General features: G+C 40.9%; 6 protein-coding genes across 10 annotated transcripts; 3 read left to right on the forward strand and 3 right to left on the reverse strand.

Annotated features, from left to right (window-relative positions):
- Positions 1 to 23,398: 23,398 nt before the first annotated feature.
- Positions 23,399 to 41,175, forward strand: shisa9b (shisa family member 9b). Of its 2 annotated transcripts, none has more exons than XM_070981240.1 (4): positions 23,399 to 24,235; positions 27,814 to 27,920; positions 35,126 to 35,266; positions 37,529 to 41,175. In XM_070981240.1, exons 1-4 carry the CDS (start codon positions 23,727 to 23,729, stop codon positions 37,909 to 37,911), a joined length of 1,140 nt encoding a protein of 379 aa, XP_070837341.1. In that variant the 5' UTR covers positions 23,399 to 23,726; the 3' UTR covers positions 37,912 to 41,175. The 2 variants fall into 2 exon arrangements, with proteins under 2 accessions (XP_070837341.1, XP_070837342.1); XM_070981241.1 differs by having other exon boundaries at positions 23,468 to 24,235; positions 37,532 to 41,169.
- Positions 41,176 to 55,559: 14,384 nt separating this feature from the next.
- Positions 55,560 to 57,293, forward strand: igfals (insulin-like growth factor binding protein, acid labile subunit). Its single transcript, XM_070981768.1, has one exon. It carries the CDS (start codon positions 55,560 to 55,562, stop codon positions 57,291 to 57,293), a length of 1,734 nt encoding a protein of 577 aa, XP_070837869.1.
- Positions 57,294 to 58,873: 1,580 nt separating this feature from the next.
- Positions 58,874 to 66,967, forward strand: LOC139343236 (dynein axonemal assembly factor 8). The gene is made up of 28 exons (XM_070980738.1): positions 58,874 to 58,960; positions 59,061 to 59,165; positions 59,280 to 59,411; positions 59,507 to 59,623; positions 59,717 to 59,819; positions 59,960 to 60,071; positions 60,809 to 60,953; positions 61,026 to 61,217; positions 61,325 to 61,465; positions 61,554 to 61,733; positions 61,827 to 61,934; positions 62,071 to 62,215; positions 62,380 to 62,659; positions 62,783 to 62,865; positions 63,032 to 63,186; positions 63,385 to 63,511; positions 63,664 to 63,795; positions 63,887 to 64,051; positions 64,237 to 64,521; positions 64,704 to 64,757; positions 65,018 to 65,181; positions 65,270 to 65,441; positions 65,538 to 65,632; positions 65,712 to 65,826; positions 66,204 to 66,418; positions 66,522 to 66,607; positions 66,696 to 66,765; positions 66,899 to 66,967. Exons 1-28 carry the CDS (start codon positions 58,874 to 58,876, stop codon positions 66,965 to 66,967), a joined length of 3,834 nt encoding a protein of 1,277 aa, XP_070836839.1.
- A 3,268-nt stretch (positions 66,968 to 70,235) lies between these two features.
- Positions 70,236 to 81,338, reverse strand: unkl (unk like zinc finger). Of its 4 annotated transcripts, none has more exons than XM_070980602.1 (16): positions 81,258 to 81,338; positions 80,389 to 80,598; positions 78,508 to 78,684; positions 77,537 to 77,670; positions 77,288 to 77,423; positions 77,080 to 77,197; positions 76,763 to 76,847; positions 76,405 to 76,571; positions 75,815 to 76,003; positions 74,970 to 75,020; positions 74,654 to 74,831; positions 74,467 to 74,556; positions 74,124 to 74,360; positions 73,773 to 73,960; positions 73,398 to 73,655; positions 70,236 to 73,233 (listed from the first exon to the last, which is right to left on the reverse strand). In XM_070980602.1, the coding sequence occupies exons 1-16, from the start codon at positions 81,320 to 81,322 to the stop codon at positions 73,078 to 73,080; spliced, it is 2,439 nt and encodes an 812-aa protein (XP_070836703.1). In that variant the 5' UTR covers positions 81,323 to 81,338; the 3' UTR covers positions 70,236 to 73,077. The 4 variants fall into 4 exon arrangements, with proteins under 4 accessions (XP_070836703.1, XP_070836704.1, XP_070836705.1 ...); XM_070980603.1 differs by having other exon boundaries at positions 73,773 to 73,891; positions 81,258 to 81,335; XM_070980604.1 differs by lacking the exon at positions 75,815 to 76,003.
- Positions 81,339 to 84,833: 3,495 nt separating this feature from the next.
- gper1 (G protein-coupled estrogen receptor 1) lies at positions 84,834 to 89,163 on the reverse strand. The gene is made up of 2 exons (XM_070981386.1): positions 89,112 to 89,163; positions 84,834 to 87,819 (listed from the first exon to the last, which is right to left on the reverse strand). The coding sequence occupies exon 2, from the start codon at positions 87,410 to 87,412 to the stop codon at positions 86,309 to 86,311; it is 1,104 nt and encodes a 367-aa protein (XP_070837487.1). The 5' UTR covers positions 87,413 to 87,819; positions 89,112 to 89,163; the 3' UTR covers positions 84,834 to 86,308.
- A 6,202-nt stretch (positions 89,164 to 95,365) lies between these two features.
- gpr146 (G protein-coupled receptor 146) lies at positions 95,366 to 106,426 on the reverse strand. The gene is made up of 2 exons (XM_070981666.1): positions 106,083 to 106,426; positions 95,366 to 99,917 (listed from the first exon to the last, which is right to left on the reverse strand). Exon 2 carries the CDS (start codon positions 99,875 to 99,877, stop codon positions 98,876 to 98,878), a length of 1,002 nt encoding a protein of 333 aa, XP_070837767.1. The 5' UTR covers positions 99,878 to 99,917; positions 106,083 to 106,426; the 3' UTR covers positions 95,366 to 98,875.
- Between the last annotated feature and the right edge of the window lie 24,407 nt (positions 106,427 to 130,833).

Here is a 130,833-nt window from a genome sequence, read left to right on the forward strand (position 1 = left end):
ACTTTGCTTTCACACCCCAAGTGAACCACGCAAATGAGACCCCACCCTTTTCAGGCAGGCTTGGTTGTTTACTCACAGTTTGATTGTAGGACTTTGGTTTGGTTTTATTCTGCCATAAAACAAGCTACACATGACACTTTCACACCAGCCTAAACAAACCAAACATTTAAACCAAACTAATTAAGATAGATGTGGGGGAAAAAATGGGTAAAGCCCGTATTATAGACCACAAATTAGAGTGTAGTTTTTGGACATACGGGGTAATCATAGAATACACAACAAGGGAAGGAGAAAAAATGCGTTGAAGGGAGACAGAGAACAGGAAATTAGGCTAATTAGAAATAAAGGATATCAATATAGCCACTTACTAATGACGCTGCCAATAATAATGTAGTATTAAGGTAGGGAGTCTGGGAAAGAAGCTGGGCAGTAACTTTTATCACCACTGAAGAAGAAAAAAGTTAAGCTCAGCACCGTAGATCTTCAAGTTATTGCAGCACTCATACTGAGATTGTTGATATTCCCCGAACCTGAAATTTGGCACGTGAAACAGTAAATGTGACATGTAATTGCACTGTGGTCCAGGAGGCTGAGTGGTCTTATCAGAGGGTCGGTTGTTCGATCCCTGGCCTCTGTAGTCTACATGTCAAAGTATCCTTGGGCAAGATACTGAACCCAAAATTGCTCCCGATGCTGTGCCATCGGTGTGTGAATGGATAAAGCTCGTAACGAACAGATGGCTTAGCTGTCAAATGTGTGTGTGAATGGGTGAACGCAGACTTGTGCTGTAAAAGGTCGGCAGACTAGAAAAGCGCTATATAAATACAGTCCATTTACCATGAAGAGGGACAGATGGCACCCCACCTGACTCACCCCACCTTTAATTAGTTCCTCAGAATATCAATAATGTTTTTCTCACACCTTCTGTCTTACAGTTTATGTAAGACTTCGACTTCCCTCCTACACACAGAAATGATGCCTTGTTAACAAAACCAACCTGTCGCTCTGAGCAGTTGATAGATTGGTTTAAATGTCTCAGTTGTATGACGTGTATGTGCCATATAGAGCAACATCTGAGGCCCACTGCTACAAATCTATATACTTAACAGAAATGGTTGAGCCTCATTATTAATAATTAGTCCTTATACTACTCAATGCATTATACTTCATTTTTTAGGGCGATGGGTTCTGGTTGCTCAATGAGAACCAGGATGCTCCGAGTTGGAAAGAACCAAATGTTTCTGCCTTATGGAGGTACGGAGTCAAAAAACAGTTACTTATAAATATTTGTAACATTGATTCAAAGGCAAATATTTCAATGATGGAATAATGCACGATAGCTTTGCAGTAAATACTTAAGAAATCCATGTTCCCAAGGAAAAACTTTGATTTCAGTAACTACTTAAGCTGTGATTATGTGTTGGCTTCCAAAGGCAATTCTGATCTAATTCCTAACTTCATTCCACAAACAAATCACTGAAAAGAGTTTGTTTTCACAGAGCAGCCTTGCTCTTAAATGGCCAACATACAGTATGTAACTCTGATGTTTTGATCACTGATTCAGCTCCAGTTTAGGTCTGCTCACTTACCACTGCTCTTGTTGTTGTGCAGGAGGCTCGCGACCCTGCAGAAATCAATATTATTAACTTACACTGCATCATATATTGTTGGTCTATCCATTTGTGTGTGATGGAGCCTTTATTGAAGATAAACACATGGATATGAATCGCCCATATAAAGCAATGCATGGTCTTCAAGTTACTCTACTAAGTTACTATAAATTTAAGTGTTAATCTGAAAGGATTTTTTTTGGCAACTTTTGGCAATGTCCTCCAAATTGTCTATCTATCTGTTACGCCCTGCTATCTCTTTTATGTACTGCATAATATTGTTTATACTGGACTGTTTTGTGTTCATGTGGAAAATTTAGGCGTAGTGACAGTGGGATGAGTAAACTCTGTGACACAGAGCCCAACGTTGCACAGTTTCATCCTGGGCCTCCCACTCTAGATGAGATCTCTGTAATTAGGAGCTGCACATTCCCCAAGGGGGGACAATGGCATTCTCATCTGTCCCATCACCACAGTGGAACAATTTTTCAATGAAGAGCCAGCTGTGTCACATGGTCATGATGACCCCCTCAAATGCTGGGAGGCTAAAGTTTGCATAAATATCTATAATGTTTGGTTGTATTTAAATGATATAAAGGAATATCTGACCTGGCAATAGGATTAAAAACCTATAAATGAGGAAAAAAAGGGACTGTGATGTTATATGGACACTTCATTTCTCGTGTTGCTCATCATCAAGGCTGTTCCACCAGACCTGAAAAGAATAGTGATTACTAAGATTTGCCTGCTGAGTGTCCATTATTTCCCTGAAGGTAAAGCATAATGGGAGCAATTTTATTCACTGCTCTACATTAACACATACATAGACTTCATTGTTCCTGCTTTAAACATGTAAGCAAAGAAACATTTTGCAGCACTGATGCCTGATGCAGAACTCAAAGTCATGACAAGCCAAAGGCCACAGTACAGCTACCACAGGTATCCAGGATTAAACTGCCAATAGACAAGATTTTCACCTTAATGTGCCATTATGAAGCTAATTTTTATAGCACAGCATAATGATTATAGAATAATGGCACCATCAGTGTTTTTGGCTCCCTAGAAGCCTCACTTTCACTATGCAGGTTTGTCTGTCATCAGGTATGATCTCCCAGGAAAATGAAGGCGATCCAGCCCGGCTGGCACCATTTCTATCTGCTTTCATGCCTCCAGTATAGATTATATGAATGAGTGAACGCAAGCATGTTTTCTTCTACTCTTCCCTCCAACCCCTGCTGTAGTTACTCATTTGCACAAAGTAATGCTCAAACTAAAATTGAAAACAAATACAGTGCATCATGTGTTTTTCATAGTTGCTGGTTGTCTTTGCGACAGTGGCACCAACAGTAATACATCACACTGATGGAGGGGTTTGTACAAATTAGTTCTGTTTCAGATTGTCCAAGTGTGCCAAATATAAAATCTCAAGAACATTAGTATTCTTTCTACATCATATTTTATGTGGAAAAAACCCCAAGACTTCTGGCCTGAAGGCATTTCGACCCAAACCTTGTTTTTTCCACATAAAAAGAAGATGTGAAGAAGTGAGGATACATATGTGCTCCAGCGGTAAAGCTTATGTATGATTTCCTGTGATTTTGCTTGCTATGTATAATTTGTCCGCACCATGCCTTCATAGATCGTTCATAGGAATTACAGAGCGTATGCTGGTCTGTCTGATCATCTATTGACCAGGGAGTTTCAGTTACTGGCATCTCTGCTGGACAGACTACAGGAACTAACTGGAGTTAAACTATCAGGGATTGAATGTTAGTAACTTTGGGAAGGTTGAGTCCCTCAAAACTTGAAAAACTGAGAGTAAAACATGTTCACTCCATCAACATCTTCTGTCTTGTCTCCTGATTTATAGCAGGTCAGCTCACAAAAATGTGCCCACATCATCCCTCTGGTTTGAAGTCTATTCAATGTTCCAAGTTTAACTGCTTTAATGCCACTTTGACACACCATTTTGTAGCGTCACGCTGACAATGCAATAACACTCTTCTGTAACCTCACATCCTGTATTTGTCATCCACTTATATTTGCTAATTATGTCGTGACAGTCCACTGAAATAGAAGTGATTCTTGCATGATGTTTCCTTTGTGGAGTGAGGGATACAAAGTACAACATATGACGCAAACAAAAGCCCATTATTCTTCATCGGTCCACAATGTTTCCTGTAGTTATTTTTACCAGTGATGTCAGACAGTTTGTGCTGCCGTGCTGTCGTAATGTTGTCCAAGTGAGAAACCCCATCGCTGTGATCCTGACAATCTCATTACACTCTTGACCCTCCGTGCCAAAGTATTCTTCAGAGGCAAAACCCATACTTTTTTTCCCAGATAAAGTTTCTTTGAACATCAAAGCGCTCATTAACATCAAGTCCCACGTGGGGGCTTCAAACTAACACGCATACTTAGATTCATAAAATCATCCTCAGCATGTTTTTGCTCTCAGTACGGCACAGTGTCAAGGTCAAACTAAATTTTGTGACGAACACGGTGCGTGTTACTTCCATCACACAACAAGAAGAAGAACAAAATAAAGGTCAAAAACATTCTTCAAGGACCACGTGCCGCTCTCAAACCACCACTTAAAGGCTTTGGGAGTAACTCTGCTGCTAAAAATGCCGATGGGCAGGCTATAATCAAGTTCAGGTGCACTGTGATGAAGGAGTCATCTATACGGCCCCTTTTAGCTCACACAGGTATTTCCTATAAAGGCCAGACTGCGTCAAATTCTGTGTGGATTTTCACTGGGGGGTTTCCAGGAAGTACTCCAGAGAAGATCTGGTTAAGACGTATGTTTGACGCAATCTAGGTGCCGGTAAGCAAAGCAGGCAGCTCGTTTCTGACACAGTCTGAGCCAAGATGTCAGAATGAATAAGATCGATTTGAGTTAAGAGAGCACATTGTTGAGCAAGTGCTGATTTACCAAAGGCAGATGTTCATTTCGACCAAACTATGAATCTGTTAGTCACACTACTTATAAGTGTTGTGTTGTGGATGACTGATTGCAGAGTTATTGAACACTGACATTTCCAGCCTTAGAGTACAGTTATTCATCATGTTAGTGAAAAGTGAAAAGGGTGGCTGCCATGGAATTATCTTCAGTAAAGGCATTAGGTGGATCGTGTTACACCTGGATCTAAGTTTAGCGGAAGAATGTGCTTTAATGATGGGATGCAAGTTAAAGTGTTCTGCATGCTGGCTGGTGCCTGAACATCAGCTGTTAAATGGCTGAGGACATAGAAAGCATATGATTTAAAATCATTAATATGAACATGTTTAATGAGAGAGATTTCATGTGTTGAAGGAGGCTGCAGGAAAACTGGACATTCATTTTCACAGGGGAGTCTCCATAACACCCACTACCATCACATCCCATGAAGGCCTCTGCAGATGGTGGGAAAGCCAGAGGGAAATCCCTGTAGGCCTCCAGTTTTCTTTGAAGCTGCGCTACATGCAGCTGCCACGAGAGGCTAAAAAAAGGCAGGCCTGTGGCAGCTTTGGCCACATTAACATCATCACCAAAAACAACGAGCTGCACACACTTACCAGAAAGTAAACACACTCACAGTTGCTCAAAGGCAAACTGTAATTACGTTCAAGCATGTGCATCAACACAAATATCATTTGTATTTGCTCTTTTGGATGAACTGCACGACCGTGGGCAATCACAGACATTCCTTTCCATGTTTTAGCATTGGCAAATAACGATACTGCCAGTACAATCAGTCAATATTTACAATGATTAGTGCAGAAGCTAAGGCTTGTTTTTGCATGGCATCCAAACAGGGGCAGACTGGGACAAGAAATTCGGCCCTGGCATTTTGGACCAGACCGGCCCACCACAAATGATAACGCACACCTTTTCGGTCTTTTCGGTCTCTTGAATGTCTATACCAACTGTGCAACTCTTTAAAACCATGTACCTGAAGCCATGCAATGAGTTAACAGGAATCAGTGAGGGTGGACACATTAAATACTTCCAAAAAGTGTAATTTATTAACACTACAAAAAAGTATACTCCACCACTCCATCACAGTAATGGATCTTTAAGAAGAATTCATCCTATTGGGTGTACTCATGTGTTTCAGGGAGGAAGAAAAAAGAATAGAGATGAGAAATGATGGATCAGATGCTAACTCTTCCAAGAGTAGTACTCAATAAAATGTGAAGTGACCCAGTCCAAAAGGATGAATGTAGCTGAACTCCTGAATGAACTTTGAACTGTGTGTGTGTATGTTTGAGAGAGAAAGAGAGAGAGAGATTTAATTATTGGTCAATCTTCGAGATAAAAATAGCAGTGCAGAAACTGAAAACTTAAGAGGGATGATGACATATGAATGAGGGAGAGGGCTACATGCACAATTTCTTAAAAATACCTGCGCATACAGGTATTACAAACTGACTAGAATACAAACTAACCTGGCCATAGAACAGTAGCCAAAAATATGTTACTGACATTTTATCATTGTCATATTTACCAAGGGCTTGGGTTGCTTTCCTCATTACAAGTGTTCTGAAAGCAGCCCAGCTTACCGCAGGTTTTACTGCATGTCCCTGTTCAATGTCGCCACCGCCACCACTGTCATCGGCCACGGGAGCTGATGAAGGCCCTGCCGTGGCAAACATATCAGAAATTTTTGCGCATTTGGCAGCGTTGGCTTGAAGAGCCAGCTTCTTCTTGTCTCGTAGTTTCTCTGCACCTCCTTTTCGTTTTCTCTCCATTTTTCGAAGATCCTAACAGAGGGAGTGTTTCATGATATGATTGGTCGTCATGTGTCAGTGAAGAAAATAACCTATGGGCCGCAGACCAGCATGTGTCGAGGGCCGGTCGGTGGTTATGAACAAACTCTTGCGCTGACTTTTTTTTGCCGAACGCATTACGCTGGCAGGACCAAAGCGAAAGGGGTTGGTGTTTCACAATGTGATTGGGCCAGCCCAATGTCAATCAGGCCGCTGATCAACTGTCCGGTATTAAGGGCTGGTTAGACCAATCTTTAAAATAAAAAAAAAGTGGCCGAGTGTCGGCCCAAATAGCACCTCGGCCCACCGGGAAAATGCCCGGTATGCCAGATGGTCAGTCCGTCCCTGCATCCAAATACCATGGAAATTGACTGGACTGATTTACCATAACTATGACTAAAATACAATGGCGCAATACATCCAGACAATGTAACTGAATCATGTCCCATAAAATCTAGCTACACTCACAGACCAGAATGATTAAAATTCATGGATTTTATCTGGAAGTATTTATGTTAAGATATCCCGCTAATACAAAATTGTCTGCAAGTTCTATATAACCCAAGATGTCCCCACTGTCAACACAGAATGAAACATAACCTCTGTGAAGCAGCAAGACTTCCTCAACAACGGTGCTTTCTCAAACTTCTCAACATCAAATTAAGAAGTATTCACACAAATATGTGACCATGGATGACAAAGCAACTGAAAATGAAATTACAGTCATTTTTACAATAACAGGAGATATGCATTCATTTTCTCAAAGGAGTAAGTATAATGTGCACAAGAAGACAAAGAACATGCAACTATGATCATCTGTCTTCTCTGTCTGTACAGAGGCAGCATCATGGTGTTCATCTGGGATAATAGCACAAGATAACAGTCATTTTAAAGTAGGTTAGGGAAGGTGCACGAAAAGGAAAGGCAAAAGAAAACATTTTAAAATGTGTTGAGTGTACACAGCTATAAGAATAGAAGTGGAAAATGGACGAGGCAAAAAGGGAAGTAGAAAACCTCGCCATGAAAAACATGCACCACATTAACCACCGATCAACTCAGCACTATAAAGCAGGCGCAGACTACGCTGCTAAAAATAGCTGATCGTATAGCCAGAACAAGCAGCTGGACGAGGAGGGGGGAAAAAAGACCTTTTCCGCTTCTGAGTGTGTCTGGGGTACAATGGTGTCCCAACAATCTGGACAGCATGTAAGAAAACAAAATGTTACAACTACAGCGAAGGGCGGGCGACTTCTTCACACTTCCCCTCTAACATTCCCTGATTTCAACAGCCATAACTTTCCCATAAGTCTAATTCACCCTCGAGTGGCTGTTCCTCGGAGCAGTTGCACACAACGCGAGCCCTCCCCTCTCTCCTCCTGGTTGGACTGAGGCATCAGTATGCTCAGCAGGGGGTAGGTTAGGGGTCAGCCACAGACAGAAATAACCTCTTGTTTGCTCACTGGCATGCTGCAACCCATGGTGTTGTTCTGGGAGCCAGACGGAGTCTCTGTGTTTTTATCTCATATCATAGTAGATCCTGAAACACAGTGATAGTGATACGGCACGATCTGTGGGTGGCAGCGTCCAGAAAACAACAGTCACTTAAATTTTGTATTGAAGGCTGCGAAAGGCCTTGAGCGCTCACATCCTCTCTGAATCACCATGGGGAATCCATTTTTATAAGTAATTATCTTATTTGAATGTCATTTTTTAAGTCTTAAAACGCAGTTATTAAAAGCTATTTTAAGTAGCTTAAATAGATTTTTACATCAGATTAGTTGGATTGCTTCGTGGACTGTTAAGATATATTATACTTAATGTAATACAGTCACAGCAGCTCTGCTGACTCGAGGGGAACACTTCTTACTTTGTGTCGACTGCTGTGATGATGTCATCAGAAAGCCAGAGTTTAGTGTGAAAAAACTCATTAATGCAAATTACTGTTAATGCACTGAGGTACACAGAGGAGAGATGCCAATGTTTGGCACCACATAACTTTTCCATGCCTGAGTGGAAAGTGACAACCTCTTTCCGTATTCAGTTTGGGATATTTGGACTCAGTTTTGCAATGAAAACACTCTGGAGACATGGGTAAACCTTAGTTTCAGGAGCTATGATCCAAAATGCAGATGCTTTCTACTGCTTCGTAAATATTAACTCTGAACATTTTCTTCCTGAATGCTCCAGCAATATACTCTCCATCAACACAGCCAAGTGATATGCAAACCATTTTTGTGTCCCCAGAAAAAGATCAGGAATAGCATTTGCTCATTGGAATAACAGGTAACAATAACAGTGTAACCATGGCCTCGGCCTCAGGAGAGACGGGCAGTCTCAGCAGGCTGCAAGACCACAGTGCAGACCACAAGGGAAGCATTAGCTGCTCTATAAATGCCAGAAATATTAAGTGTGCAGTGTTGTTTTCAAGTTATGACGCAGCCTATACACTAAAGGCAGCACACAGGGAGATAAAAGTCACACTGATCATCATGCAAATGTGACAAATGTGAAAATATCTCCTGTTGGTGATGCATATAGAATCACATGTGATGCATTTCAGCGAGCTGCATTTTTCAAGCAAGACTGGAAACTACAATCTTTCCTCAGACCTCTCCCTTTTTTCGGTTTGTGAGATTTGCTCCCTCTATTCATCGACTGTCATCTCCCTACAACCGATTTACTTCCTGACTTCAACTATGGGAAAAAGTGAAGTTACCCTGATTACAGATATTTCCTTCCTCCACCATTCACAGCAATGCCTGGAATGGCGGCAGTATTTACTCAGGCCTGAAGCAGTAAACTGCAGATCCCACACCCACATGGCATATGCATCATGGGCTACAAAGGCCAAGGGTTCCTGGGAGAGTACTTCTTCTTAACCCAGGCAGAATAAAACAATATTCTTTAGCAACAGACTTGATGTAATTGGATAATCTGATCAAGTTGGTCAGTATTTGAAAAGCCTCTGCTCTGGTTGAATCCACAGTGCTGCTGTGGGTCCCCTGAAAAACACCCATGACTGTGTTAAACTGTACAGGAGCACACTGCTCTGAGGGCCCCCCTCTCTGGCTTTGGGCCCCCTAACTAGTGACAACTATGTTTGGATCCTTAATGGTTTCCAACTTGAAAAACAAGGCCCCTAAAAAGGCCCTCTTGATGTTGAACTAACCCTCACTCCAGATTACAACATCAACAAAAAAATAACTTTGTTCTCCTCCTCATAAATTTAGACTGTACTTAAAAGGCAAAATAAAAGATCTGGCGAATGGCAGCACATTTTTGTGCATTCTGACTTGTCACTAACAGTCAAGCAAACTCACCTGCGTCAGGAACATGGAACAGCATGTTTCGCTGGACATAATTAGATTAAAACACAACTGGATTTTGCACACTATCACTGAGAGAGTCCCACCAGAGGGGGGCACTGCGAGCTCATGCTTGCTATTTGTGAAGCAGTCTAACAATGATCAGGTTTATACTATTTTCAGGTATATCACAAAGACCTACCTGTAATTAATTAATGCATATTGTCCACCCAGCCATGGTGGATGATTCCTATAGGGTGGGTAGGACTTACCCTTAGAACCATTATCTAAGGACATTTACTACTATTCATATTATTATATTATAAAGAAGAATCTATTATAAAGACATACAATAGAGTGACATCTCTGAGGAAAAGAGTCATTGTGTTCATTGTTTTTTTAACCAGAACCTTTCAACTTCCTACATTCATGAGAAAAACATAACTAAGATAGATAAAAAATATGTGGCAAAATGTGGAAATTTGTTGAACAAAATGGATAATATTTTGTAGATGGATTTTAGCTGAGGGTGATGAAATTAAACTACATTAAAGAATTATTTACAGCCTTGTAAGTGAAGTTAAATCTATCCCTTAAATATCCCTTAATTGAAGCTTAAATGGTGGTTTATGTGTCTGCTTGGACTGACTCCGTGACTAATGGATGGATGGGTTACACTGCCATCTAGTGCAATAAAATGGGACAATTAGGTTTTCCAGTATAATTTAAATCCATAGGCATCTTTCCATGGCAGCCAAAGGAGGTAGAACGTAGCCATTATCTGTACCTTGTTTTAACCCGAGCTACATAATCTTCCTTCTCAGACGCACAACACAGAGGCTACAGCAAACAGTAACATTGTTTATGCAGAATTTTGTGAGGACTGAAACCAAAAGCAGCTGCAGCCTATTAGCTCCAAAACACATCAGAGAAACTGTAACCACAAGAGCCAGCAAGAGGCCAGAAACATTTTTCATTTTGCTATTTAAATCAGCATGATATGCAGTCATGTATTATCACCTGCTGCGTGGAGGAGAACATCAGATAAACTTTGGACTGTTGCCCCAAAAGTAGAAGCATAAACGACCAGCTGTGCTGTTTCTCTCCGCTGACCACCTCGACAGAACTGCACTCAAGTATCATCCAGTGATCAAACAGACACGTCAAGCCAAGATGTGCTACTACACAGTCTGCACAACAAATCAACTGCTTGATCGAGCAGCGGTGAAGCGAGCGGATTTCTTTACTTCTAGGAACAGCCAATTGCATTTCAGGAAATGGATGAGAGGTACAACAACAAATAATCCTGCTTTTAGCACATGAGTGCCACCATAAACAAACACCTTGCTGTTATACTGAGGATTTCTTTCAGGAGGCTTTTAAGGGTCCGACCTTCCTCGAGTAATTATTCACAAAAACAACCTAAGGGCTGTTTTGCATAGACAAATGAGAAGATTAAAGGAATGATTACACCTTTATACCTCTTCATCCTTTGAAACTAGGGACCAGCTTGGGTTTAGTCACAGATACTGTACAGGGGGGCAGTCAGGCCGCTATGAGACATCGCTTCACAGTTGGCTCCTTTGAATCTGGGAGGTTAAAATTATATCTGAAGTGTTGCTTCAGTACCACACAGTGATAATTTTAAAATCTTTTCAGTCCATATGCCCTCCATCAGCTCTGCCCAAATATAGAGCTTAGTATGAAGCTACAAGAGTGTGATAATATTAGTCAGTGAATCTCTCCCTCCCTGGAGGCGAGTCGTTGGAGTGACTCCATCATGATTCTGCGGGACGTTATCTGTTCTGAAATGTCCAACTATATTAAACTAACGGTGGATGAGGTAACCCTGATTAGGATAACTGTATTTAAATGTACATTCACTTTAATTTCTCTCATTTCAATATATTATCTTTATGAAGTGTGAACAGGAAGGATAAAAAGTTTTACTGAAGTACTTTTTGTAGTTAAGTCAGTGTTACCTGCACTTTTCAGAGGGGTTTTTATAAACTGGGGGATGTGCTTCGGGTCCTCTCAGCACACAATGCTGCTTCACTATATCAAGCACAAACAGCCAGAGCTCATGAATCTGCACTAAACAAAGCAGCCGTCCTCTTGAGTGTCTACCTGAAGCAATGTAAGCTTTACACGATCAAATTAAGGAGCCACCACGACTACCTGAAGGCCCATCAGAGTTTAAACATGAAGGGCATATTAGGGCTTCAAGGATGAACTGTGCGGCTTTCCATCTGAGTTACTGCTATGTGAATTCATCGTGTTGCTGTGGTGTAACCTGCAGGCAAAATGGTGATACTGCTTAGAGTTAAAATGTGTGTTCTACAAGAATTTTGCAACCACCTGGAAAATGAAATGCCAAAATTAAAAACCCACTATTAACCTTGAAATATTGAATCTGGAAATTTGTGTTTTATAGATTCACATAAAGGACTAAACTTGTTCCTTGGTCAGTGGCCTTAACTCATTCAATCCATTGAAACTTGAGGCACCCTGCAAACAAAGAAGCAAATGAACAGAATAAAGTCACTGGTGGAGGGAATCTGGAGGAAAACGCATGACTTGAAATCAACTCTTTACTTGCAGCAAACATCCGGGAGTAACAACCTTATCATCAAACAGTTACTGGTAAACCTTTCCACTAACTGCAGCCTCATTTCTCCTCATTTTCTCCTAACAGCCCAATTATCTTAATAGCAAAAGTGGTCCATTTCCTTTGTCATGTTCATCAGTCTACACATGCATTTTTAATCTGAGACAAATTGTAGTCAGAAATATTGCTACATGTTAAAGAAATGCAGAAAAACCATACTTGCAAAGGCATGTTGTGTTTTTCCAAGTGCTTACATTAAACAAATGTGATTTTAGGACGAAAAGTATGGCTGCAGTGCTAAACCCCTTTACTATTACAAATGGTACAGTTACGATAGGAGGCATGTTTTGGATTTAGTTTTAAAAGTCACAAAGCAATTTTTTAAAGCAAACCGTGGTGAACTCTTAATCGAATGAGTAACTTGATTACTCACGAGTCACGTCATTTTCATACTGTGTTTTGCTCTCTCAGTGTGGCTGCAGTTAAGTCCTCAGAGTCAGCAGCAGTGATTACGGCCTATGGGAGAAAACTAGCCTCTACTTGACTCTCACTGAATGTAAATGTCAGAACAATTTGAGAGGTGGAACACTGTCATTTGGCAAAAACTTCACTGGAGCGGACGAGACTTCTGAGCGCTATCATCTGGAGAAGCTTGACATTTGTTATAAATAGATAAGAGTTGAAGGCTTGATATGAAATCCCCCTGGGTACAGTCGCCGAAAAGCTTATTAGCCTTTTCCTTTTTTTCCCCATCTATAGCATTTACTTTGTGGTTGTTCATTAGTGTTTCCACCACACCCCGACTTTGACACAAAAGAACGCACTCACATTGTAATCAGCTATTTGTTTATGGGGTATTTGGCAGATTGCAAGAGGATTTGCTTTTGCACATCTATACTTTAAAGTCTGTTGACTTAGCAGCTAGTTAGCAACACTGCCTTCTGAGGAGCCCTTGGTACAAATGTAAACTGAAATCATCAGCATAGTTCTTCTGTTGTCTCCTGTTAACTTGTCAATTAATCATTTAAATTTTCATTTTCATTTTTATTGAACAGCAAACATGGTGAGAAAGGGGGTTAAGATATATATCAAAGGCTATCTGCTCGAGTTAAACCGGTTATGTTGCGGATGCATGCGCTGTAACCATTCTGCAGGACTTTGCACAATTTAGTTCAGTGTCATCCTCAAAAGTCAAACATTTTCGGAAGTTCATCAGTCTTTATGAAGAATATTCATGATCTTCAGTAAGTCACTGTATGTCACATACTTTAAGGAATAAAAATGAGTTGTGAATTAGTAATCTATGTGTTCATATTTCAGTCAGTGGACTCAAAATCAATCAAATCAGAGAGTCTCCATGAGTTTTTTTTCAATTAGCACGTGTTGCTTTAGAGTGGTGGCAAATAAATATATGAGGCTGTCATAAAATAAGTCCCATAAAAAATAAATTTATAGCCGTGATGCCGACAGTCGTCAGTTTAAACTCAACTCCACCAAACGACTTGAGCAATAAAGCCGTGAAAATACTGGACAGAGGGAAAAGCGTGGAGAGATGTACGACTTGGGGAAAGTAAATTTGCAGAGAGAAAGACAACAGCAGCAATAAATGTCCGTCCATAGCTGCGGTGAAATACAGCTCTGGCAGGAGCTCAGGCGAATAACAGGACAAGTTGTCGTAAATGGATAAGTCTGCTGGCCCTGAGACAAATTGGGCAGTTTGATCGTGTTGTCAAATAGTGTCACAAACAGTTGCTTTGACACATAGAGGCGGCATCACCAGCTCATTAAAACAAGCAAATGAAAGTACATTCAAGATTTACAAAACATACATTTGCCAAGTTAGTGACAATTTGCCAGATTTGTCAAATGACAAAAGACCATCATGAATTCACAATACAGAGCTCATGGTGAGTCAGTGCGAGTGAATGCTTTCATGTTTGCAGATGAGGATGGGCTGGGCAGACCTGAGACATTCCCTCAAAGGTCAAATTTAGCTCCAGTTTGATTTGAGTAACCCAGCCAAGTGTCTGCTGTTTGTGTGTGTGTGTGTGTGTGTGTGTGTGTGTGTGTGTGTGTGTGTGTGTGTGTGTGTGTGTGTGTGTGTGTGTGTGCACGCACACTCCTGCCAAATTCTCCCAGAGTGCATGTCAGGGAGATCAGCTTTGCTCCAGTAAAATGTGTGGGCTGAAAATAGGCCTGATCGAAGAATAGTGTTTCATATTACATTGCACAGGAGACCCATGCAGCTAAAGCTCTCACTGATGTCCCCTTCACTTCTCTAGACTGAGGTCTCCACTTCTCACACGGTAGACTCTCACCGGCCACCAGTCAAGGTCACTTTATCGCCACAGGAAAACTAGCAGAAGGCGAGGAAATATGAAATGTTCTGCCAAAGGAAACCTCAATTTATAGATTAGAAATTATCACTGTTAATGTTCCTGTTGTTTCTTATTATTGAATTATTTTTACATCATTCTACAAGTATAACATCATTTTTGGATTCTAAACATTCATGAAACAGTTAAACATGAGTTTATTATCACTCAGCTCTAAATTGTGAGTCATAAACGTTTTGTTTGTCCTGTTTTTCGTGGCAGCATTGTTTATATTCAAATGCGTGTGACTTTCCTTCTTATGCTTTGCTTTGAAAACTGCTAAAAATAACAAAAGAGGCCACAAGCACTGTAAACATAGTAATGGGCATCTTGTGTGCTGGCTCACCTGGGAGCAGACTGGACGGACATTTAAACATTGTTGCTACTGTTGAGTCATAATTTTCTGGGATATGTGCCAAGGCTGGCAGGCCAATTCTGGATATCTCTGCTGTGGCAGGTCCACAGTTTTTCCCCTCCAAGCAGCTAATGTTCCCAGCACCAAAAGCATTACGACCCCCCCACAGACCCACATATCTGGGTCTCTCACACATAATGCATCGCCTGCAGCAAGAATGCTTTTGAAAGGCAAGGTGAATTGTCAATGACATCTGAAAATAACCCCCTACAGCTGTGATTCTTGAAATGGGAAAAGAAACTTCTATGGTGAAGCTACGAGAGTACATCTTTTCATTTAACTGAAGTATTAAATAAGTGGCAGTGGGGCCTCCTGGGTTAGTGGTCTGTAATGTGTAATGTTTGGGTCATGGGTTTGAATGCACTGAAGCCAGTCATTCTCTGTCTTCCTGTAACATACTGTTCAGGTTTCTGCCCTTGGACTGTACATTTCAGGGAGTTTAAATGACATTTTGATGGAACATGCTTATTCACTTTCTGGTGGAGAGGTAGAAGAGAATTAATAGCACCCCCATACATTAACTATGAAGCTACAGCAGCAGCAGCAGCAGCAGCAGCAGCAGCAGCAGCCATTTAGCCTAACTTAGCATAAAGCCTGGAATCAGGGGGCAACATCTAGCCTTGCTCTGACAAAATATGTAAAAAATCCCCTTTAAAGCTCACTAATTATGACATGCAAAAACTGAAGTGTGTAAACAACAATTCGGTCATCTACAGGTGGTTGTGTGCCGAACTGTTTCTTGGCCACGACCATCTACTTCCTGAGTCTCTGCTGGTTGTTTGGCAACTGCTCAGAGCCAAAAAAACAAACAAAAACAAACAGTTGTGCTCATAACCGCCCCGTAAAACATCAGGACTCACTGTAAGGTTCTTATGCAGAATAAATAAGATGTGCTGGCTGCTTTAGAGGTTCTGGTAGTCAGATTTCCCTGTTTCCAGTCTTTATGCTAAGCTAAGCTAACTGGATGCTGGCTGCAGCCTTATATTCACCAAACAGATAAGAGAGCAGCATCAAACTTCTTATTTAACTCTCTGCCAGACAGAGAATCAGTGTTTTTCACAAAATGTGAAAAAAAACCCCAAAACTATTATATATCATATATCTTATTTTATCTGCAACCAGAATGCAGTCATTTGTAAACAAACTGTGTTTACTGACACCAGTTTTACAAAGTCCTCCAGAGTCCATGTAGTAATATCCTTTATACAAGCACGTGTTCACACAGTGGTGAACCTCGCCCCGTTCTTGCTTGTGAACTTTTTTGGAATCGGGTTTGCATCTGTCACAAAGGATGGTGACGGAATTCAGGAGGAGTGAAATCTCCACTGCCAGACGAAGACAGACTGAAACAGCCAGACACGCGTTTACTCCCAGTGGTCAGGAGGCTCATTATCCCCAGTGAAGCTCACATACTTAGAGAAAAAGCGAACTCTCATCCCGCTATAATGAGCCTGGCATTCCACTAGAGACTTTGGCAGGGAGGTGGCGAGGCAGCCACCCTGTTGCTCTGCAGCTGACTGAGGGAAATGAGCGGAGCCTCTGATGGCGTCCTGAATGGGCTGTTAGGTATCTACTGCCAGGCATCACTGCTTCCACTGCTCTCTGTGGAGCAGGATGACCTGACTTTCCGCAGACAGGAACTTTTCTTTTACGGTTTCCTCTGGCTTAGCAATAGCTGGACAGCTGTTGAATCTCGCAGCTTGTAAGAAAAGAAAAAGGCATCTAACAGAATGTTTCACGGCTCCTTTTTGTATTTTTGCTTGGAATCTTTCTACGTATATTTTAGTTTTAGTTGCAGCATGTTAAGCTCTACCTTAGATTATGTGTCCAGCAGTTTTTTGTAGATTTTCTTTTATAAATTTAAATTTTTGATTTTTGCACGCAAACATAAGAGTGCTTTCAAAGAGTGCCAACCTTAGAGGTTCGAGTCAATTTTATTTCCACGTGATGCCATTTTAAAAAATGAGAATCAAATGTCATTACAGTCTAATTTTGCTAGAGGTAAAAATATTGGACATGATGATTGATATGTGATCAACAAGTATATTCTGCACAGCTTCCTCTGCTTCACTGTTCAGTGTGATTCAGCCTTTTCTTAACCAGACCTCTAAGTCGGATGTCTTTTCTAAGAGACAGCATAAATACACTCACTTAAAGACAAAACAACAAATAGAAAGAATGAAGAAAGGAGACGAGACATGTTTCTATTTTTACAAAAGTAACAAAAATGTCCAAAAGTTTCTCCTCACATTCTTTTTAACAGCAGCTTTAAACTCAGAAAGAGTTTGAAGTCTTTCCGGTGGCTATTTCCAGCTATAGAAGACATTATGAAGTCTTTCTTATTCGGCGTTGTCAGAATAATAACCAGACGCACCTGCAGCTACGCCAGTGACCAAACACTTCAACTGTTTCTGGATTGAATATTTTTTTCTGCCATACAGAGCAGCCTCTCTGAGGGACTGTGAGAGATTTTGGCTTGCGTGACAATGAAGTTTCATAAAAGCTGAGGAGAAAAATTTGCATGCAGCATCTGAAGCATCATGAGAGGTTGAACACTAATCTGCTTATGACAGTATGTGTTAAATGCTTCAAAAATAAGTTCTGTGCTCCTCCTGCGATGCAAGTAAGTTTCAAAAGTTTCTCTGTCTCCTGACAAGAATGTGTATCATCTCAACACAAAAGGTCACTTCATTTCAAACCCTCTCAGCTGGCCGCTTAGCTAATCAGATTTACTTCAGCTTCTTTTTGCTTTGAGAGGCAAAAAGACACTCAATTTCACACGCTCAATTGCAAAAGTTTGTCCCAACCAGAGAAAGCTATCAGTGATAAATCTGGAAAAAAAAATGCTTTGGACCATTGTGAGCTGCCAGTCCAGCTCATGATTGGTTTGGACTGCACAAAAACCAAATTATGCACTTTTCTCAGCCACATAGTTAGATCTCAATTTCAGGAGGACACATTGGAAACACAAAAAGAAATAAGCAATTAGGGAAATAGGCCACTTTGACAGCAGTGACGAACCACGCTCAGAATTAGGCTACTTTGCCAAATGCACATTGAACAGCTTGAACAAAACTGAAATATATTAACATCTCTGGGCAGCGATAATCTTCAAAAAGCCAGTTTCCAATAGAGTTGTGACCTTGAAGCTCATCGGCGGTTTCACTTCAGCGTCTTTTTCATCTGGGGGAAATCTCAGAGTAATATCCTGCAGTTGTAGTATCAGGTCATGAAATACTTTGAACAGTACAATGTGCCATCAGGTCTGCCTCACTCATGGTCATCCTGGCGATTTTTTCTGTTACCATGACAACATTTCTCTGCACTCCTCTGGCTCTTGATTGTGTGGAAAAAGCACAAGAAGACAAAGGGAAAAATGTCAGACGCTGAGAAGCAGCGACTGAACGCAGACAAGCAGTCACCACTGACTGGCCTACTTTGACTACAAATCACTTAAAGGCTCGGTTTGATGTGTTTGAGATGTAGCATATCTCACCAATTTTAGTCTCAGTGTTCTCAGCTATCTATAGTTATGGAAAAGTGTGTCGCTCCATCTTCGGGCCAATCCTTCACTGTCATCCTACATTAATAAAACCAGTCACATGGTGTGAAACTCAGGTCTGGTTTTAAAGGGTGATTTGGAGGAACCACAAAGCCTTCATATCTCATACAGTGAACACACTTTTGGTGCAGCCTTCATTTTTAGACTGGGACTTAAGACTAGGACTAAAACCACAACTCAATTCAGGGACACGTGCATGTACAGGTATGTTTCTTAAGAGCTGTCATTAGCATTAACTCTCCTGGCTTGTGGCTCTGTAGAGTGTTTTGTGCTTGAGGGGAATATGTACTGACAATATTTCCATAGTAAACTGAAGAAGCCTTTCAGATTAATGGCTAAATGTCTAAAATTGTTGTGATTGTTCTATAGCACCTCATTGATTTAGGTAAACTTTCAAATGTTTTGCTCTACATTACATCCACTCTACAAGTTAGAGGAAAAAATACAGCAAATATGAAGTGGCAAGCAGCAGTCAGTTAGCTTAGCATAAAGAGTAGAAACATAGTGAAACAGCTAGCCTGGCTCTGCCCAAAGGAAAAAAATCCACCTCCAGGCACTTCTACAACTCACTAATTAACATCTGTATTTTGTTTAATCTGTACAAGCAAGCCAAGAACTAGTCTGCAACACAACCCCCTATAAAACCACAAATTATTGTTTTTACACACAAACACGATATAATGTGTTAATTAGTGAGTTTAGAGGTGATGGTGGATGGATTTTATTACCTTTGGGCAAAGCCAGGCTAGCTGTTTCCTTTAAAGCCAGAGTGAAAAAGCTGATAAAATCAGTCCTACATGCGAGAAGATTGCACTCTTTTCTCTCAATTGAAAATAAGTATTCTGCCTCTTTACTCATAATAGTATCTATCACCCACGAAGACTCTGCACGTTGTCTCAGATTAGAACAATGAGCAGTTCATATAGTATCAAGAGAACCTGGAGATGAAAAGAAACCACAGAGCTGAGAAAGTCAAATCAGAAGGTCATGATCATTTGATTGTGCGTCTCACTTTGAAGCGGAGAGCTTCAAGCCACGCAGGCATAAATAACTCATACAGCTGTGAGCAGAGGCTGTAACACAGGGGTCACAGGACAAGAGAGCGTCTGCGTGACACTTCTGCTCTATTCTGATTCCACAAACTTTTTCACAGAAACTCTGTTTGAATGCAGCTGGAAACATTTTGCTAAATATCACAAAACATCAAATATGAGGTCACTGGATGACTGAAATGTTGAATTTGCCACAGGTTTTTAGAAATAGTAATATTTCATGTGGTGATCAAAATAATGCCAAATGAAGGCTAAGTACTTCAGCTTCTATGACTCAGCAGCACTTTGTCATGAAGTACCCTCCTAAAAACCTTTTCAAATACTAAAATAATAGAGCATGATGCAGTAATGCACACTGATATCTGACAATGGAAAGGTCAGCATCATAAATTAAGGTTTCCCCAGAGAAATATTAGCTGCTATTAGATAAAACGCTCAAATTTTTGTTGATTTTTACTTGAATTAAAGGATTACTGTGGGTGGTTAGGTCTAGATTTTACTTATTTTATTACTACTTTGCACAGCACTAACAAAGAAAAGAACTGGTTCACCAAAAATAACCGGGTGGATGCTCCTGTTATGTTGAAGTATGAAATCAATCAGTATTAATTATTTCTTGGAAAGCGAGATTGTGTATTAATATTGAAGCAGGAATAGTGGATGTACTTGTCCGGTGAAAATGTTGTATTGATCTTATTCTGGAAAGCACACTTTTGAAATCTGATTCCCGTCAACATCTTCAAAACACAGATGTTAAAATGAGATGTAAAAGCGCTGGCTTAAAAAGAACAGATAAATATAGAGCCTTAATGAGCAGGATTAGACTAAAAAAAGAACACAAGCAGACTAAGAACAGATGTACAGTAACAGGAGCAATTCAAGTGCAGACCAAAACCTTTGTACAGAAAAGTTCAAGTATGAATGTGCAGAATTTTCCACTTATAAGATAACTGAAGCGACATCAAAACCACATTAGTAAACTGTCACGCTGCTGTTGACCCGAGATGTAAAAGCTAATGTGATTCACTGCACGTCTTTTGACTCTTTGACCACAATTGGCCAGATTGTTGATTCCATATATTACTGAAAGCATCTTGGGACTACCTGCTTAAAAATGGCTCATCTTTAGGCCTTCAAGCCTTTAGGAAAATTTCACTTCATGTACAGTGAAATTTGAGAGTTCTTATTTTAATTTCTTTGGCCAGAAATTCAAGTTTTTACAAGTTTTAAAGGCTGAAAGGTTATCTGAAGACACTGATGTCACAGTGTCCATGCAGGTGGTTTGTGGGTTTCTTTCAGGGCAGACTACTCCCACACACACACCGGAACAGCAGACTAGACTTTATGTTTTGTCCATGTGACATTCATATGTAACACAAAGGAACTGCATTAAAACCCTCAACCGCGTGACCGTTTAATCAGGCTCTCTCCCTGTGAGAGCAGAATTACAGCTCTCGTCTGCCCACCTGCTCCCACCTAAGACATGGCGTAGAGTGACTTATGCCGCTGCATTTTAGGCAAAGATGTGCCCACAAGAGTTAGGCTGCTGTCATGCAGGAGCCCTGCAGATGAGACTGTTGAAATGTATGCTTGTTCATAGTTGATTAGTGTAATCTCAGAGTGGTCCTGCAGAAAGATACAGCCCTTTCATTACAGTGGTGGCCAGGTGCGCCAAGTCATTTTTGCATTATCACTCAGACACAATGTGAAATTTGAAATGTCAAACTTGATGCTTCATGCGCAGAAAATGAAACAGTTCTAACATAAATGATACAAAAGAATTGTGTTAATCATAAAGAACAAACATCAAGGCTTCTTCATCATGACAGACTTAATCAGGACATGAAACCAATAAAGACATATTAGATTTTACAGTACATTTCTTGATTTTATGTGTGTGTGGAGTTGAAAGCTCATAAAAGTAAACTGGAATTAGATTTGAAATTGCTTTTTTGATGTTTTTCTATAAGGTGTATTAAAAATATCACCCACCCTGTAGGCTGCATGATAACATAAAAATAGCGACTCATCAACAATGTTTCCGAGGGTGTCGGGAACACTGACCAGCCCCACTGCGAGATTACCGACTGGTGGATATAAACAGCAACAAAACCAAAACTTGTTTGTTTCACCTGGCAGTCACTTCCTATTTTACACTTTGCAATCATACATTTAAACAAAATGTCACTGTCTGGAGTTCATCTGGTCCTAATACAGCTGTAGTGTTTCCACTTTAAAGCAACTCTAAAGTTTCATCCTTGGGGACTGTGCAAACTATTTATAGGGAACTTTAAAGACGCACAAAGACGAGACAAGCAAAAACTCCCCTGACAGCCAATTGTAAATAAAAGTAGCCTCCCATGGCTAAGACGATTCAACATCAAAGAAAAAAAGAGTGAGATTTCTCAAGTGGCAGATGGTGAGCCTCCTTTCACTAATCATAATTTTAGATAAAAAGGTTTCTCTAAAAATAATTTGCCAAGTAGCTTTGTTGCAGACCCGTGCTTGTCAAGGCCCCTTCATCATCTGTTACTTCTTGTAAACGATCAGTAATTAATAGCTGAGGGTGTGTGGTGGGCACGGTCTGTTGCATGAAGTGAACACTGGAAAAAGTGTTCTGCATATGATCACACAAAAGTTAGAATAGAATTGTAAGGTTAATAAATAAACACTAACTCTGATCATGATGTTCTGATTGGTCAATAATAGTCTGACTATGAACAGAAACCAGAACGCTTCTGATACCAAAATCCTGTTTGTTGCCTCCAGATTCTGCATTTCTATGCAATGTTCTGGACATTTGATTTGACCACTCTAATGAATTACAAAAACGATTACTTAACAGAAATGTATCCTCGTTGGAGTGGATATAATGAGTTTTCTTAGATATCACTTGTGTTACGAATGTGTGGGAGAGGTGATAATAACAGAGGCCAGAAGGGTTACAGCTCTAAATAAAACTCTTATACTTACTGTAAACATATTGTCATCGTATTGACTTCTAGGAAGTCGAAACTTGTGAAGTTTATCTGTTCCTCGTTTTGCTGGGAACAGAATTTGTTTGATATGGTGCCGCTGAATCATCTTGAAAATATGAATATACAAACCAGTGTGGCAAAGATTTCTTTTTTTTCTTTTTTTTTTTTTTTAAGATATCTGACAGGCGTTAAAACACAAAATAATATTCCAAAGATACAATAGAGCAGGCCAAAGCCTTGCTGCCCATTTGTGCACAAAGTGAAATTCACAGCCAAAATCACTAACTCTTTAATATATAAATTACTGAGCTACTCTCACACTGAGATTTACTCAAAAATTTGCATTTTGTGTATTTCTTCACACTGAGAAAACAAAGTCATGTCTAACTACCATGTGAAGACATGACTGATGTCAATAAAGATTTTAAAGCATCATTAATAAATTGGATTGAGTTATTCATTGTTAGTGCCTGTATTAAAGCCCTGTAAATCAGTTTGGGAGTGACTGCAGGTTCCAGTCTTGTGCTTTGAATTTCGGTTTTGGGGTGATTTGGATCATGGATTGTAGCTTCACATACAGTCTTAAGCCTTGCTACAATAATAAATGGCTGTGAGGTTGTAATTAGAGCTATTGCACACAGCTCTCTCTCCCCCGATTCACTCACTCGCTCTCCTATTTTCCGCTGTCTTCCCCCTTCTCTCTCTCTCTCTCTCTCTCTCTCTCTCTCTCTCTCTCTCTCAGTATCAGTGACCGGCTCTGTGGAGTGAAGCAGCCTCAGAGGTGTCTGACGCCCTCCAGCATAACCAGGTGCGCCACTTCAGTGATGCGACCCCTCAACTATTTATTACAGAAGGCTGCCCTTTGAGAAGAGCTCGACCTGCCTTAACACAATAAACGTTCTCTTAAGGAAAAAAATCAGAGTACAGGCGCGCACTGTGCTTTTACGCATGGAAGTTGGAATCAGCCTAATTGCATTTACGCATGGCTGTATCTCGTCTCTTCGGAAGATGCGTCCGGGCTTGTGAGAGCTTGTCAGGGCGTCAAGAGCGGGGTCAAAAGTGAGCAACAATGCGAGGCACTGAGCTCCTGCTCGGTTACTTTCTGGTGAAAGTTATGGTGTGCGACGCGGAGGGCGAGCCGGGTCAGACCGTCGACGACTTCATGATAGTGACCGGGTTTAACGAATCAAAGGACGGGGAGAGCGGAGTCACCGAGAGCCCGCACACGGAGGACAAGTGCCGCGGCTACTACGACGTGATGGGCCAGTGGGATCCGCCGTTCGTGTGCAGGACGGGCAGCTACCTCTACTGCTGCGGCACCTGTGGCTTCAGGTTCTGCTGCGCGTTTAAAAGCTCCCGGCTGGACCAGACCACCTGTAAGAACTACGACACCCCGCCGTGGATGATGACTGGAAGACCCCCGCCGAAAGTGGACGTGTCGCAGGACAGCGCGAAGGATAAAACCAATCTCATTGTGTATGTCATATGCGGGGTCGTGGCCATAATGGCACTGATAGGAATTTTCACCAAGCTTGGTTTGGAAAAGACGCACCGCCCGCACCGAGAAAATATGTCGAGGTAGGTTCGAATTTGACCAACTTTGGCGTTTTTTAAATGTCATTTATTCCTTTGTAGAGCTGTGAGTTATTTGCCCTGTCATCAGTCTGATCTGATCTGTCCAAACATGAAAGCATAAAAGCTGATCTGTGTTACGGAGCCCTGCGATGCATCAACTCGTCTGTGTGGAACAAAAAATTAAAGAAAAGCAAGTCACAAAGCAACAAGTTGTTTTATGTATAAAACTGTGTAACACTATGAAAACGACGTTCAGCTGCACGCAACTGATGTACACAGTTTCACATCAGCTTCCTCCAGTTAGAAACAAGTTTGCACTCAGCCTGCTCAGTCTCAGTCACACAACAGTAAGTCACATGCACATGTTGATCAGTGTTACAAACAAGTGTTTGCTTGAGCTTCATTGGATTGTCCTTTCCCTGCAGCTGCCATGTGAAACTGATGGTTATCAGGCTGCTGCCAGTGATGCTGTGACTTCTGTTACCTATGTGTGCCACAAAAATGGTTAAATTTTAGTTTGGATTGAATTTTCAGCATGGTGCAGGGTCAGCTGTGTTGCACCCTTTGGGTAAAATCACTTTTCTCTACATCAAATTGCATAATGCATCTTTAAGTATGAACATGATGTGCAACCACAATTTGTTAAAACGGCACTTTGTACTGACCTTTGTGTAAATGTAAAAAATGTCCCCAAAATTGCCCACTGCAGATATGAGCATCAAACACTTGCAGACTGTTAATACACACACACACACTCCATCTTTCTCAAACACACTTCACACATGCACACGGCCTTGTAATCTACTCAGGAGACTGATTTTGGGCTGAACAATGTCCGCACTGAGGACACACTGTTGTCATTGTCGCTCTGTGAAAGAGCATCAGTCAGTCCAGGCTAGTTTCCATCCTTTAAAACAGGCTAAAAAGACATAAAAGTGTGAGAGAAATGTTCCCTTAAATGTTTGTTTTAACAATAAAGGTTCAATTGGTTTGTTTCAGTAATGGAAATGAAACTCTTTGTTGACTAATACATTAATACACACATTTCTACTGAAATAGACCATGCACCATGAAAAAACTTGCACCATCATTTTGAAGAGGTGGTTTCTGCAGGAGTGTAGAGTATTTAATATAGACCATGTTACTTGAGTCTGAGCTGACAGATGTGACAAATGTTAATTATAAGATCCCTGGATGGTGCTGAAAAAAGCTACAGAATATAGCTGTACAGTATGCAGCCCTAAAAAGAAAATAAAAAAACTGACAAAAAAATAATTGCGATAGTGAATTTTCTTTTTACCTGCAGACAGTTTTCCATATATTCTACAAAATAATGCTCCAGGTGACTTAAGATAATGAAAATATTTATCTCACTCTATTGCCATGTTGTACCAAAACACAGTTTAGTGTCAGAAGGTTGAAAAAGTATTTTCAGAAACCCATGACCTGCCACGGCTGTTTTTCTGTCACTTGAAAGAAAAACGTAACTCCAGTTGAAAATCTTGTTTTTGCTGACCTCCAGTGGTTAAAGTTCTCCCTCTTCTGCAGTGCACTGGATGTGTACTCAAAGTTTCCATCAGTACACTCGTACACATAGCTGCAGGTATTAGGCTGTGCCGTCATAAATCTACTGGGCCCTCTGAGAGGCGACACCATTCTCTCGCTGTGACCTGACCTCTAAGCCAGGCATGGTGCTACACCAAGGCTAGGGGGTGCTGTAGCCACACCACCAATCTGAGTAATTATTTTTGCAATTGAACTATAACCCCTAAGATTGTGACGATAGCCAGCTTGTTTTACACCAAGTGCACACAGTTGACCGGCATATGCACTTCTTGTTGTGGCTGCTCTGCAAATATACTTATTTTATTTTTTACATTTTGCTTGACATTTAATCGGTAACATTAGAACCAATGCACAGCAGGTTGGGTGTATATCATCGACCTATGAGTTACTTTTGTCTGCAGTAGAAATATAATCATTTATTTTGTGATAGCCATTTTATCAGAAACATTATAATCACGCATATAGAACAAATGCACTTGTCGTCACATTCAGGATACTGTTTTTTCGTTAATTGTGGCTGCATGGGCAACGTCCGGACCTGAAATCTCTCACCATTGCACTTGTATTAGGCTTATTGGTAATGCTTTTGAATATCCTTTATTCAAATTCAATAACTATATATATATGTTGAAAATACTGTGTGTCATATGTGCTTTCATGGGAAAAACAACTTCCTTATAAAGCGACCCTAAAGTCAGAGTATAAGAGTGCCGGGAAGTCTGCAATGTCATCAGGTAGGAGTGCGGTCAGAGGTGCCTGACTTGAAGAGGCATTGAAGAGGAGTCAGCCTGTGAAAACTGCTGTATAATGACACCTGTGGCTTTGGAGGAAGCTTCATCTAGTGCGAGAAAATAACCCTGATCACATCACCACGGTGTCATCAGCATCATGTCAAATTGGGTCTTTTTTTTTTCATAGAAAGCCTTCATCATGAACTTGAGAAGTGGAGTAGAAAAGATATGGGCATTTATGAGGCAGAGAAGGTTGTGATGGATCACATAGGTGGGGGGGAGCAGGGTTTTTCTTACCTGCTATAGACTTTCTTATCCATCTTCTTATCTTAGCTTGCGTATACATTCAGGTCTTGCCAAGTTATGCAGGGTTTGGAAGCGTAAGCTGTATCGGTAGCCTACTGAATTACTTAACTGTATCGTTTCACCGACAGGATCATGGGTAGACATTGATTTATTCTGATGTGAAATGTATAAACACCCACAAGGTCGCTCTGCTGCATCTCTGGTACAAACCTTTATGTCCCTTTAACCCAGTGTTTCTCAATTCCGGTCCTCGGGCCCCCCTGCCCTGCATGTTTTAGATGTTTCCCTCCTCCACCACACCTGATTCAAATGATCGGCTCGTCATCAAGCTCTGCAGTGGCCTGATAACGAGCCACTCATTTGAATCAGGTGTGCTGAAGCAGGAAACATCTAAAACATGCAGGGCAGGGGGGCCCGAGGACCGGAATTGAGAAACACTGCTTTAACCTGTGGCGTATTTGCGCGTAGAGAAAAAAACAGGTCAGCTGCATACAAATAGAGATGGGTTTGCAGCACTTCTGCGGTCATTGTAGCAGCGTCGGTTTATTATGATTGAGTTGCATTATGGGAAGTGTAGGACCCCGTGTTTTGGAGTTTGACTGACAAGTCAGAATATCTCGGCCTCTGTTGCTTTAATTTTGGCCAGCAATACTAGCGCTGGAGTGCCCCTTTAAAGCATGGACTGCTGTACAAATCATGCGATTGTCACACCAGAGACCACAAGGTGTGTCCTGTCTCCTGCCAACAGTCAAAGATATTTTCTGATTACCATGAAGGTTATCTTTCCCCACTGAAGAAACCTTTTGTTAACTTAGAGGTGGCAGATAAAAAACGTTTATGGACCAGGGTTATTTCAGAAGGTGCAGACAAACGCTTTACTGTAGAAGGACTTGTCAGCGAAAGCCAGAGCGCACTGCTGCACTTGTTACTGTATTTAATGAAAGATGTCCTCTCTGAGATTGTTCTTCGTCTTTCCAGAGCTCTCGCACATGTTATCCGCCATCCTGCCTCAGAACATTCGGACGACATTGGACTCGGCCAGCACTACGAGAACATACAGACCAGAGTCACAGTTAACAGTCTCCGTAAGTACTGTGACATCAGCAGCATACAGCACCTAGCTACAAGCCGACATACGCAATCACACAAGAGAGCAGTTTGTTTATACACTGGGTCCCGTACATATCTGTTCACTAATGCTGCTGCCATCTGCTTTCGCTGCCTTCACTGACGAGAATCGCATCGCCACAACCAATTCCAGTACTCGTTAACTCCTAGATTTGATTTTTTTAAAACAGGTATAGAGCTAAAATTGTGAACCCTTTATATCTATATTTGCTTGACTCTCCTGAATTAGCTGTGGAACAGGAGGTGATGGAAGAAAAAGGTTCATCCACAATCCTGCGGGCTGTTAGTGAAGCAATTAGTCATGCCCTCGGCAATCACTTAACATACACACTAATTACCACCGACAACCTAGAGCTCGGTTTCTTAGCCAATGCCTAATGTATACAAGGGCCTCAAACATTATATCACACTGTCATTCTCTTGTTCATCAACACCAACACCTACACACACCCACACATATAGAAAAGAATTCTTATTAATGCCTTTACAGCTACAGTCAATAAAGGTCTCTCTGCCTCTCTCTCTCTCTGCAAGCTGGATAACTACAGTAAATGGCAGCTCATATTGAAAAAAAGGTTTTCAGACACAATCAAGCTGCATTTTTATGGTTGTATTCTTATTTTAATACCTGCTCAAGCTGAATAAAAAAGTAAATTCTACTGATATCAATTAGGCCTGATGGCATGCATCCTGTCGTAGAGGTGAGAAGCCAAGTAATCAATAAAATAATGGAAGATGCCATCTCCACCCATGTGTCCGAAGCCAACAATGCAACAACCAGCAACATGTTTCAGACAAGTTGGGACAGGAGCAATAAAAGACTGGGAGAGTTGTGGAATGCTCCAAAAACACCTGTTTGGATCATTCCACAGGTAAACGAGTTCAATGGTAACAGGTGATAGTGTCATGATTGGGTAGGAAAGGGGCATCCTGGAAATGCTCAGTCGTAAACAAGCAAGGATGGGACTTTGTATAATGCAGTTCTCTTGCAAATGATTGCATTCTGTAGTTTTGGTGCATAAACCTACAGCAAAAAAGTAGCTTTGCTGCCAAAACTAACCAAACGGTGACTGAAAACTTAAAATAACTGGTTATTGACGTAAAAAAAAAGACCCCATTCCCCTGGGTGAAAGTGTCTGACCCACTCATACACCACGACCTCCTCCCTTTGTGGACTTTGTCGCCTTTTATACTACATCACCTGGTGTGTAATTTGCTGAAAAGCTGCCATGCGACTTTTCTCACCCGGGTGCAAAAAGACACTAAAATAATTCAAGCCACGTGATGATTTACTGCATGAGTTAAGAAGAACAAAAGCAAATCAAACTCAATAAATGACAATAAGTTATGTACTGATGTTCCTTAATTTAGATGCTTCTCAAGATGTTTCATTTGAGGCTGATGCAAAAAAAAAAAATCAGCGATTATCGTGCTCTATGGAAGTTTGCATGTTCTCATTACAACTGCAGAGTACAGCAGGTGATTTCACTGATTAGTTTGGAAGGTTTGCTAATTAGTGAAACACCTGGTGTAATCTGTGGTTGGAATGAAAATCTGCCTGCTCTTGGCACAGATGACTGCCTGTCTCGAATTACCTCATCATATACAGCCAGGCTTTTAGTTGCACAAATATTCGTCAATAAGCAGGCTTTTTCTGTAATTAATCTAAATCGTCAGCTCGAAAGCATACATTTATTAAGAAAATAAACACAAGAAAATTACTGATGAGAAAGAAATTCTTATGGAAATGTTACTCGTTACTTGGCCGCAGAAACAAGTCTGTTAATAACAAAACACAGACATGAACAGTTTTCTACGTGTGTTATATCATATATGTCACCTTGCAACTTCGTATTCACATTTTACAATCCCATCATATGCATTTACTATAAATATTATTTAAGTGAGAAATACAATTTAACAATGCTCAAAAAGTGAAAGCCGTTTTGAGTCTTTTTTCTTTTAGCTGACTTTTTTTTTTTTTAAATTAGCTGAGGTGATGTGTCAGCACTGACATGGTTATAATTAATCATTCTAAAATCAGAGCGCTTTCCTACCTTCCCTCCTCACAGAATAATTATCAGTTCATTACAAACCAGCCAATACGATGACAGTCAGGCCTGATCTTGAGAAAGAGATACTGCATGCCGTCTTACGAATCATACTTTTTTAAAAATCACCTATTGTAAACATTGACTACAAAACTATAATATCTAACACAGGAAACTGTCTTTATTGTTACTCTGCCTGTAAAATGTGTGAAGTTCAATACTTTGGTTTGTCAACTTAAAGACACCCATCTTAGAATTAAAAAGCTAATTCGCAGCAATGGGCCAAGTGTTATTGAGAGCAGTATCTGTGCTAACATGTAGTGGTGGGCACGCAAACAGTAGGTGAATGTGCAGAGGAACTTGTGTCCTGATTAAAATCCCATTTTTCCTGCCAGTCCCTGGAGTAAATGAAAGAAAATCATCAGTGATGTGAGATAACGCGACATCACTGTACTGTAAAACAAGTGCACCTATTAAAAGGTTATGCTACTTTAGTATAAAAGTGAAAATTGAATTGCTTTGAGAAATGTGCAGTTGTCTCACCTCACCTGTCTCCTTCTTTGAGCACAAAATAATGTCACATCTGTTGATCATAATATATGTAGAATGATATATTTAGTTTTAAGTCTGGAACAATCTGGAAAAAACCCGACATGGCAGAACGCTTCCTGTCCATAATAATGTAATGTTGCACTCTAAATGTACTGTATACACACCTACTTGATTATGTGCTTGCAAAGAAATGTCTAAATGACTAGCCTTAGCAAATTTAATGCATTAAAATTGCATTCACCTTATTCAACAATCCAGCACAGTGTGCTGCCTGCTGAGTTTTACGGGGCTGTATGGGAGGGATACTGTGTAACAGAGCTGGTGACAGCCGAGGGAGGATTATTGTTTTCTTGACAGCAATCCCTGCAAGGTTACAAGAGGTGAGGGGATATTTTTTGCCACCTGGATCCGTCCTCTCCAGCTGTGCTTTCCAGTGGCAGGTGTGGCTATGGCCCAGCTATAATAGTCACTGTATATTACGGATAGCGGTGCAAAGCAGTGATTGAAATGCTCCAAAGGGAGCCCCTGTTCCACATCTGTTGCCTGTCAAAGATAACAAAAATCTGTTAGACTAGGCTATGAGCTCTCACTCTCCTCAGGACACCAGTAATACAGATTTTGTGAGCTGGTTTCTTTGGCTACCAGTACTATCATGTTCATGTCCTGCTGGCCATGTGCGTACATGGGGCAATTGTGAAGTGTGGCCTCTTTTTACTCCAGGCAGTCAGCCAGAGAGAACAAAGACTCTGCTCACTGCCAACACTCCACTGGTGCATGACAGTCCATTTCCTCACTGCCAGATAGAAACGTATTTCAGCAGCATTACCTCTGACAGCAGCTGAGAAATGTAGAGCCTGCCTGTGGTTCTATTTTCCACCTGCCACAAACTGTACTCCGAACTGTATACTGAAGCCTCCAATATTTAAGGAGATAATTACAAACTGACAATACAGAGTATCAAAATATTTGGATGGAGAAAAAGTGACTGTACAGATTGTTAGCTTAAATTTTCATCATATCGATGACTGACAACACAGATACATCGGGCCCATTTACAGAAGAGATGGAGAGTAACTTTAATGTTAACTTTAATATTGAATTACGATTCCCTCTTCTTCTACTTTGAGTGGTGCATCTCCAGCCTTTTCCTTCAAATTCAACTGATGCGAGGAAAGTCTCAACTTTCAATTTATTTTGACAGTTTGAAAAAATCCTTTTACACCATCCTGACTGCCACTACCTGATGCTCCAGCTGTATCATACATAAATAATAAAATTAGACAGTATCTCACACAGGGTCTGCACCGATTATAGTTTACGATGATTGAAGGTTGTTAAATATGTCTTTCTTCTATAGGAGCTTGAGTGAAGGGTTATATTTGTCAGATTGCCTTTTTCTTGTTGTTTTACCACCTGTATCCGCTTATATCAGGCTAAAAGAAGTTGAACTTGCTAATTCTACATAAACAAACCACTAGTGTTCCTCAACTTTTACTAATTACTTCAGTTAGTTGAGGAAAAGCTTTTTGCCCATCCAGACTATGAGGGGGTGTTCAGCCTGTGGCTTGTTTCCTTTTATCTAACATCATTTAAAACAACATGAATTACTATTTTAAACTAATTATAAACTCTGTTCTGACTGCTTTTAAAATAATGTCATCATCCTGAAATAAAGTATTTTGAGTTTTCTTTCAACACAACATTGCACTCTTTGCCATATAAGCAGTATACACCTTGATTTTGAAGACAAAGTTAAACACATAAAAGCTTGGCCCCAAATTAATAACTAATAATTACAAATGACACAGTAAATATAGTGTTTGATATAGTGTTGAGTCTGACAGAAAAGGTAATATATTGAGTCAGAAACAATAGCATATTTTCATCTCAAACTTGAAAGTAGGCTGCCTGTAAATAAGAGCGCCCTTCTCCTTGTACCATTTATTTCGGGGCATACAGCTCCCAAAATACTCTCTTAAATCTTTTATGAGTTCCAGGGAGGTGTCTGTGTCTGGAGTGTTAACTTGCTTATTTCCCGCAACAACCATGGAGTCTTTAACCTTACGAGTCTCCAGAAGTGGCCTACTTTCTTGCAGCAGCTGACATAAAAGTGGCGACTGTGACAACAGTATGAGCACAAATGACACTCAGTCAACACAGAGTCAGATAAACACTAAAGAGGGAGATAAACAAGCGCATAGATCAGCACCTCGGCTTAAATTAAGTTTGGCACCCTGAAAATAGCAAAGTTGCAACAGATGTTAACACTGAAATTCACTGTCCTCATTCAGTGACCAAAGCAAAATCTACTCCCATCTTAAGACTATATATAGAGGAAATTTGAGATGCCAGAGAGATGCAGAGAGACTCAGAAACAAATGTTTTTCACAACTAGGATCCAAAATTGGTTGGCTAAAGCATTCAGTGTACATCAGTAATTATCTAGGAAGCAGTGAGCAGCACTGTGTTACCTGGCTCCCCTGGTAGGTGAGAATCTTTCAGGCTGGATTTCTCACTAAACTAGTTTGAGGAGTGCCTACATTCACATGGCCACATCTTCAAATATTTTCAGATTTCCATGTGTTAGACATCGTTAGAAAGCTTTGAAACTACACTTTCAGAATCTGTAAATAACTCAAAATGCCCCCCGGGAGACTTGTTGCTGGTTTTCTCGTGGCTGGTCACAAATTATTTACATTGGGTGGTTTCTACCATCACAGGGATACCCTGACCTCGACTTTGACTGGAGTATCTCTTGGTTCCATGAGGGACAAAATTTGATCAATATATTTCATTGTTTATATTGTTTTTAACATACAGCCAGAATTCCCTAAGAAGCAGTATTTATTACGTATTACCCTGTTTAAATCAATCACGTCATGTAAATTCTATGTATTATGTGGAAGCAGATAATCTAATTTCACTTTCATCTTAAACAAGATCACATTGAATGAGAGCCTGTGTGCATGGCCCACTTACGATGAATTGTATGAAACTGAAACAGGTCAACAAGCCCAGAAAGGAACCTGACAAGGTAACACAGAGAGATTTCACAGAGAGATTACATTGTTGGGCATTTGTCTTAGTAAAGCAGCCACAGGCTGTCAGCTGAAGCTAAGACATAACATTTAAAAAACCTTAATATTAGATGGTCAGCTGCACATAACTGTGTTTTTTCTTATCAAATTTAAAAGATTGGATGAGGTTTTAGGGAGTCAAACCCATCACTGCGTTTAATGTTAAAGTACATGTGAAAGTGCGGTGCTGTCTTTCTTAACGACTACGGTTTTTAATTAGGCTTTCACTAAGACAAGAGATCTCTATCGTAAGGAGACCCCAGCAGCACCATCGTTAGCTACCTTGAATGACTTCGAAATCTGATCGCACTCGTTACACCACCCCCTTGCTGAGGTGTGGTCAAAGTCAAAGCTGTCCTGTGCATCATTTCATGAGACAGCATTGAGACTTTCCAAATTAATTAGCACAGTAATAAAGTTTCTTGCTGACCGGTGGGGAATAAGAGCCTAATTAACCTATTTTCTGTATTAATGATCTGTTTTTATCAGACACATTCTAGACCAAGGACTAGTGGACCTCACACATTTTAAAGTTTGTAAACTTTAACCATTAATAACAGTGTCAGCGGTGAGTTGATGGATATTCTTTTTTATCTTTATATCTTTAGTTATTGGTGCTGGACTCCTCTGAGCCAGGTTACCTTCAAAGGAAACCAATTGCGTCATGACAATTAGCAGAATGAGTGTTGATTCATGACCTCATGACATTTTTAAATAACTGTCCTTATGCTTTTGTATGTAAAGCTTAGAAAAAGCAAGAAATTAATGAATAATCAAAACTATCCACATCAAGTATTGGTCCATAAACATGTTGATATCTCAGATCAGATATATATATATATATATATATATATATATATATATATATATATATATAACACCCAGCACATACAGCAGTCTTCAAACTGCTACCCGTGAATTGGTACGTTGTTCTAATCTCCTCCAATCTAAACGAGGAGAAGACACTCTGAACATCTGTTTGTTCTGTCATGCCAGTAGGCAGGGGGCCAGTCTATTTGCTGTGCACCCTTTAATTTACCAGATGTCTACTGTAGGATTAGTACAGTTTTACAAAGAGCAGTCATGACTCCAGCTGGGTCCCCAGAAAAACCAGCTTCAGGGAAAGTGACACTACCAAGTTAGAGAGACCGATATCCTACATTCACATCCATCAAGCTGATTTAAACCCCGGGAATTTAACACCATGTAACAGTCACTTAGACGAAACCAAGCCACTTTAAATAAACACATAATAACAACAATTAAACCCACAATAATTAAACATAACAAGAAAGAGACAATTTGTCAGTAGTTGTCATTTCGATCTCATTTTTATGTATATTTTTTTATCATATCTTCTATTGGCTAATGCATATTGTATATACACATTTGAACATAAGTGATTAAAGGGACTTTGTTGCAGTAAACAACAGAAAGTATCTGAGTTTGCGCATTAACGACTTGTGTTTTCCCCTGCTTTAGATAGCAACCAGATGAACAACCTGGCTCAGACATCTACTCTGATAACGCAGCCTTACCCGGCTGTGGGACAGCTCCCCAGCCCCTACGAACAACAGAAGCCCGTCAAGGATCTCAACAAGTACGCCACGCTCAAGGCTGTGGGTAAGAAGCTGTTTACAATGAGCCATAATGATTCAAAAGCAGCTGCCGTTCATCATTTGATCTGATTAAGTAGCACATTACACCCTCTATAAATAAAAGTAGCATAATTAATCAGGGTTTCCCTGCGTCATGTGAGTGTCAAGGTTTAATTGAGTGAACTGAAACAACAGAATCTGCAAACTGAGTAATCATGGAGGACGTGCTTATAAGTTTATGAGGCAGAAAATTCATCTGAAATGCTTCAAATGTTTTGTGGAATACCATGTTAAATGTGGGTAATTTTGTGTTAAATATTGTTCGTCTCAACAGGCAAAAAACATGTTGAATGTTCTGCTAGCTGCAGTTATTAGTGAGCTTCACTGTTATCACTCTCATTTTAGTTCAGCATTAAAATGATGTCAGACAATGCGGCTTTGGCACTTTTTCAGTCTTTTATTTCTTATCTACTTCGAATCCTGTTGACACAGCACGTGCTGTTACTTCAAAACTGTCCTTTTCTTTAAATAGGAACCTAGTTGGTGAATCTGAATTGAATCTCTATCTCTCGTCTCAGGCTGACAGAAATCCTTGTCAGTTAATCCATAGTCCATCAATGCCAGCAGAGAGGGGAAGAGAAAGTTTATTTATAGAAGCAAGTTTGTTGTTCTTCTCATGAGCTAATTTTGGAATGTCTGCAGCCAGTGCCTGGACAAACAGCATCGGAAACAAGAAATAATAGCAAATACCAGAATAGTTCCACTTAGCGAGATGGTGCCAAAAGATTTTTCATTAGTCTTGATAAAAAAAGTGTCAAAGTATGAAAATGAAAATACTTCAAATTATAAAATGAGTTAACAATTGAGGAAAGTTTCCTCTTTTATGTACCTTAGGGAAATAGTGTGTGTTAGATATAGTAGTAATAGTGTTGGAGCTGACAACAGCACCCAAAAGGTGATGTTGTGTAAAAATGTAGAGATTACCTTGCAACATTAAATTGTAAAGAACTTATTATGAGTGGTTACATTGTGTCTTGTCTTGTAAAGTGAAAAACAAGAAGTCAGTGGTATCTCTATTGCAAAAATAATCATTTGAGTAGCATTTCAAAGAACAAATAGCCTTATATAGAGAAAAAATAAATAAGAAATATTCAGAATCAAAGTGTGGAGTGAAGGTATTTTGGGTCTGTATGTGATGCTATTTAGCAGCATGAAACTCAAGTCTTTTTATAGATTCAACCTGAATCAATTAGCTGTGTTTGACAGACCTGGCCATGGAAGGGATGACAGCTATCAGCACGCGTGTGGTAGAGCCAATCACATAACTCAACTCACGCTTTGTGATTCACATGAGCAGCCGAAGCTTCTCCACTGCTGATCCACTGAAGAGCCGTCAAACAAACTGATCATTGGAGAATATAAAAATAGAGGAGATCTTAACTAATGAGACGGGGGACAGGCAATCAGGAGCAATCAACACTTAAATGAGCTGGCATATGGATTAGATGCAACTACAGTATATACTGTACACAGTGAGCCTCTGTGTCCCCAGTGTTCATCTACCAGCACTGATGTGGTTTTTACTGCAGTAGCCACTGCGAAGGATCATGCTGCTTATCACTACATCTCTTTTCTGTACCATGAATTGTGATCTGGAGCACAGCCTGCTGCTGATGAAGAGACCACATTAAAGGTTATCTGGGAGACATTTCATTATAAAAAAGTCTGAAATGTTAGCAGAGAATCACAAAGGCTAATGCTGGAGCTTGGTGTACTCGGTTCAATTAGCGCTCAAGAGAATACTGTTTTCATACATTGTCTGCACCTGCACCTGACCGGAGACATAAAATCACACCACACTGCTTGTTACAAGCAAATTGCAGCAGATGATTACCGCAAGACAAATGCCAAGAGACAGGATATACTGTCCTGCAGTCTACTGGGAAACATCTAAGCCTTACTGAGTTCCCAGTGTTGTACTAAATTAATTTCATAGGCTGGAATATAAACAAATATTCAGTACAGTTGGAGCATAATTATTGACTCACCACTTGCACAAATTATTGAAATCTTTATTTGGCACAAATGTATTGTTATGTAACGGCTGACAGGAAGGCATAAGTGTATGAGTGTATATATACACATTATATATATTATCAACAAAATTTCTTCTAGGTCTATGTTTAGCTGCCTGTCTAGTTATCTGAGTTCACTCAGGGCACAACACAATGGCGTAATGAAAGGAAAATGACACGGAACTATAATGTTGTTTATCTGCATTTGTTAGCAGAGAAAGCTAATGACAGCTTCTACAGCAACCGGCGGCAAGTGATCGAGATGACGACCAAGGGAAGCCTTCCCATGGAAGCTGTGGATATGGAGCCAGAGCCGAGTAATCCTTACAGCCCGCCCAGACAGCTGTCTGTAAAGCAGAACGGACACAAGTACAAAAGCCCCAAGAGCCACAGCTCGCAGTCGCTCTGCTACGGCTCCAACACTGCTGCCAGCCCAGGAGTGCTAAGATCCTGGGAGAGCAAGGACACGCTGGGACTCCGACAGAGCTACGGCCCAAAGAAACTCTGTATCATAGAGAAGGAGCTGCACACCACTCGCTACATGCCTCCGCAAGCATACTTTGTCACCAACAGCAAGACAGAAGTGACTGTATGAGGGCCTGACTACACATCAGACTTAAAAGGAGTCTGCATTTAAGAGAGACGGTAGCTGCTCACTGTGGGTGGTGTTGTAGGAAATCAGCATGGACTGTAGTATGTGCAGTTGTGCATGTAAAGGGCAGCATATGTTGTCATCGGTTTTCATATAATCCAACAGCTAAAACATAAAAGTTACATAAGTCATATATAAACAGTGATGAGACATGTGACACATACAGTACTGTCGTCAGTATTTACTGAGATATCAATGGACCTTAAAGTTTAAGAATATTATATCATTTCTATTAAATTAATATTGTCTTAATGAGAAAAACTTCCTTATTTATCTAATTAAGGTTGAGTAGCCTGTGGTTTATTGTGTATTGATGAAATGCTTTACTGGACAATTCAGTCTGGAAATGTTTGGCACGACTCCACTGCCAGGTGTTGGATCAACACAAGATAAATTTGAGACAATTACCTTCTAGCTATTCTGTCTATTTGAAGTGAAAGATCTAGTAGTTCTCAGTACATCACACGAGTCAATCAGCAAGAACAAAGCTACAGTTTAATGAGAACTGACACTCTGAAAGCACATTTTAAGAATCACACTTGATTTCAGCTACAAATGAATTAGAGCCTCAGCTCTGAACGATCATCTAAATCCAAAACCTTATGAACAAGTCCCCCTTGAAAACATGAGCGATATCAGCTGGACACTTTTGATGGCCATGACTGATTGACTTAAGTAAGAACTGTATTAATTTAAGAAATAGACATTGAGACATAAACGTTGTCTAAAAGTAAGTTTTTCAGGTTTGCTTCCAAAATGTTGTACATCCGTTTTGGAGAGACTCATAAGCTCAAGTTTATCATTCAGTATTTCTAAAATGTAGACGATTCAGTCTGTGAAAGTGTTCCTGTTGACCTACATGACTTAAAATCCATTAAAAATCCATTTAAATTTTGTGAATGTGGTGTCACTTTTTAAAGTGGTAGATGTCTCATTTTGAAGGAAACCTTCCGAATGCATCCAAACCATGTCACTGCCAACAGACGTCATATATTTCTATGATTACAATGAGATGTAGCTCCAGAGTATTGAACCAGTGTTGTGTTGGTGTAATAGTGCCTCTCATCAGTACCAGCATGTGTGTGACCATCGTATCCTGTAGATGAAGCCCCAGTATTAGAATGGTGATCGGTCTTATTCTTTGTAATCCATTAAGCTCCCAACAGGAGTCATGGTCAGAGTGAAGATGTTGGCTCAGAGTTTGATTGACTGTTAAAACTCTCAGCTTTTATTACAAATTAATTCCAAATCTCACATTTATTGGATGCATCTGGCCTGGACGGTCTGAAGCCGGTGGTACAGCTGCAGTTGAACTTTCTGTCTGGATGAATGTAAAAATTTGGTGAAGCAACATTGGTTGGTTGGTTGGTTGGTTTTGTCTGTTACTACTCAAATAAATGGGTCAACTAAAGACATAAATGGTTTTTGTTTGACTGACCCTAACAACTTACTACATGACAATATTTACCTGCTGTTGTGGTAGTTTTGTTAACTATTAAAAAGATCTGTTTGACTATCAGATCAATAACGTGTTGAAAAAGGACATTAGGACGCTGGAATTTATGCCACACTTGGCAAAACGTTTTACATACAAGGTTTTCTGGTGCAATTGATCATTTGTTGGGCTGATTTACAAGCCAAGCAATATAAAAAGATGCTCATGTCTGCCTGGAAGTCTTACTCACGCAGTTGACTATTTTAAGCAGCTGAAGACAAGGCTGCACTCAGAGCTGATACACAAGTGGGAAGTGGGAACTGCTAGTATAAAAGGTGTATTTATGTATTCTCAAGTCCGAGTCATAGCTGTTAATATTCTTACAGACTTCCAACCAAACTGTATGCACAATTTTACAAAGTCTGTATATCTAGTGCACCGAACTGTCCTTTCACATAATTAATCAACTGTTTCAGTGTTTCACTGTTAAGTGAAATCTGTTATTCACACTAGTCAAACTCAATTACTAATTCAGCTGGGATTTTCTTTTTATGCAAACAATGTTGTGTAGTAACTACCATTGAATGTTCTTGTTTTGTGAATGCAAATTGTTTGATTTTTTTTCCCTCAAAAATACTGCAGTCACTCTTATTAAACTACAGTACACCATATTTAAACATGAGGATCTGCTGTAATAGTGCCAGTTTAAAAGGTAATGTGTGTGATATCTGTTTGCTTTCAACATGCAGTTGTGAGAACACGGCAGCAATGTTGTATTTTGGTAAAGTTTGAAAGGAAAGCCCCTATGATCACCATACAGTCTACTACTGTTCACTATGATGGTTATAAGTTCTTTGTTTCATGGTTAGCTCATTATCAAAATATGCATCTGATTACCTTATTGCTCTAATCAATGTTGTTTTGTGTCTTTACGTACAACACAGTTACTTTTGTTCAGGACACCCTGTTACTTATATTCAACACCTATGTATTTAACAGTTCACATCCCCCAGTTACTAAGCATTTAACGTTTTCCATACTTTGTGCAGTAAAATATAATCGCCATGTTGCCAATGTCTTGCAAACACCTTGAATTTCTATTGTGAAATTGTTTGAGTGCAGTCTGTAAAGGTCCAAGGTTCATGAAACATTTTCCAAATGTGGAAAACCTCTATGGCTGCCTTTTACAGTGATACAAGGTTTTGCAAACTATCGCATGTCAACTTATTTCCATGTCATCTGAGCATAGCCTGCCTTGTACAAAGGTAAAAGTCAAAGGCAATGAGCAACTGTAGCACAATGTTAGCGGGCTTTGTTTTCCTGTCAGCTGGATTGTTAAATAACCCGAGTAAAGCTACAACAGCTTTTAGCATTTTTTAAACCAGTTTCGTCAGCTGACTTACTGCTTTCTTTTTCACTAAAAAGAAGACAAACATTTGGCCGATGGTTGGGTCTAGTGTGGCAGCAACCAAAAATGAAAAAAAGCATATAATGTGAAAGAAATTCCTCCAGAGGTAAGTTGTCTGTAGCTTTTTTGGTGGTTACTAACACTCTTTTGTTGCTTATTTCCTTTTAAAAATCTGATTGTAGCTGCTTCAATGAGCTGCTGCCCCAACACCACACCAGATGGTATCATAACAACATGGAGGAGCACTTGAGTGCAGCCAGAGGACCTCTTCGGTTTAATATACTGCAGTTTCTGGGTCTGTTTTAGTGTGCTCCAGCTGTAAAAAGTGGTGTGTCACTATACTGTCTACATTAAAATTATTTTCAATAACTGTCTTCTCCAGCCCTTTCTTTATTTGTCATTGATACAGAAGTTATGATTATATAACTTCCCTGGTTGATTTGCTGCTTTTAATTCCTCTGAAACCATCTCTCAGTGCTAAATTATTAACATGAAACTAAGCTGACAATTTAGTAGTTCTTAGCAGCAACAGGACGCAGCAACGATTTCATGTTTTTTGTTAAACCACACATTTAGAGCAACAATCTTCGCCTTGATGTTCAGTGTTACTAACATTTACGACCTCAGATAAAACATGCTCACTAACACAAATTTTCTCATGGTGCATTCAAAACCTTTTAGCAGGCTGTAGATGCATATTTTTGCAGGAATAAACGTAAGTGCTTTTGAGCTGAAATTACTTAGTCAAAGTTCTGTAGCTACAAAAAAGTAAAAGCTACAACTTTTAATCCAACAGCTCATGTTGTATAGGTTGTTCAAGAGCTTTAACACAATAATAACAGCTGGCTACAACCTCAAATTTACACTTATTCAGCACTGGGAGCTACATACATTAATTCTCTCGTTTTAGGCTCACTGGAGAAATATCACTGAGAGGCATTTCTTCAAGTCACTGCCACTCTTGTGTAAAATGTTGGATGCATGGTTATCTATCATGGCCTGGATAAATAAAGGAGCTGAATCAATTCAGCCAAGTGCTAATGCCTCATGGAGATAGTCGAAGTCCATGGAGAGGATAAATCTGTAATGTATGTCTGCAATGTTACACTGGCGACGCAAGTACGTCACATAAATTAATTTAGGTAACAAAGATATAAAAAAAATAAATAAATAAATAAAAATAAAAATCAGTGGTGAGTTTTGGTTTCACAAGAGGCATGAATTTCAGTCTCCTAGGTGAAAGTGTGTTTGACCCGTGCATCCATCCTGACCTCCATACGAGGACACTGACTACGTTTACATGCAGTCAAGTAACCCCTTCATAACCGGAGTAGCAACAATAACCCAGTTGCGCATGGCCACGTAAACACCAATAACCCTTTCGAAAAAACGGAATATGCTCATATTCCGGTTTTTAAAAACTCGAATATGACCCCTGGGTTACTGCTTTTCTAACCCGAATATTTGGTCATGTATATTCCGATATGTATATGTATATATCGGAATATCCCCATTGAACGGAGCATTAATTTGTGTTCTGCGCATGTTCTAGTCGCATATTCAAATCTATGTCCCCATCTCTTCTGGGGACATAGATTCACTTCCTGTAGACTTACCTCACCTTAACCCAAGTCTTCATCCTAAAATTTCATGATTTACACTATGGGGACCTACATTTTGTTCCCACAATGTGACTGTGTAAACAGATTTATGTCCCCACAATGTAAGGAATACATGGGCACATACACACATACACACCGATACATGTTTTCTTTGTAGTGATAGCTACAATAACTATAAAGTCCACACAGAAATGTACCACCTGCAGAAAAAAATCACCACAGCCATGGAGGGCAGGCGGTTCAGATGTTCAGACCAACAGAGCAACTGACTGAGGGCACATTTGAATCACTTTGCTACTTTCGCACTTGTTGGAGAATTCAATCCATTTTGCACTTGTTTCTGCAGATTACTCCTGTTTACAGCCGTGCTACCGATCAGAACTTCGGTTTTAACAAACCTCTGGGAGCACTGTCATTTTCTTGAAAACGCCAGGAGACATTCTTGTTAATTAGCAAATGATGTTTCTTACCACCAGGGTGGTTCCCTCTGGAAATTAAATCAGCACAATAACCTAATTCAGTCAGGCAGAGGGGCACAGCCATGGCCTGGTGTGTGAAAAATCTTGATCCTACAGTAATGACAAAAAAAAGTTGTTTTTTTTAACATGAAATAATGCAACTAACAAACAGTGCTGCATACAGGGAAAAAACAAATGTACTGGAGTAAAAAAAATAAGTGTTTTGATCCATTGAGTCCTTTGAGAATGGGAAACTTCCACACAAATTTATTGTTTTCCTTAAGCAAAAGCTTCTAACACGTTAGAAACAATTTCTATTTCTCATAAAGCAATTAACAACAGAAGCGCAACAGGGTAACTTTAAATAAGAAATCTGTCATGAGCCCCAGGATCCTTGGGAAATCTTTACTTCTCCGCACTACTATCGTACACTCATCAGAGATCAGAGGCATCAGAGAGAGGACAGATGGACAGTGACAGACTTGCAGACAGTGGCTTTTGCTCTGTTTGCCAACACGTTTTATCTTCATCGTGGTGTACAGATGAAAGATGAATGCTCTGCTACAGTATATTCACTGAACCTCCAGGAAACATATACTGTATTTAGCATCTCAGTGCTTTATAAAGAGGAACAGCAATCTACACATATCGTCAAAATGTACTTCAGAGGATACGCTGAAAATTTATGATGCTTAAGGTGACAGAGCTCACGTCAATAAAAATCCTTCAACATGAGACACAATAAAAAGGAGACCTTCAGAACTGATATCTAAGAACACAGCTGGATTTACAATGATGGAAGTCCTCATTAACACATTCAGTTATGTTAGCACTGATCAGCTCCTGTGTGCCATGACGACCTTTCAGACACATTCAGCCATTACCATCAATCTCACCACCAGCAGGCTAATGGAGCAGCTGACTCTGCTGGTACAAACCTGCTCAGAGGCCCAGGGTGGACTTATCAGTGAACAAAAGACTTAACTGTATGAATGCAATTAAACTGTGAAATATGGTTTGTGTGTGACGAGATGTTTCTGCTGCCACAGCTCCAAACTAGGATGCAGTTTCACAGATGTATCAAAAGTGTAATGTTCTGCCCAATGTTAAGTTTGGCATACCTTATCAAATGAGCTCAGTTAAGCCTTGAGCTGAACAATATGACATCTCTCATGCATAGACTCAACAAAGACAGACAACACCAAGTACTTTCCATGGCTCCAATAAAAATAGAAGCTCAGTGGAAGCTTTGAATGACAAGCCGTCTGGATTTCTTAGTCCCTTGCATGAAAAGGCTGTGACAGGCTGCTGTTCCTGCTACAGAGGCCTTCCTCTTAAGCGGCTGCTTAGCGAAAAAACAAGTAATAGCTTCTCTTCTAGATCGGGGATATCGTCAGAGATAATGAGGGTCATTTCAGCGTCTTACTGGAAAACTGCTGTTGCGGAGTGACAAGGTGTCGTGGAAGCAACAAACTTTGAGTGCAGTCGTTACTGTACGTCCTTCAGTTAGATGTTACTGATGTGCCTAGAAATTTTAAGACGTGCTACATTTTAATTCAGTCTTTTCAGCCATTTAGCATTGGATATCCTTTCTCTTTCTCTTGCTGTCGGAGAGCCAGTGAGAGATTAAGGCAACGACAAAGGAGCGGTGGGCTAACGTCTGCATTTGAAATATTGTTGCTTTTCATGCACTCTGACTCTACCACTTTGCAAGTATCCCAATCTACAAACACTGTGTTATGCCAGTGTATCCTTTGTAATGAAGGAAAAAAGACTCAAACATCTACAGGGAAATCTGTTCATTTTGAAAGGAGAGAAGACATCAATGATCATAATTTCCACTGTACTGCAGTCAAGCTAGATGGCTAATAAGGGAGCAATTCCCCTCACATAAATAGATACCAGCAGGGCCAGAGTAGGCTGACAATGCTCCATATTAATCCATTCTCCAAGCCAGTGCAGAGTAACATAGCCCAGATCATTGTGCCGCTACAAAAGCAAGCGAAGCAGCTTGGAGCAAAATCTGAGAGTTTCTGAAAGCAGGCACACAGAGATTAGGAATGTGGAGCTCCTCAGAGAGATGCCTCCACCGCCGACAAAGACACTGAGAAGTCTTTTCTGCTGCTCGAGGCAGGAAGAAAGGTCATGTTATTTTGGGATAGGGACTGTTTTCCCGGGTTAAAAGTCTGTGATACTCTGATTACCTTCATGTTATCATCGCTGCAAAACTCTCACTTGAGTAGAGTTTCTAACAACTTGGGCTGACTTATTTGTTACCATATGGATACGATTTGCAGTATTCAATTCCTGCACCGATCTTTGGTCACAGAGATCACATAAACAGAAGGAAATATTAGAGGCCAACAGGGTGTCTCTGTATGTTTGTATGTGTGCATATTTTTGTTAAGGAAAGACTAGACTGGCTTTAGTGTGAAGGTGCAAACATCAGCTTCAAATTTCCATTTTCAGTCTGAACAAATTATGTATCACTCTAAAGCACTTTATTAAAGAAATAACAGTTCATGTCTTTAAGACATTGATTAAATGTTAAGTGAGGAAGCGATGTTGCCAGGTGGGTCATGAGTCCACAGTGAGCATTTTATTTACCAAATCACTTCTCCAGTGTGGCTTGGGGTCCCACCATTAGACATCAAATGTGATAACTAACATTGTAGCACAAGTCTCCACCAATAAGTTCCTCAGGGGCTACATGAATGAAATTGCAGCAGATAGAAATCCTGCTAATAATGGAGATGAGAGTCATTTAAACGCTGCATAGGGAGCATCACTGAGGGCCACTCAGCAGCTGGAGCTTGAAAGTGTAAAACAACTCCGATGAATCGCACACTGTGACAGACACTGAAGAGCAGAACTCTTGATCCAAAGTCTGACCAGCGGTGAGCGACGGCCAGCTGATGAAATGTAAAATCAGGATTGGTTTATGAGAAAATTAAAGTGGATCCAAAATTATTCTGTAAATCTTAATCTTTAAAAATGATATGGACTACAGTGGCCTGTTTCATTGGTCAGCTAATATGACTTATTTTTACTTGTGTCTTATGTACTACTACCTGCAAACGTTTGTTCTATCATCTGTCCAAGAAAGGCAACTGAAAGACAGATTTCTGAGTGGAACATCATGCAATGTACTACTCTGATTCTGCTTTCATTCTCTTGCCGGGCTCTTCTTTCTGTTCGCAGACATGGCTTATAATTTTTCATTCTTTTTGTCCTTTCAGACTGGCTGCACCTCGTTATCTCATTTCTTTCTTTCACATCCATTCCATAAGTGGCCTCTCACCTTTGCTTTGCTGGCCTCTCAAAAACTCTCTGGAGAACAGGCTTAGTCACAAAGTCACATCAGACATTGATCAGTATGAAGAGTCCAAAAAGGCATTCACTGTATGAGAACTGGCTTTCATCCAAAATTCAAACATAGATATCAATCTAGTCTCTCACTGATTAACACTTGGGGTGTCAAAACTACAATCTGTGGCAATGAGAGGCCCAACACCTTTATGGTCGGAGAGTTATTTTGAAATGTAAATGTTTGTCCCATTGACTATATTAACCTGCAGTTCCTGTTGTGATTGCTAGGTGTCACTATCACCACAAAAGTGAAAAACGGGTAGTGAATGTAGGAGATTACAGCGTCTGTGACAAAATGACGTTATTTTCAATCACCGTGATAAAGCAATAAAACGAAATTCAAGTCCTACACAGGAAAAGAGTGAAAAGAGATGGCGAGACAACCGTCAGTTAGCCTGTCTGCTCAGCAACGGCAGTTTCTTCACATCGACCACACACAGGAAAATGATACAAGGGCTGGCTAAGAGGTGGCTCAACTTATAGCACAGCATGGAAAACTATTTGCAAAACGATTTGTCTTGTAAGGAACACAGTTGCCCAGCGAATCCGTGAGCTGAAGGACCAAATTTCAGGCAAAGGCATGTGCATTTGAGAGCATAGATACTAGTGAGTAAAAGTTAATGGTGATAAAATCATCATCACTAAGGATTATTATAGAGCCCAGTTTTCAACACCTCCTTAAAATTTCAAATTCACTCATTTAAGCCTCTTAAATTACAAAGCTCACGGCCCAGGACTATTTACAGTATGTACTCCATGTGGCTCCTGGTTCGACACCTTTAGACACCTCTGACCTACAAATTTGAAAACACCTATGACACAGCAAGAGCAAATGTATATTAAAATACAACTCAGTCATTTCCATGCGGGTAAGACCGCTCAGAAAATGCATACTGAGCATCATGAGCTCAATATTGTGAAATGTATTCTAGTTGAGAGAGAAATTAATTATTTTTTACTGTTACTATAACATTTGTGGCTCTCACCACCACCACAAACGTTTAATCTCTAAGTGTTAAAACGTGACAAAAGCTTGTTGCTGCATGCAACTGAAATATGAAAGAGAAAAATGTCCGCACACAGCTCATTAACATTAACTTACAGCCAGATGCCTGTTAAAATAGATCATTCTCATTCAGGAGGGCAACAAAACTGTGAATACTGCAGCCCAAATAAAATCAGATGGAAGGAAGCAGCCTTATGTCTCTCCAGAGGAATAACATCAGAGCTGCCAGTATTGAAACGGCAGAGACAAGACTTGCGTTGGCAGCCAAAACGAGCTCTTCTGCAATGAAATTACTGCTGTACTAGTTAATAATTCATTTATACATTGCCTATAGAGAATTGTGATTGGGGAGAGATGTGATCTAAAGAAAAGTAAATCTGAGAAAAAGGAAGAGTGCGTTGTTGGTAAAGTTACGTGGCCCTTTAACAATGTGAACATCCTCCTTCAGCTCTCAACTTTTAAAACCTTTGCTCACTAGTAATCTTTAAAGTGTCTGTATGGGGAGCTGTAGCAGATATGGATCCACGGAAAAACAATCTGTTGCTTAGTTCAGGTTATATGAAAGATTCAAATAAAGCTGAAGGGACGGCTGATTTTACTGTATTCAATTGCCTCCGGTGTGGTTTCTGAAGTCTCTTCATGAGCCATAAGGAAAGTTCATCACCACACAAGGACTCTAGGACTTTACAATAAAAGCTTGTCAAAGTGAAATCTGTGAGCTACAATCCCCGTCTAAGAAAAGGAACGATCAAAATATTCAGCTCATCCCACAGGCACAGTGTTATTTTTTATTATTGACCTATCCACATTTATTCACTCTACTACCCTAAATGTGGAGCAGGAGCTCTGGGCTAGAGATTGATAACACAACCATTTTCATCACCTTGCAATGACACATATTTTCACCTATCTAAGATGAACTGGAAACAAATGGGTCACTTCAGAATAAAGGCTTTTGAGGAATTGAGGTAGGTTTGAAAATGTGACATGAACTAAATCATTTGCATGACATTTACCACCGTGTGCTTTATGTGTAGGATTTGCCCTAATGGTTTTCCAAACCTCTGAAGACCTACAAGACGAACAGCAACTCTCAGTGAGCTGCAGAGAGAAACAAGAGTTTCTCAAGCATGCTGATCAAACATCCAAACATTTTCCTGAAAGGTGTTTTGTGCTGGCAGTTGCCCTCAATAATCAGTGTCCTCTATCACGAGAGCAGTTCAGTGTCCAGTGTGGATGAAATGGACGGGGGGCAGAACTGACCTGGATAAAGTTAGGCAGAAAACTGGCAGAGCGAAACCTCAAATTTCAGGGTTTTTTTTTAAGAATGTGTTATGTGTTAGTCATCAAAGAAACGCGGTGTTAGAGATGCAGTGACTCATTCTGGAGAAAGACTATCGATATTGCCATCTCTCCTTCTTCACAGTGCCATTACACGTTAGCATGCCGTTAGCATGCCCCTCTCGTGACCTCCCATCTCACCCTCCCCTTCCTCTTGTCCTGTGCACGAGTACCAACACCACCTGTTGGTCCAATCCACTTTGTTTCCAATTTGCAGAGCACAAAAAAAATTACTTTTTTCAGTGCACAGCCAGAATGGACAGCTAACAGACACTGACAATATGCTGAATTTCAATTCAATTCAATTCAATTCAATTCAATTCAATTCAATTCAATTCAATTCAATTCAATTCAATTCAATTCAATTCAATTCAATTCAATATTCCTTTATTCGTCCCGCGAGGGGAAATTCCAATTTCACAGCAGCACCAATAAAGTGGACAGAGTCAAGCTGAGTTTCGAGCTGAGCGAATATCAGAAAATCTTTCAGAAATATCAGAAATCATTCCCCTGAATGATTCACTCTACTTTTAACAGCACACAGAGGCAATGCACAGAATCAGTAGCCATTTACTATGTGCCTATAGACCTCAAGGTTAAAGTTTCTACAAGTGGAAATTCAAAGCCAGTCGCCCTTGAGCTAACTAGGAAGTATAGCGAAGAAGCTGTCACCTGTATGACGTAAATGCACATTGCAAGGAGGTGAATGTATTGGTTAACATGGTTAGTAGGATAGCCTAGTTTAACACTTATTGCTTTCTTGGTGGATTAAAAACCACATGGAATTTCCACAAGGAATGGGAAAACGAATAACAGTCCATTTTGTAGCAGATGAATAAAAAGACACTGCCTCATGGATTGGGGATTGCAAGAAATAGACTTGAATCATGGTTGCTCTCAAGGATCCTCAGTTTTCCAGAAAATGTGGCAAAAATGCAAAGTAATGTCAGAAAATCTTGAGGATCAACTGAAGGATACTGATACCATGTGTTTCTCACCCTGGTTTGATGAGATGTGGCTTAGTCTTAAACCCTTTCATCATTTTTATATGTTTCCATCAGAATGGCATATGAGGACATGAGTGCGCACACTTTCCACTGAAAAACCTCCCGAAAGATAAAGATTAGTATCGATGATTTTTTGAAGGGTGTCATAAAGAAGATTATGTTCACTTTGACAAGTCTGGAAAGGCGTCTCTTTCACAGGCATTTGGAGAACTGAGCGCACACGCATGCCGATACACACTCATATAGAAGCAGAGTAAAGGTTAAGTTTTGGAGTGAATTATGAAGCTTTTTCCTGATATCAAAGAGTGTTTCAGGATTTCTAAACATACAGAGTACGCACAGCTAGAAGACAATTACAAACTAATATGCGCAATCTGCTGTGCATATAACTGAAATGAAAAGAAAGACACAGACTTGAACAGGTCCGTGGCTACTTTCCAAGTCCGACTCTGCTCTACTTTCAAACCATGCATGCAAAACTTAAGCATCATGGCAAAGAAACACATCAGCTTGACACCTAATGCTGCACAATGCAAATTCACAGGGCGTCATAAAACTTTGACAGAAGCTTTACTGACTGACCCATTGCTACGTATCACTGCATTTCCTGTTTGGCCCAGATATATGAAGATGAGGATGACACCTCCTCCAGTTCACCTGGACGCAGCTGCACAGGAAAATGAAATACTCACCCATCAAAATGACATTCACATGAAGTGCACAGCATCTCGATGGAAGGGTGACTTCTATAAACAGTACCATTAAAAAAGCATCTCAACATAAGAATGAAGCCTTGCACTCCTCAGCCCGTTTTTGGGTCAATCTACCTACGTGAGTCTGCACTTTCAAACAAGAACATGATAAAAAAAGTAAACAAAATGAAAATTGAGAAGCACAGGTTAAGTGGAGAATAGATGCACCACTAATTGTGTCCTTCAATTTTAATGTTTCATGCTAAGACCATGTGACATACATAAATGAATGAGAGAGCTAAAAGAGGCTATGGATTTTCTGAGTTTCTCCTGGGATTCATCAGCATATTTTCTTTCTTCCTCTGAATGGGATCCAGGTCTCCACCATTCAAAGCCTGGCAGCTAATTCAGACAGACTTGGGTGTGTGTTTGAGTGCATGAAGTGTCTTTCACCTGTCCTCTTCCAGACCTTAGAAGCTGACATTGTCTGTGTGTTCAAGGTTACTCAGCAGCGCCCAAAGTTTCATCCATGTTAGTGAATCTGCTGGGCAAACCTTCATAGGACAAGAGGATAGAGAGAAAGAAATGAAGGTGCTCCAGTGGAGGCTGAATGGAGTTAAATGAGGAAAACATTTTCTTTGACAGCCAATAAATGGGCATTTGTAACAGTGAAGTTGACGAATGTGGTAAATATGTCGGAAATGCTAGCCCAGTAATTATATCCTGTGTATCGACACTATATATCGGATCGTGTACATACATGCATACATACATACATACATACATACATACATAAGATCAAAGAAAATATCAAAAACAGCAAAAACTACAAAGCTCTCTTTTAACTATAAACACTGTTAACATCCTCAATCATCCCAAGTGGATGCAACCTTGTTAATGTCAGGAAACAGACAAAATTCATAAACAAGTTTCTGTATTTTTTCAATTCTTTAAAGACATAATCTCTGATGTATTTGAAAACAAGTGTAAATACAAAACAACATAATCGCATACACTGAGCCGCCTGAACCTATTGATATACAGGGTAGCATCATGTTTAAACATAATATTGGATATTTCAGAGGTATTTTTAAAATTGATAATGGTATCTTTTCATGTTTGAATTTCATGGTCCAAACAGGATTTGGCAGCACTGGTGGCTCACACATCCAACTGGCAAAATCAAATGGCTTAATGGGGTCATCAGCTGCAATGATTTGCTCTGGTCACAATGATCACCATCAATTAAGAAACAGTGGCTGAGTTCCCTCCAGATGTCAAGACAAAGCCAATGGATTCTCTCTCCTCCTAGAAAGCAGCGAGTCGACTGCGAGCTCTGAGTGTTATTAATAGTCACTGCAGGGGTGTCGAGGGTCTTTGGCTGTCAAAGGAGTGAGGTAGCACCAGGGTTCAGAGCAGTGCTGAACCACCATCACCTCCATGGCTGAAAGGCTACTGAACAGCCCTGTTTTAAAGCTGTGCTCCTCGTACAAGAGTTGTTTCTCTTTGTTCAGTTTTTAATAACTGTGAAGGGATACCAGTCCAACAGTCTGCCAGCGGATGGCAGTGTTGACTGAGCCTGCCGTCACTACATATGAATAAAGTTACTTACCTTACCTCACTTGGTTGGGGAAGGTGGATTGTTCTCACTTTAGGCCTGCATAGGGACAAAGATGGCAATTTAGTTCAATTAAGCTTCTCCATTTAGTTCATAGCAGAGAATAAGAGCTCCATCTTTCAACCTCTTTTAGTGAGATGTGTGGGTCCTATTAAAGCAACAGAGCAGGGAAAACGAAGTCATTTCCTTTGGATGTCTCCCATGGCTGTATGCGCCACTATGCACCATGTCATGTGCAACAGATGAGACCAACAGGAGGGTCCAACATTATGCATATCCAGAGGCCCAGCACAAGAGGAGTAATCTGCTGCTTTATGGTTTTGTAGATTATACAGCTAGTTCAACCAGTTTACTGCATTCAGCAGCGGGCTTTTATGTACTTATCTGAGGCTCACTTAGGATTCTACTGTGGTGTGCGGCTATCTTTTTTTTTTTTTCAAAAACATTGCAGGTAATACCTCAATAGATGTTTTTAGCACTGGGTTATCTAACAGTGCTTTATGTGTGACAAGGTAACTGGAAATTATTTCATGGTTTCAAAGGAGAATCAGCTCTGACCGTAAATTGTGAACAAATACTCGGATAGCAGCCTAAACAAAAACTCAAAACAAACAAAACAAGACAGCAATGTCTGAGTCATAACCCCGCTTTTAATAGGTCGACTGATAGATTTTAACCTCCATCTGTTTGTTTGTTTGTATGATATCTCAAACACTTTAAATGAAACTTGCACCCCATGTAAACGTGGTATTAATATGGGATTTGTATACAAATATGTAGGGATGGACACTGGCCTGGCTTTGTATTGTGTTTTATGTATTTATTATGTTTTATGTTTTACTAGGCTGTGAAGCAAATGTCCCCTTGAAGTTAAAGTTTAAGTTGATGATGGGTTTAGATAATTGTCTTTGTCTATGCAATATATTACCGATGAAGAAAATAAGGTACACTGAATAAACTACAGCTAAAATTGCAGAAAAATACCAAACAATCTTGAATTCTGAGTCTGGGATTAACAGACAATAACTAAACATGTCAATACAAAAGAGATGAACCAAGTGACTTAGTCAGACCCAACAAAGCACCCACTGAGTTAATCTGGACACCCATTATGTACAGTTTACGATTTAATGCATCCTGAAACTTCACTGACATAACATGTTAAGAGTTTTGACATTTATTTGCAGAACAGTAGAGCGAAAAAGACATCATGATTGCTTTCAACACTGATCTGCATGCATTCGTCCAATTTAGATTGACATCGCGCCTTTCAGGCCTGTTCTCCACTGCTGAGGAAGCATAAAATTTATCCAGAATTATTTGAGAAAATTATCCTTCCAGAAGACACAGCCCAGTCAAGCATTTACAGCCCAGCAGCAGGCTGTGCCGCTCACTATGAACACTCTTCTCCTCCACACAGGAAACACACAGGAACTGTCAAACCTGGAAACCTTTGTGTCTGATTGAGTGCAGAGGAATGAGCCAATTACAGGCGTTTGTCAGGGGAGCAACAATCATAAAACCACTCACTATGGCTGCCATTTGTTGTGGCAATTTTTGGCCTGAAACATCAGTAAAAAACCGCAGTGTTTTATTTCCCTGTTTGTAAAATGACTTGATATTCATTCTGTGCAGAATAAACAACCAAACTCCCTTTCAACTGCCTACATGTCTTGTCCAAATGCATCAAGAAACACGAGAGCAACAGCTCTAATGACATTATATAACCTATGTGTAAAATGATCTGCTTATCACTTCTGGTCATACTCTGTTTAGCATGAAACAGTTTCCTTCAGAAGGTTAAGAGAGCCCTTTACAGACAAAGGACATAGCAAGCTGTTAGGCCTGGATATGAGAACAGACCAGCAGTGCTCTCTACTGGCAAGAGACATGAAAATATTTTTTCCTCAGTACAGACCTTTCTTCAGGATCAGTGAAATGGAGACCGATTGGTTGGTAGGACATAATATTAAGAAACATTTCAAGGAGTACTCGCTGGTCGTTCCACATGACACATTTCACATACCATTCAAAATAAATATGACATGCATTTCTTTCTGATATGTGACATAAATGTATTTTAGCACAAAGGATATTCCAATGAATTCTGCAGCAAAAAAGACAATAATTGAGAATCACTCTGTGTACTGCCCAATTACTTAACTCATGATAAAACATGATGACATTTGCAAAATATTGATTTTAGATTTAATTTTAGATTTAAAGCTAAACAGCAATCAAATACAGGCATACATCTCAATTAATTTATGTGGGACTATTAGACAATCAAAATTATTAGAAAGGTGATGCACTTGCCTGTAAATCTGCTAAGAGTAACATTAGATAACTGAAGGAGGCAAGGTTGTGCTGTGCATAACGTACCCTGCCTACCTGACAACATTTTACCTTCTTATTCACTGCAGATGAGGAAAAGATTTGAATGACACATGTTACAAACGTAGAGCATATATTCAACATGATAGTTAGCAAGCCAATGAATGAAATTCATCTGCAAGCACACAGTGTTATCTGAATTCAGTTGTCCTTTAGAGCATGACCAGTTCATGGTTGTCTAAAAGAACCCAGATACCAAGAAAAAGAGTAAACACAGTTAGTCATTACAATCATAGATGTGATTAGGAAATGGACCTCTGGAACTGACCTCATCCTGCACTGTCAAATAAGTGAATGAAACAGAAATGGCACTGGCGTTAGAGTTTTTAATGAAGCCTCTTAAATACAGCTGTTGTCACTGTGCAGACAGGTGCAAACAGTTGATTTTATTCAGATATAACAAGGGGGTATGGCAAGGGGGATGGGAAATCAAAATTTAATATGAGGTATAGACTTAAAGTTCAAGTTTGAGGGAAGAAGTGAAACACTTTTTGCCTCATATTACCCATTACTGAAAGCTGAAAGCTAAGCGTAAGTAAAAAAGAAAAGTCACAACCTCAGTTAAGGGTAGACTGCACTGGGTTCATCTTATCTCTTTATCACCGTACAGCAGTTAAAATCTACAGCAAACAGACTACAGGACCCTGACTTTAGTAAACACCAAAGGCCACTTACACTGAATCCTTTATTAGGGTGACAATACAGTAAATGTGAGATATGTTAAAATTAATTGTACATGTACACAGAAATCTTAGAATTTGAATGAAGTACAGTTAACACCTTACTAAGGCAACAGAAATTATATTCTTATATTACATACTTTATAACTGTAATTATTGGGGACATCAGATTATTGTGTTAAAATTTTAAATTTGATTTTGGTTTAAAACAAAATAGGAAGTTGGGTCAGGATGTGAAAAATTACAAGCAACATTCAGCACAAGCCTGATGGACATGAATGGGTTAACACACAAATTCAGTGCACCTGGTTTAAGAGGAAAAAAAAAAGGGTTTTGGGCCTTGGCAGGCTCAATTGTGCATACAAACATTTGCACAAGGTTCAGTCATCCAGTATTTGACAGCCTATCCACCTTAAATCAAGACCGCTCAGACTGAAGGTAAGCAATATAATTTAGGCCTTAGAGGATTAAAACATTAAAAACTGAAGGCATGACATTTTAAAGGCATTCTGCAGCAAATTTACTGATTATTTATATTTTGATGTTCTTTCCACAGCTGGTATGCAAACCATTGTGCTGGTGGTGTTGTGGGTACTGGGAACATCACTGGTGTTGCCAGACCCTGACACAGCTGGGGAGAGAGTGGCTGAAGAGCCTATTCCATGCTCTAAGGGATGCACCTGTCTGCATGATGACTACAGCTTGGAGCTTAACATGTACTGCAGTGCTCGGAACTTCACGCAAGTCCCACCTGACATGCCCCCATCCACTCATTCTATCTGGCTGGATGGCAACTTATTCACCTCACTCCCTGCAGCATCTTTTAAGGATCTTACTAATCTGGACTTTTTGAATCTGCAGAGTGGCCAGCTGGCGACACTTGACCCGCAGGCTTTCAAAGGACTTAGATCACTAGCACACATTCACCTTGAGAGAAATCGCATCCGAGTCTTACCAGGGACAATCTTCCAGAATACACCTAACCTTGCTTCACTTAGTCTGCATAACAACCAGATTGCTCGTATTGAGGAAAGACTGTTTGCAGGACTCTCACACATGTGGCTTCTTAACCTAGGGAGGAACTCAATTGCAGTTTTACCTGAGACAGTTTTCCATGACCTGCAAGGTCTACGGGAACTCGTTCTTGCAGGGAACAGACTCGCTTACTTACAGCCACAGCTTTTCCAAAATCTTGCTGAGCTTAAAGAGTTGGATCTGACTGGAAATCATCTCAAGGTCATTAAAGCTAATGTGTTTGTTAAACTCACTAAACTGCAAAAGCTTTACCTGGCCCAGAATCAGATTGTGACAGTGGTACCCAGAGCCTTTGTAGGCATGAAGTCCCTAAGATGGCTGGATCTCACTAACAACAGACTGACTTCCATCCACGAAGACACTTTCTTGGGCCTGCACAGTCTTCATGTGCTGCGTCTTTCCAACAATTCTATCACTGGAATTAGGCTCAGGACTTTCCGAGACCTGCAGTACTTAGAAGAGCTACGACTCAGCTACAACAGGATCCGAGCCCTGGGGGAAAGGATCTTTGAGGGGCTTGGTCATCTGGAGGTCCTAGAGCTAGAGCACAACCAAGTGCAGGAGGCACAAGTGGGTAGTTTCACAGGGCTATCTCATGTGGCTGTCATCAACCTGTCTGGAAGCTGCTTCCACAGTCTTCCAGACCAAATGTTCAAAGGTCTGTCAAAGCTCCACAGCCTTCATCTGGACAGAGGCTGCCTAACAAGGGTCACAACTCAAGCTTTCAATGGACTCTCAGGTCTACGGAGGCTTTTCTTGCAGCACAACAATATCTCTGTAGTGGAACGCCAGAGCTTTGTGGACCTGGTGGGCCTACTGGGGCTGGATTTGAGTTTCAACAAGCTGGAGGTTCTCACAACCCATACATTCTCTGGCCTCAAGAATCTGGAGTACTTGCTGTTGTCCAACAATGAATGTCGACAGTTTTTGCAGAATGGCACAAAGCAGTTACTCCCAAAGCTGCGCTATCTGGACCTGAGATCTAATGCCTTGACAAGCATGGTCCCTGATTTCTCAGAGAGTATGGAAAAACTTTTGCTGTCTGGAAACCGGTGGAAATGTGACTGCAGTGCCCTCCCACTCAGAAATTACAGCTTGAGGAATCCAATGGTGATACCCCGGCAAGTGGAGACCCATGCAGAGGGTGAAGAGCCTGACACGACTATCACCATATACAACAACATCACATGCACCAGCCCACCACGTCTAGCTGGTCAGGACCTACGGGATATTGACGGTGAACTCTTCCAAAGCTGCTAGTCAAACACACACACAGATGTATTTAGGGTTGGTTGGTGTGTTTTCTTCGATATTTCTGTAAATTAATTTTTTTTAAAATTGAATTTGAATTCTAATGGTTCAGGTTCTTGTTTCACATGTACTATTTTCACATAAATTGCTGTCATCTGTAGGCTTTACAAAAAATGTAGGATTCTATTAATGTTTTTCAATGAAGAGGTGAATCAACCAATATTTCTTATGCTTAATTTTTAAAGGAGTTATACGTTATTAGTGAGTGTGTAAATGTGGGAAAATGAGACTACAGTTAGTAAATTGCCACCTCTCTGCAGAAAACAGAGAATTTGATGGAACCCACTAGAAATGCTTTGAGATAATTAAGTCTATATTGACATTGGAGAGTCAGATGGACTGTACAGACCTGACTTTACCACTTTGGGATTGAGTTACCTGGTGAGGTTGTTTAATATGTAAACATTTTCCAGAAGATATTTAAATGTGATGCATTTGGATGTTTTTGGTTTTTTTTTTTTAAATATTTTAATATTATAGAAGTTTATTGTTCCTTCATAAACCACTTGGATCCCCCTTCATGGCCTAAAACACAGGAAGTATCAGATTTCTATAACATCATATGATGATGATAGCACTTTCATTCGCATGGTCATGTGCATTTTGAGGCAAGTAAATTTTAAGTTAAAGCCAATAAGCTGTAAGTCACCATTTCGTTTATCATTTATGTGACTGGGCTGTTTGAACAAAAGTTTGGGAAACATGACAGACAGGAGGAAATATGTGCACAGCTCAGACAGTAAAATGTCTTCCAGTATGTCGCATATGTGTATATTATTTTGGTGTAGTGAAGATACGTGTTTGAAAAAACACATTGTACACATTACACAGCGCAATAAATGCTTTAAAATCTGTGTGCCTTTATTTTTTCTAAAAAATGCTCCATGTAAGCACAAAGTTACCTTTCCACATCCAAGGGACGGATAAACTTTACTCTACACTGCACCACGTCGCTCATTATTAAGAAAAATGGCAGAGTTTCACAGACACAAAATACTCCACAAATACCATACCATGAAAATATGTGTAACATTACCTTCAAGTCACACACTCATGGTCGACGCAGTCCAAACATTTGACGTGGTGAACAACGCAATAGCACCATAGCTAGCCAGCTAAAGTTAGCATGCCGAGGGCACTATTGCATTTAGCACAACTTAAGTCGCTTTTCAGTAAGTCAGAATGGTATAAATGAGCACGTCATCCAGTGGATTTACTACGTTACATTTGTACAGACTTACTACTGAGCTTAACCTACCTCGAACATGTCTCTACCTCACTCTCTCACACACAGCCACAGAAGAGGCACAGGCTTATCTTTCTTGTGTTTTCATGACTCAGTTAATTGCGATATTTCTGACAGCACTTGAAGGCAGCATTGTTGACCATGCACGTGCTGCACAGAGAAGTTTTCCGTTGCCAAGGGTAACCAAGGATCTTCACATAATGAACTGCGGCAAACAGCGGAAACGGTACATAAAAATTAGTGTTAACTGTCTTCCTTGGAGGCCTGTTTCTGCCTGTTAGTGATGGACATGAATTATTCAGCCTGTTGGGATTCAATTCTGGAGAAAGTGAAACCACATTTACCGACCATCGACTTCGATTCTTCACCAGTATGTTTTGTCTCCATTAAAATGTGCTAATCTCTGCTAACTGACAAACGTACACAACTTTATGTACAGTCGTAAATAATGGTTCCTCTCAATGTTACAGTCGGAGAATGAGGAGATTATCACCATATATCAAAGACCCGCTGGTCTGTCCCTGGAGGTCCCTGAAGACTTTGATTGTCTTTCAATCGATGATGATGACCCAGAGGTTGGTTCATGACTATTTCATGGGTGTTAATGGTAGCCATGTCAGGAACCCTGAACAAACATGAGCAGTAATCATTGTGTTTCTGTGTCTGTGTGCATGTGTCTTCTCGATCAGGAGCTGTTGAAACCTGTGCCACAGACATGCTGGTCTGAAGAGACCTGCAGCCCAAGTGTGAAGCTGGATGATGATGGAATTGTAGAACACACTGCTGCAGCTCAGTGGGGTACACAACGCTCTGATGATGAGGTGGGTCATATTCATCTACAGAAGAGGAAAGCGCACTAGTGTATCATGGCGAACACTAAATATGCACTCTTTCCTCTCCTGTTTCACCATTTAAGGCAGGTACTTGTGGGAAAGGTATTGCGAAGATGAAAGAAGCCATGCTGGGTGCCTCTGTAAAGCCAAATGTGGACAACACAAAATCTGATGAGGGTTTTCCTGTCCTCTCATTTGCGGTGAGTTTGGGAAAGTTTCAAAAAAGTTATAGACAATCACCAACTATGGTTACTGCAGGTAAATATTCACCAGATGCTACACACTTATTTCAGAGGCTTGACCAGTGGGATTTGGATGTTGTCCTCCAAAATCTGAAAGAGGATGGGCTGTCCCTGCAGCAGCGTGTGTCAGCTGAACCTGCGAAAACACATGAAGGTAAGTAAACACACATCACTGGAGCTGTAGCGAATGATTGGTGATGCTTATGATTATGATTATGGGGGGGTTATGTATTTAATACTTTACATTATTACTTGATATCTTTGTTATAGTTTCAACTCAATTTTTGTTCATAGATGGTGACAAAGACAGGTCTCAGACGGATATAATGGAGAGACTAGTTGCTCTCTGTAATAGCCAGTCATCTAAGCCTGTTTCAGAGCCTGTGAAAAGTCCAAACCACATCAGGTAAGTCATACCACTGCCCAGGTTTTGTGACAAAAAATTGAATATAACAATAATAATTACCATTTTTCACGCAGACATAATAATGTGTGGAATAAATCATCGTTAAGGATGGAAGCAGAGCTGCAGTGCAGCCATCAGGAGTGTCCCACTGTGTATATTGACCTGCGTTGCCCTGATCATTCAGTAAAAGCACCAAGAGGGTCCCAGTCCAAGTCAATAGCCAGACCCAACACTCACCAGGAAACACCACCTGCAAAGAAACACACAGAGCATACTGGATCACGGATGAGGGACCGGTGCAGTAAATACTCTGCTTTACAAAACAGTTGTTATGCTTCAATCCAGCACATTTTTTAAAAATCCGCATTGTCTCTGCTTCCAGGGAAATGACTGGCAAGAGCATGTTGCTTCAGAAAATAAGGGAGATGAATAGAACTGGGAATAAATATCCCAATAAATCTACAGATCCTCCACATTCAGTGCTTGGAAATGAAGCAGAAGAACTGAGAGCGAAGCTGCCCCAGCCTGAGTCTACATGTAGCCATGACTCGCAGCACCTGCGGGAAGATAAACATTCATCACGTGTACAGTTTGAGCACAGAAAAATTCAAAGCCCACCAAAGACTCAGCAAAGCACAATCAAAAAAGCAAAGCAGCAGAGGTATGTTTTTTCTTCACTCATTCAGCACATCATTGACAATAAACATGTATTTTAACCATGACAGCTCTTTTGTTAGCGGCCAACAGGGACGGCAAGTTCAGCAGACGTTACAACGTGAACAACAGCAGCAAATTCTTAAGAAACTGGAAAAACATCGTCCAACCAAATCTGTCAATCAGAAGCAGCCAGCTGCAGAAAGAACTGATGTTCTTTATGATTTTGTAAGTTTGGCAAAACTGAAACTTTACAGCACTCAAAAAAATGGCCGACACTTATGATGACTTGTCTTTCAGGAAGCATCTCATCTACAGCCGATCAGCACACTACCACCAGATATTGAAAGTCAGGGGTGCGTGCTACTGATCGTTGACCTCTCTAGTCCTGGTATGGTTGGAGACAGAGCTCAGGGCAGGAGAAAACATGTGTGTCCAGCTGCTACCAAATCACACATCTACAACACTTTAGTGGCTTGGTTTCTATCTCTGGTTAGTGAGCGGTGGCTTCTCCTTCCCGTAATGTGTGCCAATGTTTGTTATTTGTAAAGCTGAGTTCATGCTTCACTATGTAGGGGTCATTTGTTAATGTGTATTAGGTTGGCCCGGACCCACGTCACGATGAAGACGAGGCTGGTGCAAAGGTCCCATTTTGGGTCGCAGGACTTCAGCAGCTGTGGACAGAGGATGGACTGGCTTTGCATGTTTTAGCTGTGGCTCGTCACTGTTACGCACCAAGGGTGAACAGGGAAAAAAACAAAATCTTAATCTTAACAATGTCTGATGATCTGAGCGCTGACCCTGTTCTTCTTTTTGTTTGTTTTGCAGAAAAGGCACAGAGACCTCCACATGCCTTTCTGTAACCATGTCCGCAGGTTCCTCTCTGAGACCTCACTCACTCTGATTGCTGAAAGAAACAACTCACTGGACCAACAAGCCTTTGCCTCACGCATCCATCTGCCCTCTTCCTATTTGAATTGTTTCATCTCTGCCACTTCCAACAAAAAGGTGGTTTGCTCCAGAGACTGACTATATATTCACACACTTAGATGATTTTGCATTCTGCTGACTGCATTCAGTTCCCTTGGCCTTGTATTTCAGGTTATAGATAGGACATTTGGTCCCAGTCCAGGGTTTTACTGGCAGACTGTGGAAACTCAGGAGCGTGTTTGTAAGGGGAGAGAGACCGCGCTAGAGCTGCACACAGAGGTGAGCGCCTTGCCCTTCAGAAGTGAGCTTTGCAGTAGTAGTTGATCAACAGCTTGAATCAGAGGCATAGCAGTAAAGATGGAGAAACTGAATATGAAGTGAATATGTGTTAACTTTTCTCTCTTTTTTGTTGTAGGTATCCGTTGCCCTGGGGTGCAAAGCTTTCTTCCTACATCCCCTCATAACACACTACACCCTCCAGCTTGTTCTCGAGGCAGGACTCGATGTGTGTGGTCTGCGGCTTCTTTATCCACCGCAGAGGTTCCTGAGTGAACGTGCTGGTAGGACATGACGAAAGCCATCTGGTCATAAAATACTCAATAACTCTCCTTCTGGCTCACTGGTCTGGTGTGCATCCTGGATCCAACTGTGGCCTAGGGCCTTTGTCAGTGTCTTTATTGAGTAAAAATAGTCTTTAAAAAACCACTCTCCCTCTGATTCGTAGGTGCTGTGCCAGTCGTCCAGAGAACCGACGAGACCTGCCAGCCTGTTCTTGCCCTAGCTGTTCGGGGCCCGCATGCCCACTCAGTTTTGAAAGATTTAACTTGTTCCTTAGATCCTCTGCTGCCCAGAAGGGCAGGTTCAACTACTCTCAGCCCTCTCCGCTGCAGAAGTCAAGAAGCTCCACTCCTCCACTGCCCTCGATTGGCCGCTGAGGTCCACAGGGAGCTGTGCTTGTGGTTTTCAGGAAGACTTCAAGGAGAAAGCGCACACAATCACAACCGGTTTGTAGTTTGTTGTTTACAGTCAGACATATTTGGTACATTATAAGTGTTGTCCCTTTTTTAGTGTGTTTTTTTTTTTACTCTAATAGTGGTATAATCAGTCACCCTCACTTTTGTTTGTAGAGCTCTACCTTTGGATGACAGAGTCAGAAGCAGCCTGTTCAGTTTAAGCAAATCACCTTCCTTTCTGTGTGCTACAACAAAAGGTACTCAACAAAGGAGCCAAAACTGTCACCAGGGGGAAAACTGGCTTGTGTCCGCATTTCATTTTCAACTTTCATCTTCACTGTCCCGAGGGAAATTTTGTTTGCAGGAAGGATCAAAGATTTTTTGCTTGAGTGGAGCTGCTAATCCTTCTCTGTCCCTGCATAGCTGACTTACTCCTCGTGGTGTCGCCTGTCATTCCTCCGTACTGCTACGGCCAAATTTTGGCCGTTTGTGAACACAGAGGCTTCAGTCTGAGGGGGCTGCAGAGGCTGCAGCTTCAGAGCAATGGAGCAGCAGTCCTTGGACTCCCCAACCAGCAGGTAGAACATCAGGATACTCAGTCAGACTCCAGATGTTCAGAAGAACAGTGTATAATTAGTAAATCCTTGTTTGCAGCAAATGTATTTCTAAGTGTGGGTCAACTGTTCTGCTGTTTATGTCTGATGTATCACAGATTTCTCCTTATACTTGTGTATTTTTCATCACAGTCTTGAAGCCTGTGTATTTGTTCTCTCCAGGCGCTTGTGTTCTGCAGTCCATATATTGTGACCCTGGATCAGCAGGAGGTGGAGCTGCCCTCTCACTGTCTGGTGTTGTTACTGAGGAAAGAAAATGCGATGCGCCACAGTGTCAGTCTGCCAGCAGGTCTGAGTTCCATCTCAAGTTATATCTGCAACACAAATCATCTCCATGAATTACACGGGAAGTAAAAATTAGCATGTAATGATGTGAAAAGCCTGTATTGTCAAGTTTTTCTCTGCCAACAAAATAACCTTGCAGTTGCTGTATTGTTTCAGCCCTAATGAGAGAATTTGAGGCAAAAAAGCTTCTGGGTTGCATCCACTCCAGACTTGATGGTGTTCACACAGTAGAGCCAAGCTTCTGTTTCCACACTGTGTCTTACAGCAGTAACTTGTTCCATATCTTTGGTAAGTACTGTGTGTTCACTGTCAGTGAAGAGTCCAGCAGATGCTCCTCTGCTGCTGCCCTTAATGTTTCTGACCTATATGTTCTTTTTAGTTAAGTGTATGTGGGCTGTGCCAGATCCCTCCAGTGTGATCCTGTCCCATCACAAGTGCTCATCCAACCCAAACATGGAGCAGGTGGTGATTTTGACCTTGTGTGGGAAGGACATGAGCCAAGGCCTGAGTGTCCTACACAGAGCGCTGACAGGAGGGCCAGAAGGTGGGTGAGGTTCAGCTGTATTTCTGACAGTGCAGCCTGTCCTGGGCTTTGGAACTGGAGGTGGCAGTAAACAAACATTTGTCAAATACAAATAGCAGCTAACACAGTTTAATGAATGAACAAAGTAGTATGTGAGTGAATTATTTCATCAGAATTCTCCCTCCCTCCTCACGTACCACATGTAGGATTCGAGCTGCTTGGCCTGAAATGTCTGCCCGCGTTAACCCGACTTCAGGCTCAGGAACTGAGTCCATATGAGGTGGGGGAGCAGCTCTGCCACAACGGCCTGGACAGCCTGATGTCCTCCCCTGTCCTGGTGTGTGCTCTTAGAAGGGTAGAGGCTTTTGCTTCGCTGAGGAACCTCCTACCACACGACTACCCTGGTAACCTCAGTGTCCTGATGTCACCCACACCTGCAGTGGCTTTCAGACAAGCCTCCCTCTTCTTCTTTGAACATGAGATGATTCCTGGTAGGTTTATTGAGTGCTGTATTAAAAAACAGATACTAAGTCTGAAATCAAATCTCTGAAGGGACGGCCCAGTTTGAAGTATTTGAGCCTGTCACAACATTTAAGCAGAATAAGCAGATAGCCTTGAGTGCGTACTGTGTCAACTGGAAATAGGCACATCACGCCACTTCTTTCCCCTGCAGACCACAGAATAACACCACTTCTGAAGTTTCAGCCCCAAATCTGCAATGCAAAAGGTACTTGTTTGATATTGTTATGGGAGTGATATTGAAAAATAGATTTCAAACTACTACACAGCACACAGAATTGTGCATGATAGTGGCAAACAATCATAGTAATGTTTCATCAGTTAGTTTCTGTGCATTCTGTTACAATGTTGATGTCACAATCAAAAGACAAACCTTTTAATGGCTTCAGGCCAGGGATATAGTATTAAATATACTTAAAAAAAATATGAATCATTGGCGTAACTGTAACATGCTAACTGTCTGTTCAGATCCACAGATGCTGCTCACTGTGTGCCTGTTCAAGCCAAGAATGTGGAATCCCGCTCCGGCTCAAATGATCCGCACGCTCCAGCTGAGCGGCCTCACACTGGTGGGCCTGCGTGTAGTGACCCTGGACAGAAGCGACGCTAGCTCACTGCTGCCTGCAGAAAGTGTAGCTGAGAATGATTATGTGACCGAAAAATAAGCTTTCCTTTCATGCAAAACATAAGCCTTGATCATTCATACAGTGCTGTGTGCAGGACCCCACGGACGTGGAGGCCCATGTGGACTACATGTGCTCTGGCGCCTCACTGGCGCTCTGCCTCGAGGGGGAGAATGCTGTGAAGAGACTGCTGGATGTGCTCGGCCAAGAGGACTCATCCCTGTGGACGACCTGTCATGGCATGGCTGATTTAAACGATGGCATCTATGGTCAGCCACAGCCACATATGCCACAGTGCTAACACAGATACACCTGCCTTGCCTTGCCTTACTGTATGTCTGTCATGTTGCTAACCAATTTTACAGGATCAGGCTCAAAACGGAAAGCAATTCAGGATGTGAAGAGGTTTTTTCCAGAGGGGCTCTGCTGCGCTGAGACCAGCACAATGAGACAGGAACAGGTACACCTGCCACACACAGGACTTGGTACCTGGGTTATGCCTCTGACTGTCTGTGTTTATGCTTTGTGTCTTGTCGCAGATATTCAACATGCGCTCAGACCCTTTAGCCTCGGTGGAGCGTGAACACAGCTGCACACTGGCCCCCGTGGCCCAGGAAGGTCTATCACCTTTGATGGCATCAGGACCAAATGGAGGTTTGCACCTCGTTTTAATTTCATAAACAGACACTTAAATGTGTTAATAATGTCTGTTAGGAGGATTGCTTTAAAGTATGCAGAACAAGGCTATGCTCTACATTCAAGTTGTATCAGTGGTGTAGTTATATCAGCAAGAATGCACATTTTCCTGACTATATGGTAACACTCAACTCACTTTAAACTCAAAGCAATGAGCATTGCATGGTTCAGTCCTTTCTTAAAGCAAAATGGGCCCCTTTAACTGATTTAATCATTTATTGTGACTTTGGCAGGGACTCTGCTGGAATGGATGTTGAAATATGACTCAGTTCCAGATGACCTTTGTAAACCATGCAGACAACAAATGTCCTGTTTTGCTTGTTTATTGGTACCAGGGTCCCTGATACACAGTGCTCTCTGGCAGACAACCTGTCTGCTGATACCCTTAAACACTCCACCCCTCAGCCAGATACCACCCCAGCTGGACATGCTGGAGCAGCTGCTGGGGTCGGGCTGCCATCTGGTGGCAGGGAGGATGAGCAAACTGGATGATGAGCAGAGGAAACACATTGCTCAGACACTGAAGGTGCCCTCAAGAAGAAATGAGAGGGTGAGAGGTTTGGCTTGGATAGAAGTTGCTTCAGAGCTCACTTTTGCACAAATCGAGCAATCAGCAGCTGATTGCCCCTGCTGCCTCCTGTGCCTTTTTACAGATGGCTCGTCTTTCCACGGCACCCTGCCTCATCATGGCTCTGCAAGGCGAAGCGGTTGTGACCTGCTTCAACTCGATCCTTGAGAGGTGACAACAACTCAAATCTACTGCGCAAACATGTAGAATATTTACATAAAAATAACTTTCCTGTTCCCTGCACTTCTCCTTACGCTAGCATTTACAAGGAGAGGCCAGACTTGGAAAAAGTGGGAGAAGCGATCATCTACCCTGAGAGCAAGAAAGAGGTACATCGTGAATATAATTAATCTTTCCCTTCAAGGCCTTAACACGAATTAGGGATTTAGCTCCTGTGTTATGATTTAATATTGTTTAGTTTATCAAGTCATCTTTGCACTTTTGCTGTGTTCTCTCCTCCAGGCCAAGCAGCTGATATGCTACCTGTTTGATGCCTTGTCACCTGAGAGCTGTCAGACCATCGTGCCATGAAGTCCACATGGGTGCACATGTGCAAGCACATTTTCCAAATGTTAAGCTCCACGAGTTTTCATTTTAATACGTGTACTCTGAAAATGTCATTTAGAATTGCAGACTTGTTCCAGATAATATTACTATTTTTCAGTCCACTGTGATGTAATGTTTTTCTTTCCCTTCTGGTGGCCGCTTCCATTTTGAAGCACAAGCAGTATTTCAACAACTTTATTCTGTCAGTTCCATGTGAGACAAAGAGCATTCACACATTTCAGATGAAAAATTATTTTAATTCTCAAGATGATAAAAATAATTTTGTGAACTCTGTAAACCATTGCATAACTGTAGTGTAACAATTTAACAAGTGTTAACAAACTAGTAATACACTACAGAAAATATGCGGTACACAATCCTCAATGTAGAAAAGAAAAATCTAGTGTTCTAAGACTTGCACCTATTTTTGTGTTCACAACACAAAAAATACGAATATACCAACAGAATTATTTCTACAATTATCAGTAGAGAATTTCCTACATATCCATACAGCTTGTCACAAAATAAGGGACATGTTTTTTATAATCTATAAATAATGTCTAAACCCACTGACATTAAGCAAATAAATCCATGAAATGCAGTTTCCTCAGATTTAACACATTCGCCATTAAATCACTGTATTACCCTGAGAAAAACACATTTCTGTCCTTATATATCCGCATTATGCTGACAAATAGAAACTTGAAAACTTGCATTTGTTTTAGTTCTAATAAATTTTATTGAATAGCAGTTCACAACTAGATGCTACATCATAATGAATTAACTGCGCTCCATAATATCCAGTGACCTATTCATTGAATATCTAATTTAGAACAATACATTCAATATTTCAGGGCTTAAATGTTAAAATAACATTTCTACTGAAATTTTCTAAAGTATATGGAACAACTGGTTCCACATTCAGATTATTTACTTTTGACAACACTTGTTGTACTAGTATTTTACTTAATTTGAACAGCTCCATACATCATACTCATATACATGTACAAGATTGCATAAATCTTCAGGCTCCATTTTCATAATATTAAAAACAAAAAGACAACACAACAACTAACAATAATGCAAAATAGATTAAACTATTCCAATGCAGAGCATAATGATACATCTATTACAGTTCATTTACAAGATTCTTCCTATTTGGTGCTTTTCCTTTCAAACAATTGAGTTTTTGGTGCCAAATGACTAATTGAGATCAAAATTGTGTGTTCAATGGTTAAATATTGCTGTTTGTTTTGAATGGTATGGCAAATACAGACTGAGACAGACTATTATCAGTCAAGTTATAACCTTTGCTTCCTGCTGTTGAACTGGTGAAATAAATGTCATTAGATTTCGTCTTTTTTCCTTTCAGCTCAAGTGGCCTGAGTGTGCGGGGTCATTTAGCAATCACAATGTGGTCCACAAAGATATTGTAAGGCACTAGAATTTTGATTCTAATTAAACATGTTATATTTTGTCATCTGACTGAGAGCTAACGCCGTCTCAGTGACATATTCTCAAAAACCAATCAACATCATGTAATTATTAAAGGCACAGATGTACTTGAAAGTGTAATTGGTCAGCCAGAGATAAATTTAACAAATATCAAGAAAAGTAAAATGCAAGCGGTGTTTACCAGGAGAATATCTGTTTCGTTCCTTTTTAGAAAACTTGAATTAGGGGGGAGCAGACCACTAGAGACCAAAGGCCAACAACAACAACAACTTATAACAACTCAGTTTGAATTATGTCTGTATCTGCCATAAATATTTGTCACAATCATCATCTGTCCCCTGTAATTTTACAAAAAAAAAAAAAAAAAAACTAATTTGGACCACGTCTTTAAGAAATAGAAAACAAAGAGTCAGATAGAAAGAAAGCACGTTACAGTCACTGCAGGCCTATCATAACAGCATATAATGCATAACCATCAATTTCCAGACTGATTGAGATTATGTAATTAAGCAAAACAATAAAAAAAAAAAACTTCAGAACAGTAGCTGTAGTGAAGTTCATATGGCCACTTCAGAAGCACAAATGTCACACCTTTGACATTCCTTCACTGTAGACAACAATTAAACTGACACTGAATCCTCGCTTAAGGTCAGCATGTGCTAGCCAGTATTGCACAAACCTGCCATAAACGTCAATGTATACTCAACACAAAATCAAATATACAAATACACACTTTGTAAGGATCTGACCCATGCATTGTTGATCATTTGTGTATCAACTCACTATAGCTAACTTTAGATAGAAAAAGATGCCATTAATTACTGTTAATGAACATTATCTATTTAAGGTACTAGGTGATTACTTCTTTTAAATTTAGGTTTCTTACTGAAATTAAATGAATGATGAAATGTAGTACAAAAGAAATAACAACAGTACAGGTCTTTGGTAAAACTGCAAACAATGGGCTCAAGTCCATTAATGTGGTAAGCAAAAATCCATTAGCATAGTCCTGTTGTTTAGTCACTAAGAGGATATACGTCCTACTGGATGAAACACGAAAGCAAAAAATCCATCCCAAAACAGAATTCCTGCCACTCACAACGCTGGACCCTGTCTCGGCTCGCCTGGACGGCCTCGGTGCTCTAACCTGTTTCTAACTTTGGGAAAAACCCGGCCCCGTTCACGACTACAGGCCGATCTGTCCGAGAGCAATCGCTTGAATTCTGTTCTAGGGTAAATTTTCCCTTTAGAATACATATTTGGACAGCTACTAGAACACCACTTTGGTTCGTTTTTAGATGATCACACTAGACATCATTAATTTAGTTGGCTTCACAGGCAAATCAAAACAGACTAGAGGACCCTGTGAAATTAGCTGCATCATACACTGCTATCCAGTGGATGGGTGAAAAGAAGTCCAACAGAAATACATTAACCTTCAATCAATTCAGAAAAGGGACAATCTACAGCAGTACAGGTCTGTGACATCATTCTAAGTGATATACAAAAGTACTGAAACTGACTCAAATGCATTTACAAATGAAGAATTCAATCAAATTAAGATTTAGTCAAGTTAGATACAGAAGACAGATTATTTCATAGTTTCTGAAATCTGAGCTGTGGATGCACAACAACATTCAAACATCTAAATGTATAACAAGAAACTACATTAATACCTTTTCCAGTAGCAGCGAAGCTTGCAGAAGTTATTAAGCCTTTACTACACTAAAAATAAGTCAATACAAATATTCTGGCAGTGTGACACAGTGCGAACTTTTTTTTTCTTTTTTCCTTTTTTGTAGCTGGTTAATAAATCGCATAACATGCAATACCAGAAGTGTTTAGGCTGCCTTTTATGCTGTAATATAATCATGAAAACACTAAAATACCATAACCTTTCTTGATATTTTTCCTCTGAGTTGCTTAATTGTCATTTATGTGAATGTAAACAATGCATCTTCCCATATTTATAAGTAGCAAAAGGTGTACCTGGAGATACATGATTTTCTATTGAATTTAAAGCAAGAATAAAAAGATTTTTTTTAACACAGTAGAAGGTCTTTCAATTAGAGGAACCTAAGCACAAATCCAACTTACAAGCTAACTACAGAATTCTTCAATCACTGCAGAATTATTACAATGACACAAAGTTGCAGAACTGTTTAAAAAGCATTTTTATAGGTTGCTTTACAAATTCATGTCCTCTGTTTGCATACTCCCAAAACATTAAATTGAAAAACCTAATTTCAAAGACTGAAGCTGCACCAAAAGAGCACCATGACCAGGGGATGAGTGGGTGGGTCGTCGGAGGTTCATTTCTAAGGTTGAAGTCAGGACACAGGCACTGACAATGTTTGTTTTCAATTATCTTCCGCAGAAATACTTTATGGGATTGGGCCAAACACACTGGCATATATTTATATGTACATATATAGTCATAGACATGTCAATGCTTCTGCAAAGATAAACAAGACACATTATGCAGAAACCTGTGCACAAGCTTCAACTACTTGTGTTTGCTCTCACGATTCTATACATAACCTTTTCAACTAAGGCAAGGCACTTTCGAGTTAGAGGCCGATATGTTCTAGACAAGGTCAAGAGGCTAGATTCCTAAAAAAATCACCATTTCAGGCTTTTTTAGTAAATACAATACATGCTTCTCTAATGGCTAAGCTATATAAATGTCTACAAAACAAAATTAACTGATTGAATAACAGCCTTAACATGTAGCATGTGCCTTACCGATATTACAGCTGCTGGTTAAGCCTAAAATGCATTTTAAATTTGCACTTCTTTGATTGAAATTTTATAAATCTAACTATGAAAGTAGAAACTATCGAGTACTTCTCTATGAAATCTTAATAATATGTAGAACCATGCCATGACTTAACAATAGGAAACATGAAATATTCAAATGATGTTTCACAGTATACACAAAAGCTTCAGACATTAGCTTATATAGAAAAAAAATATATAAATCTAAAAAAGACACAAAAGAATACCTACAAAGCAGCTTAAAGCAAATTTCTATATACCCTTTAATAAAGTCCCAGGTCAACAAAGTGCTTTAGTAAGAAATCAAACTTCTTCAGAAAGTTGGTCAAAGTAATGATGCTTGACTGGTTGCATTGGAAAAAATTGCAATTGAAAATTTGTGGTTTAAGAAAATGTGACTTTACTTAAAGAGGAACAGATTCTGTAAAATGTGTTGTTTCCTGTTTGATCTGGTTCAGCACTAATACCTCAAATCTGCAAATTCAGTTTCTATTGTTAGACAACACTTTGGTCCACAATTTCCAGTTTTTCATCAGTGACTCCCCATGATGTTAAACGCATGAATGTAAGTGTGCATTCACTCCCAGAGCGTGGAGCTTCGGACCGATTTGACTCATCAGCTCTGGAGGCTCCATGCTCTGCAAATGGTTCACATATTTTCTCTGGAATTCCAGACAAACGAGGCTAAAACAAACGTACGAAGTATCAGTCATATTCAGGTTACTGTCAGTCTGATTTGTTCCTCTTTAATTGAAGAAAAGTCACCTTTGAGTTTTGCACATTTTATGTTTAACGTCACCGCACTATTTTCAGCATTTACACAGTGATTTCCTTGCATTTCAGATCCCAACCAGGAAAGCCTATTGCACAAGCTATTGTGGTCAAATATCCACAATGGCTCTGTCTATATTTCTGTATCACTGTGTGGGATTCTTCTGGTCCACAATGGGAAACCTTTCATGCTCAAATTCCCCTACAGGGCAACTGCCCTTGATATTATCACAAAGGATACTTTATTAAACTTTTCCCACCCTCAGAAGGACTGAAAAATAACCTAAAAAGACTTATCATATGACAAGGACATAGCTCATTTTCTATGTATTTTTAAAACTATAACTTATCTATTTTCAGTTAAGATATATTAAAGTTACAGTGAGTCCATTTTTGTTCTTCAAACACAAGCATCCATGATGACTTTAGACACACTTCCACAGTCGTTTCTAAAAAGTTGGGGTTGAAATGCATTCAAATTCGCTCTGGGTTTAAGTGCATTAAGTCAAGAAGAAGCCGCCTCAGGAGATCAGAGATTTATCCACGCTAATTCCAAAGTGCAGTGAAGTTTTTCCAATCCATGGGGGCAGAAATGCAAACTCACAGTCGTTAATGTCTTTGTGTATACAGCTTTTAACCACGTTTATTGGTCCTATTTGCATGTCTTTAAATCTGTACTTTTGTGTTTATTGTGAGAGCAATATGTTAGGATGGCAATGCATATTAACATTATGTTCAGCAAAAGCATGGCTGCTGAATATTTTCACTACAAAGTGTAACCAAACTGATTTACGTCCTAATCGTGACTGAAGAGCGGAGGAGCGGCCTCGCAAGTGAATTTAATATTCTAATTTGAGTGCTACCTGGTCGTCAAAGGTAATGTGCACATAAAATGAGCAAAAACTATAAAGATTGAATCCCCGGTACACAATCTGATTCATAATACTATTTGTTTTGTCAGTCAAACATCATTGTATTCTAAATTAATTCAATAACTGTATGAAACAGACATTGCTATTTAGAAAATGTAATATCTATTAGTAGTTTTTAAAAGGGCTAAATCTTTAAATAGTACCTTGAGTAATTGTACATCACCACTTCAATATTTTTGTTCTACAGTAGGGACATTCTGTTTTACTAGGTGCACAGTTCTCACATAGTACATAATGTTGGCAAGGCTGCAGAACAATGCAACGATCATGCTTTTGGCAAACTATACATTTCTTTGACTGAAGCTGATATATTACCTGTTGGGGAAGAAAAGAACGAACATCAGCCGCAACTTAAAAATGCAGTTCATGCAGACTATTCGAATAAGCATGCTTGACGACAAACTAGAGATCTGAATGCTAGCTTTAAAACTACGCACATGCTACAAATGAAATGCCGTGTGTGATCTAGTCTTTCTTACCCCATCTATAAGGTCTAGGTCATTACGCAGCTGACTCTGGATGGAGTGAAGCTTTGACAAGGGGAGCTGGTCCAGCTCTCCGTAGCTACGTAGAAGAGGTGTTCCAGGGGTGCGACAAAGCACATCAAAGTCCCCTTGGAGCTCTTTCAGCTTGCGCTCTGTTTCCTCCCATTTCTGTTCTGCCAGCTGCCGCTCTGCCTCGGCCGTTTTTGCTTGTTCCTTTGCTTCGTGAGCGTCTTTCTGGCAAGCTTCACAGGCCTGGAACAAAGTTGAGACTTGTGATTAAAAAACCAAAAAAGAGCCACCTATGAAAAGGGAAATTGCTCTGATACGCTCGCACATGTATTGTAATGAGAGCTCATTTATAACACTGACTTGTTTGACCTGATGCCAGGCCTCCTCCCATTGTTTGATCTTCTTCTTGGCCTCATCCAGCTCTCTAAAAAGGCGAGCCAGATCAGCGCTGCTGGTTGTGGAGGTTAGGCTGCTGAAAACTGGAGATGGACTCGGTGAAAAGTTGCCACTTACAAAGTCCCAAATGTTGCTAGCCCCTCCATTCAAGCCTAGGTGAGGTATGTGTTAAAAATCACAAGACCAAGGATAAAAGTGAGAAGTTAGTTGTAGCTCTGTGTGTAACTGGAAAATTTCACTTCAATCAGTAAGACTCTGAGATTAAACTTTGAGTCCAGCTCATTTGGAGCAAAGTGCCTGATGCTATCAGCTTACCCAAAGAGTTCTGGGAAGAGGAGGTGGGTGTTCCCAGCAGGCCGTGCTCTTGCTTGGCCAACATGTTTGAAGGTTGATTTTGCTGCGATACCGCCCCGGACAGCAGGGACTGCGAAAGAGACTGGGACAGGGAGCTTAGCGGGGAGGTGGAGAGCGATGACGAGGAATTAAAAGAGGACGATCGTGCCAGGGAGCCTGGAATGTTGACTGGAGCAGATCCACCGAGCACCCTTTGGCCTGCAGGGACAGGAAACGCTGATGTTGCTTTTAAAATGGTTTAAAACAATAACTACTTGTGATCAACTGGTCAAACAATCTAAAGTACTTTAACATGTGTCCTTACTTGCCAGCCCTACACTGTTGTCTTGCTCCTCTAGCTCCTTATCAAGAGATGCAACATTAATGTCACTGAAGTTGAGGTCCAAAGCAGATCCTGAGGGAAAACACAGCGCATTTAGCTGACATTTGACGACAAAACACAGTGGCAGTAGTTAGCGCAGCTGGTTTCAGTGGACTTTACATACACATACCTATGACAGACTCCACTGTGTTGCTCCCTGGATAGAAAGGAGTGGCTTTTGCATTCATTGTTGATAAGGTGGTGGGTGACGAACTTTCTGAGCCAATACTAGAGGCCAAGCTGGATGTTATACTGGAGGTAAAGCTTGATGCCAAAGGGTTCACCGCATGGAACATGCTATTTTGTGTCTTTAAAAAATAAAAAACACAGAAGGCATTTGTTAAATTCCAAATCTTGTTAATTACAGTTAAGATTTTCAAATGAAATAAATTCATTATGGAATTTCACCAAGCTATTAGCACAAAATAACCAGTTTAAACCCAGACCTGTTTTTCTTGGTCCATCAATTTCTGATCCACTTGCCCCTTGTTCTTAATCTGAAAATGATCAAATCACACAGAAACAGCACTTTTCAGTGACAAACCTCTACATCCAGACAGCTGATTACAATCAAAATGACAGGTTGACAAAGATAAAGGAGCCTATTTAACATAAACTGTTTTCACTTTCCCCATGCGCTGAAGCAGCGCTAAATACTGCCAATTTCCAGCAGCTCTCGTCATTTGTCCTGATTAATGTAGTAACTGTTGAGTGAATTATTGATCAGAATCAGAAGTGTGAGTGTGTGAACTGATCATTTAACTTGACTCTGCCACTTGTAGCTCTAGGACAGATTTAAAAACATTATAGTATGTCCAGCATGATAAAGACAGACATGCTTTAAAATGAATTTGTTTAGTGTACAGTTACAAATGTCCTTGGCTGCATTCGCAGTGAGGAACTATTTTTAGGCGGCCTGATGGTCAGATCAAGCTTCACAAAATTTAGACAAAATCCAATAGTGATTATGAACAGCTGAAAGTGAGAAGTTGTCAAATCATCCAGACATTAACTCAAATATATATAGCTTTCTGTCATCAAGTGATAAGCTATTTGAGTTTTTTAGTTTGAAAGAACAGCCAACACATGAAACGATCCAAAATCTAAGGCGCAAAAAATGGTGCAATTCATGGGGAAAAGGCTCAAAGTGTAAAATAAAAATGGCATGGCCGATAATGAATGAAAAACAAACAAAACAGCGATTCAAAATGAATGACAGTGATACATTAAGCGTAAACCCTATGTTGTCTGTGCGTTATTGTTCCTGAAGATAAGAGAGCAGTCTGTGTACCTGATCCTCACGTTCAAAGCCCGGAGCTTTAGGATAGTTAGACGTCAGAGATGAGACACTGGATGTGGTGGACTCTGAACATAAGCTACTATTAGTTAAGGATTTGGGCCTGCTGATGGATCCCACTGGGGATAACAAACTGTCGCTTCCTGAGCTTGGAGTTACAGTCGAGCAATTAGAACATGAAACCTGAGAAAGAGAAGTGCACATGGTCTTAACAAAATGATGATCAAACAGATTCAGAAAATAAAAGAAATAAAACCATTATTCTGGATGGACTATGACGGTGATCCAGAGCAGACTGAGCAAGCAGCAACAGATGAAGTAAAGAAATTGCTTGTTTGTTTTTTTTTAAAAATGTAGTCATGAAATGTAAAACAGTAAAAGAAAATAGTAATAATGACAAATTAATGTGCAAAAAACATGCTAACAGAAAAATGAGCGAATAAATGCCGACTTGCGTCAGCTGAATTGTGATTTAGGTAGCTACAAAAGCAAGCATCCATTCAATTTGGCTTCTAACACCCTGATTGAGTTGATTCTGTAACATTTCCTACTGAAGGCCTGACACAGCAACAAAGAAAACATACACTTCCTACTTGTCCGTTGCTACTGGTTGTGTTGGTGGTGGAGTTGCCTCCACTGTTCCACTCACTGACAGGACACTCTGAATACTGCTGAGAGCCCAGCTGGGACTGTGAACTTGACTGTATCACTGTCAGCAATGAGCTCATGGTCTCTTCTGTAGAGGGAATTCCTGAAAGGATCAAGGTAAACATCAACCAGGCTGCCAACAGCTAATTAACATGGCTCGTTTAAATCAATCAGAAGGTGCATATTTCAAAACCAAAACGTCCTCATGTGTAGGTAAAACCCTTAACTCAAAACAGAACTACAGATATCATAGATTTGGAATTCTCTACGGTATTTAGAAAAACCTTGACTTACTTTCTACATGTGCAAATGCACAAAACGGTCCTCTGGGACAGTATCCAGTCTGTCGCATATCATTGCATTTGGTAGATTTGTAGATCTTAGACAAAGACACAGACATCACAAGCCGATGAGAGAGACAAAGTTACGATATCCAACCTACCTAACAGAAAACAAATAACTATATATATATATATATATATATATATATATATATATATATATATATATATATATATATATATATATATATATATATATATATATATATAAAAAAAAGCTATGAATGTAGTCTCCACTAGTTAAGTGTCAGAAAAATCAAATTCACTCACCTCTGGATGAAACTGCTGTTCAGTGCGAGAGTGACAATACTGGCAACTGTCTCCACTGTCACACTTTGAGGGCTCGCCCCATTCATCCCCATGTTTTACATTAGGACAAGGAGTTGACCTGCATTCAGAGAGCCGCAACCTTTATCACACGGCATTTACACAACTTCCTACCATTTTTTGTTTGCACTTCAGCTGAATCATATCTTACCTGTATTTGAACTTTCTAGGATTTCGTCTTCGATCTCTACTGTTGTGGTAGTGGGGGCAAGCGTAGCCCTGTCTGCATAGTCTTGGAGGCTTAGTACACTGATCTGTTTTATAGTTGGCTAAAACAAAGTTGGTATCTGCAAAAAAAAAAAAAAAGTATTAAAGTCATTTTGTTTCTTTTGATTTCATAGGAAATTAAAGTGTGCATTAGTTGCATGAGTCCAATATTATCAGACTGGGGGTTACTCACCTTGCCACCGGGGGTCTTCTGTTAGAGTTTTCTCAATCATAGCTTGGCTGGCTAATACACCAGGCTGCAGATCAGGAATACCTTCCCCAGATCCCAACTGGCCATTCTGAAGAGCCTCTTGTGCTTGAATCTCTCTGTGCACACAAAACGCACATTCTTGTCATTACTCAGAAACTAAAAGGATCTTGGCTGAACACCCTTAAACTCTCTGTCATGTTAAAGGAAGTTTGTTGGCTCTCTAAAACTGATAAATGTAGTAACCCTGCTTCCAAAACAGTTGGGACACTGCATAAGACAGAAAACAGAGTGTGATCATTTGCTAATCCTTTTCGACATATACTCAACCAAAACAGTGCACAGACAATATATTTTATGTTTGACCTCATCGGCTTCATTGATTTTTGTAAATATATGCTCATTCTGAAAGTGATGACAGCTGGATCTGAATCTCAAAACACTATACAGACAAATACAAAGACAAGTGACTCCTTATCCTGAACCATCTGACATACAAGTGTTAAAAATAGCCACAGGGAGGTGTGACAGCATAATAATGTAATTCACACATTAAGCAGATCTTGAAAATTTATCTAAACACAGAGAAAACAAAAAGATAATGTAATAATCACACAGAGGTTTAACAACTTAACTGCTGAATGTTCACTTCAGCGACCATTTTGCTCAGGAGACCTGTTGTTTAAAGTCTTGGTATCAGCTAATGTCGCTCACTCTTTCTGCAGCACGGAGCTCAACAAAACATGTTTATTTAAGATCAGGTGTTTGTACTTTGTATGACTCACTGAGCCGAGCCACAAAAAAAACGAGTAACAAACCAAACCATTAAATCCCTGCAATATGGGCATCGTGTTTACGTTATGTCTAAATTGGCAAATTTGTTCGTTCCACTGTGAAGTTTGTGAGTGAAAAGTTTGGCAGGGAAGAGAGAAGTCACTATTTGCTTTGTATGTCACCTGATATCATAGACTGGAGGTCGGAGATCATGTGGCCCGTGAGCAAAAGCACAGTGGAGGCCATTCTTCACACAATGCCCTCGAGCATCCGTCTCATGGATACAAGTGCCAGTCTTGTAATAGCGTAGATGGTACTTGCGCTCTGTGTCACCAGTGGTCCGGTGTAAGTAAGGACAGCTGAGGAAGCAAGGACACATTGAAATATTTCATCAGTTGGACTGAATAAATCATCTAAATGAGCATCCGTCGGCATGACATTAAAACAATGCACAAATAGTGCTGCCAAAACCTCAAATCTGTCCAAAATAAACAGAAAATACAGCAAAAATGTGTTTTAAACTGTCTGATCTTCCTTCAAGTCCATGATATAATTACAGATGAAAATTTAAGACTCTGCAGACTGCACCCTGTAAAACCACAAGGATTATAAACAGCAATAAAAGGACGGCGTTCTTACAGTCGCACACCCCTTTAATCAGGAGACAGATTCGACCGTGAATACACGACTGACACGGCAGCAAAGTCTTACGAATGTGTGGCCAATAAGCTTCTCGAATAAACCAATTTTTCCTTTCTTGAGTAGCAACAGTTGCTATAGCAACACAGAAGGTCATATAAAAATAGCTGCCATTGGCAGAGGAGGAAATCTAAGGACTGCAGTTGTTCATTTTCCATCACTTTAATGATCTTACTTCTTTTTTTTCTTAATTCTATGCGGGGCTAAATTAAATCCTGTGCCATCTTTAATTTCCTAATTGCAAATTAAAGGGTACAGGCCCGGTCACCCCTGTTGAGGATACACCTGTGTTATTGTGCAACTAGACAGTTTAGTCAATATGGATGAAAACTCCTCTGAAGCTTCAAGCCTGTCACAGAATGTTTATAGACTGTTTTTGCCCTGTGATGACAAAATGACGCTCTGTACGAAACAATATGGTCACATATCATGAAAACACAAACACAACTTGCATCTTATTGTAGGGACACTATGGGGAACATACATTTTTGAAAACTCATGCCATTAGCTGAACTTAACAGTAGCATCGGTGAATATAATGCTGGAGGGCAAACGGAGGCGGCCTGTCAAGCAGCTTAATCTCAAAGACAGGTGCAGTCATTGAAAATGTTTAGTTTGGAAGATGCTCTACATAGAGAATACATGCAAAATCACCAAGGGCAAATTGCAATGTTGCATGTGTATGATACTGCCAACACCTGCAGCAACATCACACTTTTCAGAAAGAAAATAATAAGTTATGACTACCAAGCAACTACCAAACCAAATCCCATTTTTCGGCTTGAGTACATTGCAAAGCAACAATTGTATTTTTCATAACCTCAGTTCAGGCCCAGCTGAGCTCATGTGCACATATTCCATTACACAGAGATCTTACTTATCCTACACAATTGTGTTACTGTAGACACAGCAAACTAATGAAATTGAGAAAAAGGTTAAATCTGTAAGAATATCTCTCAAACTGTGGAAACATAGTAAAAACCTGTTTTCAGACCCCTGCTAACATGACTGCAGAACACCTCGCTACACATCTTCCTCATTGGTCTGCATATTAAGTTTGTTTCAGCCATTATATGGAGCAATTAAGCACTGATTTGACAAAGTATATCTACACAATTCCTCCCCATGAGGACACGCCGCCGTCCAAAGCCATTTAAGGTCAGCCGAAGGAAGACACAATTTATCTACCACTGATGAAATTTCCTGATAAACTGCATTCAGTGTTTCTGTGGTGCTGATTTGATCGCAATGGTCTCCATTCCAGACATGTCAACAAAGCATCACTCACTTATGAGCAGCTGCATCATGACAAACTGGCAATTTCATGGGGCTGAAGAAAGGCAATGACTGAAACGGGGACTTACTCATCTCCGTCGGGGCAGATGCCTGTGGTCTCGTCGTATTTCGTGCAGTACACATCGGGGCTGTAGTTAAAAGTTCCGTCTCTTCTTCTGATGGGTCGTCTTCGCCGCTGGTTTAGAAAATGCCAATTAAAGCACGTAAAGGGTCTGTGCTGCGTACACTTGTGCTGGAGGAACAACGGGCACTGCTCTGTCCTGAACTCCTTCAAGTATCTGAAACAACAAGGAAAAACAAAAACAAAAAAGTCTGTGTGGGGAACCGGGTTTTTAAGTGACAATTAACTAAATAATACGTCGACGGCAAGGAAAAAGTTCAGACATTGAGGTGTCGTGTTATGCTGCTAAGCGTAGCCTACTATATATTTTGGGTCACGAACGTTAGCTTGCTATTCAGAGAGCAGACTCCGCAAGTTTATCGGCGTAAGACGCGTTAAAAGAATATGAGCGTACGTCTATAAAAGTGCGTAGCAAGAGGGAACTCAAAATAAGGCCGAGCTATTTACAAGCAGACTGGTTAGCGAGTTCCTGGCTAACCGTTTAGCAGCCCGAGTTGACGGTTTAACAACCAACGGATTGTTCAAAACACTTCCTCAACTCTGTAAAACAACTGTAAACGATTCCGTTAACGATTAGCGTGTCAATTAAGTGATTTAAGACGTCCGCGTTTCCTACATTAGCGCTGCTGTCGTTAGCGTTCAGTCGCTGTTTGCTATGTGACGTTAGGTAGTCACAAAGCCAGGAAAAGCACCATGTTTTCAACACACACACAAGAGTTGAGGAATGCAAGAAATGCAAACGCGCATTGGTGCACGTGCAAAAAACGTTTTCGGAAACGAGCGATTTTCTTGTTTCTTTGCTGCAGCTTTACTCACGTATAGTGGGTAGGTTTCTCGGTTTGAGGGGACGCATTGGCCGCCGTTTTCGAAACCGACGGCATTTTCAGTCAAAACAATGAATTGCGCATGCGCTGGGATCTGTTGCTCGCGTGCATGCACGTCCGCCTGCACGCCAGCGCAGGGGGCGCTGCAGAGACGTCTGTCCTCCGGTTTGTTATGCTTGTTTTTATGTTTGCTCATCTCTATTAATCCACCTTCCACGTACTGTTTTTATTCATACTACATATACAGTTACAAAAAATAAAAAATAAATAAATAAAATAAATAAAAAATTCCCCATCTTCATGAAAACAGAAGATGGTTTTATTTCATTTTTCATTTTTGTTTTATTTCAAAGATCCTCGAGGATACACCTAATTTTATAGACAGCATCGTCGGTGATGAGGCCCGGTGTGCAGTATATCTACAGTATAATTCTGGTGGCGAAATATAAAAATCCCATTTTATTTTTTAAAATATCATATTTAAGATGATCAACTCTGATCCTCAAGACAAAAGACCAGACAGATGAAATGTCACCATTGGTCAAATTCATAAAAAATACGCCTTAGAAATGAATAACTGACCTTCCCCCAGAAAAGTGGTGACAGTAAACAACTCTGTCAGTCATATTCTTCAGTCAAAGACTTCCAATTATGGAGTGCCTAACCACGTGAATTAAAAACGCAATTAGAAGTTTTCAATATACAACTGAAACAGAGGCTTAAGCAACAGCAAAAAGAAAATATCTTTTTTTTCACTTCGGGTTTCCTCAGAAGTTTTTACAGTTTTCAGATGTTTTGTTATGATTTAGATAATAAATCATCAGTGAGAGTCTCTGACTTTAGATTGGAACACCTCGCTTGTGAAAATCACAGCTCAAATGAAAGTGAAGTTGTGTGTGGTGGGTGAGTTGTGAAAAACGTGTTTTCTCTATGTGAGACTATCACAGGTGGTCATGTTGCCTGCAGTCACGCTTGTTCTTCCTTTTATCTCAGTGGACTAACATCCATTAAGCCAGAACACGATATACTGCATATGGATGTGGACTAAATATGACTGATTTTGCAACACTTTTATATTAATTTCACTCCACAAAAAATAAATAAATACTAAATTACAGATAAGTGTGATCTATTTTGGGAAATTGTAAAGAGAAAACTCCATCATTTGCCTCTAATGTGAATGTGTTTTTGGTGCCAACAATCATATTTTTACTGTTGATGGAAATAATCAGTTTGATGAGGTCTGCTTCATCATTACTGCTGCAAGTCAAACTCCAATCCCTTTTCTTTCCTTTTGTATCTGGGAAGCTAATCTCTTCTATTCAGCTCCTTTTTCCTGTAAGGGATTTTAATTTACAAATGCAATTATATGTCTAATCCATTATTCAGCTGATGAGGTCCACCGAGTGCACAGCCTCGTAATTATGCATAAAACCTATCCAGTCGTAATTACTTTGATATGCCCCACCCCCACTCATCTTACAGCTGCACAACGTCCAGTTACCTTCCTTACATAACAAAGATTTTAAGGTGGCTCACCTTTAGTAGAATTATTTTGATTGCTTAAGCAGCTCAAGCAGAGTGCAGACTGTTATAAATTTCAGAAACCAGACTCCATGCTTTGTTCTTTGTAGACTTAGAGAACCTCAACTTATCTGTGATGTCTTCAATCGTTAAAAATAAAGAATTGGAATCTTAATTTAAGGAGTGTTCATTTAGGTACCAGTTAATTAGGTAAGTTCTTGTGGCAACAGAAAGGTGTTGATTCAACTTGGCCTTGACTGTCTTTTCTAATGTCTTGTCCATCCTCATTAACATACATGAGTTGGACAAAATATTAGAAACATCTTTAATGTAGTCCCATACAACACAATTTGCACTTTGATGTCTTTGAGCAGCAGCAGCAGCAGCAGGGGTAATGGCTACACTGAGGAAAATGTGCAAATGCTCCCAAAAGACTATTGTGTTTCAGTGATTTTAACTTACAACCTTTTCATCCAGTTTAATTGGTAAAAAGCTCCAGGATTTGTCTCCATATTACATTATCATCATCATTTGGCTACATGAACACTATCATCTTCCCATTAAATATACCTTATATGTAAAGATATTGTATTGTGTTCTTTTACTGAATTGATTTTTTGCTCACAAACATTGTTGAATCCGGCATCATCCAGAGGAAGTATTGGATGTAAGCAAGGGGAAAAGTCACACCCTTTTTCCTTTCTGTGACGTCAGTCACCACAAACCTTTAACCTTACTCAGTAGTCTCAGCTGTACACACAGTCCACTGTCAACCTCTTCTCACAGCATCTCCAATGTGTGTGTGTTCATATGCATGGGGATGTGTGGATGTGTGATGTAAAGATTAGCCTCTCTCACAGTGTTGAGCTTAGAGGGTCTTGGCTCTGGTGTCTAGGTGTTGCTTGTTTATATCAATGAACTTGACAGCTCTCATTGCATTATTACTTGCCTGTGTTTCTGTCTTTGTGTCCTACATGGCTCTGATAGAGCCATGTGCTGTTGAGGATTGTAGCCTTCACACGGGTCTAAATCAACACTCAAAATGCAAATATGTTGTATAAGCTATGCTGAAACCTGTCTTTGTCAGTGTTAAAAGTTAACATGCTGAATGCTTTCTTGCATGGTAAGGATGTGGGACATAAATGGTGTAATGGAAACATCATGCAAAAACAGCTTTAGTATCATGTACCACAACAAGTTTTGCATTTTTGCAGACCTCTAATAAACAATCACTGAAACAATCCTCAGCGTCACTTTCCCAGGCTGCTGGGACTGTTACAGCTGGAATAACAGTTTGTGGTTTGGACTCCTGTTTTTCCCAGTCACGCCATTATCTCTGCCTGCCTCATGCACAAACACAGCTCAGGCCCACCGCAGGCTGGCAACACACAGATTTTATATCTTGATGTACTGCGCTATCCTCAATCTAGGCATGATAGAATTTCCTGTATACACCTGCCACTGTTACATAATACATCCACCTCTTTATTCCTAATGCACAGTACCACCTGTTTCACATGCAGTGTTTGTTTTTGCACAATTGTAAATGGAATATTCAATAAACCCTGTTATATTTCATAGTGCAGATAACTGTAAGCACTATTGAATTTATGAAAACAGTGCAACATCACAGTACAGAGAAAGAATTTTGAATATTTGCTCTGACAGATCTACAAAACCATTAGTGGCTAAAAAACTTTATGGCAGGTTTCATTAAAACCTCTGCTATTGAGCCTCTGATGGCATGCAATTTAAAATTTCTGAACTGTGCCTGTGCATCCTGGTAATCTGCATTTCATTAACCTGAGATTAACACGTTAATGAGCATCTTTGTTCTATTTGAAAGCATTTGTGCGGATATGCACACACCCAGTGATGGCCTTGAGACTGGTACTGAAATATGTCAGATATCATGTTTGATTTTAGTATACGTATTAACTAAATAAAACAAATTATTTGAATCAGTTCACAGACAGAAAAACAAGCCACAAATGTGCGGATGACATATGTCTTGCATTGGAAATTGATTGACACAGGCCCATTACTTATGTCCACAGTTGGCCATGCTGTTTATCAGGTAATATAAGTTAAAGACCGGTAAGAACAAAAGATTGAAGCAGCCTCATGTTGCCAACATTAAATGATGTGTTTACTTAGTCTCTTCTCCCGCTGGCAAAACAACACCTGCCTCTCTGCTCTACCATGATGCCAACAGGACCTGACAGGTGGGGCAATAACACAGCGACGTTTGAAATGAGCACACGCTGATTCCTAGAAGCTCAGTCATCAGAGTTTGGAAAACAATCTCGCAAAAATGGTGTTTTATAAGTTCTGAATTCACCTCATTGTGTGACTGTGACCAAAAATAAAGGGTGTAGCCACATTACCCTTTTCATTTATTCTGTGTTATACTTGAAGACGTGCAAAACTTGCTAGGTTTATTTTAAATATTGCTTGGTCTTTTTGAAATCTATGAACTTCCACTTTGTATCCCTGGAAAAGTAAGACACGTTCCTTCGTCCTATAAAATAAAACAAATGTTGTTTGCATTGTCCAGTGAATGTTTACCTACAGGCCTTCCTCTTTCAACAGAAGAGGAATGTTAGCTGAAACTCACAAAGCACGGCGTTCAGTACTATCTTGTACAGAGACTGTGAAAACAAGTCACTGCTAGTTGTGTCTTACACTGTTTTATGTTGAGTTACTACTTGATGGAGAACAGCAGTCATTTGGTCATGGCTTGTCATGGTGGTGTTGATGTGGATGGTGGATTGTAGTAGTTTCTTGATAAATGCATGCTTCTCTTTTTATATTACACAGGTGAAGGTACATGTGGGTTTCAACTGAAATGACCCATCTCCTGCAGCTGACACAGACAGCCTGATTAGATCTGACATGACGAAGCATTACCTCTATGCAGGATGCTTCAGCTGCGATGCAGCCATTACTATTTCTACAGGTTATTCCACATACCCAGAAAATGCTCTGGAAGATTTGTATTAAAGATCACACAATGCAAAAGGTTTCCCCATTGTCGTCACACAAAAGCTGGTCTTGTCTGAGACTCGTCTATCCATTAGTTGCCTTTGCCCACTGGCTGTACTTCAAGGGTAGATGCTGACATTTAGCACCTCGCTAGCATTTCATTTAGTGTTGCCTGCCTTGCCATCCAGCTAACTTTTTGAAGAAATAACACACCAAATACCAAAGAAAACAATCCAACGTGCAGATAAACATGAAAATAGCTTTAAGTATTGTATGTGCATTGTTTTCTACTTAAAGAGATGCACACATTGAGTCATTTTCCATCCTCGTGTGAGTGTACATTCTTGGTGCTTTTGTGTTTTTGTTCAGAAAGTGAGCAGGTTAACTGAGACGCTGATACAACTATGAGAGCTACATAACAGATGAAAAAGCTGAGGTAATATTTCACACTGGGTGATATATCACTTGATATGAAGGATTTCTAGCAAATTTTGTGCACACAGTTTCATAATACTTGTCTTGTCCTCTTCACAGTCACACCTCTGACACTTCAGCCCTGACAGGGAGGTGTAAATCAAGGCCATGGTGGCAGAAGCGGTTCACTACTGACCAGCTGGCCTTCTGCTTAATGAAGAGACGCAGCTTGTCCCTGAAGGTTTCTCCTAGAAAACTGTAGATAATGGGGTTGAGGCAGCTGTTGGAGAAAGCTGCCAGGTTAACAATGTGGCCTGTGAGTGGGTAGTCATGCCACAGGGTGGTAGCAGTCCTCTGCGATGGGTCGGCTGTGCCCTGCAGCAGCTGGATGCTGATGAAGACGTTCTCTGGCAGCCAGCAGATGAAGAACACCAGAACCACCACCACGATCATGCGCAGGGCCTTCTGTCGACGTGGCCACAATCCACGATGCTTCTGGGCCCTCATGAGGATTCGCCCGATGAGAGAGTAGCATAGACCAATGATAGAGAAGGGCACCAAAAAGCCAATGGTTACCTCCAGCCACTGAATCTCAAAGACATTGGCAAAGCAGAAGTGCACCTCACCCCTGTGCTGGGTTTGCACAATGGTGAAGGGGAGAAGGGTGGCCAGGATGGAGGCCATCCAGATGAGACCACAGCTGAGCTTGGCGTACTGCATAGTCCTCAGCGGGCTGCTGCTCATGGAGTTAGCCAAGGCAATATATCGGTCAAAGCTCATCCATGTGAGGAAGAATATGCTGCTGTACATGTTGACCTGCAGGAAAAGGGACATGAAGGTGCAGAGGACAGCGTAGTCATAATACTTCTCATTCAGATTGAAGACCTCGATGAGGGAATCTGCCACCAGGATGAGGTCAGCTACAGCCAGGTTAACAAAGTAAAGGTCAGGGATGGTCATCTTCTCTCTGTGGTTCAAGTTCACCACCAGGATTAAGATGTTACCAATAAATCCAATCGGAAAGAGCAGGATGGTGTACAGGCAGGACAGGAAGAGACCAATAATATAGGATTGGTATTTGTCTGAGTCTTCAATCAAAAATGTTGTGTTGTACTCATATGAAATGTTCACTTGTTCTGTACTGTTAACATATATCCAGACCAGAGAGGTTGCCTGCACTTCCATGCTGACTGTGGTTGGGCTGTCTTGAATCATAGGCCACATGTAAGTCACCTGTAGCTGCTACATCATTAGACCCTGTTAGTTCCCACTTATGTCTCTTTAAAGAGTGAATCATCTATGCTGTGTTGGCATGCTAACAGAAGTCAGGTGCGTGGAACACAACGGTTACGGCTTGTTTGGCCCCATGTTGATCAAGGATCAAGGTTCATCCACCGATAGATTCCAGACACAAAAGAGAAGCACCTCCATGTCTTAAAATTGTCTTTGGCCTTTGTAACGTGATGCCTCACATCATCCAGACTGTCCAATTTGTGGTCTTGAGATTAGAGGACAGACTTCTTTCTCCTCTTTAGAGTCATCTGATTTGAGTACTGCTTTGTCTCTCCAAGTCTACGTGCATCTTTATTCAGCGAGCCCGGGCCGGAGATGCTATTGCTGTGACACCTGAGCTGTGGAGAGGAGGGAAGGAAAAAATTAGGTGCACAGACTTGAAAAAGCAGCAGTCTTGTCTGCAGTTAAATGTAAATAACTAAGAGGCATAACACTTGTTTTACTCAAACCAAAAAATTCAAAATCTTAAGATTGAGTAAGCAAATCCAGTACAGTTTGGTGAGAGAAGTTGAAGGGGTCTAAAATGGATGGCAGACAACTACGTAAACACATTAACATTCAAGCTTCAGTCTTAAACAGATGCATTGAAATCCTCCTTAGAAATCCTCAGCCAATCCGCTCGTTTGTCCAGACTTGATGACTACTAATTACCAAGATAAAAACATATTTGTCATTAACATGTAACAAACGTCTGTTTGTCGACTCCAGTCGACACTTATCACCATCAGTTTTGAATGTAGATAACAAAAAATCGATGGTTTATATTCACCGCAAGCTTTTACATTTCAAATGATCCTCCTCCTTATTCCTTACAATGTTCAGGCCCAAAATCTCTTCTGACTTTCCCTGGTCATAGAAAGACTGTATTCTGTCTGGCAAACATGACCTTTAGCAAAGCCCTTAGGGTGTTATTTCCACCACAGGAAACCTTCTTCAATATTAATGCATTCTTACTGACGGCAGTCTTCACAACAATAATTCAGCATGTATACAACGTGCAAAGAGGATAGAAATCTTAAAATTTTGTGCATTATTTTTTCAGTCATTGTGTTAGAGCTATTGTTCCAATAAGAAATATTCAAAGTCCCCCCCAAAAATACGAGAAAGTTGAGTGACCTGAACTATTTTCATGTCTAAGCTCACAGTTATATTGTATCATCTAATTTACAGACCAAAAAAAATCCTGTAATTGAAATTAATTGTGACCTAAACATTTAGTTTACTAATTTGATATCCAATTTCTGAGTTCTGCTTCTTTAATACTGGGATAGGCATCCGTTCTTCTGTTCTGAGCATGTTTTGATCATCATATTTTCTACCAAAATGCTCTCCAAGGAAATGCAATCAGCCACTCCAGACATGTAGGGAGCAAGATACAGAGCTAGCTGATGACATAATACACAGCTTCTTATGCAACTGGATTCACAAGACATGAGGGAATGCAACATCCACACTGAAATTTAGCGGACACCATATTAACTGTAAATTAACAAATACATGCAGTTTAGTTAGTGTATCACCTGTATTTTGTACTGCAGACTGTCTACTTGAAATTGAAATAAAACACATAAAGCACTGTTAAATACCCACTAATAGTAGCAAAGATGTGGGAATCAAAAGCAGCACTTACTTTTTCAAATTTGGGATGTGATGTCCCTCCATGCTCGTCCGGTGCAGAAGTCAGAGAGACAGAGATTTGTAAATCCCATGTCCGGGCTTCTCTTCTGCACCACCTGCTGTTTGGCCCAACCCTGTCTGGAGAGGAGAGGAGGGTGGGAGAGACAGAAAGGCAAGAGATGATCTGTCACCCATGGTTTGTCACCATGCTTCATCAGATTCCCTTTTCTCTGCCTCCTTTCTTTTTTGCCCAGTTTGTGATTCCAGGTGTCCGCTGAGCATCTAAAAAGATCCAGCAACTGAACTGGCTGAGAGCTGATTTTAACACAAAGGAAAGTTTGGATGGAGTGTGGAGTTTGCCTCGGCCAGCTTGTGCTGTTATGGAAACCACTTATAATTTTTTGCAGTATTTGTTCACCTGGGTTGTCGAGCTCTTAGCGTTAAGGGCGGTGTAAACACACTTCATATGACCTTTCTTAGTTTTTCCATCATTATGATCTGTATCTGGAAGACACTGACCCTTGCCTGTTTAATGTTCATTCTCAACTACAATTTTGTTCAGATAAGGCATTAAAAACTGTGAGCCTTCACTCTCAGTCAGGGGGAAACAGAACAGACTCTTTGCTCCTGGGCAAGGAGTAACATTAACGTAATTTGAGGTAATCTATGTGCCCGAGCTGTGACTAAGGAGATCTATTTGAAGCAGTGTTGGCTAATGTTGTGTTTAGTGGGATGCATTATCTGCAGATGCTTGCAATAATTGCAGACATACAATAACCACCTTCAACAACAGAGCTATGTATATATTGATAGTGCACAAACTGCATTATATTAAATCATAGTTGTAAAACTAATTCATCTTAGATAATACTTTTGATCTAACTGAACCTTACATAATCTAGGCCTACTATGACTGAAGCCAGGTAGATTTGTTCCCAAATGATCAGCATGCAGCTGCAAAAACAACATTGGGAAGGGGAAATCACTTCTAATTAGGATCTAATAAGGATTAAAGGAAAGCAGAGGAGGAAAGGGGCTGTGTTCAATGACAACAAGGATTTTCACTTTGCCTCAAAAGACAGAATGTGACTCTGAGGTCTACACGAGGTGGGAAGGTCACTGCTTCCATAGACAGCCAGAGGGTAGAGCGAAGTCAAGGCCAAGGCTGGATCATCGCCTGGAGGTATGGGGTTGCAGCTCCTTTGGCAGCACTGTGCACCAGCTCCAGGGCTTTGAATGTGATACAAACAACAACAGAGAGCCAGAGGACTTCATCAGGAGTTTGAAGACAGGGCACAGCACTCTCAATGTCCATGATGCCTGCTATAGTTCAGGCAGGCAGCTCAAATGCCCTGCCACAGTCATGGCCTGCTCCACTTGCTGTATTATTATCCAATGCACCTTTGCAATAAGGCCGTCTATTTATACTGTCCATACACTACCCACTCGTTTGCCCTGCTGTTGTTCATGTACAGTGTATTCAAGTTACTTTAAGATGTTTTCCCACAGGAAAATGCATATTTTTATTGGCTCCTGCCCTGCAGTAGACAACTGGGACCAGGCTGCATCTTCCCAAAGGGTTTGCTGCTGAGAAGCCGAGTGTCATTGCCTCACCTCAACATGCATATCATGAGTTGATGTCTTGGCTCTGTCCAGTCCTGATTTACTGCTTGTAATGTTCTCAGGATCTCATAGGTAATCAGGTGGAGAGGGAAACACTCTTGTGTGTATCTCTGCAGAATAGCAAGGACAAGGAACATCTCGTGGTGAAGACAGGAAAAAGAAAGACAAGGAGGTCTGAGGGAGGTGTTCTGTGTGGAGTGATTCAGTGACATAAAGGATCACAGACCATGCCTTGAAACCAGAATAGCTGGGGGCTTATAGCAGTTAGTATGTTCAAGCGTGAAAAAATGAAGGCGGCATCTGACAGACGGGTCAAGCTGGTACCCCTTGCTGATTTGAGTGCAGATGGCACACAGCCTCGTGTCTTGGAAAGCCGATTTTGGTAGCGAGGAAAGATCGCAGCAGAGCAGCCGTGACGCTCTGAAGGAGCCGACGGGGTCAATACGTCAGCTGGTAGCCCTGCTGGCACAAACAAGTTGAGGTTTTTCACAGGAGACAGGACAGCAGAAAACAGCTTCTGTCGGTTAGAGGAAGAGAATTTTAGCTGCGGTAGAAAATGGATTCAGCAGGTGAGATGAAGAAAGAAGAGAGCAGACTCTCTGAGAGGTCATACAGCAAGCCAGATTTGTGTGATTTTCTCTCAGCTACCTGAAATCTCAGTTATTCAGTCCGCATGACTTCACACAGATAAGGGGAAAGTGGGGATGTAGAGGTCAGTCTAGTGGAAAGGTGCTGGAGACTGTCACAGGAGGAAGAAAGAGGAGAGGGAGAGTGTGCATATTTCCCCGTACAGTGATGACAAGAAATGAAACGAAACTAATGAAGTATTACTCAAACACAGCACTCGAGCAGAGCAGGTAAAATTGGTTATATTTGTTCTAGTTTTGGTGAAAATAGATCCTAGACATACGTGTTTCAGTCAAATAAACTAAAGACACAGATGAGGCCAAAGTTGTGACATTGATTCTGGGATTTCTCTAGACTTAAAAGCAAATCCAAGGAAATGATGAACTAGGGTAACATTAGCTTAAGTAAACACTGAAGCTCATCTGGAAAATGTACTTCCTTCCAGGAGCACCATATGCTAACAACGGATTAAGTTATATGTGATGGAAAAGGGTGATATACACTGCTCAAAGAAATAATGAGGTGTGTTGCAGCAGAATTATTTATAATAACTGGCTGATCTTTGTAATGTCTTTTCTGTTTCATGGCTGAAAGAAGTAAGCAGGTCGTGCCCTACCTTCTACACTGGACAGGTTTTACCTCTGTGATCTCCATGGCTAAATCTTTAGAGGATGCACTCCCTGTTTTTGTCCACTGGGTGGCCCACTGGCTTAACAATGAATAATTTTCAGCAAGGTAGCAAACACATGAGGACTGCTGCACAAGCTTTGGCTGAATTAAAGACAGGACTGATGTGGTTAAGAGGATGATTTGTAGAAATGGTTTTGTGCACCAAGTACATTAAAAGGTGAGAGCACCTTGTTGGGGTTCGTTCTTAATCTTTCAGGGGCTGAATGAAAAACTGAATTATATGGTAAATGACAAGGGGAATCTAACATGTGCTTTAGTCCCACTTGTTTATTATCATAACCCTGAAATCACACCATAACTGTGAAAAAATATGATAATAACATTTGTTTTCTTGTATACGTTTGAAAAGAGAAACAATACTTCCCATTCAGTGACATCTAATGAACAGGACAACATTACCATTGTTGTTAATGGGAAGTTGTGGGGTTTAACTGCTTGCGGTTGGGGGAGTGAAAGTGGGAGGTCTAGAGAAGGGAGGGTACTACACCCTCATCTGCCTCCACTTACCAGTCTGATGTGCTTCTGGCTCCATCCATCATCTCCCACAGCCACAACCACAACCTCTGAATGGAACATCCTGCACAGTCCAGCTCCTCTGCACTGCATCCAGGGCCATGTTTGATATTTAGCTGATGCTGGGAATTTATTGTTTGAGTATTTTTTTTTAATGCTCTGCTCCCATTTCTGAAGAGGAAAAGCAAAGAACAGGATCGTCAGTGGAGGAAGGGTGGATTGTTTTTAAAGCAACGGCCCTGGTACACTTGTCTCCCCAGAGCTGAAGTGGTGTGGTGGTTCAAAGATGAGGACTCCTTCCAGACGTGTCTGCTCTGTGCTGTGGGATTCATATGGTGGGAGCTTGCAAATACACATATTTCAAGGTCAGCATTGGGCACATCTGAAAAGAACTAAAGCCGTGTTGTTCTGTTCACCAATCACAGGAGTGTGTTCTAGATGCAGAAAAACACTCAGTTCAAATGTCTTGGACCTGTTTTATCTTCTTGTGGTTAATCCAATTTGGGATCAAAACCGTCTTGGCTTTACAGCATTTTTCAGACACAAAAGACAGCATGCTGGGGTCTGACACTTCTACTGTGTTCCTGTTGTTCAAGGATTCAGGATTTTATTTCACTGCTGCACTCTTACTGACACTCGGATCACAGTCTGAGATTTCTAAAATACTAGCTGTAACCTGTCTCGTCTTGTTCTAGTCTTTACACTCTGCAGCCCAATTTGACCCACATTAAGAATTCCAACTGTGGTCTTGGGGTGTGTGTGAAATCTGGTTGACAGCCAGATAAAACATTTTAAGCTACAAGCCAAATGTGCTGGCTACATAGGTGGTCTGATGTGTGATGTTGTATGTTTGACTGAAGCTGACCCTAATACTTTTGGTCTGGCTGAACCTCTAAAGGAAAAAAACAACATTAAGACTAATGTAGCATATTAAAAACTGTGCTTGGTCAGCGATACCCCTCTCCCAGACAGATGATTGTACAGTTAAGAGCTGGTCTCCTTTGACTCAGTACAACCGGAGCGAAACAATGCAAAACCAGGAGTTGTACACAGCTCATTTTGAATGAATGCAAGGTCATTTTTGTTCATTTTAAGGAAACCAGATACCATTTTTTCATTCTCTAAAGAACTGAAATTAATGCTGTTGCCAGCAGCTGGTGAGCTTAGCTTAGCACAAAGACTGGAAACAAGGGCTACAACAGCTAGCCTTGATCTGGAGTATGTGCTGTTAGCCTGGCAGGTGCTCTCAAACGAAGAATGGCACACAGTTAACCGCCCTTTTAAAACTGCACATCATTGTTCTCACTATTTTTGTCCTGCTTAAAAATATGAGATATGAAGTGTTATTGAGCTTAACAGGTGCTGGCCAGAGCCAGGTGAGCTATGTAGCTTAGCTAATCTGCTGGCCGTTAGCTTCATCTCTAGCATAAGTTATCTTACAAAAAAGAGAGTGGTGTTGATAGTTTCCCAAAATGTTAAACTATCGCTTTATAATTAAGTTGCTTTGGACAAGCACCTGCCAAATTAATAAACAATAATGTTATAAAAACAGTTGGCACCTTACGTAATTTAAAGTACCAAACTCATATTTGTGAACAATTTTGTCCATTATCGTTCGGGACCAGTACATTTACGGGCTAACTAAGGATGTCATTCTCTGTTGCGTCATTTGCTTCCAGTTCTTTAAAAAGGAAAAGTAATACATAAACACAGATGAAACCACGCTGACTGACTGACTGATGAATTGTGTTCTTTGTGTTTTGTGTGTTTGCCTGAGCTAACAGAATCCAGTGAAAGCCCTGTGGAACGTCAGTCCTCAGGGGGAAATGGCAACCATGACAACCATGTTCAATTCACTCCATTATCATATCATTTCCAGATGTAGTACATATAATTCAAGACCTCCCCTCCTCCTGCCGGGTCTCTTATGTTTGTGCTGTGTTTTAGCTCTTAGGACAGTGTAAATATGTTCACCGTTGTGCAGTCCAATGTTGTTACTATTGCTGGGTGTGACTGTAAGAAATGAACAGTGTAGCAGTGACAACAGCTGATGCATTATGATTACTCCTCCCTGCAATATGGGGCCTTACTTCAGTCTGTTGAGCTTTTAATTGTAAGCTAATTATAAAGTTAGATTTTGACAGCGATCCATCACTTCATCATCTCCATCCTGCTAGCTTCATGTTGCAGCCACTTGCAGGCAATCACACAGCTCTCAGTGTGCAGCGTTGTTATCAGATGTAGCCTACACGACATTGTTTTCGTTGAGAATGGCAGCAGTATTGGACTGTCAGTCCCACAGAAGACAAAACAATTCCCAGAATTCCTGGAATGTTGCTGTTTTCCCCAGTCTGACTGGTGTGGTTGAAGGGTGTCGCCACAAGCAATCTGCTGTTAGCAATGTGGCATCCTTCCTCACTCCCGCTGTCAGCAGCAAGGAGGGAGGGAAAAACCTCCACAACCTGCCCATCATCCTGACCTGATCACAGGATCAGACGGTTGAGGAACGGTGCTTTGTTTTCATGTGCACTTGAGATGAAAAGTAGAACTTTACTCAAACAGCAAGTCTTTTTCAAACAAAACATTAAAGTAAGAATAGCACTTCTCCATTTCGAGGGACATTTCTGAGAATGAAACACCAATTCCCTCTGAAAATTGTCATGTTTGGTTAACTTGATGCAAGAACAAATATGTTTGGGATTAATTAGAACAAACAGCATTTCAACGCCAGACTGCACAGCAGATGTTTCAACATATTTTCAGATCATCATAAGTACTGTCAGACTTCAATGAGAAAACGAGCCGTAATATCCATGTTAGTTTATTGTTTAATCAGTCTTTGACTCAGTTGACAATAGAGTAGATTACTTACAGAATCTAAATATATCTCTCGGAAAATAATACTGTATTTCTGAAAGCGCGTGGTATCTTCCTGTAAATCTCTCACATACAATATATACACATTATTTTGTATTATACATATACATTTGCATACACAGTCACAAAAGCATCACATCTGAAAGTGGATTCATCTGGACTTATGAGGTTTTGCCGTTCAAATAGCTAAAATGCATCTGCATACATTCGACACACGTGAACTTTGTGGGTGTTTTTACACTTGGTCTGTTTCAGCAATGTAACCGCACTCAGTGATTATTACTCAAATTTCTTCGCACGGGTGCGACACTATGGCCTCTCTGAAATAGAAACAAAACTCAGACCTCAACAGACATCTGAGTTGAGTTGTTTTGAGTCTAATTTGATCAAGCTTTACAGTTGTGTGCTTCGTGCAGTCAGTCCATTTGTGGCGATTGCTAATTAGTACCTCTGCCAGGGTTTGTTTTATGTCCAGTCTCTTACTTGGGAAGATATTTCAAAAACAACTGAATGGCTTTCAGTGGAATTTGGTGAAGAGTCAGGGCACGGGCAAAGGAAAACTCATTTGATTTTGTGTTAAATGTGAGGACTTCTTTGTGTAATTGTGACCAAATTTCTATGGCACATACACACACCAGCTACAAGCCATCTTGCAAAACTTGGTGGTATTTTGCCTACAGGTGGCGCTGCAGCAACACGGTAAAGTTAAACAGCCATAACTCTTGTTTGGCTATCGTCCAATAATCAGCACCATCGCCATTCACTGTCTGACACTTGATGTAGATCCAAATTTATCATCAAAATAACAAATTCTGATGATTAAGTTTTGTTGAGTGCCTCCTGGTTGGATATCTCTTCACGACACAAATGTGAAATTGACATAAATTCTGTCCAGATGAACAAAAATACCAATGGAAACATGTTCAAATGTCACTTAATCGGAACACTGGGAAACATTTAGTGCTATTAATTATAATTCAAGTGTCATTGTGGGACTTTGATTGATTAGAAAGTCATTGGCGTTTTGCTGGAAATCCACGTGGACACAACCGCAATGGCTGACAGTATATAGTGCACCAATTCAGGGCTGAAAATGGACACCACTTTAAGATGTGGCTTAAACTTCCTCCATCAGACTGTCACAAGCTTTGATTCAAACCAAATATCACTTGACCATGTCCAACTGTTCCAATCCTCAATGAACAGTAAGCACTGGGACTTTGAGCTGAGTTCAAATAATGATTAACTGTGTCAAGATACGTACAAGGTTTTTGTAGATGGGGCAGCACATGCTGTAACACACAATGTAAACACACAGCCTCAGTTAAAAATAAACAGCATTTCTCACTGATCTGACTGAATGCAGTAGATACACATAACGAGGGTGGGGCGATGCAGCGAAAATTTCAATGTTGGACGCTGTTTCCTTCCTCAGTCGTAGACAGACAATGTCACCTAGTCACGAGATGTTTAAAAAATACTGTATGTGTAAGTGTTGTTTAAAGTTATAATCTTAATAATAACATCATATATGTATAAAAAGCATCAAATCTGTATTAGTAAATCTGGCAAGCCATCAAATTTTACAGTGAATGCTGAGCAGACTTGTGGAAAAAGCCCAAAGATTTAAGCAGGTCAGTCTTAACGTAAAATTGTGGATGTAAATTAAAAATGTGTACAAAGGTAAGTGACTATCATTTATTGTTGTCTGACAGTGGATTAGAACAGTGTGCCCACCTTCTGTTTCTCTTCAAGTGAATGCCCCACCCTGATGGCGTATCTGTTCACAGGATGATCTATAAACTGGCCCTCTCATTCAGAAAGCAAATAAAAAAACTAAACTAATGCAGTGATGCAACAAACCTCATGCAAAAACAACACGTTTTTTTTTTTTTTAATTCAATAACCATGATGCATCACTATTAGTCTGTTCTTTTTTCACTAAGTGGCAGGCAAGAAAGCAAAGCAGCTTTGCCAATAATGTGCAGATCACCTAACGCATCTGAGCAGCATTACAGTTCAAACTCTATGTCAAACGCGCTGTTTGCAGGAGATGCTGTTATATGTCGTTTTGATAGTGCCTCTCCTGACAGAGTGATTGAGTCAGGATTCATATTTCTACTGGACAAAACCTCCCAGCCATTCATACAATTCAGGGAATGTACATGCCACCTCCTCAGGGCCCTCTCTATGACCCTGCGAGGACTTCACCAACGCTATGTGAGGCTCTCCATGCATAATTCCTGCAGAGGCAAAACACAGCTCAACAAATCACACACTGGGCTGAAGCTCTCTGCTCAAATTAATGATTTGATTTGAACTGCTTATGCTTAATAGATGATGTGATTTCAGAAGAAATCACTAGAGGTATACCGGTTATGTCGGGACCCTGAATAGAAGCTTTTTATGAGCATTTCATGTAGTTCTGCGTGACTTCAAAGTGGTGTGGATGTACATTTTATATCATGTATTCTATGTTTGTTGCAGAGCCTGTAACATTTACAATAATCTCTTTATGACTGCGAGTGGATCAAAAACTCGATCTATAAAAGTGAAATGAGAACATCTCTTCAAACCAGCACCTACATCTAGCTACAGGGTATCGAGAAAGAAAATATCTTTTGAAATGAAGCTGCAGTTTCTGTAAGAGACCGTCACTGTTGTACTCCACCTTTTAAATGTGAGGATTTTTAGGTGTGATAATGAGAATCACACTCAACACATTTAAGTAAAAAGAAAATTCAGCTCTGAAAAGGTAGAAATGTCTTCTCGTTCAAGTGATTAATCCTCTTGTTTGAGGGCAGTAAAATGATGTTCACCTACAGCTTGAAATGTTGGTTTGGTGCTGACACACAATGCATTTCTAGCTAACTGGTTATACTTTTACACTTGTAAATTATTCTTATCAGCACTTAAATTGTATCTTGTAGCATGTTGTGACGCTACAGTGAAATTCAGGCAGTCATGCATTAGTCAGACTTGCACACTGTCAGCAGAATACCCCTGAATCAGGCAAGCTGCACGCACTGCAGCAGCGTAGCGCTTGGGAGTCCCTTTCGAACAGGATACTGTGTTTGTGTGAAACTCCTAGAAAAAACTGCGCTGGGTAGTTGTCAGCTGATTGTGCCAATTTACTGCCCTCAAAATAGAAGCCCAAGTGTCTTAGTGGAGAACTTCACGTGGTGAAATGAAAAAAAAAACAAAAAAACACAGCACTTAGTGGTTTTTACTTGGTTTGTCCTCTCACTGCAGAACTGGATAGATCAGATCAAGTTCTGGAAGGTGACAGGAAATTCCACAGTTAGCTACGTCGCTCTTAACACAGTCCAGAGCAGCGAGGGAGCCCAGTTAGATACTGGCCCTGTAGGGGGGAGATAAGTGGCGGCTAGGCCAAGTGGTGGAAAAGGGGGAGTGGGAGGGGTGTCTGTAATCTCCCAGGGGGAGCTCTCACGTCACTACTTGCTGCACTGTTGAGCGTTCATGAGGGCAGGACTGGTCTCCGCAGTGCAGCCTCCTGAGCAGCCGCTGAAGTTTGTTGGAGAAGTTTTTGTTCATCTGCCTGTACATGAGAGGCATTGCAAAGCTGCTGGAGAAAGCCAGCAGTTTAGACACACACCTTAAGAAATAATAGGTAGGTAAATAATGTACATTGCTAATGTATCCTGGTGCCCCGGCTACAGTGTGTACCAACAGGGTCATGTAGTATGGGGTCCACAGTACAAACTGCACACAGACTGAGGCTAGCAACAGTCTGTGGATAGAAGGGTCCAGGCGAGCGGAGTCCTGATCCAGAGGTGTGGACTCCTTCCTAATGCGCAAAATGAGCACAAACGCATAAAGAACCGCCACAGCTGGAACCACGTAGCCGATGAACATCATGATGGCGTCTGCAGCCTCCTTGTTCTGCATTTTTGAGCACTCAACCATCTTAGTAGAGATGTGGTTGCACACATAGAAGAGCAGCGAAGAGAAGCTGGTGAGCACCGCCCCGCCCCAGATGAACCCACACACGTGTTTGGTGTTATACACACTGGACATGTACGTACGAGGCAGCGCCCGCTCTATGTAGTAGTCAAGACTGAGCAGCGTGGTGGAATACATGATGACCAGAGAGGAGATGTTGAAGAGGATGAGGAGGGTGATGTAGACCTCATTGTTGTACTCCCATGCGTGCCAGCGGGTGAAGGTGGAGCTCAGCAGCTCCACGGGCGCCACCACGTTGAGCACGAGGCCCGCGATGGCCATGTTGACGAAATACACATCCGGCATGGTCATGGACACCTTGTTGGAGAGGTTGACCACGACCAGCAGCACATTGTAGCACAGCCCCAAAGGGAAGCACACCAGGAGGTAGATGAGGGAGAAGACCGACAGGATGAGGCCGTAGTCCTGGCAGAGCCGGAAGTCCACGCTGGTGTCCGTCTCATTGTAAACTATGCAGATCCACATTGCTGGGCTCTGACACAGGTCACGTCTCTCAACAGGTCGGCTATAAGCAGAGAGTTAGGGAGAAAGAAGAAGTTACTGCACTGATAATAAATATTACAATTACCATCAACTACCAGTAATAATTAGAGCTGGTTTAAAGTTGAACATTGTATCTGGTATATCACTGGATACAATCTTGTACTTCAGTTTTAAGACCGTGTGGAAAAAGAGAAGTCAAAGCATTACTACAATTATAATAAAAAAGGTTAAATAAAATCCCAGACAGCGTTAGTCTCTTATTACCATGTTGATGTATATTTTTGAGGCAGTGACCATGCATCGTACTAGAGCTGACACATTCTGTCTGGTACTGGCATTGAATGTTAAGTTTTGAGGAAGTGACAAAATTAAAAAAAAAAAAAAAAAAAGAAACAAAAAACAACTGAGTTGTTGTTTCCTCCATGAGCAGAATTAGACCCTCTCTGCTTTTGGTTCCTGCGCAAGATAGAGGAGCAAACAAGGCCTTGATGCAGAAACACGTCAGCCGGGGCACAGCTATTATGCCCTCGGTAACGCTGTTAATTTCACTTCAGTGCATCTGACTGGCTGAATACAAATGCCTCACAATATGTTTCATTTGCTAGCTCAGCCTCAAAACCCACTATTTTCTTTGGAAGCCGCACGGGCTAGAACAAGTGTTTGACGCCTCTGCAGGCTTTCGCTGTCTTGCCCTTGCCTTCTCTCTGTGTCACAGTCACATGCAGGAGCACCGCCGCCTGTGCACTGCTGCCCTTGTGCTTTTCACATGGTCAAGTAGCCAGATAAAGAAAAACACTTTATAATGGTGTTACTGCTGTGAGCAAAGCACATGCACCTTCTGTTCAGGTTACTGCCAAGATGCCTGGGGGCTGGGCACGTGGTGATGGGTAGATTTATAAAGAGTGAAATGTGAGTCAGGCTCTGGCTGAGGGTCAGTGGGACCGAGTCAAGGGGTTGGAGTTCAGGGCAAGGTCAAAGAAAATGACCAGGCACATGTGGATGTGGCTGCAAGTTTTCAAAAAGCTTATGCAATGCAGCCTTGCATAATTAACTCAGGTCATTTTAGATAAATTATTCAAGTGGCTTTGGTTGAGTAAAAAGGCGATCATAAGGCTAACGCAGGATTGCAGTGATAAGTCACCCAAGTTCACTGTATTTTATTTCCTTTGTGAAAATATGGCTGCTATGCTTCCACATGTTCGGCTTCCCTCCCAAAAGTGATTCTCTGGATAACAAATCATTTTGCAGAATTTTCTAGAAACCTTCCCCGTCATAGTACCGTGTAACAAACTGCAGGAAGGCAGTTTTGTTTTCAGGAGGATGAGTAACGATGCCAGGAAAGGGGAAAGATTCTTCCATTCACTTACGTAACACCACTACAGAGGGGCTGTTTTGGCCTTAAGCCTCAGACACCGACGCATATACACACACAAGGGCTCAGTCCCTCCTCTATACTAATCCAATTGGCTGTAATAAGACTTCTGTGGAGGCTGGAGCTCAGAGCTGGACTGGAACAGGATCAGGATGAAGAAAGTGTAGAGTTACTCTTCACCGAGACAGGAGCCCTGGTCAGACCTCTTGTAAACATGGCTCTCTAACACAAGCAGCTAGGTGACTCATTTACTAAAACAGGCCTTGACAAAAATACGTAATTAGCTATGGGACTCTCCCGCAGATTATGCGCTTTTTTCGGATTGTATTGTAGATGGAGAGAAGTTTGTTCACCCTTCACTCCTTCAACAACCTCTGATCACTTAAGGAGAAAATGACTTCAAGAGAAGTTGGTGATAATTAAAGAGGGCACACTGCGTTGTGGCTGGCTATCCCCATTCATTAGCACCTGCTACAGACATTTTAGCCACCCTTTCATTACCACATTGGCTCACTCTGTAGCTAACGATAGCTGCAGGGTACCTAAAATTCAGCATAAAGAAGGAGTCATGGGTTTGTGGTGCACTGACATTTAATTACTGAAACTAGGCCAAGAAACTAAAACTTGGTTTCCTGTTTCCTCTTTTGACACAAGACCTTGACAATGGCAAAAAAATGACGACGTAGATTTGAGAAGTCACCATGGCCTTTATAACGTGCCCTGGACTCAAGGTAAACAGTGGAAACTGAAACGCTGGCATTTCCTACATTTACTGAGCGCAGTGGTTCTCAAACATTTTCTGGCAGGTTCCCCTTCCCCTTCCCAAAAACGTTTACAACCCCCTGCCCAGAATTTCTATCAATGATTAACAATGATAGCAGAAGTGACTAATAAAAAAGGATCCAGTGTGATTTTTATTGAAATAAAAGTCAGTAGAATAGCAAACTGCTTTTTCATATTCATTCAATCAATGCTTTCAGTCTACACAATATTTCTGTCTGTTACGATGTCAGATGAGGTGATCACAGAGTCATAAACTTCCTGCTGTGATAAATGACAGACTACACGTCGGATGCCGACCGATCTTAGGTTGCTCATGACATGCAAGATTCAGGAACAAGAACGTTAACCAAGCAGTGACGGTGTGCGGGATACTGGCTGTCTCGTGTTTGAAAAAGCCACAGTGTCACTTCCTTTGTTTCACAGTTCCCCCTCGCAGCACCAACGCCATCATTTGTCTTTTGTTTCGCAAATATAGTCGTGCACAGAGGAGCATTCTGTGCTCCAGTGGTCAATGTTTGGAACACGTCGTGGAAGGCAAAAAAGTTTGAACATGCTAGTCTTTCACAAGATAAAACATTTGGTCGCACCTGACACCCAATTTCACTCCCAGTGTCTGTCCGCCGTACCATTATCAGGCTAATATGGGCAATAGTTTCACTCTATATTTTTCCCCTGGTCATCCAACTTTGTGTTACTGTACTGTGATATATTTTGGCCATATTGTCCAACCCTATATGATACTATCACCTCCTCTCAGTTATCAGCCTACAACCTGTTTACCTGTGTTCCAAACAGGTGTTTTTTGAGCTTTGTGCCCCTGTTGTCTAAACCTTTCTGAAACGTGTCGCTGGCATCCAATTCAGAATGAGCATATATTTACAAAAATCAATGAAGTCGATAAGGTGGGACATATTGTCTTCATACTGTTTTCAACTGAATGCTGTATATGTCAAGGAAAGATTAGCAAATTATCGCATTCTGTTTTATTTATGCTTTACAAAGTTATTGGGTTTCTGTGTTACTGACAGTTTCCCAACATTTCTGGAGTTGGGATTGTACTTGAAATCAAGGTTTTCATATTAAGCTTGTCAAAAACCACTGCCAGCTTTGCACTGTCTGCACACAGTAAATTAACTCTGTGCAACCTCTAATTTGGGATTGTGAGAATCATTACACCCTAGCTATGATAATGAAATGTCTACTTTTCCACTCAGCTGGTGGGAAAACTGGAAAGATGAAAGAAATTAAAGTTTACTCCTGACTTGGAGACCAGGAACCTCATACCGCATCAGTGACGGCTGGTTTAAGTCAGAGAAATGACACCCTTTTCACTGTCGAGTCCATTAAGTGATACTGGGGTCGTATGAAGCTCAAAGATAGGCAAACCAACAGGCACTACATTCAGTTGTTATTACAGCACGTGTGGACCTGTGGCATATGAAGTCATGGTACTTGTAGTGATCAACGATGCAAACTTGCTTTCCAAAAATTCAAATGAGTTCTTATCATCTGTCAGCTGTATGGTAATTTGTCAGGTAAAATAACATTTGCATGTCAGCGATGCTCGAATGCAGAGATTTGAGTTTTTGTCCAGACCAAGTAATTTAAGCTGACATTTGGCTGTGTTGTGACATACATTGACTACATTATTAAAAAGAAAGATCACTATTTCCAGTACTGTGTTTTTACTACAGCATGTATACAAATCTACTGCTACAAGTATGAGAGAATGAAACCAGGAGAAAGACGGCTTCGTGCTAGTTGCTTCCCATTAAGGTGCCATATGCACATGCTACGGCTGAGTAGCCTAAACTCTTCTCCAAAGAGGACAACATGGATAAAAATCTTCGCTGAGCTCCCCTTGCACTACTTCGACTCCAGTCCCCTGCCTCGACTTTTTGCCCTACTCTATGTCAAAAGTGGTTAAGTTTAATATTCCCAGAGGGGGCGGCCCTGCTTCAGCATGCTTCAGCCCCACCAAACATGATCTCGTAAGAGTGACGCCCACGTGCTTGCCGTCTCAGTGTTTTGAAGGCAGCTCTCACGGACTGATGGGAGTGGTGTGACATACTGGGCCCACACCCCTCATATACCCTTACTGGAATTTACAGGCTCTTCTCAGAAAGTAGAAAGAGTGATGTCACATGATTCACTATGTGTGTCTGCAGCAGTGTGCAGCGGCACAGCAGAGGAAATACTACAGAAAGAAGATAAGATTATGTGACTCACATCTGCACATATTGTGACCGTGCAGCAATGTCAGAGGTGAAGCATAACGCAATTAAATGTGATGCACAAAATTTTCTAGTCATCTAAAGTAACTGCCGTCAGAACGACCAAACCACTTACAGTATGAGAGGCCATTGGGATATAAATGGTTCATTTAAGAAAGTCCTTAAATCTTTTCTGGGCCCTTTCTAATGCATTTCTCAGCTGACTATTTTTCTTGGAAAGCGGCCCATTAACCAAAAGTATTAATGAGGGATCTGACTTCAGGTGCATGCTAATGCCGCATAACATTTTGCAAATTAAAATGACTAAGCTCTCAGAGGCGATTAAAATACTTATCGACTCCACTTCCGTGGAGCAGTTTTATATAATTCGGAACATTTTCCCCAAATCATTATCAGTCCCCACAGAATTGAGTCACACTGAAGGATTTTATTTGTGGGCGAGATAACTTGTTTTTGAATGGATTCCTTCCAAACTACAGATTTTGTTGCCAACTGTACACAGAGATCAACTGTCTACCTGTCAAATGATCCTCCTGTTTATCTGTTCATCTGCAAATCTTGACTGGTTAGCCACAGAAAACCTTAAAGGTCGAACATGTTGAGGATTTAACCGTCTCACTGCTGCACAGAGGGGGCTGAACAATGTCACATTTGTTTTGGAGACAACAGTATTTCCTCATATCAAGTTCTAGTGTAACAGACTCTGGCCAGATGCAGGTCAGTTTTCGACTGTCTCCTTAGCATCTTTTCGACAACACGCTGAACTGTCACTGGGATCAACAAAGTCAGAGCTCAATGGTCAGCACAAAGCAGGCTTACTGCCTTTAAGCCAGAGCACACATGCTCCTTCAGTCACATGGATGAAGTTGGCGACAACAAGTGCAAAGACTAAATCTCAGGAGCATTTAATTTGGTGAGCTGTAAGATTTATCTGTGCAGAACAACTTTGGCCTCTTAGCTGATGTCAAATACAGTCAGGTGCCTGCGCTGGTGATAGTTGGTGGTACATAATGACTCACTTTTGGGAACATCTGTTCATATCTGTTAATAAATAATGAACAGTGACTTTAGAGGCTGATCAAAAGTTTTTCAAAACAAATGTCAAACTGTGTAGGAGAATATATTCATGTGCCTGCGCTTGAAGCAAGTACGATCTTGTGTTTTATGAATGATTTAACATCACAAGACTAAACGTCGCAATAGCTCATTCATGGCCTGGGATCATCTTGAAGTGTACCAATGTAAACATCACATACATGAACAGACTCTGTGACATCTCATAAGCTGTAGGTCCCTATGGCAGATGTCATGTCAACAAGATGTGGGCTAATAATCATGCAAAGAGCAGCCTACCTCGACTTTAAAAGCACAATGTCATTGGCTGAGAAGCGGCTTTTAACTTGATTCAACTGATACAACTTTTCCCCCCCCAGCACTTGAGAAAGCCGATCCCGTGAGAAACGTTTTCAGGTGTTGGTTTTCCAAATATAAACGCCTCGTTAAAACTGTGGAGCTACTACAGCTCAAAAAAGGGTTAAGAAAACAAACCGACCGATCTCAGTCTCTGCGGACATCGTGTCTCTCCATCACACTTGACTGCACACATCAAAGCGTGGATAGCTGTCACGGCTTTTACCATTATTCTACCATTTCTGCGGCTATTGTTGGCACAACTAAAGCTACTCAGCCTCGCATCTCCTGTGGGGCAAATCCACTTCTCCAGCGCTGTAGGGCGAACATTTAAAGCAAACACATCACATTAGTTGGTCGAAATGACATAAAAGAGAGGAAAACTCACCAGAAACGTATAAATTTGGGTCGGTGACAAACCTACGGAGGCATAGGGTTTGGATGCAGCATTTCCAGTGTCATTTCTCAGTCGTTTCATTTGACAAACAGACGTCCTAAAATACGCGCTTCGGCTCTCAACGCGCTCTTAAAGCCTAAAAACAGCAAATATGACCGTTTCACCGCTTTCGTCTCGGCCGTTTCTGGAGAGACCGATTTCTTCTATCAACTTTTCGGACGAGGGTTGTTCTGAAAAGGGGCCGTCCGTTACAGACTTTACTACTGCTGGAGTGCTGCTGAGCCCTACAGTGTGTACACACGTGACCCTCCCCCACTGTCCTCGCTCCGCTCTCTGCTGCTGCCGCTCCACGGTCGCGAGGCCCGAATGCCCGTTCCCTGCTCTGATTGGACGGAGGGCGGGGAGGTGGGGCGCGAGGGAGACTGAGGGGAACACACGAGTATAAAGCGTTCCTGTTCATCAATATAGAGCGATATTTTAGACTGACGGCGAGTGCGTAAACATAAGTATGAAGTGGTGAGTTTTTATATTAGTTTTGACTCTGCAGTGCCTAACGCCATGACAGCATTTCCCTTGTTTTATGCATGAGAAAAGCTGTTATTTGTGTCGGTCTGTTTCCCCATTATTTTGTGCTTGCCCCGAGTCCGACTTTGACTTGGACCCAAACTCTGCATTTCTTTGAAGGATGGATGCTCAGTCTGCCGTAAAACAATATTCAGGTGCTCATGTTAACGTTGCAACGAGATTTGCTTGCTCCAATTATTGAACCTTTTCACACTGGCCCTGAAGAGTTGTTCCCAAATCGGTTTCAGTGTAAGTAATGGAGGACAAAATCCACAGTCTTCGTTCAGTGTAAAAACACATTTTTTATTTTATGTGAAACATACGGAGTAAAAACCTTTTTGGTAAAAAAAAAAAATCCCTCGTTGTGTGTTAACTACTTAACTTACTTACTACTTTACAGAAGAAAGTAGTAAGTACTAGAAGAAGACAAATGGGGAAATTTGTACTAAAAAGACTGAAACCTTGGAACTTGATTTGTCTAACTCAGACTGCTGAAGCCTCATATTAGCTTCAGATAAAATGCACAATGTATTTTTTCCCAGGAGGACTGTGGGTTTTGTCCCCATCAGTGAAAGTGCATCAGGAAGGGATCTCTTAATGGCCGGTATGACTAAGCAAAACATGTTTCAGTGTACATATTGCTAAAAACTGTGAACCTGTCCTTTAACGCTAACCTAATCAGTTATCTCTGTGACGTCTCATGGTAAGCAGTTCAGACTGCAAACAACCCTGCATTCAAATGAAGAAAGGGGTTCCTGTTGATGGGATTATGCTGTTTCAGGCCCCGGTGAGATATGTAATATGATCCAGGATGGCCAGTTTGAGCAAAAGATCCTTGAGCTTGAAGCTTTATCAGTCAGAAAGTTTACATTCTTGCATTAAACTAAATGTCATCCCCTACTGAAAGAGTTGCTGCTTCAGACACGTGTCTCTTGATGTCTAAAAGATTCCTGCCTGTCTGGAGGGAAGGCAAACAAAGTGTGTGCCTCTCAGTGGTGAAGAAAACCAGTATTGTGTTTTAAAGCCTAAAGGCAGAGTAATGGCTTTCTATTCTGATGAACGCATGAGGAAAAGTCTGTAACGAAGCAGAGTTAATTTTCACTTTGGGAAGTCCTGTAATAAATACTGTATGCTGGAACGATGAAATTCCTTTGTGTTGTTCTGTTCAATGGAGACTTTAGCTAAGCAACTGAAGTTTGCTAAGAAGATTAAGGATTATGATGTGAGTTCTTATAGCACATCATAATCCTGACATGGAGAACAACGCTGTCCTGCAGATGATTCTAAGTATTGAATGTGTCTTTTTTTGAGCAGCCGCTAATTTCATGGACTGCTCTGGTGGTCCATACAGATAATGAGTGAAGTTAGATAATAATTAACAGTTGTTATTACAATGCCTAAAGGGTTGCAGCGTTTTATGACCAAACCCATACACTAATTTTGTGATTTCTTGCTTTGCTGGTTACACAATCTCCATGTTGGATTTCACAAAGCCTGAGATCACATTGCATTTTAATAATTCAATTCCAATGATTTCAAGATCCCATTGGGATAGATGATCCGTGCAATAGAGTATTAACTTTTAGTAGGTGCTGGTGAGTCATACAAAGATAGCAAGTAAATTATTGCAATTGTCACTGGAAACCTAAAAAACCTTATTTAATCATTACTAAGCTCCACAGGCCTGAGATAACATGGCACATGCAGCATGGTAACATCAGGTCTTAATCAATGCTTCACTGTGTGCGGATCCATCCCTTAATTTCCTGCTCAGCACCTGAGGGGAAGGAGGGATACAGCAACAATGCCCTAAAGTGAAACTCTGAAGGTCCACAGTGTGAAAAGAACCTGGAAGTAGATATTTCATTAAACTCTATAAGAAATGCCCCTTCAGCTCTCCTTGCAAGTAATGGATTAGTTCTAGCCCCGCAATAAAAATGAAAAACAGTAATGAAAGATTTTTGGAATGCACAGTTTCAAAACAAAATGCTTTGCCATGGCTCAGCGAGCCCACTCGAGCTTTATAGAGGGTGTGTAGGAGTGCGGAACATAAGTCTCTTGTGCCACTTTGAAAGAACTGTAGTAGAAATATTGGAAGGGAATAATTCAAGAGCAGCAGATTTCACTGATCTTATATTTAAGAGTTTGCGTAACCAGAGGCCTTTTCAGTCTAGTAGGTTCATTTGTTAGCCTCTTCCTCTGTCAGAGATATGTGTAACCACGGAACTGTAAAACTTGAGAAAGTAGTGTCCAGGCTGATAAATGACCCTCTAAGTCAAGCTGTTCCTTGATAAATAAAGATTTTTTTTGAAACATATAATTTTTCCTTTTTGCATGTGCTATAGTGATCACTTATGCAGCACGGAGCACTGCTTAAATGTCAAGCCATACGCTTTCCACAGCTGCATCGATAATGGAACCAGATCAGAAGCAAGCATGGTTAACGAATAGCATTTCCAACAGAGGAGTGGTGAGATGTTCACCAGCTCACCGAAGTATGTTGATGAGGCTCTGCAGGATCTCCATAACACATGGATGGCATGACAACAGTGATTACAGTATCACCTTTTGCCAACTAATTAGCTGAGACAAAATGTTAAATGGGCCAGTATGACATGTTTAGAAGCATCAGATCTGAGTCTGGCCAGCACACAATAAGAGACTTAGAGAGTGTTGCTCAGTCAGTGCACCTTGGTAAGTTTCAAACTACAGGATGGCAACTGCAAGACAAAAGCCAGAATGCAGTAGAGAAAACAGCAACCATAACAGTGTGGTTTGAGAACCAGATGGAAAAAACCTTCCAGCTAGACTTGATTTCTGTCTTTTATTTCTGCTTTTCGACTATGTGAGGCAAATCAGTGGAACAGCACCCACAGGTTTCTGATTCCTGCGTGTCCCCTTATCAGATAAGACATTACAAGTCAATTATCACTGAAAATTTGCCATATCGATTGTAGAATTCAAAGTGGTCATTCATGCACGTATCCTGCAAGCCTTTGTAAATTGATTAAACTAATGAATCTGGCCTTAGTACACAGGTGCACACAGTATCTAATCTTTTTTGTCATGGAATTACTTTAATTTCAGAAAAAATTAAGATCTGAAATAGATGCCCAAGTGCTAGCAAACTCTTCATCACTCACAGTCTCAGTCTGAGTCTGTAAGTGTGCAAAGGTTGGGTGTTGATGCAATAATCCCTCACATATAATCTTCAGAGTTCCACAACATTAGTCAGATTAATTCTGCTGTATATGCTTATGCTCAGATCAAAGTTTTCTTTAGCTTGCATGACATGCACTACAAGCTGGTCATGTGTTTCTCTCAAAGAGCTACAGTGTAAGAAAATGTACAATTTCATGCTTTTTTTTTTTACAGCAATTCTGTCCATGCAGATAGCTCATAGTCACACATTACTGCATATGTATCAAATGAGAAGATCATATTGTTGTCCAGATATGAAAAAACACCGCTAAATTATCGCTTTGGTGTATTTTACAAATGCTTTGTTTGTAATATATTTTATGTTCTATTTCTTAAATATTTGTGTGCCATCTGCATAACACAAGCTCTCTTTAATTCTTCATTGCATGTTTAAATGGGGAACAAATGTTGATTAATGCTGGTTTGCGTGGCAGTGCTTGCGGTGTGGTCATTTACTGCACCAGGGGAGAAAGTGAGTGTGAGGGTTGGGGTAGAGTGGACTATGCGTCTGAGGACTAAATCACAGTTTATCCCCAATCAAGCTTTGAAATCTGTTCCTATTCTTGGACGCCTCAGCACCACTATACGGCTCTGGTCTGCATTTACTTTCCCCTAAAGACTTTAGGCTGTGTGATGACATATGGCTTGTTTACAAATGAAAGTCTATGCTCTGCCTCAGTCAGCCCTGGATGCATGTCAGCTGTTTGCACAGTCACTCTGGCACCAGATGGTCACAGACACGTAATGTGAGTCTAATGATAATGATTAAACCACAGTGGCTGTGGGCACACTGAAATTCTGAAATATTTCATCAGATTATGACTTTAAGTCGTGTCTTTTCTCACAGCCACACTAGACCTGTTACTGTATCAAAAGATGATGTCACAAAGTTAGAGCCAATCACAGCAGCAGACACACCTCAGCTTGTGTCTGGCTCTTATTTTTTTTTTTTTCTTTGGAGAATTATATACATAAAAACAAAGAGGCAAACAGTGCAACACAGCAGCACAGCGCATGCTGTGCACATGCCCTTAAGCTCAGAGGCCTGGGAGTGCACATTAAGCTCATTAAGTCTGTGGTGGAGATTATGGTGTGTTGCAGACCAGGCACCAGCGTCCAGTGGCTCCTCATCTCATTTTCAGATGGCAGGGAGGAAGTGGCTCGATGAGGGTGGAAGAGCACCTCCTAATCACATAAACTGCAATCCATAATGTGTTGCACACACCCACACTAATAAAAACAAACATGTATGGTATGTACTGCAGGAGAGCAGAGCTTGGATACAGCGAGCTCCCATGATAATCCAAAACAAGCTCATGATATAAACATCAGTATGAACCCTGCAGCTTGTTATTGTTTTTGCCATCACGACTGACTCGGCACCACACTGAGGTCTGTCATCCTGTCAGTCAGCTTCCAGGAATAAAGGCTTCCCATGTGGAGACAGTGCACGTGTGTGTGTGTGACAGTTATTATATCTATCTATCTATATATACATATATAGTATATATAATATGTATGTGTATGTCTCATTCATCCGTTCTATAATTGGAAATGTGATCATAAATAAGAATTTAGATGTTTGAGTGGTGGAATAAATAGGTGAATATATATACATACAAATGATGGTGTTGCTGCAGAGAAAGAATGGAATAGCAGTGCAGCCTGGATTAATATAACACGACGTAAGCCTGTCTTCTAAGCTGGTGTCTGTGTGTGTTTCCCTGCTGGGACAAATGATGCTTTGGAAAGATTTTTGATGATGAATTTTGATATTCCCCGCCCATCTGTCTGTCTCCTACCATTTACCCCAGAGATTCATTAACCTTTGGGCTTTTCAAGCTGAATAATGTCATGAGCAGTAATGATTTTTGCTTTGTCCCAGCCCACAGCCTTCCTTTTTGTTTATGCTCAAGTGAGCAGTATGCCTTGGCAGACGATGGCAAATAGCACATCTGCTAAACTGGAGATACTTCTTCCAGTCTTAAAAAAAAAAACACCCCGTGCAAGTGAAAGATAATTCTGGGAAACTTCCAAAACTCAACCACAATAATTCATATAGAAGCTGTAAAGTGGTTAGACATACAGCCATTTTTAATCATTTTCCATTGAATGAGGCCATGCATGCCAGTTGTGCAAATGTAAATCAATAACAACTAGATAGCCAAGTGCAGAAGAAACTTAATACTGCTGCTCTTCCCTGTGGTGTGTCTCAGGTTCCACTTTGGGCCCCTTTCAGTTTGCCTTTACCTCACACCTCAAGTTATGCTTGTATTGAAGATACTGTATTGATAATCACCGATATGCAAACAATACACCACATCTGTATCTTTCATATTAATTTACATGACTTGTTAAATCAAAAATAAAGATGAGTTTCATGCAGCTTAACTCTGGAGCACCTGATCGGTATATATAGCTAAGTGGACTGCTTTCATACGGCCCTTTTTCTCCACACTCACACACCGATGGATGAACTACCTGTCCTGCTCTGATCTGACTATCGGAGGGTCTTGCACTTCACCTTAAAACCTCTCATTAAATGCATTGATTTTCATATCTGTAATGTCTAAAATCTTTTCTATTATTGTGAAGCAGTTTGTGATGATGTGGTATGTGAAGAAGCATAGTTTTATTATGCTAATCACTAATCCAGTGCGTTTTCTTTTGTGGTTATACCCTTCATAAATCACGAGTGACCCTGACCCTGCACACATCAGCATGTAGATATAATGATCTCCTGCAGTACAGAGCTGCAGAGAGGCCTGCATAGCTTTGTAACATTCCTGGAGTAAGTGAAGAGGACAGTTAGTGCTTTGGTTGTGGGTGTGTTTAAAATGGGGATGCGGGGTAACTGAGGTGGTGCTCAAGTGCAGGGAGAGAAAACATGCAGGCAGCTGTTTCCACCCATTGCTCTGCTGTTAGCTTGTCCTCAGTGAAAGAATGAGCACTGACCTCAGGTCAACCTTGTAATGTATCCTTTTCAATAACATCCACCTCAGCTGTATGCTTAAACAGTAGTTTTATGGCACGTTCCATGGATTTTCTTTTGTCTCTCAAGGGAAATTTATTTGTTGCCTTTGTCACAGAATAGGAGTCCAGATCAGGTCAGCTCGCATGAAGCTTTCAGAGTAAATACAATCCAGGAGATTGGGGGGACCTTTATTAGGAATGTGAGTGATTAAATAGCCTCCTGATCATGTACTCATGTATTTTTACTATTGGTGGATCACCCAGCTGCAATCATCAGCACTGTCATCGTCGTTATTTGAAGTGTTGTGCACATCACAGTCATGTTTTGGGTTGCTTGCAAGTTATTGATCAGTGGACGGTGAGAGATGAAAAAACCTGTTTAGTTTATGAAAACCTCTCAGTAATTAGTAGTCAAAATACTTTGAACGTGTTACTGAAATCATTCTTTTAACATGGGAAAGGACAATAATTTCATGACTGTGTGCAGGTAAACGCAACCACACTGCCTTGTATATGTAGGTTAAGTCACATTAAACTCTTTGGTCCTATTCAGCTGTTTGCTTTTATTAGAGCTGCTAAGTCTGGGGAGGCCATGCAAATCCTCTTGCACCTAATCTAGTTAAGAATTTATTGGTTTTAAACACTTTTATTGCATAACAGTCTTGTGTTTCGTTTTGTTTTTTCCCTTCTTTTTTGTTCTTTTTTTTTATAGAAATGGACAGTAACTTGGGCACAAACACATGCAGTTCAACAAGGCATCAGCTGACCTCAGTGGATATTTCCAAGTTGAACATTATCCTTAAATACACTTGGAAAAACAAACAAGACAAAAAGAAAAAAAAACAACTCTTTGACATGTGCTTGAGGTTCCAATGTGCTCATGACATCTTTTCTTTTTTCATGGCGTCTTTCTCTCAGTGGGCCAGAGAGGAGGGGTAAGGCAGCGGGGGATCCTGTGAGGGGCCCCCAGGACTCCCGCCGCATGGGCCCCTTGCTCCATTCTGCTGCGGCCATAAGCCAAGATTATTCCACTGTTTGGTTCCACCAGATGCGGCAGCGCCACTGGATGGGCACTGTCTGGCCCTGATGAGCAGATCTAAGAGGGATTAGTGGCCTGTTGTGGTGGATCGGCAAGAACAGTGGGAGGCTGTCCACACACAGCTGTGTGTTTGTGTGTTTCATAATGCTCTGGCCTCTGGCCTGTCTCTGGCTTTGGCTCCAGTCCTGAACCACCTTTCCCTCCCACTGACCTCACAGTTCAGGGAGCTCTCGGACTGCAGACAGCAGGAACTCCGACATTTTTGGAACGGCATGAAAGCTTTCAAAGAAACATGATTCTCTCTGAAGGGTTGTGGGAGAGAAGTGCTCAGACAGGCGCACTATATCATCTCAAAGTGTTGTCTTTTTTTCAGTGGCTGCAATTGTTCGGGACAGCTTCACAAACATTTCAAGCATTCATCAACACATAGTCTCAAAATCTAATGTTTCTAGGAACGATATAAGCCACTGCTGTATTAATACTCCATTGAAGGTGTGTTTACAGAGCAATGACTCAGTGTAATTCTTGGCATACAGAAAGAAATCCTTGTTTGGGCCTGAGAAACTGCTGGTACCCCTACTGGCACAGACAATTGCTTCTCTGCAGGTGAAGCTGCCAAGTTGTGTTTATGTCCTTTCAATGACTGTGGTCATATTTCAAGTCCCCATAGCAGCCACTGTTAGGTGGTGACAGTTTCTATTTACAGAAAACAATCCCCATGGACAAAGAGTTGGTGGAAAATGTCAGATGATAAATGTCTCATGGAAAGAAATGTCTCAACATACCAGCATTTTTTCTCTGAGAAATGTATAAAACACCCTATTACGTTTATCATAAGCTTTCACACCAAGAGAGGAGCACCAATAGCAAAATCCAACAGCAACATCGGCTCACGGCCGTCTGATCTCATTTCATTGTTGACCCCTTGTTTTACTTTGGCTCAGGCTGTGTTGCTTTCTCCTTTTTCTCAAAACACTTTTCCTCAAAGACTTTCCTAATAAATCGGAAAGTGGAGCGGTCAGGAGAAAAGGCTGTCCTTCTAAGCTTTTTTCTAGAAGGCCCGCATCCGCACACAACATCGCTAACAACTGTTTGGATTCAGTGTCTCTCTCCTCTCACTCTCTGTGTGTGTCTGTGTGTTTGATGTCGTGGTTTGGCTGTCCTCTAAAGCGTTCATTTCAGAGTGGTTACTTTGGGCCTCATTTTGACTCACTGGCTGTCTGCCTACTCCCTGTGGTCTACCATCCACTACAGCAATTGCCTGCATGTGTGTGTGTGCGTGTCTGAACGTGTGTGTACGTACAGTATTTCCTTTTGTGCACAAGTATTCTGCATTCCACGATAAACTGTCTCTGCTATACACTATGTGTTGTTCTATCTGCGACATAGGCCTGTTAAGTCTGGAAACGGAGGTGAACCATAAAGAAGAGCCCCTGGCTGTGAGCCAGTGCAACAACCAACCTCCAGTCAGCTGATGTTTTTCCAACTCATCATGCTGAAGCGTACAGTATACTGCAGTCAGCTCATGAACCTATTAATGGAAGGACGAGGAGCGTATATAGAACACGCTCATTGCTTTTTAATGAAATCCATCATCTTTAATCACAGTCACAGATGCAATATGCAGACTGCTTATTTAAGTGCAGAGCTTATTTATTTTCTTAACAGTTTTCTTCATTTGTTTTGTCAGATGAATTCACTTCTGCTGCACTTCCTCAATGCCTCCCAGCGACTGATAAGCCAGAATCCTCTTTTAAATGCAGTGTTCAGCAAAAGGAACACCTCGTCATATGAGAAATGATGACAGGAGTGACCAACTTTATGTTACAGACAGCTGGTAGATATTTATCACTAAATCAGAATATTGCTGCTGCAGAGATAATTATGGAAAAGTTAAGAAATTGACTTAATCTAATGTGCATAATTTGATATCTCCTATCTATAGATGATGTTGACACTATCGTGGCACCTCACTTGTAAAGTATATACGGATCTTGGCCATTAGATACCATTAAAATAATGCTTATAATCTAAAAGTTTTTGTCCAGTTTGAACAGACAGTAGACATCTTAGCTGTGCTGTTGTCAGCTGCCCTAACAACAAACTGAGTCTTTTTTTTCTTTTTTTTTAAAAAGAAAGACAGCAGAAAGTCATGTCTCTGTCTCAGGAAATAAATTTTACTGTCCTAAACTTAATTTATTCTGATCACATTTTTAGCTACGTGCAGACAGAGGACCCACCAAAAGCCAGAGCAACTGTGAGCCGCCGACTTCCACATTCACGCAGACCTTCATCTGTTGCAGGGCGCCACTGCCGACCATGGTTAACACAAACATCTCTGCTCACAATGCCTGTGCTCAGTTCCTCTCTGTCACTGCGGTAATGGCGGTGCCACTTGAGAATGCGCTGCATAAATCAGATTTTATGTCATATCACAAATAGCATTCAACAATACCTTTCTACACACATGCTTGGCTGAACACTGAAGGCTGACATTATGCCTAATGATGTCCTTTTTCAAAATGCATACCTTTCCTTCTTCCTCTTATTTCCTTCTCATTTTCCCGACTTGCATCCTGTTTGACTCTTCGCGACACACATTCTTTAAAAACAATAGTGTCTTTTTATTGTGCATGTGTGATGCCTGAAGGAAGTCTAGGCCTGCTTCTGAAACTGTGCAGGGACAGACTGGAAGAGAGAAAGGAAGTGAACAAGTGTCAGGAACTCTTTGAGTCCAGAACAAAGAGCCCATGGACCTCGATGTTTATGACTCTTGATCTGCACATGGAGTTTGTCTCTGCTGCGTGGCTGTTTGAGCTACGCGCTGTGAATCAGGCCAAGGCTCTCTGAGTGTGGAGAATTGAATTGGTGTGGATGTTTGTACAAGGGAACGGATGACAGCAGGGGAGGAAATGCTAATGAGCTTTATGGCCAATAAACAGGACATATATCTTCAGGTTGATAGATGCACATGACCTTTGGGGTGATTTAGTTACACTTAGGAATCTGAGTGAGTGTCTAGGGAAGCCTGACGTCAAAAGGTCTTTTGAGTGCTTCTGAAGCAGAGATGGGAAAACAGAAAAAAAACGATAAGGCCTCACTCAAAAAAAAAAAAAAATCCCAGGAATCAGAATATTTCTGCCTTCACCTCATTCTAAACCCTCTTGGCACAAAGCTGTGTCCCACTTTCAACTTTCATTCAGACTCGCAGTGACTCATTAACGTTGAAATGTCCCATTCAGACCATATCTGTGTGTCTGTGTTATTTGTTGTAACATCATCGATCCTTCCGCTATCTTCCAGTCATTGACCTCTGTCTATTTGTATGTTTTAGCATTCAAAGCTCTTTGTGTTGTACTTTTAAAGGCTAGGCACAGTTGGATATATATACCTTCTACTCTACTACAGCTTTTAAAGGAGCAGAACACCCCCACCTTTCTTGTTTTTCTCCTTCACCTCCCATAAGCCTCTTCAGCCACTACCAAGCCTGATGAGATGGCTTTGGGGCCCCTTCATCAGATAACGGTGTGACTGATAAGGCTTATCTACTACCTAGACGACTCCAAGAGAGGCCTTCATTTATGGTAATGGCAAACAAATACTGATGTACAAATTAAAAAAAAAAAAAGTATAGGAAACATATTTTAAAAGATTTGACTTAAAGGAATAGTTCAGCATTTTGAGAAATATGCTTAAGGGCTTTCTTGCTGAAAGATAGTTGAGAAGGTTGATCGCACTCTCACATCTGTACAGTGAAAATAAAGCTACTGTCAGCAGCCAGTTAGCTTAGCTTAGCTTATCTTAGCTTAGCTTAGCTTAGCACAAAGACTGGAAACAGAAACAGCGAGGCTGGCTCTGTCCAAAGGAAGCAAGTTATGCTAAGCTAAGCTAAGCTAAGCTAAGCTAATCTACTGCTGATGCTTCATATCAACTGTACAGACATGAAAGCATTATAGATCTTCTCAAACAACTCGGGAAGAATCAAGTGTGTCACTGGAAGTTAACAAATGATACAATACCTCCATGAAAACTGGTATTTTCAGAACGCCACCAAACAACTTCCTCCTTTAACTTATTTCACCAGACTGGCAGAAGATATTTTCCAGACGTGTTTTCACTGTTATTTGCCGTTCCTTCATAATGCAACAAAGTAAATTGATCTTGCTTCTTTTTAACTTCCTGTACAAAAATGTTCCCGCTACCTGCTGACGTCAGATTTTAATGGAGTTGTGGTTTCCCTCCTTCAAATCGCCCACTTCGTATTTCTAAAAAGCAGCATTTTTGTATTGTTGTACGACATATGACATCCACATGTTTTGCAATCAAAATGCTCCGTACCTTCTTGTTGTGGTGTAGAGCCCGTGTTATAGCTTCACCACCGGATCAGGCAAAAACCACAATTTCTTAGAGATTTATCTTTCTACACCCTTGTGGTGTACCAAATAGCAGCCAGCAGGGGATCTAACTTCAACCAGCCACTTGTAGAAAATAAAGCCGCAGAATAGGACCACATGTTTCACAGTCACATTAGGTATATGTTGGCTTGAAAGTGTTTATACAGTTAACAACTCAAGTTATGATTTCTATATGGGAAAAATACACTGTGTAATGTAAAATACATCAAAGAGACCTCAACTGAGGGTGCCAAAGTGGCCTGAAATTACATATTTATGTCACCTCTTTCCCTTCATCAATCCCTGCCCGCACTGGCAGACATAAAATCTGTCAGATAGAAACACACTCATGTGTACTATACTACAGCAAGGCTATGGAAAATACTCGTTTCTAACCAGCGTCCAATCAGTTCTTTTGCGACTGTCATGGTGAGACAGGGTAAAATGACAAATTTGCAGGACCTTTCCATAATTTTTCTTGCGGTATGTTACCATGGTATGAAAGCCACAATACTTAATGTGTGACAATATAGAAAATAATGACCTCTACCTCCTTCCATATCAGACGTCTCAGTGTATTGTTCTCATTCATATTTGTGTAATATGTTGTTTGCATAGAATAAAGACCAGACAATAATCCTTAACAGCGCAATACATCTGATAGCACAGTAAGTGTACGAGGAGGGAGATGCTTTTAACTCTGAATTTGTGTCCTTGAACTACCTTTAAAATAATAGCGAACTCTCTCAAGCCAGAAAACATACAGCGGGCTGCGTTTTTATGTAACCGACTTCAAACGCTAATAATCCATCCCTGCACTAATGTTCTTCTAAAGTTCAAAGAGTGCCATTTCTCCCTTTGGGCTTATGATATGTAGTACTGCAGAGCTCAGAGAATATGAAACTACACGCGCATGAAGTCCATTGATCTTGCTCTGATGCAAATTACATGGTTGACTGGCCACAAGAAGTACAGAGGAAAGCTAAAAGGCTGTATTAGTACACAAAAAAGACTCAAAACATCTGTTGTGTACATGATGTCTCAGTGGTGGTACCACCTATTCCAGCTTGTGGTACAGAATAAACCAGGCTGCACTTTCATGCAGATTTTTAAATGCTCAAAAATGTATTTAATGTTTTTACTTAGTCCTTATGAAACAGGGAGCTGCACTTTAAAGAGAGAAATGCAGCAATATATGCAAATGTCAGAAACAGAGGAAGGAAAACACATGTGGAAATATGAATAACAATCATAGTGCATTCATCAGAGACTGGGTGGGTTTCTGCCTAAATGGTTCCAAAAGATTAATCATTAACTTCTTTACAAAGTACACAATGCGGCTCTGACTCGCATGAGGATAGAAAAATAGAGAAAAACAGTATCAGCCTCTCTGGCACAGTTAGTACTGCTTTTAAATCATCATCTTGGCCACAGGAATAATCTTTTGACATAACACTTCCTGCCACAATGATGGAGGTCTGGACAAAGTAAAACATCATAGCTGGTAGGAAAAGGGCACTGACTGTGTGGGTGACTGTCATTTTTTTTTTTTTTTAAACCTTTCGCATTTCTCTATTGTGCAGTAACCAACACTTTGCTATGGTGAAACAATACATATGTCACTGTGCGCACAATGCTACATGACAAATGGCTCAATCAAGAGTGAGACTGCTGGTTTTCTGGTGCATATGAGCCCTGTCTTGAACACACTGCAGCCATAACAGTATGGCCATTTTGGCTTGATGTTGTCTGATATTCATTTCAGGTTCCACACGCTTGTGATAAAACATTAGATGGCTCAACGTTTATCCCTTAAAAATTGTTCTCATAAGGACGACAAAGCCATGGGGTTAGCTTAGCTTAAACTAGAACATTCAATGAAACGACTGGCCTGCAAACAATGGATAACAGGCAACTGTAAGTAGTGCTGGATTTGCTGCTTGTATGCCCTCTAAATCTAGGTAAAAGGAAGCAGTATTTACTGAATGTGGTTACATGTATGACCCCAACCCTAACAATCCTACCTCTGACTGGCTATGTGGCAGCCTGTGTACCCTCTGTTCAAATACTGACCCACCGGCATCAGTAAAAATCTGCAAAAAAAAACCAAAAAGTGTGCATCTGACTGCAGTGTAACATGTTCAAAACTGTATTCAGTTTTTCATGGGAGGTGCTGGAGTGAAATAAGGACTGAATTGTTCCAAAGATGATTTCATTCAGCAGAGGGGTTTCTGTTTGATTTTAAAGGTAAAATTTCTTGGTTCAGTGGTCACAATATGTCTGCATAGCAAAACGGAGCAGCTGATCTGTGAACCGCTGAGAGCTGATGGCAAAACACATTTGCTGTACTGTTTTCAGAGTGGTGCTGCCAGCATGGCGCTGTGTGCCTCCCTCTCTGCTACACTGTGGGCCTTTCAGACTCCCCTCTCTGGGCCCCCGTCTCTCCCAAAGCCCTCCTACTCTCTATTGTTCTTGTGTTTGGTGTTCTGTTTGAGGCCTTCCCTTATCAGATGTGCAGCCTCCAACTTTCCTATTTATAAACATCTCAAATATCTCCCTGTGTGACTTTCTCTGTGCAGCTCCCTAACAAAATGCATTATTGAATCCAACATTAAACAGAGTAAATCATTTGATAAATCTACAGGCCATGTCTGTCTGCTTCCATGACATATCACCATCCTCTGGACATTCCCCACTCCTTGCCTGCTAACAGCCCCATTTATTGGCCTTTTTAATGCATTGTGGGAGGTTTGTGTGGAGGTAAAGCTGAGGTGGCCGCCCTTGTCTGGAAGCCTTGTTTTATGGGAGGTCTACATTCACCACACAGGATTTTCTAGAGACATGCAGACGTTAGCAGACGACAGAGTGTTGGCCGTACCCACCTCCCTTTCCTACACACAGCTGGAATTAGGACATTATAATCCATTGTCCTTATGTTCCTCATGTGCACATTATTTATGTATTTAAGGTGGTGGAGGGATGAGTTGTGTGAGCAGTGAGGTCATATAGAGGTGGGACTCTATGTTTATGGCCAACACATGGAGGACCTTGGGAAGGATCAGTGAACCACAAGGGTGTCATTACACAGTTTTTCTTACATCAGCCACATTTCCTTCACACCCAAAAACACATGACTGCAGTGCAAACAAAGAACATGCCTCTGCGCTGTCCAGAAACACAAAGACAGATTGAGCTGCCAGAAAACCGTCACTGCAAGGTTCTCCGAACCCCTGGGTTTGTCCGGGTGACATCTTGAGCTGGAGTCACTCTGCTGCAGCTCCGTAGGAGAGCCAGACTTCAGGTTTAACCAGCCTGCATAAGAAAAGCCTGAATAAATGCATGGGCCTCCCTGTGCTTTCAATCAGATAAGAGTAAGTCCAGGGAGCAGGCATGGACTTCCCTGAGCATTCCTCCGCTGCTACACACAAGGCAGCTTTTGTCTGCCTGCCATATCTGAGGCCCCTATTCCAGTGGCAATGCACGATGCACGCTGTTTATTAGATGTAGAGGCCTTTAGTCACTTGTTCCTAACTGAATCACACAGAAAGATGATGTAATTAGAGCCTATATCTACTGTACATAATCGGCCACCCAGCTCTAGTTTGTGGCATTAAATGGCATGGAGATAGCAGAGAATCTCGGTCTCTTCATATCACATTATCATTATGTATGGTTTGTTTCCACCTCCTTTATTAATGTTTAGGTGTTTGCCATGCTGCGCCTACTGCTTTCAGCATAACTTAGAAAATCCATCACGCAGTGTGAGTGAGTTACATCACAATAAATCTTGAGATGCTGATATGTTGCAATATATCATTAAACTGAAGCTATAAGAGTTTTATGGTCTCTGCTGGGACGCACAGGGAGAAAAGGTATCATTATATTTGGATCCCTCTGGGGCATTTTTGACTTTCTACACCTGGATACATTAAATTCAAAGCAAGTATGGTACACAAGAAAAACACTACGAGGGGGAAAAAAAAGATGATTTAGATTGAGATGGCAGATAGAAAGTAATCTATACTATTCGCAAACATCTATTTATGACTCTGCTGCACAATAGATTCTTTTAGCTCTTGATGTCTCTCGTGTGCAAAAAAGAGGGAGAAATATGAGGTGGATTATATCACTGTAGTTAATGTGTCACATTCTGAATAAAGATTTCCATTTCCACCTCAATAACTGACTTGAAATAACTACAATAATCCATTGCTTTATCATTAAATGATGTCTGTATGTAACTGCCTGCAGTAACAAACTGCTTTCAGCTTCTTAATTTGACTGTGAGCTGCTGATTTCCATATGCTGAACCCATGCAAATATTTGCTCTACTACTCTTAAAACTGAAAGTCAAGCTTGTTTTTCGACATGCTTCTATCTCAAATTGCTCAAAACTATTTCTGTTTACGATGTTGCACTTCTGGGGTTTGGCTGATGGATTAAATGTCATGAAAAGTGTTTCCATCCCATTAATATCATGATGTCATTATGCTGGCATTTCTTTTTTTCCAGAATTAGACCTACCATAAATAATACTTCATTATGTCTAATAGCTTGTTTACCGGTTTTGGCTTGGTACAGAGTTTGATGTATGGCTCTTTAAACTGTGTATACTACATCGTAATTCAGCCACTGCACCACAGGGACAGAGATTTATGACACAGATTATTTTACAAATAGTCGGTGATGCAAATACAAACCAACAAAGCTGGGGTATCTTTGCAAATGGTTGGCTTTCTGTACTGTAACGAATACCTGTGGCATATTTAAGTTTTGATATACCAAGTAAGATATTTGGCTGTTTTGAAGACATCCATTTGTGAATAAATAAAGGACATCTAAGTTAAACCCTGAGACAGAAGTAACCTCAGGCATTTGTGATTTGCCTGTAGACATCTGCTTCTGTTCACAAATGCAGATGAAGGAGGAGAGATATTTGGGATGGATAGAAATGTACAGATGCATGAATAGACAGTATGGTTTTACAGCAGCGTTTCTTCCCAAAATGCCATGAACCCATCATGCCGCACTTCAAAGAAAGCAATGCATTCTGGGGAAAACTGCAGGATTTTGCTGTTGTGTAACGACTAAGGGGTGTTTCTAGGAGAGGCTGTGTGTGTGTGTGTGTGTGTGGGGGGGGGGGGGGGGGGGTGCGCCTGGGCTGGTGTATGTGTGTGGGTGTGTGTGTATGTGTGTGGGTGTGTGTGTGTGTGGGTGGGTGGGTGAATGCACTTGATCTGATAAAGTGCAGTCTGTCTGCTCATTCACTGATTATCTCTGTGGTATTTTCCACAGAAGCTATGATTGGTTAACCTCATTCTACATGTGTGTTAACATTGGGACAAAGTGGAGCAGCAGGAAGCATCATTCTCTTAAGTTTAAGTGGAAACTAAAAGTTGTGAAAGTTAACCTTTATGATGATGCAATCTTAATGTATTTCTGCTCAGTAGTCCAAAAACTGTCACAAAAACCCATCCTACAGTATGTCCATCTGATTGGCTAGTGTTCATTGCTCAGTTAGGGTTAGATGGTTGGCTGGATGGTTAGGATTAGAAAAATGTCAGCATTAGCTCCAATCAGAGGCAGTGTAGGGCTCGGTGTTTGGTGGGAAAAAGTAATGCAGGGAAGCGCAAAAACGGGCCATTAAAACATCTTTAACAGAAAAAAAACCAAGAATGAAATCTAAGTAAGAGCAATGGAGGAGGGATCCCTCTTTCAGGATGGACGGACACGCAATAGATGTGTTCAGAATAGATCAAAATAGTAAAATAAGCATATGGACAATCAGAATGACAAAACTAGCAATGGATTGGAATATGGATCTGGGAGATTGAGCAGCTTCCAGGTGCCAGACCACAGCGACGCAACCACCTCTCCACCATGGAAAGACGACAAATACAAGACACACAAGTGCATACTTAGGCTTTTAAAAGTCTGCATTTACATGACAAATTAGAGGGATATCCCTTTAGAAGATGAGCCTGGTTTCTCATAGCACTCTCTCGCTTTCTGGTGCCATCTGGGGCCATGCTGCTGTTTTTATCACATTTCTCAGATTTTGGAAAGACCCTAAGATCATTTCAAAGAACTTCCACCAAAGTCAAGAGGTGCACATGACAGATGGCTCTGCTGCCATGAGTGGAGTCCGCCATGTTGTTCGTGGAAGCCAGTTGGGAGTATAGGATGAGACTGTGCTGGTGTTGCCAAATAGCAGGCATCTGGATTGAGTTTCACCCCGCTGAGGCCGGGTCTTCAGCAGATGGTGCTCGCCAAACAAGCAACACAACCCTGATTAGAACCAGAGGGGCGGTCCTTGCACTTATGTGCACTCATTTCATGCATGCTTGTCAAAAAGCCAGTTTTAATACCATGTACCTCAGGGAGAAGAGTGCTTCTACACTGTTCTGTGGTTGGGGCAGGGAAAGCTTCATTTACTGGAAAAGCAAGTGGTGATTGGTCAGCAGTGTTTTTTTCTGTTTCTGTTAACTTCAAGGAGAAACTGCAAGTGCTTAGTGTAAATATATAATTTAGGTTTTAATTTATTTCATTGTGGGTAGCATTTTTGCTCAGAACAAAAGCAACCAATTTGTCTGCATGTTAGCAAATGGAATTTAGGACAGATGGTGTTGTGTAAACACTTCAGTTGAACCAGCTTTGCAGTAAAATGTCTTCATCAGGCTCGTCAGTGAGAACAAACAAGTACAGGGCGACATAAGAGTGAGATGTCACATCGCTGCAAGCTGGCGCACAGACTCACAACGTTCGCTTCTTTTCATTCAGACAGAGTGTACCCTCGAATTACCAAGCATTAGCTCCTGGATCCTTTGCAAAGAGAGGTGGGGGCGCCCTGAGCTACTGTTCTGCTGGAATACAGGATGGCAGGTTCTTTTGAAACGCTCACCACATGATGTCCACATGACACAAAAAACACTGCAGCGCTAACCCACAATCGCCACAGAGTTTACTGGCTGTGTGGGAGCTGATGAGAGCAGACTGCGAGTGTTGGCAGCTGCCATGGTGGTCCCAGAGACTCAACGACGACATCCATCAGGCTTTGAGCAGACTAAAGAGGCTGAATGTGGGATTTTGGCTAAAGCCTGGCTAGGTGTAGAGGATTTTGGCGTGCTGAGGGCCGTATGGTTTGCCTTGCAGTGAACTGTCACCTTCAATTTGTTTGCCTTACCCTGAAGTGGCATCTTTGTTCTTCTGAAACACTTGGGTATAACAATGTTAAAGGAAAGATCCTCAAAACACTAGAAAGGGAGTTTACTCCAAAATATTTAAATGACTTACTTTGTCTTTGGCTCAGGTGGAATCATTAGTACATTTCAAAAAACATATCCAATAGAGTTAGTGGCCATTAAAATGTAAAATTAAATAGAAACATCTTAAAGGAAAACAGAAAAAAATTGGGTTAGTCTATGTCTGAATATACTGTATGCTATAATATGTTCATATACAATAGTCTATTACAGTCCTTGTGTGTTCCAAGCTTGGCAACATCTAAATTGGTTGTCAGGGGCTGGCTGCAGAGGTTCAGGTCTCACCTGCTCTGATAATGTGTCATGTTCATCTCCAAATGGGTAAATGGGCTCTCAAAGTTAAAGTCAGATCATAGGCGGCAGTGAAACAAAACATGGGACAGCTGAGCCAGTTGTGAAACATCATGTGCTTGGACAGAATGGTAGGATAACATTTTAACAGCTGCTCCTGTCCTGAAAAAACACAACTTGAAAGTGCCAACACCCCATCACTGACCCCCCTCGCTTCCAGTGTGCGCTGTGCACAGCACTGCTGATGTGCTGCTGGAGGTGGTGTTTGGACAGACAGAGGCTTTGTCAGAGAAAGCTGATGTGACTTATGTGTAGGTCTAGGGGCATGAGAGAGAGGCCGATATTATACACTTTTCCTTGAACTTGTATACTGTACCCACAGGCCCCATGACCACAGAGACTCTCTGCAGATTTGTGTTTCTCACTCGTATTCCCCTTTGAGAGGATTCCTTCTGCCCTTTCCCACAGCCTCCATGTAAGGGTCTAGTTGAAGAGAAGGACAGAGGCCTCTACATACAGCTGTGTCTCCTACCCAGTAAACTTTGACTGTGGGGACTTTTAATGAACTGCCACCAAAATGAAATTAGAACTTCTTTGCTTAATTTACTTATATTTACATCTTTATTCAATGCCTCACTTCCAACTAATGCAGGGGATGAAACATAAAGTGATATCCTTCATGTGAACTGACTGGAAATCTCCCAAGGAAACTGAATAGTTGGCACTGAAAAACAAGAGGACATACACAACACCCACACACACTGGATGAAATATTTGTTGCCAATACAAAAACATGGAAGGAGCAAGAGAGGAAGCACATTGTGCTGCAGTCTACTTCAGAGGTTTTCCTGTATGAATCATAACATTGGTCTCCAAAGGTGCTGCAGCAGTCAGGCTCAGAATGTGTTTCTTGTCCAACTAAGTTCTGGAAGTGTGAAAAGTTGGTTGACCTTGAAATGAACCGGGAGATTTTATCTGCGGCAACTGGTCACATTCTCCCTCTTTCACCGCCGGTGGCCATGGATACAGTCGTCTTTGTTAGTTAGTGGCCATCAAAGACATCAAAGAGAGAGCTGTGAACACTTTGGCTTTGCGACTGACCACTTGACCCTTGGACACCCTGCTTGTAGAGAGCTGTAATAGGAAATGAACTAAAGATTACTCGGGCCACAATCAGTCAGGGGATAAAAAAAAAGAAGGATATTGGCCTTTGCAGCACAGAGAGAGAATACTCAGGCCTTCCAGGGATAAATGCTAGGGTGGTGGTCCTTCACATTCAATTAATGCTGACTTTGGGTGGCATGGCTGCTGCTTTGAAGAATTCAGATTTGGCTCTGTTATTTCTTGCCTTTGAAAAGGGCAGCTGTGACAAGGAATAAATAACAATTGGACTAAACAGCTCTGGCCAAAATGTCATCTTTAATGTCACCCTGGCCATTGATGCAATGCTGAGCAAGCTTTGATTAGTGGACGCACGTCTTACCCCTCTTCTATCCTCCTCACCTTTTGTGACCTTCATACCCTCTGGGTGTAATTAGAGTAGATGCAGTTTATGTATTTCTTCTAGGGAGAGAGGAAAATTTTATTACATCCATCACTGCAGTCAACATTTGCCAAAAACCGCCAAGGTTTATGTTTGCTTGTGTATTGGTAGTAAAAGTAAAACTGTGTCACAGTGTATGATTAATGTGCTGAAAAATAGATGCAGTGCTGAACGAAAACGATTCCGTTTGAACCGTTTTATCAAGGCCAGATTACTGGCATGATCCCTAAATACAGTTTTCCTCAAAGTCTGCCATTTTGTATCTTGCAGTGCCAAAGCAAACAGTGTGCATAAAAGTGCAGGGATAAGACACGGCAGATTTAGTAATACTCAAATTTTATGGTGTTGAAATAGTCACTGCTCTTTATTTTTTAATAAATTATAGTGACTTGGTTCAAGAGGGTCCTCATGATGAGATAAAGTCTTTCATACATTTACAACCTTAAATCATCTTTCCTGTATTTGAAGGTGATATTATAATCACATACATTCCAATGAAATTACCATTTACAGTAGCTTTTTTTCCTCGCTCTGTCATATTCCATTGAAATTTGCTGCGTGCTGTGCTTGCAAAGAGTCGTGCAGATTCTCATTCGAGCTTCTTTTTTAATCTCACACTTTCACAAAAAGTTATGAACAGTTTTATAGCTCTTACTTGGGCCAAAGTTTTCTGCTGCAACGTTCTTGAGGAAATCTGCAGCCTAAGAAGCCAGTCTTGCATGTAAGACTCTCTCCACGTGGCAACAAGCGTGTAGGCAAAGTAAGGTAAAGCTTCATTTTAATACCACCAGCCAAGTTAAGGACGGTTTGTCTCCCCTTCAACACATAAACAGTTGAGAGAAAATGAAGTCTGAAGGTGCATTAACTCTTTGTATAGACAAAGAATGCCAGAATGATGTCTGTGCGCACTTCTCCCTGTAATCACCGTAAACACAAGCACACAAAGATCATTTCCAATGTAGCTAGAACTGGTGCCATCAATGAGAGCACAGACGAATATGAGCCGAAATTCAACTTCTCAAATTTTCCCCCCATTGTTTGAGAGATTTGAGGGACTACACACTGCTAAGGAGGTATGTAAGTCATTTGTGCTGTTGCAGAAATAGCCAGGGATGGATGTGCGTGTTTGGGACCAACTGAGGGAACCACAGTTGGTGTGCTTACTGAACTGAGTGGATAAACAGGGGATTCATGTGGACATGCCCTGCCACAATAATGACTTCTTCATAGAGGGTTCTGTGAGGAAACAGTTCTGTTTTCATTTAAGTCCCAAAATGAACATCCTTCTGAGACATCAAACTATTCTGTTGGCTGGACTCCACCATGCGCTCTTGTCTGTCCTTTTCACGCTCTGTTTCGGTGGAACCTCCCTCTCTGCTATGAATCAGCCATTCATTATCAGCAATTTCACAAACAGGATGTGCAGTTGTCTTGGAGAGCTAACTGTGACAAAGTGATCACAGTGATTGCTTTCGGAGAAATCAGAGCACCTTCCTCTCGTCTCTTGACTGATGTAAAGACGATTAGGAAATCAGATGCTGTTCATGTGATAACCATAAGTCTTTAAGCACACACTGTTCTTTATGTACCGAGGCATTGGATATTTTTGCAGCACATACCGTACTTTGTTTAACAGTCATAACTAATGACATGGGCCTCTTCTTAGCTTAAAGCACAATTAACTGTGGAGACACCCTTAAGACATTTAAACAATGGCATGCACAGAAAGATGGAGTTAAAGCTGGGCGCCATACTTTACAGGTGCACTAGCAGGGGAGAAGCTAAACAGTACCGGCATGTCTGTCATCTCTGCAGGGAGAATGGGGAAGAAGTTAATTATTATTGCACTTTTCAGGGGCTAATTTATGTGACCTAACTGTGAACAAAGACTGAGAAAACATAGAAAGGATACAAAGACTGAAGAATTGTGTTTGATGTTTATTGGATTGCACTGCAACAAAAAACCTAACTGAACGTGAATGTTGCAATGTGAAGCAGCGGTGCTCGGCTTGGATATTCTCACTCATTCACTCTTTAATAGCTGTAATAACTAATGTTTTGGCCACTGGAGGGAAGCGGAAACAAGCTGTGAACACAACGCTGACCTATCATCGCCTTGTCAGTTGAAACAGAGTTGTTACAGAGCCACTTCAGATTCATTTAGAACTGTGTTTCTGTCCACCTGCTGAATGTAGGGCCAATATTTACCTTCGTTCTGGCTCTGTTTTTGGTCATGCTAATGCCTGAGGGAAATATCTGGCTCTTTAGCGAGTGATCATGCTGCACTGTGTTCACTAGCTAGCTGCTAACTTTGTGTGCTGTATAGACTTTTAGCTTTTATGCAGAACGCAACTTCTGGAAGCAATTACTGTTGGAAGCACAACTACACACACTGGGTCTAAACTCAAAACGTCCTCATACATAAATGACTGAATGGGTTGATTGCTAATGGATCCAAAAACGACATAGCTTATATGACCACTGGAGAGCACCAGGGACAGGCATACACGACCTCCATCATCCCGCACCTTCGTGATCACGTGGTTACTGTTGTGAAACAGTTGTAGTTTTGTAGGTTTAAGCACCAAAGCAGGACACAAACAGCGTTGTCGCCTGACTTCCTCCTTTGCGCACATCAGGATTACAATGGTCACTAGAGGTCGCAGCCGCACAGAAAATATAAATATGGGTTGGAATAATCTACTTGCACAGGCGACCTAGACGGCCATTTTTCTGGTGAGGACAGGTTGTCTAAACATGTTCTTGTAAACTCTTTCCAAACAGGGGTCTGGATTTCCCTTGTTTTTCCCAACAAATGCTATAAATGGTTGCGGGAACCCTCAAGCATTTATTGGTTTTGCAGTGGGATAAACCTAATCAGAGCACGTCAAAGCCTGTGTGTCCAGGCGGGGATTGGACCACTCACTTAGCCACTCACTGTATTGAGATCAGTTGACACTGCTCTGTGTGAAGCTGAAGGGATGATTCTGTGAAGGGTTCTGTTAAAAGGCTCAGTGGAGTCTCTGGCTTTGGCCCAACCACTGTCCCGATTGCATTCCTCAGGGGCAAGCTGTCCACTGTTATCTCTGCTCACTCCAACAGAGGCCCCTGAAGCCACAAAGGACTTGCTGTGTTGGCCTCTCCTCACCCTGGCCTCATCACATTTGCTGGAGAGCCAGAGGCCGACTTCAGAAGTACCTAATTATCATGACGCCACGGCAAAGGATGCACCTGCAGACAACAGGTGTTTATGTCTTTAGTCTGTGAGGAACCTTCCTTTATTCTCAAGGAAACATCTCAGGACTTGGCAGCATAGCAGACATTTATTATGTAGCATGTCTGAAGTAATCACATTTCACTTGATATTCCGAAGGAGGACATTTCTCTGGAAGTGCATCAGAAGGATTCATTCCTCCTGTCCTTAAAACTTCTCTGCAGACACTTAACTTATTGCATGCAAGCAAGCACATGCAGG

Source organism: Chaetodon trifascialis, chromosome 15 (assembly GCF_039877785.1).
Source record: "Chaetodon trifascialis isolate fChaTrf1 chromosome 15, fChaTrf1.hap1, whole genome shotgun sequence".
Taxonomy (NCBI): Eukaryota; Metazoa; Chordata; class Actinopteri; order Chaetodontiformes; family Chaetodontidae; genus Chaetodon; species Chaetodon trifascialis.

What these genes read in the sequence shown, in the direction of transcription:
- unkl (XM_070980602.1), bottom strand. Translation starts at nt 81,322, where the DNA reads ATGCCGTCGGTTTCGAAAACGGCGGCCAATGCGTCCCCTCAAACCGAG. An exon ending in ATCTGCCCCGACGGAGATGA is followed by an intron (nt 78,685 to 80,388) that starts GTAAGTCCCCGT and finishes TTGCTTCCTCAG; the next exon opens with CTGTCCTTACTTACACCGGA. An exon ending in CCTGGCATCAGGTCAAACAA is followed by an intron (nt 73,656 to 73,772) that starts GTCAGTGTTATA and finishes ACTTTGTTCCAG; the next exon opens with GCCTGTGAAGCTTGCCAGAA.
- igfals (XM_070981768.1), top strand. Translation starts at nt 55,560, where the DNA reads ATGCAAACCATTGTGCTGGTGGTGTTGTGGGTACTGGGAACATCACTG.
- gper1 (XM_070981386.1), bottom strand. Translation starts at nt 87,412, where the DNA reads ATGTGGCCTATGATTCAAGACAGCCCAACCACAGTCAGCATGGAAGTG.
- shisa9b (XM_070981240.1), top strand. Translation starts at nt 23,727, where the DNA reads ATGCGAGGCACTGAGCTCCTGCTCGGTTACTTTCTGGTGAAAGTTATG. An exon ending in CACCGAGAAAATATGTCGAG is followed by an intron (nt 24,236 to 27,813) that starts GTAGGTTCGAAT and finishes TCGTCTTTCCAG; the next exon opens with AGCTCTCGCACATGTTATCC. An exon ending in AGTCACAGTTAACAGTCTCC is followed by an intron (nt 27,921 to 35,125) that starts GTAAGTACTGTG and finishes CCCCTGCTTTAG; the next exon opens with ATAGCAACCAGATGAACAAC.
- gpr146 (XM_070981666.1), bottom strand. Translation starts at nt 99,877, where the DNA reads ATGTGGATCTGCATAGTTTACAATGAGACGGACACCAGCGTGGACTTC.
- LOC139343236 (XM_070980738.1), top strand. Translation starts at nt 58,874, where the DNA reads ATGGACATGAATTATTCAGCCTGTTGGGATTCAATTCTGGAGAAAGTG. An exon ending in CAGTGTCAGTCTGCCAGCAG is followed by an intron (nt 63,512 to 63,663) that starts GTCTGAGTTCCA and finishes GTATTGTTTCAG; the next exon opens with CCCTAATGAGAGAATTTGAG. An exon ending in CCAAATCTGCAATGCAAAAG is followed by an intron (nt 64,758 to 65,017) that starts GTACTTGTTTGA and finishes CTGTCTGTTCAG; the next exon opens with ATCCACAGATGCTGCTCACT.